At 51.3% G+C, this 141,214-nt stretch overlaps 3 protein-coding genes and 1 long non-coding RNA gene across 9 annotated transcripts; 2 read left to right on the forward strand and 2 right to left on the reverse strand.

Moving 5' to 3' along the window:
• Positions 1-37,822: 37,822 nt before the first annotated feature.
• On the reverse strand, positions 37,823-91,466 carry PTDSS1 (phosphatidylserine synthase 1). 3 transcript variants are annotated; one of them, XM_041769093.1, is made up of 14 exons: positions 91,171-91,308; positions 90,644-90,788; positions 78,351-78,442; positions 69,773-69,817; positions 66,660-66,784; positions 63,555-63,713; positions 60,441-60,592; positions 56,787-56,928; positions 54,794-54,906; positions 51,907-51,972; positions 48,075-48,174; positions 41,032-41,100; positions 40,446-40,512; positions 37,823-38,864 (listed from the first exon to the last, which is right to left on the reverse strand). In XM_041769093.1, exons 4-14 carry the CDS (start codon positions 69,780-69,782, stop codon positions 38,755-38,757), a joined length of 1,113 nt encoding a protein of 370 aa, XP_041625027.1. In that variant the 5' UTR covers positions 69,783-69,817; positions 78,351-78,442; positions 90,644-90,788; positions 91,171-91,308; the 3' UTR covers positions 37,823-38,754. The 3 variants fall into 3 exon arrangements, with proteins under 3 accessions (XP_041625027.1, XP_041625025.1, XP_041625026.1); XM_041769091.1 differs by lacking the exon at positions 90,644-90,788 and having other exon boundaries at positions 91,171-91,465; XM_041769092.1 differs by lacking the exons at positions 37,823-38,864; positions 40,446-40,512; positions 41,032-41,100; positions 90,644-90,788 and adding an exon at positions 47,377-47,639 and having other exon boundaries at positions 91,171-91,466.
• Positions 91,467-91,705: 239 nt separating this feature from the next.
• MTERF3 (mitochondrial transcription termination factor 3) lies at positions 91,706-108,873 on the forward strand. 4 transcript variants are annotated; one of them, XM_041768974.1, is made up of 9 exons: positions 91,706-91,829; positions 94,545-94,893; positions 95,759-95,911; positions 98,546-98,629; positions 100,287-100,476; positions 103,775-103,922; positions 104,288-104,359; positions 105,485-105,646; positions 108,585-108,873. In XM_041768974.1, the coding sequence occupies exons 2-9, from the start codon at positions 94,560-94,562 to the stop codon at positions 108,777-108,779; spliced, it is 1,338 nt and encodes a 445-aa protein (XP_041624908.1). In that variant the 5' UTR covers positions 91,706-91,829; positions 94,545-94,559; the 3' UTR covers positions 108,780-108,873. The 4 variants fall into 4 exon arrangements, with proteins under 4 accessions (XP_041624908.1, XP_041624907.1, XP_041624909.1 ...); XM_041768973.1 differs by lacking the exon at positions 91,706-91,829 and adding an exon at positions 91,952-92,214; XM_041768975.1 differs by lacking the exons at positions 91,706-91,829; positions 98,546-98,629 and adding an exon at positions 91,956-92,214.
• On the reverse strand, positions 103,916-113,076 carry LOC121498802. Its single transcript, XR_005989910.1, has 4 exons — positions 112,901-113,076; positions 112,511-112,572; positions 111,532-111,586; positions 103,916-105,557 (listed from the first exon to the last, which is right to left on the reverse strand). It is a non-coding gene; the product is annotated as an uncharacterized LOC121498802 (long non-coding RNA).
• Positions 113,077-113,181: 105 nt separating this feature from the next.
• On the forward strand, positions 113,182-118,971 carry LOC121498800 (cytochrome b-c1 complex subunit 7). Its single transcript, XM_041768977.1, has 4 exons — positions 113,182-113,259; positions 116,671-116,742; positions 117,978-118,144; positions 118,760-118,971. The coding sequence occupies exons 1-4, from the start codon at positions 113,244-113,246 to the stop codon at positions 118,835-118,837; spliced, it is 333 nt and encodes a 110-aa protein (XP_041624911.1). The 5' UTR covers positions 113,182-113,243; the 3' UTR covers positions 118,838-118,971.
• The last annotated feature ends 22,243 nt before the right edge of the window (positions 118,972-141,214 follow it).

Consider the following 141,214-nt stretch of genomic DNA (forward strand, 5'->3'; position numbering starts at 1 on the left):
TATTTTATTCCCTGTAAATGGAATGTCTGGGTCTGTTTTATAGTAGATGCTTAGCTCAATAGATATTCCTTTAAAAAAATGACATAATATATTAGAACAGCCTAGGTGTGCTGTGGTAACAAGCAGCCCTGGTATGTCAATGACCTGACTAGGTAAGAATTTACTTCTTAGCGATATGAAAGATCTCTGAAGTCGCTGTCTTCTCCACAGGGACACAGCAGCCCCGACTGCTCAGTTTGTGGCTTCATCGTCTCAGCCGAGGCCTCCTCTCTGACTCACATCCTCAGAGGAAGGCTCTCCAATGCTCCAGTATAGAAGGACATATATCCCCCCTGCCCACTACCCGTTGGCCAGGACACGGCCCTGCCTGACTCCAGGGGGGATGAGGTCTGGCGAGAAGGCATCATCTTCCCACACAGTGGAAGGAGGTGAGCTCTGAAATTCTCTCTTACATCGAGGTTAATATTATTGACAAATTGCTTCCCTGGAGAGTCACACCCACTTGCATGACCATCAATTCATATGAAAAACTCCTTTTCACTACATGTATTTACTATCCTCGTTGGATATTACTTCTTTAAAAAAAAATCTTTGCTATAGCGATGGACAAAAATATTTAATTTGCTTGACTTTTCTATATTAATCCATTCATTCATTCACTTAATCAATTATTCAACAAATATTTACTTAATGGGTAAGCAGCACTGACCCAGGCAAAAGGGCTGAACACTCAGACCTGTTCCCCTCCTCATGGACCTTGTAGTCATTGACTAGCAGTAGTTTCTCTTTTGTGACCTGTCTACATAGCCTGCCTGTTTATGGGTCGGGTTCTCTGCATTTTTCTTATTGGGTTGCTTGAGGTCCTTCTACAGCAAAGACAGTGGTTCGTTGTTGTACCTCCTGCAAATGTTTCCTGCAGTTTGCCTTTTGATCTTAATTTTGGTGGTGCTTTCTTTTTTTTTTACAGAACTTTAAAATATTCAACTCTATTGATCTTTTCTGTTATTTCTACTCTTGTTTTTGAGTTTAGAAAATGCCAAAATGGTTATTTCTGAGTTTTCTTACAATTTTTCTGTTGCTGGAAACCACCTTGTGAGAAAACGCACACACGTATATGCTACATATGACTATATTACTCTTTAATAAACTAATTATGCATAATAATTATACCTAGTTATACATAATATTATACATATATACATATTATGCCATATGCATATACAATGCAGTATACATAATATACATATCCAATTAGACATAATTATGTATATCATATATATAATTTTTCTCATAGGAGAAAAATTGTAAGAAAACTCAAAAATATATACATTACATACATATTGAGAAATAAATATCTGCACTATATAATGTATGTGTTGTATAAATTACACCATATAATATATAATGTCTGTATTTTCTCACAAGGTGGTTAATATATATAATTATATATTATATAACACACAAATGTATACATGGAATTCAGTGCAGAATCCAAGCCTGTATATGCAGATTATGGACACAGATCCTCTCTCTCCCAATCACCTGTTAGTACGACCTTTTCTCCTCTACTTTCTCTTACTCCAGCTTCCCTGTTATATTTCCACAGTGTTTTCCTTTCGGCAACCTGTCCCCTTTGAAGTATTAATTCACAAGAAAAAAGACCTTACTTCTGTTAGGGGTAATTACATTTTAATTGGGGTCGTTAGTCCCTTAACCGACAGGGATTAATTTTCAAAGAAGATCCTTTTGGCACGGTGGCAGTTGGTACGGGAGATGTTTTGAGCCAGGAACTCCTGACCTGTGCTCTTCAAACCAGGCCACTTCTGGCTTATAAAGATCAGCCTTGAGTGGCACCTACCAAGATCTCGTGTTGTTCTTCCCACAGGCTGACGTTAAACCCAGAGCCCAGCTATCATTTGCTTGCCCTGTACAAGATTAGCTCTACTGGATGGACTCCATTCCCTTTTTTAATCTTTTCCCTGAAGACCAGCTTCCTCTCCTGGCTACCCTACCTCTGTCATGTACCCTAACACTGAGGCTCAGAAGCTGGGTCACCTGTAACCCCTTGCTTTATTCCCTGGCCGTCAACACCATTTAGACATCCCTGTTTCTGTCCTCTGAAAACTTCTTTCACCTGGAACGCTGTTCTACTTCCCATAGCCTTCCAGGTCCAGCTAATAGTAACCCTTGCTATTCTGAGCCCACGGAGGATCTGTCTATGCCAGTGGTCTGCAAAGAGGGGGTAATCCTTTGGGGTGCAATATGAAAGTAGTAGAAGTTTTGCTTATAAAATTTGAACCTTTTAAAACTCCCATCTTTGTGTGTTAATTAAACAGACCCAATATACTCATTAAGATGTCCATGACCCATTCGCATCAGTTTTTAGACATAAATTGCTTCACATTTTAATGCTCTCATATTAAGATGTATTTTACAATTTATGCCTCAAGAAAGCCTTATGTCGCAATGGAGTTGGCAGCAATATTTTTCTTTCTTCATGAGACATAAGATAATGACTTTGTGTACAACGGAGAGCATCTTGAATTCTATGAAATACACATACATAGTGTGCTTGCTCAAAAAAGTTTTTAACTTACAGGATTGCAGAGTGAAAAAAAGTTTGGAGGCCACCCAATCTATACAAGCCAATTGTATTTGTGTGACACATTACCTCGAACTAATAATTAACTCATACATTTGGGTGTCTGTGTAGTTGTATCCACTCTTATCGTAAACTTGATGAGGTACCAACCACGTGCCATTCTTCTTTATGGTCCTTACAAAAACTTGCACAGTCTTGGCCAGTAGCCCTCAACCCTATCAGACCGAAGGCCTCTTTTATGGCTGATATTTTAAGTGTCCTCTTTACTACCTTAAAATGAAATTCACATATATAAGCATTAAAAAAGAGGAAGAAGAAGACCATATTGTATTAGTTAGGGTACACTGATTGCTAAAACAAACGAGCCCTATATTTAAAGGTTTACACAGAATAGAAATTACTTCTAGCTCCTATCATGGGCTGGCAGGTAAGTAATCCGTGGGGAAGAGAAAGAACATGGAGGGCTGTGCGTAGGAGATTTTCATGGGCCAGGCCTGGCAGTGGCATGTCACACTCTTCTCAGGTGCTGTTCGTTAGAACACAGCCCATGACCATACTAAATGCACGAGTGGCTGGGAAATTGAGTCTAGTTGGCAGCCCAGAAGAGAGAGGAGAGCATGGCTTTTGGTGAGCATCTAGCAGTTTCTGCCACAAATATGATACCGTTATAGAGAAATAAAAGAAAAAATAATTGTTAAGAAAATAATATGGTTTTCATTATGTGACTCCTTAGGCATGGCCACCCTAGCAGCCATGAAAGTAAGATGTGTGTTTCTATATGGAGAACCATGTGAATGTGAGGGCCTTGAACTTAATAAATAAGCCAGGTATGTTGTCTTAGTGACTAACATGTCCTTCCCATTTCACCATTACTGCCCAGCAGTGGTATGGCTACTAGTGATGAGAGGTCCCCAGATGGTGAGCAACTCCTGGTAAAATGTGGAACAAAGTGCAATTTTCTCTGAATTCATACAGCTGACACATTCCTGGAAAATCCAATGCATATTAGAATGATGCAAAAAAATGCTTTCCATTTATGTATAAAATAAAAATGGTCTCTAGGCTCAGATCATTATGAAGAGTTACTGTTTTTAAAATTTATTTATTATTTTTAACCCACATGAATGTCCAGTGGGACACTTGGAAGCTATGAAAGATGAGGGACCATCCTTCATGGTGGGCAGCTCTTCTGAATGTTCTAAGATGTCTAGCGTCCCCAACACCCACTCACCAAATGCGAGTAGCACCCTCTACCACCCCTGAATAATTATGACAACCAAATACACCTTCACCAATTGGTAAAGCACCCCCTGTGGAGAAGTACGACACCTCTTCCACTCAGTAATGCTTACCCAGTTCACTCATGGGTGCATGAGCAGGTGAACCAGATTCACTAATCCCGCCATATTGCTGTGAAGCAAAGAACGTGAGTATACGTGGAATGCCGCCATCGTGCAATGCTGGGGACTTCACATACACTGTTTCATTTAATCCTCGTAACAATCTGGCAAGATTAGCATTAACAAAACATGAGCAAAGAGGGGCTTTGGAGGTGAAATAGCAGGTCTACCTTCATGGGGTGACTAAGCATGTGAGCAGCTAGGGCTGAAATCTGGGCCTGACTAGAGAATCGATCCCATTTCCACTGATATTGGGGTGACCATATGTGTCAGCCTGTTGTCCCGGATGATGATTACGAGCATCCCCTTTCTCTTTCAAAAGAGCCCCTGTTTGGGTAATAAATTTTGTGGTCACTGTGAGTATTATATGCCGCTATTGTCACCACTATTTATTGGATGAGGAGATCATGGGAGAGACTAGGAAACAATATTCTTTTGTCTCAGACCTCAGTGGGATGACAGAGGATGTGGAAAGGGTTTTCCTCTCCCCAAGTCATCATCAGCACATTTCTTAAATCATCCTCGGAGGTTTTCCTTTGTTTATTCTTCTAGTGGAAGGATTTTTTAAACAGTAGGAAAACAAACACTTCCTGGATAATCCATCTTTGCCCATCAACCAGGATGGTGTTCTTCACCTTCAAGATGTGCTGCCCGTGGAGAAAGTGGAAGGAAGATCAAACGCTCTGAAGTCCGAGAAACAGCTGAAAGCGTGGGAAGATGAGCGGAGGCATTCTGAGTGAGGCAATGCACTCATGCCCGCTTTGTTTCATTTACTGGTCACATTCCGAGGCCAGAGAGAAACCCTCCTTTCCATTTTTAAGTTAAAACCCATCTCCATCTTTCTGTTTCTAGCGGTTTTCAAACAAGTCAGTTTTAGAAATGTTGCACGCGGGCAGCCCCAGTGGCGCAGCGGTTTAGCGCCGCCTGCAGCCTGGGGTGTGATTCTGGAGAACTGGGATCGAGTCCCATGTTGGGCTCCCTGTGTGGAGCCTCCTTCTCCCTCTGCCTGTGTCTCTGCCTCTCTCTCTCTCTCTCTAAATAAATAAATAAATCTGAAAGAAGAAAGAAAGAAAGAAAGAAAGAAAGAAAGAAAGAAAGAAAGAAAGAAAGAAAGAAAGAAAGAAAGAAGAAAAGAAAGAAAAAGAAATGTCGCATGTACTGTTTGGTCTCAGAGTATGGAAGAGGACTAGAAATTCCCGGGTGGTCTGAGCACTCACGGGCAGTACTGTACTTCACTGGGAGTACGCGGCCCTGTGCCTTTCCCATGTCACTCCAGCAGTAACTCCTCACCCTCCCTCCACGCAGCTACCCCCCAACTTTTGTTTTACCTTTCCAGGCATTTTGTCATTGTCTCTCCAGGTCTGCAGTTCCTGGTCAGGGGCTGGTGAGGTGAAGTGGATCAGATTGTCCTCTCCCTCTGATGCGAAACATCCCCAGAACCAACCTACGTCCACGCGTGCCCTTCCTCAGCTACATCACCCACAGCCCTCGTGGGTGCTCCAAAGAGCCTTCTTGGTTTCCCATCAGGAGCTCCAGTATCGAGGGTCCTAGTGTCTTTGCTGAGCCAAACTCCCTCTGGGGCATGTTTCAGGCCCAGGTGAGAAGGAACAATCTGGACTGTCCCTGGTTTATCTATCACCGTTGCCAGTGCTTGGGAGTGATGCCTGACAAATGGCACAGCGTACCATTACGGGCTCACATTAAGATTCTAAAATTTAAAAAAACAAATGATCAAGTTGAGTCATTGAGAAATACCTTCCTGTTGTAATTGCTTCCTTCAGCTTCTGTTATATCTCAGAAGAGGAATCACATCGGATATGGATACGAATTATTAAAATCTCCCACTCCTCAAGTCTCTGTAGTGGAGTCCTAGGTGTGAAGGCTACCAAGGGAAGCCTTAAATCCTTACATAATATATATACGTAAATCCCCCGAAGCTTGGATCTTAGCCTTTTTGTTATATAAAAACAGGTTGTCCTGCTGAGGCCGTGGGCACATACACCTCACAGGTGACTTCCTTCCTGCTCGCCATGCCCACCCACCCACAGTCACTGTTAACTGACTACTTTCTCCTTCTTGCTAATTCTCAATGTTCCCTTCTGACCTAGAGCAAGTGCACACCTCTCAAGAGGTGGACAGTCCCAGAATCTATTAACCAGGAGAGATGTAGCCCTTCATGTCAGAATCTGGAAACTTAGTGAATTTCGACACCACGAGACAGATCTCCTGTCTCTCCCTCACACCGGGGGTCTGTCCTGAGAAGTGTAGCTGTGTCGGAGTATGCCAGGCGGGAAGGAAAAGATGTGGAGATAATCCAGGAGCTGGGCGGGGAGACCCTGGAGAAGAATGCAAGCTGGAGGAATGAGCACGTTACACTTTGCAGGCCCCATTCCTCAGCCAGGACTAGCTTTCTGGGCCTGTTTTCTCTTTTGCCATCCCTGAGCCATAAGCAAAATTCATTCGCCCAACAAACCTATTTTGAGCATCTCTCCCGTGGCAGCCACTCAGCTCTGATCTATAATATGGGGATGAATGACTCAGACACAGTCCAGGGAGGGCAGAACGGCATAGATGGCCACTGATTCTCATAGGGTTCAAATGGCCATCTATGCCGTTGGACTGGGGAAATGCTGATGCTGCGGGAGCACACAGTAGAGGAGCCTGGGATCCCTGGCGTCTAAGTGCTCTCATTAAGGAGTGTCTGTTCTCCAGCAAGGTCCCTTGGGATGGCCTGGACGCAGAGAACAGACTCACGGACAGGGTTTGGGCAGGACGTTCAAAGTGGCAGCCATTCCCTGGGAATTGGGGCCATGAAGCACCTTAACCACACACGGAGGATCTCGTTCCACTGCCAACCTTGGAGGAGTGGGTATGATCTTAAAAGAGGTTTTATTTTTTATAAATAAAAAATTTATAGAAAAAAATAAATATAAAAATATATTTATAAAAATATTAAATAAATAATAAATAGTAAATAAAACATTTATATTTTTATAAATAATAAATTTATAAATCATAAGTTTATAAGAAATTCATTTTTTATAGGATGTGATGGGAGCTGAATCCTTGGCAAAGAGCAATCTATGATCTGCCATTATTTCTATGTCTTTCTAGTTCCTCTCAAAGGTGATTCCTAGAAACCTCTACTCTGAAAGCCTCTTTTTCAACCAAGCCTCCAGCACATCCTCACAACTCCCTAAGAACACTCAGAAGCCACTCCTCTCACAGTCGACAACACCACCAAAGCTCCTGAATGTGAGGCAGGAGGCTGCAAGGCTAGGTCTTCATGGTGAAGAGGTGAGCAGATAGTACTCAGAGGCAGACAGGGTTGGGATTGGAAGGAACTCCCAGCTGGCTATTATAAATGGAGATACAACAGGTTTGAACAAGCATCCTTGGCCAGAAGAGGGGAGGAAGGAGGGCTCCAGAACAGAATGCTGAAAGTGGATACCCAGGCTATGGAGTGACATAGAAGGGACTCAGAGAAGGCTTCAGGAGAAGATTCGAAAGGAAGGTAAGGAGTTCAGTCTTTGGCAGTTGGGTGTGTGGTGAGGGCTGGTGGTGCTGATGGATGGGATTGGGCAACTTGAACCCTGGGATGCCAGTTTGTGTTCTTGGAATGACTTCCTGGAGCCTTCACATCTAACCAAATGTTAGCACTTATTGATTAAACAAATACTCCTCTGTCCCTGGATGAGCTGGGACTGGAGTGCCATGCCCCCTACCCTCATCACCAAGCTCAATCCCTGCCCTCAAGGCTATCACCATCCAGACCAAGAAGTTCCCTGAGAGCCTGGAAGGATCACCCTGGTGCACAGACTCGGTGTCCAGGAGTCCTGAGTGGCCCTGAGTGGCCAGGGCTCCTGCTTCCCATAAATCTGCGGTTAAGCACAGGCAAGCAAGGAAAGGGGAGGGGTTTTCTAATATTGAGGTAAGTGGGAGCAAGGAGAAGAGAAGTCCCAGAGAGGCAGATTTAATTACAAGGAATAACAGTAAAGCAATACCCTGGCTGAACCACATTTAGTTCAGTTCAATTCAGCAAATACATACTGAACACCCCCACCCCCCACCCCCGTATTCCTCCGCTGAGCTGGTCCTCTTGAGAGAACACCACGAGAAGAAATGAGCAGTTTGGGTGAACGGCAGACATGTGAAAGAGGAGGTCTCTCTTCAAGCTCTAAGCTCTGTCCTACAGATGCTGCCCTTACAGTGGGGGCTCCCTGATAATCACATAATTCGCAGGAGGCAAGGGGGCATGGCCATGAAAGGACAAAAGGAAGACGTCGACGTGGTGATAGAAATGTTCTGTAGCTTGACTGCCTCAATGTCCAGACCTTAGTCGTGATTTGTAGTAAAGCTCAGCAACATGTTACCATTGAGGGAAACTTGGTAAAGGGCACCCAGGATCTCTCTGCATTGTTTCTGACAGTTGCAAATGAATCAACAATTATCTCAAAATTAAAGGTTTAGCTTAAAAAAATTAAGTAAAAACTACATTTCTTATGGTCTCACAGCTCTGTAGGTCAGAAGTCCAGGCTTGGCGCAACTGGGTCTTCTGCTCAGGGCTCACCCCAGGCTGACATTAAAGTGCCAGCCAGGGCTGGGGTCGCATCTGAAGCTTGGGGTCTTCTTTCAAGTTCAATTCAGTGTTGACTGAATTCAGTCCTTTGGCTGTAGGACTGCACTCCCATTTCCTGGCTGGCTATCCACCAGGGACCATGCTTGCCTTTCTAGAGACTGCCTGCTGCTTCCTGCCATGTGCCCCCCCCCCCATATTCCCACTCATGCTTTGAATCTCACTTTCTGGAAGAGCACAGGCTTGTTTAGGGGGCTCATCTGATTAGGTCAGGCCCACCCAGATAATCTCTCTTTTGATTAACTCCATCCAAGTCAACCTCTTGGTAACCTAATCACGAGTGCGGTATCCCATCACATCTACAGTTTCTGCCTACGCTGAAAGTAAAGGAGTTTCACAGGGCATGTATACCAGAGGGCAGGGATCGTGCGGCTATCTTAGAATTCCACCCACCACAGACTATCAGCCTCAACATTCCCTGTGGGATAGACTGAGGCTTTTGTTAGGACTGCATAGCACTGCAGTCCTTCCCTCTACCACTCCTGCTTCCTGTATTCCCCACGGATGATAATCTCGAGATTACCAATAAATTTTCTGAGCACGAAGATGGAGATCTGTGCGTCTGTTTCCCAAGGAACCTGGCCTAAAACATTAGTGCTACTGCACCACTGGACTAGAGGCTGTAGAGAAGGGATTTTTAACATTTAGAAAAGCTCTGAGCCAGTTACACTTGTGATTCTACTTACAAGGCTGTTGACGGAGCTGCGGGCTCAGGAGCAGCACACACGTAATCTCCGACAGCCACATCGCTCAGTGGTCTTCCTCCCCTTTCCACTTGTTTGAAAGCTGGGTCCTCCTTTGTCATCATCGTTGCTCTGACATCATAGTTACTTACACCGAGAGCTCGCTCTGTGTCAGAAACCATGCAAAACCTTCCACTGGCCACCTACTGAGCCATCACAGCAGAGGAGTTAAGGGTACCGGGGGTCAGACTACTCACTGGATGCCAGCCTCTCCATTTGATTGCAATATGGCTCCAGGGACTTAGCTTTCCTGGGCCTATTTCCTCATAAAATAAGCCTCAGCTTCCTCTGTTTGATAGAATAACCCTTCCTGTAGAACTTTTAATGTACTCTTGGCACAGAGCAAGCCTTCTGCAAGTTCCAGTGATTGCATAGCCTCAATTTAAGTCTTAGGACAACCCTGCAGGAGGGCTTAGAGCTGAATGAGTGAGGTTCAGAGAGGTTAAGCAGCTTCCTGGTATCCAACTAACAGCCAAAGAGTGCCGGAGGTAGGATTTTAACCACATTTCTCCCGTCCACAAGTCTTAGCCCTTAGCTGTGATTCTGTCTTAGTTCACCACAGTGGGTATCAACGGGAGCAATGAAGCCAACACTGCCTTCAGCACAACGCAGAAAGGAAGAGAAAATGAAAAGACACACACGGAGTCTTAAAATCTCTGGGAAGAAGATGCAGGTGCGAATGGGTTGGCACAGGTTCATCTGGAGAGAACCAGTATTCCGAGCCTGAAATTGTGTGCTGGTTCTTGATTTCCTAAATGGGGGAGTGGAAATCAAACTTTTTCTTCTTAAGATAGTGACACTAGGCAATAGCCCCTCGGGGGGATGTTATCACAGGTCCGGGATCAGCTTCTGAGCTCCCTTTCTAAAGCCTGAAACATTCTGAATTTTGGATGAAGGCTTTGGGGCCTTTTAAAATCATCTCTGATCATTTTTTTTTTCTACTTACCAGAGCAAAGAAGACAGACACACCAGATTTCATTCGCAGAATGACCTTCGTTGCAAGAAACTTTATCCAAGAGCTCTTCAGAGGATTCCTTGCTCCCCGCAGCAAGCCCCAGGCCATACTCACCTGTCCAGCTCCACCTGAAGGCAGGCCCAGGGATCCTTAGCAGCTGCTACCCAGTCTTTTTCCTAGAACTATGGCTTTCAACTTTATGTTGTAGAATTCTCTTGCATTGTTTTCCATGCCTATCCCGGTGTGATTTTACGACATTGTGGTATTTTATAGGGGTAAGAGGGTTGAGGGTTGGCGGGAATGTTGGGGCTGTGGATATTGATGTAGAAGAGAAACAGATCCCTTGTCGGCCTCCAGTTCCTTTCCTGGAACCTCAGGGGACAGCAATCATTCACTGGGAATATTTTCCACATAATCCCCAAACATAAACTCCACGTATTTTGAATGCATGAATTCCACATCACCCTCTTTCCTTCACTATTTATTTAAGTGAGATGAAATGCCCAATAAGATATGGGTCTGGTCTTATTTAAAATGACAGATTCAGAGCTGCAAAAGGAAAAATATCTCCAAATACATGACCTGTGTCTCCATATTTTCGTTGAGTCTATATTCTAACACTAAATCCCTATTTAGCCACTTCAATGTGGGGCTGGATACGTGAGCATCATTTTACCACCATTTGTTTAGCTGTACTTTGGCAAATGTCAAGTCCAAGTCTGTGTATTTGGTGGACAAAACGAAGTCAGCAGCCTCCCAGTGGGCTGTCTGGCTGGCTGACAGCCCCTCACTGACCTTTACTCCATGAGGAATTGCATGACCCATAGGGAAGCATCAAATGAATAAGGCCTCTGGTCACTTTCTTTTCCTCAAGATAAATATCAGCGATCAGTCAACACAGGAGACTTTTGCCGCTACTCCAGCTCCCTGAGAGCAAACCAGTGAACAAGTGGAACATTTAAAGTGAAAACAAATTAAAAATGTTTCTATGTTTGGTCACTTCCAAATTATTCTCAAATTTGTGAGCTATCTAGGGCAGTGTCCCATTCAGCCCCTTCTCGATGGCTGTCTACCTCTGGTCAACAAATAATCTTTGGTGGTTCCTTTGCCAGTACATGGATGGAAAACAAGGAGGAAAGAAAACCAAACTGGTTTCCTCTTTTGAGTTAAATTCAATTTTACAAACAAAAAAACAAACAAGCATCTACTAACCGCCAGGTATTCTGCTGGCATTACAGAGAAAGGGACTGGGAATTCCCGTCAAGTGAAAGGGACAGACTGGCTGATTGACTTCCAAGGACAAGAAGTTAGCACAAGATACTATAAAGATGCAGAAGACAAGGGATAGTCACTCAACTTGGCCTTGATGGGGATAGTAGAGGATCAGGGAAGGCTTTCTAAAGGAGGTGACAGCTATTCCAAATCCCGAAGATGGAACAAGAGTCATTGAGGCAAATTTGTGAGAAAGGAGTAAAGACACTGCACACAGAGAACAGCTTATGAAAAGTTTCCGAGGCAAGCACGTGGTATGAGTTACATATATCTGTACATTATTTTACCTTTTATTTATTGTATTTATAGACCAAAAGATGTACATGTTGGTTCTAACCTATATCCTAGGAGCATTTTCTTAATGTTCAAAGTGCTCTCATCAGCACTACACATTCCAGAATGTTTTGTAATCTTTGAGAGACTTTAATTGGAAAAATCTACACTCAAGGGTAGCTCCTACAAGAGCTTTGGTAACTCCCTCACCCACCCCCAGTGTTACTGAGATATTACTAATTTATATGCAAGTTTAAGATGTACAATATAATGATTTGATAGGGATCCCTGGGTGGCGCAGCGGTTTGGTGCCTGCCTTTGGCCCAGGGCGCGATCCTGGAGACCCGGGATCGAATCCCATGTCGGGCTCCCGGTGCATGGAGCCTGCTTCTCCCTCCGCCTGTGTCTCTGCCTCTCTCTCTCTCTGTGACTATCATAAATAAATAAAAATTAAAAAAAAAATAATGATTTGATAAACATCTCCATGGTAGAATGGTTACCACAATAAAGTCAGTTAACATCCCCTCACATAATTACCACTTTTTTGTGATGATAAAATTTATGATCTACTCTATCAACAACTTCCAAGTATATAACACAGTATTGTTGATTACGCTCACCATGCTGTACATTAGATCTCCAGAACTCATTCATCTTATAACTGGGAGTGTGTACCCTTTGACCAACATCTCCCATTTCGCCCACCCCGCAGCCTCTGGCAACCATGATTCTAGTCTCTATTTCTATGAGTTCTGTGAGTGACTTATTTCACTTAGCATAACGCCCCCATGGCCCATCTATTTGTCCCAAAGACAAGATTTCTTTCTTTTTTTGTGGCTGAATAATAAATTTCACTGCACATATATACCATATTTTCCTTACCTATTCACAAATACTCATTTTCTCTGCCTATTCAACTTAGGTTGTTTCCACGTCTTGGCTATTGTGAATAATGCTGCAATGAACATGGGATTACAAATATCTTTCCCAGATAGTGATTTCATTTCCTGCAGATATGCACCCAGAAGGGAGATTGCTGGATCATACTGTAGTTCTATTTTTATTTTTTTGAGGAAATTCCATGTTGTTTTCCATAATGGCTATATAAATTTGCATTCCTACCAACAGCATATACAGGTTCCCTTTTCTCCACTTCCTCACCAACCCTTGTTATCTTTTGTCTTTTTGATGATAGCCATTCTAACAGGTGTGTGGTTTGATTTGCAAGTGTCTGGTGATTAGTGACGTTGAGCATCTGTTTGTGAACCACTTGGCCAGCTGTAGGTCTTCTTTGGAAAAATGTTTCAAGTCCTTTGCCGACTTTTAATTGAATTGTTTGTATTTTCTTGCTACTGAGTTGTATGACTTCCTTATATATTTTGGATACTAAGACCTTATCATAGAGATGATTTGCAAATATATTTTTCCCATTTGGTAAGTTGCCTTTTTATTGTGCTGTTGTTTCTTTGCTGTGCAAAAGCTTTTTAGTCTGGTATAGTCCCACATGTTTATTTTTGCTTTTGTCATTTGTGCTTAGTGTTCCTAGCTGAAAAAATATTTGCCAAGACCGGTGTCAAGGAGCTTTTCCCCTATGTTTTCTTCTAGCAGCTCTACAATTTTGTATCTTACATTTAAGTGTTTAATTCACTTTGAGTTAATTTTTGTGAGTGGTCTTAGGGATCCAATTTTAGTCTTCGGCATGTGGTTATCTGGTTTTTCCAAAACCATTTATTGTAAAGACTATCCTTTCCACATTGAGTCTCTTAGCTTCCTTGTCAAGTATTAGTTGACTACACATGCATGGGTTTATTCCTGAGTAGAACCTTAGCAATCTTTATCTTCCGTCAGCAATGGAGGGTCTGCTCACTGCATAATGGGTTTAGAAATGACTTTTTGTTGGTGGAATATGGCCAGAAATACAATACAAGTTAGGTCCTCCATGCTTACATGAACACAGTGTAAGGACTTTTCAAGTTCAATGGTGTAAACCCTTCACAATGTCCTGTCAAGACACTGGCTCCACCTTATCTGTGTGCTGCAATGAACAGATGAGGCTATTGCCTGATTTTGACTAGAATTCTACCACTAGCACATTATCTCATCGTGCAAAGCATATGTCAGAGAGCAGAGATTTCATCAAACTTAGAAAAAAAAAAAGATTGTGCATTATCGTAATGCCTGCTTATTAATAAATGTCAGTATGTGCAACAGGATTTGGATTTGGTCTAGCTCTTGCTTTCGGTGCAACCTGGCCATACGCCTTAGTCGGGCAGTCTTAGTGGAGAAGATCTACAATGCTCCTCATCATTAGCCACGGTAGGCTACAGATGCCCAGCACAGAACCTAATAATTATAAGCAGGCTGCTTGGCAGTTTGGCAAACTGGCTGGCATCAGATTTCCACAGCAGGATCCCGCTGTTTGTTTTTAACAGTGCTAGCCATCCATCCCCACCACTCCAGGGAGCGAGTTGTCCAACGTGGCTAGATTCAGCTGAGCAGCAGGAAGGACAGATTTCCATGGAAAGGAGCCTCAGTTCTACCAGGAAGACAGTGCCAATTCTGACAAATCTGCAGGTGACGCAAGGACAAAATGAGGCCACCTGGCAACTGGGAGAGCTGAAAGCAGGATGGAAAGAGGTGTGAGGCACAGGTCAGGGTGAGTGACTCAGGACCAAGGCTGTGACCAGCAGGTGATTGCCAGAACACACCTTGTCACGGTGCCAAAACCCATTGTGTCAACTTAAAGGAGCCCCACACAGCTGAACTCCCATCAAGTACCATGGCCAAGCGTGTTACCTATTGCTTCTCCACTTACCTCCTCTGAGTCGGCTGTGCCTCCTATGCTTTTTTGTTCAGCTAATGGTATCGTCATCTACTTGAGAACCATCCTGGGTACCTCCTGTATCATCTCCCTAATTTTAATCAATTTGCCAAATCAGAGCACTTCTCCCAAGTTGACTCCATCCCCAACTGCCTTGGTTCCAGCCCTCATCATCTCTCTGTGAGGCCACTGATGACTGTTCACACAGCAAGCGGCTCCTTGTTTGTCTTCCTGCTTACAGTGTCCCCTCCCCACTCCTCCTTCTCTCCAGTGCACATTAAAGCCCTTGAGAAGCTCTGCATCGTCCTTAGTAGACCAAATTCCAGTACAAGGTGTTTTAGTGTGGTTTTATCACAAGTGATAGAAACTGAAGTAGGATTATTTGGGGTGAAAGGGGGAAATTTACTTGCTTACATAGCTGAATTGTGGGAGATACAAGGGTGTACCCCAGAAATTTGAATCAGGAGCTCAAATGCCATTGGAATTTTTCCCTTCCTCTGTATATTATCAAGCATTATCTTTTTACCCTTCTCCACAAGCCAGACCACAGCCTATGGCCACTTAGAGTTCTTGTCTACCTCGTTGCACTCCTGGAGTAGAAAAGGCTCCTCTTGTCTTCATTTCCAGTTGGAAAATTCCTAGGGAAGACCTCCCGTTGTTCTGGCTAGGATATTGGGCACATCCCTGATCTAATGAGTATGGCTTGGATGGGGAAGGGAAACTATGATTATTGTATATGCCCCTGATCAGAGGCCAAGAGCATGACGCATCATCCATATGGTTGAAAATAGGTGTCCTTAGATAATCTAGCTGGGTCCTGGCCAGACCATTCCCTTTCTGGCCTGCTAACCCCTAGCGGTATGGCAGAGGAGTTTAGCCTTTAGGCTCTGGAGCCAGAGAGACGTAGGTTCAAGTCCCAGCTCTCCTAATTACATTAGTTGTGTAGGGTTGGGCGATGGGCATATCCCCAGTGAGCCTCAGTTTCCTGATCTGTAAAACAGGGAGGGAAGTAAAATAATGCCTATGTAAAAATTTGAGACCGGTTTCAAGAGCACTTAGAAATGAGCCTGGATCATGGTGTGAGCTCAGTCAGCTCTTCCTGTTCCCAGTACCCCTGGCATGAGTGGGCAGCCTTCAGAAGGCAGCAGGGCCTCAGGCTACTGCCTGCTGCCAACAGAATGAGATCAGGGTTAATCAGAGGAACAGACTGACCTGATTCACAGCACTCCAGTGAAGTGACCCATCTGACACCCCCGAGAAGACAGCGCCAGGAAGATGAGTTCCTTGGCAAATGCTATTCTCCAAAAGCAACAGAGAAGGGTCCTTCCAAAGCACCTTGTCTCCTTGCCAGGAGAGGACAACATCTGGGAGGAGGCACTTCTCCAGCTCCACGGTTATGATCCTGCCAGCCTTGTGGGTCACAGCCTGGAATCATCTCTTTATTAACTAATAATTAGGAGGTCCCTGTAAAGGGAATCTGGGTGTAATTACCCGACTCAGGAAGCTACGCAGTTGAAACTGGGAGGCTGTTTTACTCCTGTGGCGGCCCTCCTAGGCAATTTTTGTGGTTCTGGAAGCAGCAAGTGGAGTCTCACGTTTGTGAGGGGCTCAGACTCAAAGTTGCGTGTTTAAGTGTACACATCCCGCAGGAAGTCTCCAGCCTAGACTCCAATTCAAATGGTGAGTCCTCCCCTTTCCTACTCAGCAAGATTGGTCTTGGAACAGAGAACACAAGGAAGGGCCAAGGGACCAGCTGGGCGAACAGTCAGCTCATTAGTAGCCTCCACGGAGGTGTTGAAATGAAGCAAGTTAAAAGCATATTAGTTTAAATGAGAGTTTTCATCAATGACGCGGAGTGTCTAGATAGGAAGCAAACACAATCATTTTGTGATAGTGCATAATTTAATAATTAATGGGAAAGTTGTCAGCATAATCTCCATGAAGTCCCAGGAAACGAAGAAATCTGTCTTTCTTAAGGAGAACCCAGGAGAAAGTTATTGGAATGCAGACCACTCACCAGTGAGGTCCTGGCAGCAAGTCCTTATTAGATGCATGAGTCGGGACAGCCTTTCTCTCCTATCTGTGTTTCATCTTGATTTGCCCAGACCCATCGCCTCTTTTAATGGAAATGCAGAGAAGATTGGAAGACGGTGCTGCGGGTTGTGAAGCAAGCACAGGTTTTCTTTCTGCTTCTCAGAACGGCCAGCCAGCGCCTCTGCTATGCTTCTCGGGAATGGCAGGGAAAGACAAGCCACACTGGCTCCCTGGTGGCTCAGCCATGTCCCTGCTGCCCTAAGACCCACCAGGTCCATGCAGACTCCCCAAGGGCCAGAAAGGGAATCCTAGGGAAAGATCTACAGAGGCACCTACAGAGGCACAGTGGTTAAGGCAGGGTTCTGGAGCCAGAACACCCGGGTTCAGCTTTCTATTCACGGACACGATGGGGTGTGACCTCAGGCAAGCTACTCAAGCTTTCTGGGCTTTGGTTTCTTCAAGTGTGACAGGGGCAATAATTGTGCCAATCTCATAGGGCTGTTAGGAGGATTAAATGAGTCATTCTGTGTGAAGGATGCACAACAGTGGTTGGCACTTAAAGCCTACTCAGCAGTGTTCTACTGTGATTATTTTATAATCTAGACCTTGGCTGTCCAGGACAGTAACCACTAACCACATGTGGCTATTGAGCACCAGAAAGGTGTCCAGTCTGGGTTGACAGGTGCTATAGGTATAAAATACACAGATTTCAAAGACTTCAAGAAAAAGAATATATAATATCGCATCAATAGTCATTATATTGATTATAGGTTGTGGTGATAGCATTTTGGACATGTTAGATGAAATAAATATATAGTATTAAAATTAAGTTCACATGCTCCTTTTGAAAAAACTTGGTTAAAAAATACATAACACAAATTTCTCATCTTAACCATTTTTAAGTGGACAGTTCAGTGGTGTTAAGTATATTCACTTTGTGTGATACAGATCTCAAGGACTTTGTCATCTTATCGATATGGAGCTTTATACCCATTAAGTAACTCTCCTCTTACCCCTCTCCCTGAACTCCTGGCAACCACTACTGTATTTTCTAAGAATTTGACTACTTTAGATGCCTCATATAAGTGGAATCATGCAGTATTTGTCTTCTTGTGACCGGCTTATTTCACTTAGCACAACATCCTCAAGTTTCATCCATGCTATATAGCATGTGACAGGATTCCTTTCCTTTTAAAGGCTGCATTGTGATAGTCCATCCTCTTACTTTAAGGTGGCTACTAGAAAACCTAAAATTTTATTTGTGGTTTGCATTGTATTTCTAGAGGATGGCGCTAGTCTAGAGCCAGTAGCCCTCCACTCCATTAGCCTCTACCCTCCCTTACAATGATCAACTTGTAACACCCCGTTCACTCTCCTGAAATGAAAGTTGGCCCAACCATAATGTGAAGGGTAAATGAAAGGAAAGGAATCCATAAGAAAAAATATATTTTAACTTATGGTGAGATTATGAGTACTTGAAGACAAAATAATCGTGCTTGAATGCATATGCAAAATCATCATTAGTGGGATAGGTACTAATGCAGAGTAATAACGCAGATTCTAGGAATTATATTACCAGCAGAGATGTGATCTTCTGAAATTTGACAATTCAGTCAAGTTCCAATAAATACAAGTACAATTTTTTGTTTACATGGTTCCATTCTTACGGAACAGTATAAATTTAAGTGGGGCATAATATACATGTATATATGGAAACTTAGAGTCTACGCTGAGAGTCTTATAAAGCATTTTCACCTAAATGAATGTCCAATGGGATATTTAGAAATCATGAGGACCCCAGGGTGATTTTTCACTGTGCATTGTAGGACTTCTTCTGTCCCTGTGCACCCCATATGCCTACTGAAGACCAGTAGCACCCTCCAACCACTGGGACAACCAAAGCAACACCCACCCCCCATTTTTCAATGTTCTGCATCAGGGGTAGCAGCGTCCCCAATGAGAAGGCATTGTGTCAGCGTCCCCACTGACACGAGGCATCGTGTCATGAGAAAACACAGTATGGTGGTCCCAGAGGTTCAGTGTGCAGTGGGCTGCTCTGTTCCTTGCCTGGCGTCCATCTGTGGCCTTCGGGACATCTACCCAAGCCTAGTTCTCCAGTCCATCCCTGATCACTCTCCAGCACAGACCAGAAACCTAGACCGCAGTTCTTCCAGAACCTCAAACACAACAGCTCAGCATGGTTCCCTTCAAACCCATGCCCTCCCAGGCTTTAATGTCACCAATGCTTTTTTAGGACCAGAAACTGTTCTCCCTCCAAACCCATGCCCAACCATCAAATGTGGCAGTCACTAAGTGTCCTGTTTCTAGCTCCCTGACCCCTTCCTTTTATCCTCAGGAGGTTTCCCGGTGGCTCCTCATTGCTCTTCCTGACTCTGATCTTCATCCAACCACCCTCCTCCCCTGCTGCCCATCTATCCTAACCTTATATTGGGTTTGTGCGCAAGCTTCACTCCTTGTTAGCTGCCTACAGGCAAGCGTGTTAGCCTCCCCTACTAAATGAGATCACAGGGCCTGCCTTAGCGCTGAGATGGAGAATAAATAAGAGCACGTTTGTATGATACCAAGCACTAGCCTGGAACACACAAGAAAACAAACAATGCTGGTTCCTTAGACCTTATTTTCTCTTAATCTTATTCCTTTTCTCTATGAGCCACATATTGGCCCACAGCTCGTATCATCCCAGGCAGGCAGTTAGTTGTCCAGGAGCAGTCCATAAGGGTTGCTAAGGCAAAGGGATGGTACAGGCGCAGAGATCTGTGTTTACTAGAACGCAGGGAGCGTTCAACGGGCTGCAAGATTCCCAAGGGCATGAACAGGCACAGCCCATGGTCCCCAACAGGCCAGGAGCCGACCACATGGCTTGGGTTTGCTGGGGGTGGGGGGTGCTGGGCAGAGTGGAACGGCAGAGGGGACAGACACTGTGATCCCGCCACCTCCGGGCCTACGCGCCTTACACGGTCACTCCTGTTTCTCTTCCAAGAAACACTGAGCAGATATTTTTAACACATCAGTTGGAAGGAGTGTCCAACTGGGGCCCGCCCGGCAGCTGGCATCTCCATCGGGTATGGCCACATCCGCACTGGGAAGCCTCTGCTACTCTGTCCTAGGCCCTCCTTCCCTTCTTGGCGGTCCTGGAGTGCCCCCAAGCACATCCCTGCTAGACTTCCCACTCGGATTACTTGTCTCCCAAGGGTGAACCCCTCAGGGACAGAGGCTGTACCCCTGGCTGTACCCCCACCTGGAGGAAGGGGTGAGGGAGCTCTGTGGGGCTCTGATGTTATTCCTGAGACTCCACACTCACGACCTAACCACATCCCAGAGCCACACCTCCCAACACCATTGCCTTGGGGATTAAGATTTCAACGTTTCAATTTAGTGAGGGCGGACCGCAAGAGTAGAGCTGATGTGATTGGCCCAATGGAGCGAACACGGAGTTTGAGAGAAAGTCAAGAAAATGACTTCTTGTTTGGAGTGTTCAAGAGTCGAATCTCCGTAAGATACCCCAGAACAGCGCCTCCTCCTTCTTCCCCTCCCTCCATCCCGGGACACAGCTATCCTAAGAGATGCACAATAAAATGTGACATGAATGAAGCATAAAGATAAAGGTTAGCAAATTAAGAAAAAGTTTTGGAGTGGGAGAGGAAGGGGCTAGGAGTCAACACTCTGCAGGGGCTTGGGATGGTCCCCATCCAGGGCAGGGGAGGTGGCCAGCCCTAGGGTTCCACGCCCCCCCTTTCATCAAGGGAGCTTCGTTCTTTCCAACATTCATCTTGGGAATCTCAGGAGGATGCATCTTGCCTTCGGCAGATTTTTGCCTCAAATAATCAGATAGAGGTAAAAATCAGCTGTGGTTTCTCCTGACTGAAAGCTGAAGACCACCTAGGAAGGCGTCCAGGAGGCGGGCTTTCTCTATCGGCGGTGCCCACCAGCAACACCTGAAGAGCAAATCGTTTTGGCATGAAAGTCCGAGCACCCATTCGGAGGCCCCGCCTAAAAATTTTTTTAAAAGAAAAAGAGCTCATTCCGAAAGTTTCTTCCCAATATAGAACCTCCCTGAAACAAAGCTCAACCTTTCTGGGGTTCAAGTTCATTTGTTCTTTGCATGTAACAACTTAAGCAGCTTCTTTATTTTTAAGAACAAAGGCTTGTTAAAAAGAAAGAAAAGGCTCTCAAGTCTCCTTGGACATCAAATAGCTCCTCAGAGGAAGTGCTTTGATGAGTTAAGTGTAAATGAGTAAGAAACACATGGATCACATTTCTCACATAACACACAGGGATTTAAGAATTAAGACGGGAAGTCTTTTTGGAAAATATGGTCTGCATTTGGGTTCTGCCTCCATCACAGAGCCGACCTGGCTGAGGAATATGGATTTCCCGGGGCCTGGCTCTGCACCTTGGGCCTCCGGCGTGTGCCACCAGCCTCCAGAGCGGCGGCCGGCTAGGGGCCCGGGGCGTTGCGGGGAGCCTGCGTGTCGCGGGTGGGGGCGGCCCCACGTCCCTGCCACGGACTCTCTGCCCGCGGCTGCTCTCAGCGCCTCGTCCAGACGCATCTGCCTGCCGCCCAGAGCTACTCGCCAGAGGGACCCGAGGCCTGACTGCGGGCCTGGCTCCATCGCAAGGAGGCCCCGCCTGGCCTGGGCCGCGGGCTGGGCCAGTGGCAGCCTCGAGGGCCCGTGGGGCCTGCCCGCCAGCTGCACCCCCCGAGCCCACATTGCTCCTGCTTGTGCCCGCGCCGGGGGGCCACGCAGGATGGGGGGGCTCGGCATGTGCTGCCTGCGCAGACCTTGGCCCGCAAGGAGGGGCCGTGCTGCACGACCAGTGGTCCAGACACAAAGGGCTCTCTGCAACGGGGGCGGTGGGGGGGACAGGCCGCATGGGGGGACGGCAGGGGGACAGGCCGCACGGGGGGACGGCAGGGGGACAGGCCACATGGGGAGGACAGGCCACAGGGGCACAGGCTGCACGGGGGACGGCAAGAGGACAGGCCGCATGGGGGGATGGCAAGGGGACAGGCTGCATTGGGGGAAGAAGCCACAGGTGGACAGGCCGCACGGGGGGACAGCGGGGGACAGGCCACATGGGGGGACGGGGGGGGACAGGCTGCACGGGGGGACGGCGGGAGGACAGGTCACACAGGGGACGACAGGGGACAGGCCACACTGGGGGACGGCAAGGGGACAGGCCGCATTGGGGGAAGAGGCCACAGGTGGACAGGCCGCACGGGGGGACAGCGGGGGACAGGCCACATGGGGGGATGGCGGGGGGACAGGCTGCACAGGGGGACGGCGGGAGGACAGGCCGCACAGGGGACGACAGGGGGACAGGCCTCACGGGGGGACAGCAAGGGGACAGGCCGCATTGGGGGAAGAGGCCACAGGGGGACAGGCCACATGGGGGGACAGCAGGGGGACAGGCCACATGGGGGGACGGCGGGGGGACAGGCCGCACCCCGGCCCCCAGGGGTCTCTCTCTGTCTCTCAAGTGTTCCTGAGCCAGATCCACGGACCTCATGAGTGACAGTGGCAGTGCACCGCCAGGACTTTCATGCATTGGCTGGCACCCGCCACCGCCGTCCCGGGCAGTTTTAGGTTTTGGTCACTCAGAGAGAGCCCCACCCCTAGGTGTCACCCCCGCCCCCCCCTCCTCCCGTCCTAGGCAGCCACTGGTCCTCGTGTCTGCACACTTCCCCGTCCTGCGCTGACACAAGGATGGAATCAAAGAGCTGTGGGGTTGGGGACTGACTGCTTCCAATTGGCAGTTTTCTCCAGTTTATCCATGTTGCACCCCGTGGGGGCCCCTCCCTCCCCCACCTCCCCCTCCTCCCTCCCCGGGCGCGCAGTAGCCCCTGGTGGGCACCGCCACTCGCCCGTCCGTTCATCTGTCGGCGGCACTCGGGCGGCCTCCCTCCGGCCCATGGACAACTAGGGGTGCCCGTGTGCCGGGGTGGCTGCCAGGCCCTCCTCTCCACGTCCCTGGTCTGGGCATGGGCCACCGGCTGGGAGATTCGTCCCCACCCCTCCCGCCTCCCTGTCCCCCTCTCGCACCCACCCTCCACCCCACTCCCAGGAGAATCTTCTAGAAACGACAACCCGCTATTGCCGCCCCCCCATACGGGTCAGTGGTTTCCATCGCAGCAGAACCGAGTCAGCGCGCGGCCAGCGAGGCCCTGCGGGAACTGCGCCCGCCGCGACACTGTCCCTCGCTCACCTCCCCGTTCCCCCCTTTCCCTACTCCTCAAACCACATCTCTGCTGCCGCCTGCCCGTGGCTGCCACCTCCTGTCCCTCCAGCCCTGCCTTCAGCAGCCAGGAATGAGCTGGGATGAGGTCAGGCCCCTCACTGCCCCCCACCTCCCCACTTGGCTTCCTCACGGCCTTTGCTTTGTTCTTCACACAATTTACTAGTCTAGGCCATGGCCTAGACCTAGAGATATTTGCCCAGGAAGGGAGGGAGGGACCGAAGGAGGAAGGAAAAGAAGGAGAATGATGTAGAGATGGTTTTTAAAGGAAATTTTGGGGGGTGCCGGGTGGCTTAGTTGGTTAAGCATCTGCCTTTGGCTTGGGTCATGATCCCAGGGTCACGTCTGGCTCCCTGCTCAGTGGGGAACCTGCTTCTCCCTCTCCCTGCCTGCTGCTCCCCCTGCTTGTGCTCTCTCTCTCTCTCCCTCTCTCAAAAATTTACAGAATTTGGAATTTCTTGTTTTTGCAGTTGCTCGTTACTCCTCTTCCCCAGTGTAAAGTTGGTTTTATTTACACCAATCCTCAAATCCTAGAATAGTGGTGTCTGCGGTTGAGAGAACAATGGTGAGTTCTGAGAGATGCAGAGAGGAGCTTGGATTTTAACTCCAGTTTCCGGGTCCGGCCCTTCCTGAGGCCCCACCTTGGGACCATGAGCCACCCCTACGTTCCCGTGATAAGCACTTCTCTGCTCTTCAACTAGTACGAGTGGGTTCCGTTTCTCACAACTCAGCAACCCTTGACTAATGACTTTTTTGCCAACTGCTCACAGGTATTCTTTCAGAATTGCCATTGTGGGGCATGAACTGCTTTTGGAGTCTGTCCCTACAAATTTATTTTCCTAAATCCTCTCCTACCTTCCCCAAACCTTGACTTCTGTGTTCCTTTAAAAGCATGTCCGCATTTGCGCAGTCACGCTCGTGGCAGCGTCATTTACAAGAGCCAAGAGTTGGAAGCACCCGAGTGACCACCACCGGGCGACTGGGCAAACAAAATGTGATCACCTGATCTCTACCTACCTACCTGCCCTCTATCTCTGTCTTCAGTGGAGTATTATTCATCCCTAAGAAGGAAGTCCTGTCACATGCTACAGGACATTATGCTAATTAAAATAAGCCAGTCATGAAAAGACATATACTGTATGACCACTTACATGAAATACCTAAGTAGTTAAATTCATAGAAACAAAAAGTAGAGGGGTGGCTGCCAGGAGCTGGAGTGAGGAGTAAGTGGGAGTTGTTTAGTGAGTCTTAGTTTTGCAAGATGAAAAAATTTTGGAGATCTGTTGTACAACAATGTGAATATACAACAATGTGAGTTACAAAACTGTACGGTTAAAAATGGTTATGATGTTAAGTTTTGTTTTTTCTTTGTACTACAATTAAAAACACTTTTTAAATTTTTTTTGAGAGAGGGAGAGAGAGAGAGAGAGCACAAGCAGGGGGAGCAGCAGGCAGGGAGAGGGAGAAGCAGGTTCCCCACTGAGCAGGGAGCCAGACGTGACCCTGGGATCATGACCCAAGCCAAAGGCAGATGCTTAACCAACTAAGCCACCCGGCACCCCCCAAAATTTCCTTTAAAAACCATCTCTACATCATTCTCCTTCTTTTCCTTCCTCCTTCGGTCCCTCCCTCCCTTCCTGGGCAAATATCTCTAGGTCTAGGCCATGGCCTGTGCTGGGCTAGGCACTAACCAAGGTGCAGGCTCTGTCCGGAGATGCTCACAGTCCCCTCGGCACCTCCCGATGAACACCCCCTCTTCTGAAGAGCACATCCACAAAAGGCAGGGCCACAGCCAGAGGCTAGCTTAGTCTCCAGCATGGACTGACTGCATGCCAGGCATTCCCCAGGAGACTGGTCTTGTCATAGCTTTTCTGGCCAAGGCTAAATTGCCCCCACTTCAGTGTTTCCACTTTCGCTTATTTCCAGTTGATTCCTCTTTGTCCCAATTGTGAATGCTGCAGGAACTAGACTTAAGTGGGCTTTGGGGCATGATAACCAAGAACACTCTGTAAGAGAAAATATTTGGTCCAGGAAAGATGGCACAGGAAGGACAAATTCATCCCTAAGACTCTTACTGTGTAGTCAGGAAACTCCTGTAGATTTAATTTCACTGACAGCAACTACAAAGATAATGATCTCTAACATTTATTGTAAACTCACTATTTTTCTAAGGACTTAAAATATCCTATTCATTTTATCTCATAAAATGTTAGCTCTGTCTCTATGTTACAGATGGGGAACAGAGGCCCAAAGAGCAACTTGCCCAAGGTCACATGGCCAACATGTAGAGCCAGGATTTGAACAAATGAACATTTATCAAGGCCCTGTTGAAAACAAATCCCTGAAGTAGGCTGTCATGGAGCCCTAACATTGGAGAGAAAGCACCAATAACTAGGAAATGGCCAAAGAACAATTTAAAGAAAGTACATCTAAGTATCTCCTCAATATAAATGAGTGGGTGTTGAACATATATGAGTTGACCACATGTGGAAAAGAATGATCAACAGCCTAGCTGACCGAATCTTTGAGTCCGAGCCCTCGAATCACAGGATCTCAGAATTGGAAGAGAGCTACGGGCTATCTAATTCCACCTCCTACCCAAAGCAGGGATCTCTTCTACAGAATCTGGTAGTTCCACTGTCAACTTAAAGGCAACGAAGCCAGTTCCTTTGTTGTCCAAGGTTTGATTCCCCCAAAATTTCTATTTTTTATCAGCCAAGTGTGCCTTCCTTAGGGGAATTCTCCTGTTGGTCCCAGGGGATCTACATTAACTAAATCCCCTTCCTGATTGCTAGGATTGCCCTTCTTTGCACAGAGAAAGGAAAGAGCAGCACACACTGACCTCTAATCTGCTCCAGGACATCACGATAACCTCATTAAATAGGGATGATGATTTCTTATCTGTGGGCTTGGAAGGTAAGAGATGTTAAGATACTGGTCCAAGGACACACAGCCTAGAAGCACCCGAGAGCAGAGGTCTGAGCCCATACTCACCTCTTCTCTGCTACCTTGCCTCCCAAGTCAGTTATCAACATGCTCCTTAGCTCTTCTACAGACCACCTAAATGTCCTTGGTTTCTTCAGACTTTCCTCCTTAGAGCACATGTTCTCCAGAACTTTCCTGATGGCGGTCATTCTCTAAAGGTGCTCCAATTTGTCAATGTCCCTCTCAAAATGCAACATAAGACTGGAATGCCATTCCCAGAGTGGCCAGACCATCTTGCCTGCCTTGCTTGCACGGCAAGCCACCTTACCTGTCAGGGTGGCTGCACTGACTTCAGAAGCACGGTAGCCCCATCACACATCTGCCTGATGTAGCTACAACCCTGTGTTTTTCATATGAGCTGGTTCCACGTCAGAGTTCATGTATCCTTTACTTGTACTATTGATTCTAACAAATTTTGATGGCATTCTGTTGGATTCCTCTCCTGGTTTGTTTTGAGATAGTATTTCAATACGTTACCTAGCGTATTAGCCGCCCCTCTCATGTTAGGTCATTGGAAATCTCTTAAAGTAGGCCTGGTCTTCAATGTCGTGATACAAGTCACTGTAAGAATGTTGAACATGCCAAGACCAAGGGCAAAGCCTCAAGACATTCTTCTAGAGACCTCCCATAGAAGGGCTACCCTCCTTGATTAGACAGTTGTCTATCCAGTTGTGATTCCAATGAGCTATTTTTAACTCATTTCTTCACCTCCTTCACAGTCTATGTAATAAAAGACTTTGTAAAAAGCCTTGCTGAAATTTGCCCAAGCCATCCTTTCTGCAAGTGTGTTCTGTGAAACATTTGCTCAGTGGAGTATTTTAAATAGGTTTCTTTGGTTCGGGACTTCTCAGAACCTTTAATGTGCTAATATGCACCATGACTAGGAAGAGGTATACTAGCATACTGGGGTTCTCAAAGTTGAGGTGGGTTGTTTTTTTTAAGATTTTATTTATTTATTCATGAAAGACGCACACACACACACACAGAGAGAGAGAGAGAGAGAGAGAGAGAGAGAGATGCAGAGACACAGGCAGAGGGAGAAGCAGGCTCCATGCAGAGAGCCTGACGTGGGACTCGATCCCAGATCTCCAGGATCAGGCCCTCGACTGAAGGCAGTGCTAAACCGCTGAGCCACCCGAGCTGCCCTGGTAGTTTTTTTAATAATATAATTTTTTAGCTTAGATGGGATTTGTACTCAAAAGATTTGATCTCCCAGTCTGGTAATCCTGTGAAAAAGGACACATTAGCCTTGCATGGTTTGTTCTTAGTGAACCTCTGCTAATGCTCAGTGATTAACGCGTTATATAAGGATGGTTACAGACCACCTAATAACTTGTTCTGGAATTTTACTGTGCATTAATACCAAGCATGACGATCTATAGTTTTCAAAATCTACCTCTTTCCTCCTCTCTCCTGATGACACTTTCCTGTTTCTTAGGGTTTAACCAACAACAGCTCTAGAATTCAGCACCATGTCAACCCTATGTTTACCTGGACTTGACATCTTTCATACAGTTAGGTGCTATCTTGGGCTCCGATTCCCTTCTACCAAAGCATGTCCTGCCTTTTTCTGGGTTGTATAGCATATACTATTGATGGGAAACACACAAAGGAAATCTTTAAAATAACTCACTCGTGCTCAAGGCAGGGTCCTCACTGACTCTGTGTTGGACTTGCTTGTTCCTCCCACCGCTTCCCATGGATGTCATACCTCCTCTTTGCTAATTCATGTTCATTTCCTTCTAGAACCAGCTGGACAATCTCTCACTTAATTCATGTTTTTCTTGACTAACCACATCCCTCCCTTCCTCTATTCCTTTGTTGTGCATGTATTGACTCATCCTATTTACCCTACCGTCCTTTCATTCAAGAATTCATTCGTCCAACAAATATATCTCCCATGTTAGATGTTGGGTATCTGAGAGTGGAAACGCCAAAAATGGTCTTGGAGTCCATAATCTGGCAGGGAAGACAGATGTTGCACAGGAACTGAGAGTTACAACGGGCGGTGGATGGTGCTGTGGGGGTGGGAAGCTAGTCTGGGTGTTGATGAAGGTCTTCCTATCAAAGTGGTGATCTCATTGAGAATGAAAGGATGTGGAGAGTTTACTAGGGGAATAGTGAGGGCAGGATGTGATGGGAAAGGCCCTGGTGGATATTTAACCAATAAAAGCAGGCCCGGATGGCTGGAGTACAGGGATGGGGGCGGGAGACGGTACACAGGAGGCCCAGAACTTGACTCGTGGGCCACAGTAAAGAGCAAAGAGAAATCACAGAAGGATCTGCAGAAGGGAAATACTACATAATAAAATGTAATCAGATTGAACGCTTCTTTTCAAATCGTGGGCACCTATCTTTTGTTTTCCTTTCTTGTCCTGTATGTGACTTGCAGAAATTCTCCCTACCTCCTTTCAACAAATTGTCCTTAGCACTTTCCAAATACCACGCAGGGTTTGCCCACTTCTGAAACTCTACTTTTACATGGGTTTTGTCCCTCTTTTATGAGCATCCTTAGCTATGTGCTTTCTGTTTTTGTGGATGCCTTTTAACATTCTGAACTTGTTAGTGATAGAGGCTTCTGAGCTTGGAACCGCTTCTGAAAGTGAGAAATATATGGTGCTGGCTGGGGGGAGGGGGGGGGCGGTAAGAAATTTGGTTGAAAGGATGAATACCTTACATGCAGGAAGCCTTGGCAGCGGCACAAGCAACACACAGGTCGTTTACTACAGGAGCCTTAGGAGGACGCGGTGGACCAGGGCACGAGCACTGGAGCAGGGATCCGGGATCAGGCAAAGCCCTCGCTCTGGTGCGGCCCGCTGGGTGACTCTGGCCAAGGTATGTGACTACTCTGGGCCTCTGTATCCTTTCCTTCCGTCCCCTCCCCTCCCCTCCCCTCCCCTCCCCTCTCCTCTCTCCTTTCCTTTTCTTCCCAATTTCTTTGTAATTGTAAAACATACATAAAACACTTTAACCATTTTAAGTGTGCAGTGGTTTTAAATATATTCATGATGTTGTCCCATCATCATCCCCATCCATCTCCAAGACTCTTTTTACCTTATAAAACTGAAACTCTGTACCCATTCAATAACATCTCTCCATTTCCCCCTTCTCCGCGGCAGCAACCACCAGTATGCGTCTGTCTGTGCTTCCGACCAGTCTAAGTGCTTCCTATCCGTGGAATCTTGGAGTATTTGTCCTTCTCTGACTGGCTGATTTCACTCAGCATGACGTCCTCCAGGTTCTTCCATGTCGCAGCATACTGCAGAATTTTCTTCCTCTTGTATGGCTGAACCGTATTCCACTGTACATATGCACCACATTTTCTTTATCCAGTCTTCTATCCGTAGACGCTTGGGTTGCTTCCACGTCTCAGCTACTGGGGATAGTGCTGCTGGGAACACGGGTGTACAAATATCTCTTCAAGACTCTGCTTTCGATTCTTTTGGATGTAGACCTGGAAGTGGGATTCCTGGATCATCTGGTAGCTCTATTTTTAATTTTTGAAGAACCACCTACTGTTTTCCACAGAGGTGACCCCATTGCATGCTCCCATCAACGTCACACAAGGCTTCCAATTTCTCCACCTCCTGGCTGACACATTCTATTGTTTGCTGTTCTGGATGGTAGCCACCCTGATGGGGGGAGGGGCACCCTGGTTTCTTGACCCGACCTGTGAACCACAGGGGTTTCGCCAGAGGCTGACCCTGAGCCCCTTCTCCGAAGGTCTCCTGGTTTCCTCTGTCCGCATGTGTGTGTGTCACAACATGAAGGTTCGGTCACATGGGCTCTTTGCCATCCACAACCTCCCTGAACAGCCTGGAGTCGGAGTTGGACTGCAGAAACAGCATCTGGGAGCAACTCTCTTTGGATTGGGAAGGAGGTGAAAATGTGCTATTCTGTGTCATTTCCTCAGCCATCCTTTAATGCAGCCCAGTCTTCTGGCTTCAATCAGCAGGAGGGCTCGGTAGGCTGATTAGGGGATTGTAATCCTGCAGAATGGCAGGCCAGCTGCTCCCTGCAGCCAAGGGAATGATTTATTTTTGGCTCTGTTAACCCCAGAGAGAAGTCCGATTCACAGAGACACTTGCTCGGAAGAGCACATGGCTTTCGTGAGGAAACACGTAAGTGCTTGATCCAGGGGATAAAGCATTTTACTCAATGGTCTGTCATTGCCTGTTTGGAAAGCTTGTGGTAAGCAGATGCAGAGAGGAAGAACATTTGCGTTCAAAAGCAAAAATAATTCCCCAAACTAAACCAGTCACAGCAGGATGAAGTTAGCACGATGAAAGAGAATTATTTCACTTTGGGGAGAACCACCAATGGAAGCGCCTTTCCTTTGGGGCTCTTTTCTCACCAAAGCAGTAACCAGACCTTGCAAGATATGGAAAGAACATCTTCCCTGGGCTCCCGGTGGACACAGTGCCTGTCAGCCCAGCCCCTGTGGCTCTGGAACGAGCCCCCAAGAACACTGCTGTCACCATCTGAAAACCAGAGGGGCTGTAGGTCTCGTCAGGAAGGAAGCGGCTTACGTGGGAGCAGGAACTCCTCTGTAAACTGTCAGATCCAATGAAGCACATCCAAGCGAGCTCCTTATAGGGAGAGAAGCAGAACACTAGGAAATGAGGAAGCTGTGGCAGCAGGACTTTGCCCTCCTGCTTTTGTGACCTGGCACCCACTTGCAGCACGTGCCGTCGGCAAGCTGTCCCGGGCAGGTGACAGAGAGCCTGGGGGAGGTAAAGCTTCACTCTGCCCTTTTGGCGTCATGCTTATGGGAACCTCCTGGATGGATTAGCTGGTCCCCTGCAGCGATGGATACTGAGGCCCCAAAGGGAGACCTGTCCTGAAGGCAGGAGGTGCCTGGCTGGTGATCTGAGCTCTACCGGGATTTTCTCATTTCCCTTGAGAAGGTTAAGTTACAAACCCCACTCCAAATACAAGGCTGCCTGTATCAGTCAAGGTCCTGCGGAGAAATAGGCCAAACGGAGCCCCTAGGTCTAGATCTGCGCCTATGTCTGTAGCCGTATCTACCCCATATCCGTATCTGTATCTGCACCTGTATCTATAGATACCTATATGTTTATATCTCACTGTCTCTATACCTGAAACTGTACCTACCCCAGTACCTGTGCCTACACCTGTGTCTATGTCTATATCTGTACCCATATCTGTATCTATCTAAATGAGACGTACCAGGAATTGCTAACATGGGTCTGCAGGCAGACAGGTCCCAAGGCCCACTACTGAAGGCTGGAGAGCCAGAGGGCTAGTGAGTGGAGTGGCCCGGCCCAGGAAGAGGCTTCAGGTTAAGCGTGAGGGGGAAGAGGCCGGCCTGGGTAGAGGCCTGAGGTGGGGCAAGTGGGAGGAGCCCGGCCCGGGGAAGAGGGATGACATGGGGCAAGTGGGAGACCCCGGCCCGGGTAGAGACCTGAGGTGGAGGGTGTGTGGGAGAGTCCAGCATGGATAGAGGCCTGAGGTGGAGAGTGTATAGTAGAGTCCGGCCCGGGTAGAGGCCTGAGGTGGGGCATGGATGGGAAAGCCCGCCCGGGTAGATGCCTGAGGTGTGGCGTGTGTGGGAGAGCCCAACCCGGGTAGAGGCCTGAGTTGGAGAGTGTGTGGGGGACCCCGGCCCGAGTAGAGAATGAGGTGGAGGGTGTGTGGGACGGGCCACTGGGTAGAGGCCTGAGGTCGAGGGTGTGTGGGACAGCCTGGCCCTGATAGAGGCCTGAGGTAGAGGGTTTGGGAGAGACCATCCTAGGCAGAGCTCTGAGGTGGAGCGTGTGTGGGAAAACCCGGCCCGGGTAAAGCCTAAGGTGAAGGGTGTGAGGGAGAGCCTGGCCCGGGTAGAGGCTGAGGTGTAGGGTGTGTGGGAGAGCCCGGCCCAGGTAGAGGCCTGAAGTGGGGCATGTGTGAGAGAGCCCCACCCGGGTAGAGGCCTGAGGTGGGGCATATGTGGGAGAGCCAGACCCGGGTAGAGGACTGGGTTGAATCCTGTGTGGGTGATACTGGCCCAGTAGAGGTCTGAGGTGGAGGGTATGTGGGAAAGCCCAGCCCAGATAGAGGCCTAGGGTAGAGGGTGTGTGGGAGAGCCCCACCCGGGTAGAGGCCTGAGGTGAGGTGGGTGAGGGAGAGGCCAGCCCAGGTAGAGGCCTGAGGTGGAGGGTGTGGGAGAGCCTGGCCCGCGGAGAGGCCTGAGGTGGCAGGTGTGTGGGGGACCCCGGGCCAGGTAGAGGCCTGAGGTGGGGCATATGTGGGAGAGCCCGACATGAGTAGAGGCCTGAGGTGGAGGGTGTGTAGGAGAGCCCAGCCCAGGTAGAGGCCTTAGGTGGGGTGGGTGTGGGAGAGCCCGGGCTGGATAGAGGCCTGAGGTGGAGCGTGTGGCTCAGTCAGGGTTGTCACAGGGTCCGCGTGAAAGCTCCAGGACTAGAAACCATAAGGTGGGAGAAAATCGCTCTGGGCTCTATCGGGGAGAGCAAAGTCGCCCTTCCTTCTCCTTTTCATCCCTCAGGCCTCTACCCGGGCCGGGCTCTCTGTCCCTCACCGTCTGGGCCTCCCCCTGCCGGCCAGGTTGCAGGTGGCTACCCCACCAACATGGACGTGTCCTCTGGCCAGCGCTGTGGGCCTTGCCCGTTTCCATCGAGGGTACTTGAGTTCCGTACCCAGACCTGGTGTGTGGCCCGTGGCGGAGCTCATCTGTGTGGCCAGCACGTCCACTGCAGCCCCAGCCCAGCGTGCTGTCCCAGTAGCCCCCCACTCGCGCCGAGCCTGGCCTGGTGTGAATCATAGGGGGTCAGCACCTCACGGAGGTGATGAACAGGCCCGTGGGGACCCACATGGGGTGTCTACACTGCCCCCTCCTGCGCTGCCCCTGACGTGGGTCTGCCCACCAGACGTGGAGACGCAGCCCCTGGGCGGCCACAGAGCTGGGGCACCCGGGCCGTGGGGGACGGCAACTGGCTGTGTGCTCAGCCTCGCCATCCCTGTGGGCTGCGCCAACGCCGGCTTCGGGGGACGTGCTGACCAGCTTCACGGCCGTCCCCAATATCACAAGCCGCGTCCCGAGGTCACACGGCCTGGTTCCCTGTCGCCAGCATGGAGCAGGGCCGTGTCCACCCGGCCAGGGAACCTGAGCAGGGGCCGACCCACCACCGGAAGGAACACTCACACCCATGGCGCCGCTGGGCGCTGTGCCTGCTTATGGCCGCAGCGCAGAGGCCATCCCCGTGGCGGCGCTCAGCCTGGCCAGCCGAGGAGCGGGCAGGGAACCCCTCCTGGGGTGAAGGCTGGGGCTCGCTGAGACACCAGGGCTCAGTGGGTGGGGAGGCCTGGTCAGCAGGGCGGCCATGGCCGTGTGGCTGTCACCTACGATCCCGTCCCTCTGAGCAACGGCCGGCCAGTGGTCTCTCGTTCACATCTCAGCGGGAGTTTCACTGCTATCTGCTCCCCTGGCAATACGGTGGCGGCGGCAGGGGGGCCCGGGCCCTCAGAAATTAAAGCCATATGTATACCATATTTTTTAAAAAGCCATAAAAACAAACCAAAACAAAACCCAGGCCACTCCGTTATTGCTGACCGTAGGAATTCGGTATTTATAATTTAATTCTTTCCCATACTTCGCTGTTTTTCAGAAGTGAAGAGCAGAGGTTTCTGGCCTCCCCAGACCATAAATCAGATTCCTGAGGGCAGAGGGAAGCTGCCGCCGGCTGAGGCACAGCCTTCCGGCCGTTTGCAGGAGGCATCAAAGCATCAGGAAAAGAACCCAATCGGACGTGGGCCCGCTTCACGGACCGACCCTGGACTCACCCGGGGCCGCAGAACGACAGGCTGATGAGGCCGCCGGCCCCTCCTCGGGCACGCAGTCCGTCCGGGGCACAGGAGCTAGCTGCGCAGCCAGGCCTTGGGCTTCGGGCCTCGCTGGCAGCGGGCACCTGACGGGGTCAGGCTGCCACCCGCAGGGTGCCGTGGGCAGGCTTCTCGCTGTCCCAGCCTCGGCCACCACCGCGGGCGGGAAGCAAGGCGGGGGCTCTGGTCTGGCCACGGGCGCTGGAGCTGCGCGTCAGGGAGCCTGGAGGCGAAGACAGAGCCTGAGGCCCTGGGGTGAGCCGACCCACCCTCCCCCAGCTTGACCCCAGGGAGTGCGGGTAAAGCCACCAAACTTGCGGGACCCGGAGCACACGCATGACACACACACAGTGCTGGACCTGTGGGGCAGGTGGTGGCGGCGGCAGGGATGCCCCCTCCCCTGGAATGGAAAATGCCACCCGGGTGCTAGGCCCCCATGTGCAGAGTGCTGTTAGGCGCAGTGGGGACACAGGGTCCCCAGGGCCACCCGGAGGTCTCCCAGGGTTCTCAGTGCTCTGGGAGCTGGTCTATGGATGTTGGCGGTGGCACATGGAGTCCGTGCTCCGCTCCTGGCCCGGGTTCCGTCCACTCCGAAAGGGAGAGGACTCTAGACAGGGAGCTGGGGATCCTCCTTCCCGGGGCTACGACCCTGAGACACGTGCTCACTCCAGGACGCCTGCAGTCACGTGGATGGCAGCAGCCGAAGCGGCCCCTGTGCGGCGCGGGGGCAGTCAGGGTTTGCAGCCCGACGCTCCCCTAGATGGCCAGAAACCCTGCCTGAGGTCTGACCCCGTGATTAAGGCTCTTCCCTGTGTTCTCCAGACGTGGAAATGCAACCTTTTAGTCTCAGATGCTTCTACTTGTCTTTCAAAGGCAAACAGACCTTACTTCCTGTGGTTTGTAAAACTGCAAAGTCGCTGTTCCTGAGTGTCCAGGTTCCTGAGTGTCCAGAACGGGACACGGCCTGCGTAGGAGCAGGAGCGCCGGCATCTGGGCGCTGGGGAGACCGCAGGGGCCGGGGGCGGGACGCCGGGCAGACACCAGACACTGTGGGGCGCCATCGGTGCCCACCACTCGCAGGCGCTCTGCATGTGTCTTCAGAGCCTTTCAGTAACAAAGAAAAAATAATCAACCTCCTGGGGACAGCGGCTGGAGCGTGCGCCCAGGATGGCTGTGGAGGCCGGTGGTGGGCTGCACCAGCCCTGCAGGCTAAACTCGTGGGCACGCGCGGTTCTCTCCCACGAAGTTGCTGTCCTCGCTGCGTTTATGACAAGGGGACGGGTCTGCCGATACTCTTCACCTTGCTTCAGCGGGACGAGGATAAGGGGACTTGGGAGTCTGTTTTGCCAGCCCGGCGGCAGGAAGCCTGCCTTCCCCGTCCCTCCAGCCAGCCAGGCGGGCTCTATGCACACGCCAGTTCTCAGCCAGAGTCCCAGGACACATCACAGAAACCAAGCTTAGCTGTGGGAGGCCTTGGAGCTGCCTGGACCTGTTACAGACCCTTCACGGGGTGAGACTGTAACCACCAATATTTTCTTACACAGCAAGTGGTTTCCAAATCTACCCGACAGAGCTGCAAGGAAGGGATGTCAGGATAAAGTCACCGATGGATTTCTGAAATGGACTAAAGGCAGCCTTCCGTAAACACAGGAGACAAGGGAGATTGCTACGAGTCAGCATTCTGACAAACCAAAAATATAAATAAATAAATAAATCACCTGCAACCATTTTCCTCCTTCATAGGTAGACCTTAATAAATAATTCCTCTGAATTCACAGAAGATAGGAAAGTGAAAAAAAAAAACAAACTGTATTTATTGCATCAAAAATGATACCAAAGTTCCACTTGACATTTTTGGTGACCTTCACCTGTGATGATAGTCCTAGCATCAGGTGTAGAATGAAATGCAACCTAGAGAAATATCGTAAAAAGTGAATCGTTATGGGCTAGCAAATGCGACCGTGCAGCCCACCGGTCTGAGCCATTACTCAAGCCGACCCTTGCGAAAAACCAAATCTCAAGGACGAGCCTTGCCAGCGCACATGCATGTACAACGGGAAGACATGCATTTACGGCGAAACGCTCAGCGACGGACAGAAGTCTCGCATCTTGATTTCGATCCTGTATGTGGGACGTATATTGAGGATTGCGATGGCCTGCCTAGGAGCCCTGGTGCCCCCGACAATTAGGACGCCGTAGATGAAGCCCACCTGGCGAGCATCGCGGCAGGCCCAGTGAATCCGCAGGACGTGCGGAGCACGTGAATCAAGCCCCCTGTGCGCAAGGTCTGGTTTTCCACAGTGAATGGGTGCTTCCATTCTACTGGGCATTTAGCCTCTCCCACCCCGTATAGCCCTGACCAAGTGCGCTCTTAGAAACACGTCAAACAATCCAGTGTCCACTTCCAGAGGGAGACCCCTGACAAAAATACCTGTCACTTTGGGATGCAGCTTCGGAGGGGCCGACCAACAGGGCCGAGCCTGCCAAGTTTGGTGAAGAATTTTATTTTTCCTGGGTGAGAACTTTACTCAGAAGCTCAAAGAAGAGGTGCTAGTGAAAATAAGGTTGGCATTTATGGGATGTCTTTTATCAACATGCTTCACAGGTCAATGAAATGTCCTAGCATCACGGCGGGAGCGGTTTGGCCACGGCTTCCGCAAGTGGTGAAAGCAGACGTAAGGCAAGCCAGGGAAGGCCATGGCAAGACCAAGAATGACAAGAAGGGAAAAGTGCCCAACACTCGGTACCACGCTACTTACGGAGAAAGACCCATGAAACATTCCTCACGCGTTATGTCCCATACAGTGGTGTCTGCTAGCAGGGCAGTCTGCAAATGGCAAATGTGAGATGATCGGCAATCAAATCATTTCTGGTATGAAATGAGGCCTCTGGTCTATTTCCATCAATGCGAGGTCCATTTCCATAGAAACGGGTGAAAAAAGTAGGGCAAACCCAGGAGTATGGCTTCCAGGAAGAATGGCGGCCGAGGCTCAGCCAGTCACCGAAAGTGCTGGTTTTCTGACTACTGTGTCGAGAGCTTTTACTGGGAGGGGAAAAAAGAAAGTTCCGACTCAAAGAGCAGGCACAATGTCTGGGGACTTTGCTGGGATGTCACACAAAGGCATGGAGGAAAAACGGTCTCCTGTGCACGGTGCTTTTCGAATGGCCCCCAGGAAAGTCGGCCGCCTTGTGTGCAACGGGGCCTCCATCTATGCCAGCCTTGCAGCAAGGAACAAGCGGAGTCAGAGGCATGGTCAAGAGCTTGGAAACGCTCGACAGTGTAGGCCAGGCCCAGGAAGGAGCGTCGAGGTAGACCATGGACATGATCCCGTGACAAACTCAGGACTCAGTGCACAGAAAAGCAGAATGCAGCGGGGGATGAAACAAGTGCACCAGCTTGCAGAGGTTCTCGCTGTGTCCGGGCCTACAAACTGCCTCTCTGCTCCTCCGGCAGCAATGCACCCGGCCGCTGGAGCAAGTCTGCACGAGGCTCTGAACCCAGCGGTCAGAGCAGGCCCAGGGGTGCAGCGTGTGACCCCAGCTCCGCAGGATTCATTTAACACCTTTACCCCGAATTTCTATGCAGGAAAAGAAAAACATGACAGTCCTATGGTGAAAGGTGTCATTTTGGGGGGAAAGACATGGAAAACTCTGCTCTGTGAAGGAACAAGAGGATTTCTTTCGGCCAGTTTCTGTCCGTCTGCTAGTCTGCTAATCAGCTGAGTATTGGCCGTTTGTAGGAGGGGAAAATCCCACTGGGTTCACGCAGCCACGTGAAAACACAATGACGATCTTGTTCGCCTCCTACTGGTCACTTGGGGAGCTGAGGAAATAGGACACACGTCCATGAGCCCCCTGAAATACCTGCCTCCCTCCTTCTCCCCTCATAAAGCACGTAGGCATGCGGATTACCCTGAGGTCACCTGAACAGGACAGTGACTGCTGACAGGTGGTGCAAAGTACCAGTAAGATGCAAAGAAATGAGCATTCCACAGAGACTCATCTTTGATGGACTTTAACGTGAGTTATTTTATTTAAAACAGGAATCCATCCGAGGTGGTGAACTACCAGGGCAAAGGTTCTAGAGCATGGCACACGTGAAAGGTAATACTCACCAGCACCTGACATAGGACTAAAGGACAATGTCAGCCACACACCAGGAAGGAAAACAGAATGTCAAAGGCACCTGGCTGGGAGAGGAGCCATGGCGGGCGCTGCCTCTGCAGCAGGTTCACTTCTGCGCACTGTGGACATGTCGGGACAAACGACATTTGGAACGGACATGAAAGGTTCTGATCTGAAGCCTGGGGTCCTGGGTGGGTGGCTGACTTGTCCTCACATAGGTTTCCACCCACCGCGTCCTAAGGAGGGGGGCATGTGCTAGAGGGAACACACTCTCCCCATCTCATCTGCAGGCGAGGGGCGCGCCCTCCCCAGTGCAGCTTCAGCAGTGGCCTCTCACTTAAAACCAAAGAAGCATGACGATAACACGAGACAGAACAGCAGCCTGACCCGAAACCAATCCGTGGGATGGGAGAGGCAGGTCCCTAACAACAAAAACCCGTCACCAGCTTGAACATTGGAAGGAAGGTGTGTCGACGACCCGCAACCACAGGACACCCACGCACGCTGCAGCCTGGACGGCCGGGCGCCAGGGCCGTCCCTTCCTTTGGAGCTCTGTGCCCCTACCAGGGACCGCATGCCAAGTGCCAAAGCTGGACGAGACCCCGCATTGGCAAAGGATCCCAGGCGAGGACCTGCCGGGCGTGACCGGGTCTGCGGGAAACAAGACTCACGCTGTCCAGTGATGACCCCAGGCCCCTGTGCTCATCCGGATGGCACCACCTGTTTGCCCTCAGCACAGGGAGGGCCACACCATCTGTCCACCCTCCCAGTTCTAGGCACTCTCCAGGACGTCCGCGTGAACCAGGCTCCTTCATTTCTTTCCAAGTCCGTTGGTGACTTTCGACTTGGAATGCCGATTCCTTCTTCTGGAAGAGTGGCTCTCGTGGTTGCCTGGGTGCTTGGGTGGGCTGTCTTCAGAACCTGGCGGAGGAAGGAAGGAGAACACGCCTTCAGGGCTGCGGGGCCTGTGGGCTGGGCCTCAGATGGCCGCTCTCCACCCAGGCCGCCCGCCGCTGATCCTTGCACTCCATCTAGTGGCTTGTGGCGGCTGGTGGAGGCACCAGGGCCAGCTGCAAACCTCGCAGGCAAGCACGCAGGCACCCCGGGAAAGGTGAGGGGAGGGGGTGTCCTGAAGAACTTGTGTGCCCTAGGCCCTCACCGGGTGGGGGTGGGAGGCCTTATGCTCCCCGTGCTGGGGCGGGGGTGGGGGGTGGGGGGAACACAGATCAAATCCTAGCACAAGGCAGAATGATGAAGCCGCCGGGCGTCTAGGGGCCTCTCCCAACCAAGGAGGCATCACCCGAGGTACCGCCTTGACCCACAAGCCCCAGGGTCTCTACCTCCCTACACTGGAAGGTTCCGGACTTCACAGGACTAAAGATCTCCTGCCCTCTATCGGGGTCCAGAGCACACTTTGAAAAGTGGGCCTCTTACTGCTCAGGGTAGCCCCGGAGCCTCCCACGGGGGATGCCAATCCCCAGGATGCTCAGTCCCCGGGGCATCGCCAGTCACACTGTGGTGGGCCGAGAGCTCGCAGGACAGGCCTCCCAGGACAGGGGGTGGGGGAGTGCGCGGGGGGCCGGGGACGCGAGTGGGTCTGCGGACAGGGTTCTCTGCGCCGGGGCTCAAGTCTGGGGGCTCAGGCCTGGACCGACCCCAGGGCTGCCGCTACGGGAACCCCAGAGAAGCGCGAGCTCTGGCCTCCGGGGCAGGGCACCAGCTGCAGGGCTATTTCTGTAACTGCTACGCCTCCCTGTCACGGGGACGCATGTGCGGCACTGCCTGCTTGTTGCCGCCTCTTGGGGAGCAGGGCTCGGTGGGCCAGGAGCCAGGACCGCCCTGCGTGGGACCCCCGCCCACCTGCACCGGCTCGCAAACAGGTGTCCACCCGCTCCTGACCCAGGTCTTGCAGGGCGCCCCCCGCAGGAAGAAGTGTGAATCGTGCGGCCCAGGTTAGCCTGGACAGCCACCCCACAGGCCCGCCCCTCCGTGGCCTCACGGCCTCCTGTGCTGCCACTGTCCCCTCAGTCTAGCCCCCGGGTGGCCCTGAGAGCCCGCGGGGGGCGACTGCACAGGGGCACCTCCCTGGCATCGGGCCCGAGCCTGCCCACCGATGCCGCCGGGCCCCAGCTCCCCAAGGCCCTGCAGAGGCCAGTGGAGACCCCGGCTACGGCCAGCAGCTCTCCTCCCAGCACGTCGCTCCTGGGCCTTGGCAGTCAGGACGGCCCTCAGGATGCTGCGGGCTCCAGGCCCCCCAACGTCCTCCCGTCACAAGGCGCAGACCCATGGGGCGCCTCTCCTCAGGAAGCCAGGTCCCCACGGGGTCCGGCCACGACTGTGCAGGCCCCGGGGGCGCGTAGTGAGGACGCATGACGGGCAGTCTGGGGCCTCGGGCGAACGCTTGCCAACACCAGGGGATGAACCCAGATCCCGATCTCCGCACTGGGCCTTGAGACGAGCAGGGCCCAGCAGGGGGCTCAACACAGGCTGAGAAGGACATACCTTTTGAACCTTTCGCATGAGACCAGATTTCCGGACCGTAGGTGCCATCGTCGCATTCTGAGTACGTCTAAGGGAGACAGAGGCACAGGTCAGGACAGGTGCCAGGCACTGGGTGGCCGCCCAGCAGGTGAGGCTACATCGCCCACGTCCCCCACATGGGACCCAGCCTCCTTGCTACAAGCCCACGGGGTCTCCCGGGGACAGGACTCGTGTTCTAGAAGGGGTCACCAGCCCCTCGGGCGTGGGGTGAGTCAGGATGAGGGCCGTGATCACCTAGCCATGATGCTGTGCGGCAACCATGAAGGCAGCGTGGCCAGCCCGCTCCCATCCACCCCTGCACATTCCACGAGGGGCCCAGGTGGACTCAGGGGGCAGCGAGGCCCAGCCTCATGAACCTGGCCCAGGGCTCTCCAGGCAGTTTCACTTGTAAACAGACACACAATTGGGTTTCGCACCCCTTCCAAAGGAGGGTGGAGCTCGGGGCTCCGAGGGGGCAGCTGGGGGGCGAGTCTGGGGTGGCCACGGCGCTCCAGGGGCCCTGCCAAAGCTGCCAGCAGGAAGCGGCCCCGTCCGCCCCTGCCCCTACCTTCTCCCGGTGGCCATAGTGCTCTGCGTACCACACCATGCCGTACAGACACAGGAAGGTGGTGAAGGCCTGGAAGACACAAGCCCCCATGCTCCATCAGCGACAGGCACTGAATCCCCTTCCCCGACTCCAGCAGGACGGCGCCCACGAGGGCTCGGCGCAGTGTAGCCCTGTGTCCCAGGCACCGGTACGGAGGGCAGACATGGATCTGGGGGTGTGAGCCGGGTGCCCCTCCACCCCCGCGCTCTGCATGAGCATCACCAGGAGACCCGAGGCACCACGTGGGACGCCGACAGTCGGCAGGCAAGGGCACTTTAGACAGAGCGTAAGGGGAACGTGTTCCCGGCATGGCCCTGCCGATGCTCCCTGGGAGGACTCCCCGGACGTTGGATGCTCCGAGTCTGGCTCTCGTGGCCGCCCCGCTGCCCCCACCTCTGGGACATCACAGGGACGTGACATCAGCTTCTGTGGGAAGAGGAGTCTGGCTGAGAAAGGGGCTTCGTCCCTGGGGTCACAGGGGCCTGATGCCCAGTGTCAGCCCCACCCTGGCCCACTTCTGGCTGCCTCTGTTTCCCTTCTGTAAGTGGACGGGAGCCTACAGAGGATAGTGCTGTCAGCGGGCCCCTGCGCAGCACGGGAAGGCTGTGGTCCGCACGGCCGGGGTAACCTCATGTCCTCCCCACGCCCTGGGTGACACGCTAAGCAAGGAAGGGCACCTACAGGGATCCCATGCTCCAGGCGCGCCAGGGCCCCAAGCATCATGCAGCTTTCTGGTGGCCTTGCCGCAGCCCTAAGGGACGCAGCGGGAGTGGGGACGGGGGAGTCCCCGCTAGGCCCCGCAGCCCGGCCTGACCGTCCAACTGTGACCGAATCACCAAAGCAAAGCCAAGCCCAACGCCCATCCTGTGTCCAGGATTCCTTGCCCCAGGGACTTGCTGACGCCCAAGCACCAGCACGTCCGGTGAGACGCTGTCACCTTGAACCACCGCCCGCGCAACTGTGAGGTCGTCGTGGAAACTCCTCTTCTTGAATGATTATAATTCTTTCCAAGAGTCCTAACTTTACACACAAAAGGGTGGCTTCAAGCATCCTCCCAGTCCTCACGTCACAGACAGGAACGAACATGCGGAGGGCATGGCCCCGGCAGCACCCGGCCAGCACGTGGCAACGGGGCCTGGACCCAGCTCTCCCAATGTTGTAAGGGTGGCTGTGGACGTGGAGAAGTACTGGTGCCTTGTCTCCAGGTCCATGTACTTCCATCCTTCCATCCACTCACCCACCCCTGGAGGAAGATGGGCCTCCTGGGAGCAGCCCTGACTCCAGGGAGGAGCCACGGCTGCGGGAAGAGGGGCTGGCACAGCGCGCCCTGGCCCACTTCTCGGCCATCACCACCATCCACTGATACGCCCTGCAGGTGCTCGGCATCACCTCCGTGTGCTCAGGGCAGGAGCCCGTGCTTGGCGGCCGTCTCCGATGTCAGTAAAGCAGGGGCGGCACGTGTTGGAGACAACACGAGATACAGCAGCCACCGGTTCACTTGATTCTAAAGCTGCACGGAAGCTGGTGAGGGACTGGGGACGAGCTCAGCCCCCCCCCCCCCCCCCGGCCCCCCGTCGAAGTCACACCGTGAATGGATGTGTTATGATTGTAACACGAAAACCACCTCTGGCCCTTCACACGCGTGTCCTGGGACTCGCTCTGGTTTCCATCATGCACAGCCACCAGGGGCTGCTTCCACGGTGTGGGGCCCTCGGACGGCGGGTGGGGGTGGCGGGGGCACTCTGGGGGCGGCCGGGGCACAGTGGGCTCTGCAACCTGCAGCAGGCGCTGGCAGGCGGCAGCGACAGGTGCTCGTCACAGCATCACCACACACAGGCCTGCGTGGGGCCACCCCTTCCCTGGGAACTTCCCTGGGAACTGAGGGCCCAGGTCGAGGGCATCCCAGGGGACAAAGGCTTGTAGGCCACAGGTTGGCAATCACACTGGGAAAATCTAGGCGCGTATCCCTCTAAAATGTCAAGGCCTGGACTTAGCAGGGGTACAGATAGCGTTGAGGGACAGGGAGGAGACGCACAGGGAGACCGAGGCAGCGCTGCACAGGGCCATGGGCAGCGGGGCGCATGACCGGAGGGCCTCCAGGTGAGCGACAACCCATCAGACAGCAGCTGAGGGCCAACCGCGAGCAGCCCACGGCATCTGTGCCTCGGCACCAGTCTCGCTTGGGGTGGGGAGGCGTCTGGCGACCGGGTCAGGGTGGTCAGGGCCCTCGACTGCACCAGCGGGGAGGGGCCGGGCCACGCTGCCTTGCTGAATGATGCTCTCCTCCCTGAGGTCGATCCCGAGGTCATGAGCACGGGCAGGGGGGCACCTCAGCATCCCGGCCAGCGGCCTCCCTTCAGCCCAGGCCCTCCGGCACCACACGACGGCCCTCCCCAGGGCGTCCTGCTGCGCTCCGGGCCTGCGCTCCGGCCCCACCTCCTCGAGCACGCAGCTGCTTCGAGAGGTCCACGCTCCGCCCTTCCCCACCGCTGATGCAGCGGCCCTCAACCCTCCCAGCTGCACGGCTGGCCGAGCGTTCCAGCGTCACTGGGCGGACTGGAGCTCCCAGAGGTACAGCACATCCTCCCCTGGGAGCTCTAAGGGCCCTCAAGCCCTGACGCCCTAATCAGGAGCAGCTCCTTTCCCTCAATGGGCTTCCCTTGAGGGAAACCACCAACAGCCACCCAGGGGCACAAACTAGAAACCCTGCAGTCGCCTGCCTGCCCACCATCACCGGGGTGGTGTCCTGCTGGGCCGACCCCACACTGCCTCGGCAGCCCCAGAGAGCACCTCTCCCCTCCAGACTGCTCTACCCTATGCAGCCCTGCTGGTGAACCAGGTCCCCAGGGCGGCCGTCCTCGGTTCTCCACCTGCAGACACACAAGGGTCCTTCTGACACAGCCGCTCCTTGTCCCCCACCTTGGCAGCGGGCTGCCGTCCTCCTGAGACGCTGGGCACTGAAGCACCTGTCTCCACCGCCCAGGGGTCCCCCAGGCTCCGGCTCTCCTACGGACTCCTTTATTCTCCTGCATTTGCTGCCTGAGTCCCACACATCAGGGGCTGTGTTCGACTCGGGGGGGGTGGGGACAAAAGGACAACAAACGTCCTCTTGAGCAAGAGGTACAACGCGGAGGAAACAGGTGTGCACACATCACCTGTTTCGCTGCGCTGAGGTTACCGGAACTCAGGAATGCATGCTAGGGGCGAGCAGCCCCCTGGGGACTTAACTAGCCTGCCTGGTGGGTCAGGGCCGGAATCCAGTTTGGTCTTGATGTTGAGTCACTCAGTGGAAAGAGCAGGGGAAGGCATTCGGATGCGGCAGGGAGAGCACCCTAGGTGACGACAAGGGACGTGTGGAGGGAGCGCTGGCTGAGTGACTGAGATGAGCACAGGGCAGGCAGAGAATGAAGTCCTGGAGGGTGGGCGCGGCGGGCGCTACGGACGCTGAGCGTCCTCACACACAAGCCAGAGGTCACGGGTAGGCCTGGTGGCAGGACCCGTCTTCCTTGTGGATCCTTCCTCCCGCAGGACGGAGCTTTGCTGGTGTGGTGCCCCCACTTCCCTGCAGCCCTCATTCCTGTCCCTGGAGAGGCGTTGTCTCCTCACCCCTGGTGAGCCCAACGTAAGAAGCTGGACGGTTCCTGTCCTTTGGGCACCGAGGCCCGTGTCTGGGTGTGGAGGCAGGTCGCGTGCTGGGCCTCAGCCTTCAGGAGCCCTTGGTGCCCTCCTTCTAGAGCTGACGCCGCCAAGTGTGCATCCCCAGAAGAGAGGCGATGCTACCTCCGCATCCTCCTTTCACCTTCTGCTCGGACTCTTCTGCACCGAGAAGCGGGGCATTATTGGGCCCATCCAGGCCCAACAATAGGAAATGGTTCCGAGCAGGGACGGAGACAGAGACCTGAGTCCTGGAGGACAGTCTGGCAGCCGTGTAGACAGTGGCCCCGAGGGGCAGAGCACCCACCGCTGCCCTTAAAAATCCTACCCACAGGTCACGTCCAGGCAGACTTGGGCAGCTCCCAGTGCGTGGGGTGCCCTCTAGTGCCCCCAGAGCTCTGCGTGCGCCCCTCATGATGTCTACCACGTGGATGTGACCAGTGTGCAGGGGCGACCCCACCTGCGCCTGGAGATCCCAGGCAGAGGGCACCTGCGCAGGCCCACAGGAGCTCCCGTGCCAGGCCATCTGGGTGCAGGCCCTCGCTCTGCTGCTGTGTGGCCTTGGGCCGCGCAGTGAACCTTCTGTGCCTGCATCTCACCTACAGAAGAGGGCTGAGGAAGTCCCCCCTCGAAGTAATCCTCAGACGTTCATGAGGAGCGCTGAGCCTAGCGCCTGGCCCCTGGTAAGCACCCTGAGCCCCGCCATCACCGTCACCTATCTGAGCGCATCCAGCGTCCAGAGCCGCTTTAATGAACACTCAGCGGGCGTTGTGTGAACAGACAACAGACCTACAGGGACCACGGCAGGTGGAGGAGAAGCCAGCGCTGGGCAAGAAGTGGCTCACGTGCTCCACGAGGTGACGACACAAGGCACCAGGGCAGGCCAGACGTCACCCACGTAGGGGAGCGTGCGTAAGCGTCAAATAAGCACAACAGAGAAAGGTCTCTGAAACTTCAAGAGAGGCTGGAGGAGCTGCTGCAGGACCAGCGACCAGAGGGCTTCCTGGACGCGGCCTCGGGAAGACCCTTCTGGCCACTGATACTCCAGGCTGGGGCGTCTGCAGGCATGTGGAGAAGGGATGCTGCCTCCCACCTCAGCCTCTCTGCGGTCCCCAGGGCCCAGGCACCAGGCGAGGGCAGCACCCACTCTGCCCGCCCTCTGCAGCCGGCCATGCTACAGTTCACGTACCTGGTGCACGTGCAGAGACACGTGATAAGCACACGGTTAAAGTCTCCAGGAGCATCTGACGCGCTCCCCTAACCAATTCTTACCTCTGGTCCCCCTGGGATGGAAAAAATACACTTGAACATTAGTTCTGGAGAACGGGTACAAAGGAGATCATTATTCCCTTTCATTGTTCGCCGTGAAACAGGACAGAACAGGCTCAAGGTGCTCTGGCACAGTTCAGATATCTAACAAGTAACCCTAAAAATACATGCTGTGAAAGGCAATAAGAAAAACCCTTAAAAATACAAAGATTAGTCTTGCCAAAAAAAAAAAAAAAGGCAAGAAAGGAAAAAAAAAAAAAAAGAATTAGACCTGAATCTGATTAAGCCTCTAGATTCACCTCCCAATTTGCACAAAAAAATAAAGGACAAAGACTTCTATTAAAGTAGGGTACTCTATAAAACCAGTAAAATCCAGACTGTGGGAAAATCTACAGGACAAAAAAGCTGGGTCCTTCAACAAATAAATCATGAAGGACAGAGAGCTACAAACACAGGGAAAACTATACAGTAAGAGACTTAAAAGGCATGCCAACCAATCGCAACAGGTAGATATTGATTCAAATAAAGCGTTAAAAAATACTAGGTTTTAAAAAATATTAGAAGTCTGAACATCAATTAGATATTTGCTAGTATTTCAAAATCATTCCTTTGCGGATGTGATAATTGGACGGTGGTTGTATTAAAAAAAAAAAGCATTCTTCTTTTAGAGACGCATGCAGAACTCTTAAAGGTAGATCTGTTTCAAAATAATTCAGCATGGGGATGGGAGGTAGAGAATATAAGGGAACTGGATGCCTGTGAGGTGGTTGCTGTGGACACTGGATAATGCGTGGGTACACGAGGGGTCGTCTACCCTACTTCCAATTAGTTTGAAATGTTTTATGATTTTAGGGCAGCCTCAGTGGCTCAGCAGTTTAGCTCCGCCTTTGGCCCAGGGCATGATCCTGGAGACCGGGGATCGAGTCCTGCATCGGGCTCCCAGCATGGAGCCTGCTTTTCCCTCTGCCTGGGTCTCTGCCTCTCTCTCTCTCTGTGTCTCTCACGAATAAATAAATCTTTAAAAAAAAAAAAGAAAGAAAGAAAAGAAATGTTCTATGATTATAAAACAAACCTGAGTCAATTTTCTGGACCAAGTAAGTAAAAGTGGGGAATCTTAAGTTTAAAAAGTAAGACTTTTCTCCAAAATAATAAAACGAATTAAAAAGGGAAGACATAGAATAGTAGGTTAAGATCTTCATTTTTTTAAAGATTTAAATTCAATTGACATAGAGTGTATTATTAGTTCCCAAGGTAGAGGCCAGTGATTGATCAATTGCGTACAACACCCAGTGCTCAGCCCATCACATGCTCTCCTTGATGCCCGTCACCTAGGTACCCCACCTCCCACCCACTCCTCCCCAGCAACCCTGTTTGTTTCCTAGAGCTAATCACCTCTTATGGTTTGTCTCCCTCTCTGATTTAATCTTCTTTTCTTTTCCCCTCCCTTCCCCTTTCAGAGAAAGACAATTATCATACAATCTCATTCATAGGTGGAATTTAAGAAACGAGGTGGAGGACCAGAAGGGAAGATCTTACTTCACTGAAGGAAGAGAGGAAGTCCGAGGACAGTGGAGCTAGAGGCCCCCAAGGGCTCTTCCCTTCTGAGGGGAAGCTCATCTCATCGGGCCTGGGCCCGTGAAGTCAGCCTGTGGGGCGGAAGCTGGTCTGATTACCTTCAAGAACATCTCACCTGACCTACAGACCACAGTCCGTCATTTCGTACACAAACTGTGTGCGCACCGCGGTCCATACGCTACAGGGCACAGTAACTGTCCTCATCCCTTCAGGGGCGTGAATTCCCAGAAGTGAAATAAGCGCACATATGGCGCACCTGCTGAGCACATGTGCCCAGAACCCGCCACAGTGACCCAGTCTGGATGCTGGGTGGTCTCACTTGTTTAACCTCGACCTTCACAGACTACTGGCCAGTTTGGGGTTATTACAAGTACAAGGTACTGTCTACAAATTTCTAAGAGAACTTGGTGCACAACAGTTTTGTTGTTCTGTTTTTCTTAAGAGCCGTCGGGGGGGGGGGGGGGGGAGTTCTGCTAACACTTTTGGGTAAAAAAGTGATGACTCACCACACAGAGAAGCCAAAGCACAACATAGAGTATTTGGGTCTTAGAGAAGAGATCTTGTCCGAATTTTATGCACACGATAGCCTCCAGGAAACCGATGACCCTAGTTAGACAGAACGAGAGATCAAATATTAATTCTCATCCGAGCATATACGTTACTAGGAATATGCAGGACTCCATCACTATACCCTGGTAACAGGTTCCCCACAAAATGTTCCACTTGTTCTGTTCCACTGCAGCTTCTTCAGAAATAACACCTAAATAACACCTATACCTATAAATAACACCTATAAACTTTCACTAAGTTTATTTTGCTGTTATTTTTCCTAAGACTTGATTTTCTTTTTAGAGCAGTTTCGAGTTCACAGCCAACTGTGGACAAGGTACAGAGATGTCCCGCAGAGCTCCCTGCTCGTTGCTGTCTCCCCAGAGCACTCCATTTGTTACACCTGATGAAGCTACAGGACACACCATCAGGACCAGAGTTCACGTGACAATTCCTTTGGGGCTGTACACTCTGTGGGTCTGGACTAACGGACGGGGATGTGCGTCTGCCCTTACGGGATCATGCAGAATGGTTTGCTACACCGCCCCAAGAAGCCCGTGTTCTGCCTATCAGTCTCTCCACAGCCTCCCAGAAATAATAAAGCATTGTTCACTTTTTCTTTCTCCCAGCTCAAGACCTCAACTCATACGTTTTAACCGCTGGAAGCCTCCAAGTCAGCTTGTTACCATCAGGGTGAACTGTCATCACCTCTGCTGGAGCCCACTTACTCTGTCACTCAGTCTCGTTAGCTGTTGGCAAGCCTTCCTCCTCTCGGGCTGGCATCGCCCTCTCTCTGCCCGTGGGCCCTAACCCCGTCCTCTAGTTCTACAGTTGAGTTGAAGCCTTTCATGCAAGTCTTTCAATAACCTGAAGGCAGCAGTTCCGTTCCCTCCCAGACTTCTAAGCACTTCCACATTCAATATCTCCTGTTCCCCGTTCTTGCTGACCATAGAAATAATCCTTTATTTTCTAAATATAAAAGAGTCAAAAAAAATTTCATTTTACTCTTCTGTTAAAAATAAAGGAGTAAAGAAAAAAAAAAACCCACTCTTGTTCTGCATCTTCATTTATGATCAGACCTTATAAAGACCAGACCTTTACGAAGGTTCAGAACTTGGTGGCAAGAACGGATGACCTGAGGACAGAGCCAGCCGTGTGATCCCAAGACTACGGCAGAATGCGGACTTCAGACAGCTCCACGGGTGTTCCTTACTCAAGGTGGAGGGGCGTCAGTCAGGGGTTGGTGTAGCTGCACAGACACTCTCTCAAAAGGAGAGAAGGGACCCAGGAGGCGTCGGTCCCCATACCCCTGGGCAGGCGCAAGGTCCTTGCCATCCACAGGGGTAGAGAGGGTTCTACGCTGTTAACAACTCAACATCTTGAACCTGAACCAAAGTGCAAAATTTCCTTAATGTATTGTTAGAGAGTTTGGGGCTCTTTCCAACCCAGTTCCAGCAAGGTAAGGCTGAGGAGTGGCTGGCCTGAGTCTCTGAGGATCACTCCAGCGCTCTCCGTCCCAGAGAAGCACACTAACCACCCCCGGGGCTCTCCGTCCCAGAGAAGCACACTAACCACCCCCGGGGCTCTCCATCCTAGAGAAGCGCACTAACCACCCCTGGGGCTCTCCATCCTAGCTAAGCGCACTAAGCCCAGGATCTCTCCCTGCACTTTGCCTTCCTTGATCACTCTGGACGTGATAGGGATGTTCCGCAGCACTGTGTTTTTTTCCATTCCATCCCTCTTTATCTTTCCATTTCTCCTAGCACCTTGGATTGTACTTTTGCTGTTTGAGGAGAAACCATTTCTTGGTGACAGTACCTCTCTCTCTGATTGGCCTTCCTTTCCCCCAACGGGTCAACGGAGGTGGTTATGCGGAGAGTACGTCCACCTGCAGTGGAGTAAGACTCTAGCAAGGACTTCTGCACATGGAGAGCAAACTGTACGTGGACTCCCATTCACCAGGGAGGAGGACTCAACTGCTCTGTGGACACGGAGATGCAAAACCCATGGCTTTCATGCTCCTTGGGCAGGACAGGAAATAGAGTCCTCCTACCTCCTTTTCATGACTCAACAACTGTGCTCTCACCTGGCCTCTGCTCAATCTGTAGTTCTGTCTCCCGTTAGATCACTCAACAATGGAAAGCTAATCCACGTGATCACCCATTAAACTACTATGGGTATGACAGCTTACATCACAGAAGGTTTGAGAAATAAGGACAATGACCCTGTGTGTTCTAGGTGGTGAAAAGGCTGCCTAAGGTAACCTGGGTAACCCCTCAGACTCTAAGAGCTGGACACGTGTACACACACATATATACCCACACACACATACACACACATATACACACAGAAAAATGTTTAGAAGGAATAACAGAAATGTTAACAGCAATCATCTCTGAGCAGGTTCTCTTCTCTGGATGTTCTTTAGTTTCTTCTTTTGCCACTTTTTAAATCTACACATATGTATTACTTTTTTTTAAAAAAAGATTTTATTTTTCATGACAGACACACAAAGAGAGAGAGAGAGAGAGAGAGAGAGAGAGAGAGGCAGAGACACAGGCAGAGGGAGGAGCAGGCTCCACACAGGGAGCCCAACATGGGACTCGATCCCGGAACCCCAGGATCACACCTCAGGGCGAAGGCGGCACTAAACCTCTGGGCCACCAGGGCTGTCCTGTATTACCTTTTTAACCGGGAAAAATAAACTGTTTTAACTGTTTAAAAATCTGTTGATAGTAGTAACTTCTTCCCACCTATGGGTTTCATCAAATTTTCTTTATGCCATCACACTCCACCTAGAACCTAGATTAGGTCTTGAATCTAACTGCTTTAGGGACTGAAGGTCACACACAGATGTGTGGGACATCTCTGGACCCTTGCCTGCTAAACAGAATGGTAAACTGTTGGTGATCTTTAAGCCAAAGAATCACTTACCTGAGACACTGAAGATGGTCTCACATTGAACCCTGTGGGGTTAAACTATATAGCCTATGGTTTCTCTCAGATATTTATTTTTTATTATTTTTTTTCTTTCAAGATTTTCTTTAAATTGAAGTTAATTACGATATAGTGTAGTAGTAGTTTCAGGCACAGAGTTTAGTATTCATCAGTTGCACAGAACACCCAGTGCTCATTAAAACATGTGTCCTCCTTAAAGCTCATCACCCACATTACTCCATCCTGCCCCCCAGCTCCCTTCCAGCGACCCTACGTTTGCTTCCTAGAGTTAAGAGTCTCTTACGGTCTTTCAAAGCATTTAAATAAGAATATATTAAGATTGCATTGATATATATAACAAGACCATGAATTGTGACCATTTGTGTTAGTTCTCTTTGGAACAATAAAGTTATACCTTGGTAGGGAGCAAGCATCTGTTTTGAGGGCCCTTTTGAATGTGAAAGTAACAAGCAAGCATTGGTAAACCTATCATAAAATGATGTCACAAACTTGTTACTGAATTTAGAGGGAATTTGAATAATCCATTGTCTATTGATTTCATAAAATAAGGTCTCCCAAGTTCTGTGCAGGAAAGATCTTTCGATTTCCTTTTTTTTTTTTTTTTTAAAGCAGTTTATATAATATCCTCTTTCTACAATTTGCCAATCAACTATAATATTCTAAACTTCAATCAGAAAGTGTTAAAAATGAAAAGACATATGAGAAAACAGCAGTGAGCCTTCACAGGCAAATTGTACCAAAAGGCTGACCCTTACTTTAGGGTCAAGAAATAACCAAGGAGATTTAAAGGCTTAAGTGGTTCTGAAGTGTCCACAGAAACAGATTACTCACCCGAACACCCAGCACTGTGTTCCTACGCGTTTGCACTGTGTGTCAGTGAGGTAAGCATAGTACTGCCTGAAAGAACAAAGGTGGAATTCACTGAGAGCTTCTGGAAGACCAAGGGGTCAGAATAGCATTAAATCACTTTGACAGAGTAAATACAAAAGATGTTCGGCCTGGATCTACATACTCTGGCTGCCTGGTCTACTGCTAGTCAAAGAGGGGGTAGGAAGCCGGAGCCTCTGCAGAAACATTCCTGCAAAGGTTAAGAGTTTGGGCTGGGTTTAGAAGGAGGAGAGCATGGTTTAAAGTGCCAATTATTTGCAAAGGCCATTTAGGTTTGGGGACAGAGTGGGTGCTTCAAGCCTCTGTGCATGGAAGTGATTCTGGAGGTCACGTACACTGTCATCAACGGTCCCCTCTGGCACTCTCCAGGACAAAGGTTGCGGATTGTAACCAGGCAGGATGGACACAAATTCCTGGCTCTCGGGAACTGGAATGGGGCCCTGGCTACCGTCCACTGTACACTGAATACCAATGACTTTGAATGTTACTGACAAGATAGGAAAAAAACAGGCGATGGTATGGGGTTGAAAGGGTTAGAGCAGCATCATCCTCACAGGTATATAACACAAGCCACAAGTGCAATGTAAAATCTTCCAGGGGCCATGTTACAGAAGTAAAAGGGAACAAGTAACATTCATTCTCGTAACATAAGTTATTTGATCCAACATATCGAAAACTATAATGAGGTATTTTTACTGTTTTTGCACTAAGTCTACATAGGTGTGTATTTTACACGTGTAGCACATTTTAACGCAAACCAGTCACATCTCCAGTGCTCGACCACCACCAGGGGTGAGTGGCCGCTGTTTAGGACAGCGCAAGCTTAGACCCTCATAACTACCCCCCCAAACTCAATATATTCCTTCAGAAGTAGCACCTGAAGCAGGAGTCATCATCTTTTTGGGGTCACAGACTCCTTTGAGGATTTAATGACACCTATGATAAATGCACACGAACACACATGCTATAAACTTTGCATTAAGCCTCAGGGGATTCGTGGATACCTAAAGGTCATCCACAAACTACCACCTCACCTGCAAAGGCCCGAGTGGAGAATTCTAGTCAATTCAAGATTTCAGGTCCGTCTCTCACTTTATATTTTTATGACCTAATATGCTTTTACCAGCTTAGCTACTCTACTGTCCAACCATATCCCTCCCTTTAGACTGCACTTCATATTATCAGATTAGAAGAATGTTCAGTCAAACATCCTCTCCAAGCAAGAGAGGCCAATCAAAAAGGAAGAAAATGGAGATGTGGTCTGTATGGTTTAACCCGAAGCCTGTAAGCTTTCTCTCCTTTTAGGGCCTGGCACTTGCTAGCTGGAGTGGCTGTGCTAAAACCCACTAGAGCTCCTCCATCCTTCCAAGCAGCTTCTTACATAGGAAATGCCTCAGGTTGGTATAAAAGCATAGAAAAAAGTGGCTGAGTTTTAAACAAGAAAGAATCACGTAAAAATCCATACACAGGATTTGGCAAAAATTTTAAGCTCTCAAAACTCAAAACGGGACAGTCTCCAGTTTTTGCTTTGAAATGTTTATTTAATGAAACTGGAATTTCACAATCAGATGTGATTTGCGATTCTGTTTTATGAGAGAGTTCTTTCCCCACTGACTGATTTTTTTGATCATTTCTAATTTTATGAAGAAGCTGTGCTAATCTTTCTTGAAGATAATTGTGAGCTTCGAATTAAATTAAATTTGAAATAAGAGAAGAAGGTTCCAATCCACTAAGGAAAATGGCATATTTACAAGAAAACTACTTCAGCAGACCACTAGTCTGTGACGGGTTAGGACGCCACCTGCCTACCAACCGTTGGTTTCCTGTTTGGTTTATAATGAAAACCAGAGAGAGAATTTTGGGCCTTAACTCCCCAGGACTCAGTTGTATCTTACTTGGTTTGTTCAATCCAGGATCTGGGGAGAGGAGGGGTGGGGAATACATATATACAGGTATATTGGGAGATAGATAGATGCTTATTTACTTTTTGTAATAATTAATGAAAACCAGAAGAGGTGCTGGCTGGAGGGAGGAGGTTTGTTGGACCAAGAATACCCACTCTTCTTGGCAAGGGCTCTGCTTGTGTGGTTTGCATGCACATTAAAAATAGTGAATTAAGTCATCCTACAGCTTCGGAAACACTAACCCTTGTAACTGCTTAGTTTATATTTTCATCAACTGTGCAGATATTGCTGGTGTCATTACTGGTCAATGCTGGAGCTTCACGTTAACTGTAAAACCCAAATGCCACTAGCTCTAAACAGGAAAGATGCGACAGATGAAACAGTGTCTGATATTCAGTGGGATTAGTCTACATGAGGGGCAGTCCCCGAAGAACGCCTCCAGTCTTGGGCCCTACCCCAATAGGGGGAATAACAGCACAGATATTCAAGCTTCTCTCGGTTGTCCTGGAGGATGACAGGAAGGATACTTGAAAGTAACTGGCTCTAAAGGAGCTAACAAAGTATCATTCTAAAAATACCATCATTTATGACTTCCGAGTCACCATTAAAACTCCTGCATTTTCAATCATCTCATTTCAGAAAAAAGTCAGCACCACTGCTACCCCTATTTTCTTTAAAGGATGTTAAAGGGAGGTAAAAAGCAACAACAGCAGAACATTATAAAAAGGTTTGAAAAAAATGGTGGGTGTGCTGTTCTCACTTCATGTCATTAGGGCCTGAAAGCAAAACATTGTCTTCATATTTCTGATGTCTAATTCTTTAATATTTTCATGTGAAATCTGCAACTGTACATGACTTTCCTCATGCTGAACAGGAGAACACACAGCAGGTTCATGTGCTCAAATGACAGGCGTGTATAGAATTACCTCACTGTGGGAGCCGTGATGCCACCAATAAAGAGAATTCTACACCAACTTAATGGATGACTGGCTTGGAACACAAAGATATGTTTCAAGAAGAAGGTATTCAACTCAGTTAGCTGAAAAAGAAGGAAGCATTAGTCAAGGTGATGCTGCACGCGGAGTCACAGTAGCATATTCCTTGTTATGGACATCTAAACATGATGAGGACATTCAAAGCGTTTTCAGAAAATGTATGGGGTCTTCCAAGTGGCTAGTGGAACAGGTGCTATGTAAACTAATGGCCAGTACAATACTGGCACCAACCAACTGGGGGTTACGGGGGAGGAGCTGGGGCGGGGGAAGGGGTCCAAGGTGGCATCCGCTCTTTGTCACGTTTCCCGGCGTGCGGCTGCCACTTGGGTCACGCGTGGGATCTGCAGGTGCAGTTGGGAAAGAGATGCGTGGACAACAGTAAAAGTCATGATAACAAGTATTCGCCGTGGGACACCCAAGCAGCCTTACAGAAATCGGGCCAGATCTCTAAGATGTACAGCTGCAGGAAGGTGAGAAGCCTGAGGACGAGAAATGACTGTGAACTGCTCAAGCACCTGCCCCGGCCAAAGGCAAGCTCTGAGAGGTGGGTGTAAGGGTTGGCTCAAGGATTCCCCTGCAGCCTGTGGTACCTGCCCCCGAAGTTAGCATCCCGGGACAGCTCATCGCGTGAGGCGGCCCCGGGGATGAGCTCCATGCCAGGCCCGCCTCCTGCACTGCCCCTCCAGGTCCAGCAAGGAGTGGAGATTGGGGAAGGGCACTGCTTTGAACCCACACGGATCAGCACGTTCACTTCAGTGACAGAAGACATGCTTCTCTTCCCATAGCACGGATTTCGAGGATATAAAATGGTCCCCTAATTAACACAGGTGGAAAGCTGATCACCACTCACAGGAGTGGCATGCTCTGTGATGCTGCTGTTCTGGGGGCATGTCTTGCTCTCTCTCCCAGACAAATCCAAACTCCTCCTCGGTTTTTGTAGTCAAGGAAACAGTACGCCTTCCTGGGTACTGCTCTGATAAGGTAAAACTTAATCCCCATCCATTTGAAGTCCCATTTTTATACAAACCGGCTTCCCCAAACCATGGTGACTGTTTAACTCTTCACCTACACTTCCGTAGCCCTAAACTCCATTTACGGAGATGAGCATTATCATTCCCCGCATGTGCGCAAGGACGCTTGTCTTAAAGGTGATGCACGCTTATTTTTTCTTATGATGGGAGTATTTCCTGCCTGTGTTCAAAATATAATTTCTCTTGATTCCAAAAGACTCTTTAGGCAAAAGCTAGTCTCCCAAAGTTGTAAAATAATTAATGTGGGCACAGGAGGATCGACACTAAAGGCTATCTCTAAAAAACAGAGATGTTTGGTAATCCTCTTCCAAGACCCGTGGCTGTCTGAATTGCTTCAGTCATGCAGCGGGCGGCTTGGAAAGAGACCTTCCGTCCACTGACAGCACCATCCCGGAGGACCCGGGTTCCCAGAGGGCTCCAGTCCCCCACTGATGGCAGACGGCTGCTTCACTAAGCTCTTCACCAATTACCCAGAATGGTAACAGCTCGGTAAATCAAACGTTAAGTTTGGAACATAAGAAAAAACCTTTGTGTTTTGTTCCTTTGGTCCTGAAAATGATCACTCTGAAAAGCTACCCAATGCCTGATGCTTTGGGTGACAGCTGCTGACCAAAAGCTTCTTTCGGGGAATTTTAAGCTGTTTCTAATTTGCAATTCAAAGAAAGAAACTGGAAAATGTCTACACCAGGAAGCAAGACCGTAGGCGTGACAACAGTGTTCTGTTGAATTATTCTCTATGTCAGCTGTAGGATTTTATACCTTCCAAACCAGCCGCCAGCTGGTAGGCAGTGCCAACTAGTGTTAACTCTAAATTGTTCGATGGTTTTTATTTTGGTTTGGTTTTGGTTTTCCCCCCATCCCCCCACCAAAGTTCTGAGCATCTGAAAGAATACCTGCCAGATGATCATGAAAAGGTATATTCCAGCCACTCTCTGAAATGAAGATTTGGGGTCAAACCATCGCACGTAGGTCCAGCTGGCAGGAGTGAACTGGAGCACAGCTCTTTTGATCTTCCCGGTGGTGGTATGGATGTCTCTGTAAGAAGAGAACGGCTCCAGTGAAAATCCAGAGAGATAAGGAAGGGGAAAGAAGAAAAACAAAGTTGAGGAAAAAAAAAAAAAAAAAAAACGGCTGACAATTTTACGACAAGCTCTCAGAACAAAAAGGTTCCTTCCTAGTTGAACCAGCTCTCCAACAACGATCTCTCTATTCCCATGAAGCGTGGAGAGGGGTCTACTCGATGGGGAATCCCAGTGGCGACAGGCACAGGGCAGAGGTCAGGTCACCGCAGAGCCAGGAGAGGCCTGAACTCCCCAAACAGTGACAAAAGGGGCAGAGGCACTAACGAGGTCCGCCTGGACCAGGCCAGGGAGCACCAGGATGATGCCAGCAAGGACACGATCCCACCCGCTGCATGTCTCCCAAGTCAGGGCACTTTTGTAAAATAGAGCAAGCACTTGTATTCTGAGGTCACCCACACCATTTCTTCATCCCATCTGTCCCTAACTGAACAGTTGCAGAGGACAGGCTGATTTTTAACCTTCCCTTAGTTTTAATCCTAGAGATCACTCAGTTAAAAATGTCACCCTCCCATGACAGAAAGGAAGAAGATTCCCATGCACGACAAATGAGAACATTCAAGCTCAGCTCAACTGGCCCATGACTGCTCCCCTCGTGAGCATCACAGCCACGAGGATGCGCTGGCCCCTCGCGCTGGCCCCTCACGCTGGCCCCTCAGTCAGACACTGCGAAGTGCAGAAGGCGTAAAAGCAAACAGGTCGGGCCTTTTATTCTTGGGGCAAGACGTGAAGGTCTGTTCCTTCATTCATCCACCCAAACCCATCAACAAGTGTGTATTGGTGAAGTCTCATAGCAAGAAGACGTGAGGCCCATGAGTAACAAAAAAATAGATCATCCAAAAATGAACAAAAATTATGAAGGACCTGTATTAAAAAAAAATACCCAACTATATGGAAAGAGGTAGAGAAACAGGCATAAAGAGAGTGACACAGAGTGACCACGTATTAGAGGGCTCAGTATAAATCTCCCTCCACTTTTGACAGATGGGGTTCCGTCCTGATAAATCCGTCATAAATTGGAAATATCACAGGATGGAAATGCATTTAATACACCTAACCTACCAAACGTCACAGATTAGTCCAGCCCACGTTGAACCTGCTCTGAATCCTTGCATTCGTCTATGGGGGTCGAGCAAAATCTTCTGACACAAAGCCCCTTTTATGATAAAGTGTTGAGTATCTCACGGCACTTATGGAGCACCGTACGAAGGTGAGGAGCAGTGGCTTTCTGGGCGCAGAACGGGTGTGAGGACCTATCGGAGGTCTGCAGGCGTGATGGCCTGGCTGACCAGCACTGGGCCGAGCCTGCCCGAGCCTCTCCCGACCGAGAGAGACGGTCCTATGTACATTACTAGCCCGAACAAAGATCCACATTCGGGATGCAAAGTATTTCTACTGAATCTGTGTCACTTTCACACTAGGTGAAGTCAAAGAATCATTGAGTCAAACCACTGTACGTCAGGACCATCTGTACAGGGAAGGGGTTAATTAGACTTTCCGTTCATTTATATATTTCTGCTTAGTGGTTGGGCATGTGTTTTCATAACTTGACAAAATGGTTCTCAAGTTAAATCGAAAGCATGAATGTATGACAATGGGGAAGCGTTATGGCAGCGCGTAAAGGGCCGGACAGCCTGACGTAAATTCAGACTCAGCTGCTTGCTAGCAGAGTGTTCTCGGGCAAAGTTCTAAACCTAATTCTCACAGTCACCATCTCTGGAAGGAAGAGAGAAATAGTGTCGGCCCCTGGGGTGGAGGGAGCATCAGTCCCCGGGGAGGACGGAGTGTCGGCCTCCAGGGTGGATGTCAGGCTCAAACGAGATACTGCTTATAAAGCTTGCTCTTTGCAGCAACATGAGGCACAGTTACAGGTTTTGTTCCATGACACCCATCTGTCCCTAGTTGAACAGGTTTTGTTCAAATATACGAAAAAGCGTGCTTGCAAGTCAATATCCAAAGAAAGGATTATTTAGAAAAGAACTGGGAAAACTATTTGGAAAGGAGTGAGGAAATCAATCGGAAAAACTGTGAGGAATCTCTCCCTCACACCATATACCAAATTAAGTTCGAGACACAGTAAATAAGTTACGCATAATGGAAAAACACCAAACCATCAAAGAACTGGAAGAAAATACAGGCTAATAGTTACCTAAACAGAAAGACTAAAAAGCTTTTAAAGTTTAAGTGGAGTACCTACCACAAAGAGAATCAAACCTGGGCGACACGATGAAAAATAAAGTCACATTTATGACAGAGTGTTAATATCGTTCACCTATGAAAAGCACTAATAAAAAGAGGGAAAGCCTAATACACGTAAGCTAGAAATACAGTATCACACGATGTGTGATCACATTAAAGAAGGATTAAAAGTAAAATTCAAAGAAACAGTTAAATGGACACATTATACACATCAGTGAATGTGGGTGAGAATATAAATGGGTATAAACAAATAAATTCAAGAATTTATTTACAGAAAAAAAAAGTGAGAAATTTACACAAAGATATATGTTCAAGAATGTTTGTTCTTGGAGCACCCAGGTGGCTCAGAGGTTGAGCGTCTGCCTTGGGCCCAGGGCGTGATCCCAGGGTCCCGGCATCGAGTCCCACATCGGGTCCCCACAGGAAGCCTGCTTCTCCCTCTATGTCTCTGCCTCTCTCCAGGTCTCTCATGAATAAACACATAAAATCTTAAAAAAAAAAAAAAAAAAAAAAAAAAAGTTCACCCTAGCTTTTTTCACAAAACTGAAAACTTTAAAACAACTAAGTGACCACAAAAGGGAACTGGTTAAATGCCTCACGATCTCATCATACGTTGGGATATGAAGCAGCCTTTAAAATCACAATTTAGATTGTGATTTATTGATGAGGTAGGAAACGTTCATATTGTTTGATAAATAACTGACACTGTAAACACCACCACTCCTGCTGTTCCCTTCCTCCTTACTAACAGCACGGTTCCTCTGACCGTCAACTTGAGGAGCGAGTTCAGGGGAGCAGGGTAAGGGAGCGCGGAGGTGGGCGCTGTCCCCCGGGGTGGCACAGAGGGACATGCGACTTGAATCCGAGTCAGAAACGACTACCTGATGGGGTAGGAAGGGAGTCGAGGCAGGAAGGGGAGGACCCATCTCCCTGGCACATGGGGACATGGGTCAGAGCTGGGCAGAGAGGGGGCATGTGCACGAGCTCAGAATGCTGGGTGCCCCAGAGGGCATGGAGAAGGGGCCCCTGCCTGGCCCACTATGTGCACTCCGTCCTACAGACCACGAGAAGCCATAGCAATAAGAATACGGTGCACGTAAGGAAACCATGAATGGTTTAGCATTTTCTGGATAAATGCCCCAAATCAGGTTTCTCATCAATTACTGACGTGTGATCTACTTCCTATCACCCAAAGCTGTGCCGCGGCCGCAAGCGACTACCACGGTGAGGTGCGCAGGCGGTGACCCCTCCAGGAGCAAGGCCACTCACTTGAAGCTGGCCCAGTGGTAGGTCCTCATCTCCAGAAACCGGCAGACAACCATGCCCAGCCAGATGCCACCGCCGTTGCACAGCAAAATATCCAGGATGACCTGATCCCACCAGCACTCGGCGAAGTTGGGCAGCAGGTGCATGAAGAAGAGCTGAGGAGCACAAGAGATCATGGTTTTAGGGACAAGACTTTGCAGAAAGAGCGACTCCCCCATAACCAGACACTCTTCCGGGAGGAGCTGTTGACGTGTCAAGATCTCCTAACGTACGAACAGAGCGAGGTCTGTAATCAGGTTTGTTCTGCCGTGCTGGCGATGGTTTACAAATACTAGGACTCCAAGCCGTTCTTGCCTTGATGTGGGGAGACGGTAACCGCCCCGACGACTGCTGCTGACGATGACTGACCCAGGCTAGCGAGGAGACCAGGATGTGGGGGGGAGGAGGAGGAGAAGAGCCCCCACGCCCACCGCAGAGTGCTGCCACAGCCCTCAAAGCCAGCAGCCTGGGCGCCGAGCTGCGCCACCCTAGGGACATTAGGTGCCACAGCAGGGATGCTGCGGAAGTAGCGAGGTTATGTTCTGATATGTTTCAGGGGACGGACAGGAAACCTCCGACAACCGATTCACCATCGTCATCACTTACTCAGGGCTCTTGGTGTGCGGGGAGGGGGCAGACGCCAGTCCAGGCTCCCGTCTCAAGGGCAGGGGTCGCACGTTCACGAGAACTGCAGAGTATGGTAGGCCTGGCAGCCTTACCACGGCGACGCGAACGGTGGGGACAGAGAGCGGCCCTGACAGCTGCTGAGCAGAGAGATATGGTGGGCGGCCCATGAAGGGCGGTGAGGAGTGGACTGAGCACATTCCAGAAAGGGGAAGGGGGGAAAGGGGATAAGTGTCCCACGGTCGCCGCCTCGTCCAAGGCCAAGTGCGAGGGCACCAGCCGCGTGCAGGGGCCGGGAAGGCCCACGTCAAGGGCTCAGAAATCACAAAGACAGCGCCAGGGCATCCCCTGGAAGGAGGCAAGGCCGCACAAGGAGCCCAGGCGGCGACGGGACAGGGCCTATAAGACCAAGCCATTCATGCACGCATGTCCAGAACTTGGCCTGGTGCCCAGCACAGGGCACAGGGACCTGACGGCGGCAGCCGAGGACGCGAACTGGTTGAAACGGGCCTCCGCAGGGGAGTGGCAGGTGGAGGATGCGCCTTGGCCTTGGGGCTTCTCAAGGGTCCTGGGTTCTGGGGGCGAGGCTGGCCGCGGGGAGCCTGGGTGGGGGGACACACCTGGGCCCGGCTGGGCCACCTGACAGAGCAGGGTGCTGGGCTCCCGGCCGTCTTATGTCGGGCCCTGGGCAGGAGCTGGGAGGGCCGGCCGTGACTCGCCAGCTAGGTGGGCGCACCTGCCACCGTGGCACCAGGATGGGCAGGCACAGCATGTAGCAAGGAGGGGACGCTCTGGGTTCCTGCTCCATGAGGAGCACTCAGGGGACGAGGGCCCACTGCCCTACCTCCAGGGACAAATGGCTGCAGCCAGCGCAGGGGGCAGGAGGAGGGCGCCGCGGCTGGGCGCCACAGGAGATGCACAGACGGCCGCACAGGCCGGTAGGCCCGGTGGGTGGGCAGGCGGGGCCCAGCAGCATCCGGCGCGCTGTCCACACGTTCCGATGTAAAGACTGATTTACGTAGATGCGGAGGGAGGCGGGGACGCCACAGAGGGAGAGGCAGGCTCCCTGCGGACCCGCCGACCGCCGCAGACTCCATCCCGGGACCCGGGGGCACGTCTGGCCCGAGGCGGCTGCTCACCGCTGAGCCCCCGGGCCCTGGACTTGCTCTTCAGATGGACGGTGTGGCTGTCAGCAGGTGCTGTGAGGGCGCGGGAGGGCAAGCGAGGCGCCCGCCGCACAGGCCCAGGGGGTGGCCCGCAGCACAGCCCTGTGGGCAGGGAGGGGAGGGCGGCCCGGACCCCTGGCTCACTTCAGGCTCATGCGGGCAGCCAGGCCGAGCACCCTGTCCGCGCCCAGCAGCAGACACTTCCTTGGGCTCCCGGCGGGGGGAAGGGTGCCAATGGCGTCCCCTCAGAAGCCTCCCACGGACCATCCGGTCTGCAGCCTCCCGCGCTGGCTCCCCAGCCGCCCCGCGGCTGAGGTGGGCCCGTCACCCGGCCATCACCTGGCTGCCCTGTGGCTGAAATGGACCGTCATCCGCCGTCCTGCAGCTGAAGCGGGCCCTTCACCCAGCTGTCACCCGGCTGCCCCGTGGCTGCCCCGCGGCTGAGGTGGCCCGTCACCAGCTGTCACCTGGCTGCCCTGTGGCTGAGGTGGGCTGTCACCCGCCCTCCTGCGGCTGAGGCTGAGGCGGGCCCTTCACCCAGCCACCACCCGGCCACCCTATGGCTGAGGCGGGCCATCACCTGACCGTCCCCCGGTGCAGACCCACGCAGGCAGAGCGGGGGGGGGGGGGGGGGGGCGCCAGGCCAGGCCTCAGAGGCCTGTGGGAGGCCACCGGCGGAGGCCTGTGTGGCCGGTGCTCCCAACCTCTGTCCCACACGGCCGCTACACCCAGAGCTACGCCGCCCTGCGCCAGCGAGTGAGCGGGCTGGCACAATCAAGTCCCTGAACCTCACTTTCCTAACAGGTTGTCGAGTCTGTTGCCTCTCTGAGCGTGGGCAGTGCCGGCACCACGTCGGGAGGTCACACCCCACACAGGTCCCTGGACACTCCTGTGACCACTGCACCACAGGGCCAGTCCCTCTCCAGCTGCAGACGAGCCAGGCCTGTTTGCTTCCAGCAGCTCTCAGCACCATGCGTTCCCCTCAGGGATGCTAACCTCACTGTTTTCGCTACTTTTGCCCTTAAGACTTGACAGACAGGAGACCCGTCAGGGGGGCAGGGAGCCAGAGCCAAGCCCCCGCGCAGGCCAGCCCACAGCGTCCCTGGGCGGGGTACTCGGTAAGCAAGGGTACTCGGTCAGCAGGGTACTCGGTCGGTGGGGTACTCGGTCGGTGGGATACTTGGTCGGTGGGGTACTCGATCAGCGGCACAGCGCCGCAGGAGCAGCAGGGGCCAGTTACCGCCAGGCCACCTCCGCCCAGGCCAGCCAGTGCGGGCAGCCCGCTTACCTCGGTCAGCTCCCAGGTGATGCTGATTGTCCAGCACAGGCCGTAGCTGCGGATCAGCAGGGCCTTCATGGCCCAGCCCCAGAAATGTCCGAACGCAAATATGTCGAAATGGCTGATAATCCTCTCCCAGGTGATAACGTGGCAGTTGACAGCGTACTCCTATTCGGAGGGCAAAGGGAAACGATTGGTGCATCCTCTTGACATGGACGCCCTTCCAAGATGCTGACCACACATGCAGAACTCACCTGATCTGGACAACTAACACCTGTGCTCCCCCACCCCCGCCCCCCAAAAGTTTCAGTGACTCAACACCCTTCAGGAAGATGGACAAACACTACAGCTCATGAATCAGAACTGCTGTGCTCTTTGCTAGTAAGCCTCCGCGAGATTACCTTGCTGGTGATGAAAACATAAAGAGAATCCCTGTCGATAAACAGGAAGTTTGGGAAACTTAAAAATGCATCTAAATACTATGGCGTAAAGAGGGAATCAGAATAGAAATGTGAAACATAGTCAGCATCAAATGGCAATGAACATATTACGTCTGAGAACAATGAGATGAGCCCAAGTAGAACTCCGAGGAAAACCTAAAGCCTTGAATATTTATGCAAGAGGAAAAGCTGAAGCATCCAATTTCAGAAATTAGATGGAAACGAAATAAACCTCCCATCCCCCAAAATGTTATCAGATGCTATGTGATTTAAATATTCAAAAATGACAGAACTTTTAAAATTTTTGGTTTTGTTTCTAATATCTTTGTTTTTAAATGACATATTTTAAAGAAATATTAAGCCTACATCCTTATATGTTTGTATTTATTAGGAAACCAATTATCACCTGAGAAGAGAACATTTCTCAGGGACCTCTATGTTTGACATTCTTTCTTCCCAAAATTAATGTGATAGGATGAAGCAAGATTTGGAAAACAGCCACCTGTCATCAGCCAGTGGAAGGAATTCTTGTGAAGTATTGATATTTCCAAATTCTAGAAACGACACCTCCCAAGGGAGTGAAAGAACACTTTGGTACTTGTCTCTCTCTTCCAAAACCCACCACAGCAGGTTCCTGAGGCCTTTCCTGGATCCATCCAGGTCATTCCAGTTTGCAAAGGTAATAGGACATTTTAAAAAACTTTTTTTTTTTTTCCAGAAACACTGTGATATTATGACGTATAAGCGGGAAATCTGGAGATAACTGGGAAAGATTCGATGGGGAGAAGTTAGGATGGGGCTTAGCTGACTGCAGGAAGGTGAAAATCCTCATCCAGCTTCTGGAATGTCACAGGAGTCACGGCACATGGCGGAGAGAAATACCCCGAGGCCCAAGCAGTGGGGTCAGGGTAGGGCAGGGCCGCGGGGGCCCGAGGTGGTTCCTGCACCACCGACCCTCGTATGTGTGCTGCACCTGCTGCACGGGCTGACGAGAGAGGCTGCTCAGAAGGCTGCTCTTCAAGTCACCGTGAGTTGAAGATGACTCTGGAGGCCTTTCTACCCTTTGTGGGACTATTTCTGCGCTTCAACATGTGCAGAGGCACTTCGAGAGTCGTAAGGGGCCAAATGTAACTACTGGCATCGTAATTATCCATGAAGACTTGCCAACGATCAATCCCATCAGGTAGGCCTCGAGGTCCTGGTTGTGGGAGGGACGTGGGAGCGGGTACAGGCACAACTCTGGGCAGCAGGAGGGAGAGGGCGTCCCAAAGCCAGGGACACTTGACCAAATACCAAGTCCTAGTCACGCTGCAGATCATTTTACTTCGTGATGTAACCCATTTTGGTCAAAAACTCAAGAAAATCATGGGGGATATGATCCTATCTGGAATAAGTCCTATTTCCTCCAATCTCCACTTCATAAGGCCCCCGTGGGTGTGAACACGCTGCTGATGTGATAACGATACACCCAGGGCACCATCAGGTCCTGAAGTTAGAGGGCTCTTACCAGCTCTGTGATTTCAATGAGATATTTATTCATTCCCTTCTTGATATAATGGGGGACATTAAGGCCTAGCATGCATGCGTGAGGCACACAGAGAACAGATGCGGGGCCTGGCGGGACCGACAGCCCACAGTCAGTCTCGCCCCGGCCTCCATACCCGTCACTGCCTTTTCTGTCATCAGGAAAAGCTCCACGTCACCCCAAGCTACTCTGCTCCTCCAAGCAAGAAAGCCCCAAACAGACTTTCCATCCTGAGACTTTAGGTCATTTTTGGCATCCTCTCCCTTCCTTTAACATGTCCTCTGTGATGTCAAAGATAAAATCTTGGAACACTGTCCAACCTCTAGTCCAGTGGAACAATCACTTCTTGGACCTTTCATCGAGTCCTTTGGTATCGTCTCTTAAGCAAGGCCTGCGTACGGCCCGGATGCCTGTTCTCCTTTTCTAAGCACCATTAGGTTCTTCCCTCAATCTGTACCAAGTGTTAGGTATTGTTAAGAAACATAAAAATAAAAAAGGAAAGAAATAGCATTCATGTATAAAATAGTCTTTCCCTTAAAGGCTGAAGTACAGAGTAGCTGTACCCAAGAATGAAATTATTTTTGTGGGTAAAAAAGTAATAATAATAATGAACAAAATGGCCTGGATCATTAAAACTGGCCCCTTCTGGCCTGGATCCTTCGAGATCTCGAAGGATCACGGTGTCAGGGCTAAAGCAGAAAGCAGTGGTGTTGAGGGTCGCACCTGCTAGAAGAGCCGCAACCACCACCACTGAGGACCTGGAGTGTGCAAGGCCTCAACGTAGATAATGCTACTCTGCTTCGCTCACAATAAAACTTCCAAATATGGACTATTCCCTCAGCTTCCAAGAAAGGAAGGTGCTGGCTAACAAGTACGCTGCCCAGAGTCTTACAGCGAGCAGGTGGCAGTGGTGGAAGTCTGACCATGACGGTCACACGCCTCCCAGCATCCCCTTTACTCCGAGAGAGATGTCCTTCCCCTGGACCCTATCACTCGTGCAAACCACACCGCTCACCTCCCCAGAGACCTGGCTGTTACATGGCCTGCACAGGAAACAGAAGCAAAAGGCGAGGACGTGAGGCCAACTGTGTCCTCCTCCCACGTGTCGACTGAGTCCCTAGGAGACTCCTGACCCCGACAGGTACATACCATGATATCTGCTTCCCTTGTGGCATATCGAAGATTCGGATCTAGCCAGTACATGAGGGACTTAACCTGGTCGAAGTTGAGGAAGAGGAGAAATACCAGGAACAGGAAGTAGAGCACACTGAGTCCTGAGGGAAACAAGAACATTCTCACGTTTCGGGCAGCTCTGGGCCAGACATGCGGCATGCTGCAGACCAAGTTCTCAGGGCCAGGCAGACACAGACACGGCAACGCAGTGGGTCAGGGTCTTCGTGACAACCGACACACACTCCGAGGAGCAAGGCAGGTAGGCCGTCCTGGTTTACACCCAGAGGGCTGGCAACTCTCTGAGGAAGGGACACTCGGGTTGGGTCTCCAAGGACAGGTGGCGTGTAGGTAGAGAAATGGCCTCCGGGTAAGCCCAGGCTATGGGCGGGGGGGGGGGGGGGGGGGGGGGGGGGTAAGGCTGGGGGGGGGGGGGTAAGGCCACGGTGCCGGGGAAGGCCGGGGGGGTGGGTAAGGCCACGGGAGGGTAAGGCCACAAGGGGGGTAAGGTCAGGGGAGGTAAGGCCACAGGGAGGGGACAGTTAAGGCCGGGGGGTGGGTAAGGCCATGGGGGTGGGGGGGTAAGGCCAAGAGGTATCAGCACCAAAGGGAAGGGAGCTAGGCGGCACTGCCATGATGAGGCTCGGGGGCTGTGGCAGAGATTCCAGGTTCTACCATGTGTGAGGAAGGAGCCCAGGACAGGCTTGAATGGGAGAAGGAAGATGACCCAGGCAACACTGTACGAAGCAGACGCTGGCTGCTGTGTGGACAGTGGATGGAGGTGGGCAAATCAGGTGTGGACAGCCCAGGCAGGGGCGCCCGGAGGTGGCCCAGGGCCACACACCTACACCCTACGCCCCACGTCCACCCTCATGGGCACCACGTCCCTGTCACCTCTTAACTGGTGTCCTAATACTCACCGCACATCATTGAAAAATAAACTTAATAATCTGCTCTTTAAACAGCAAAAGCCTCTTAGAGGATGTGGAAACCCAACGCCAGTGGCTTATCATGTCTTTTTCTCCAGAACCTGCTGGAATTAAAACCTGTGTGCAGGGCACCCAGACACCGAGATACGAATGACCTTGGATCACAGCATTCCGTGTGAACTTGGCTCAGCCTCTGCTCCCGCGAGCTGCTCCAGAGGAGACAACGTTCGCGGCTGGGACGAGCGCCCTGGACCGTGTGCGGCGCCAGGCCCTGCCATGGGGCCTCTGCCCAGTCTCGGGAGTTCAGGGCACAGGCGCGCGGCAGAGCTGGCCTGCCGTGCGCGGACCTCCTTGGCCTTCTTACCAGCTGCTTTACAGGTTTTCATCTCGTGTGCCTCACACTACACACTTTACTGAAATCCTTTCAAAATAATTATTTTAAGACAAAAAAAAAACCATCTGCGTGGATGGAGCAGAGCTTCTCAAACTGGAATTCATGGTTGAGCTGCAAAGTTCATGGAGCCCCAGATGTAACATGCACGTGTGTGTGCATGTGTGTATGTGTGCACGTGTATGGACGTATGTGTGCACACGTGCTTATGTATGTGCATGTGTGCACGTATGTGTATGCATGTGTGTGCACACATGTGGCATGTGTAATGCTCGTGCGTGCACTTGTGTGTATGTATGTGTGTGCGCATCTATGTGTACACACGTGCACGTACTTGAGGGTATGCATGTGTGCGTACACGTGTGTGCGTGTGTGCTGAGAAAGGGTGAGCTCTCATGAGATTATCAAAGGGCTCCATGACCCCAAAAAGACCTCAGGGAAGAAATAAGTAGCTAATCACCCACAATGGGTCATCTGCAATAGGACAAGCTCAGGTCCGGCCACGCGGCTGAACACGCCTCATCTGTCCACACAGCACTACCGCATCCGTGAGACCTACGTATGATGCCACCAGGACAATCTAGTTGAAAATGGCTGTGAATCGCATCCGTCCTCTGCAGGAAGTTGTCCTGGACTCCCCGCCACCCTTCCCATCTGACTCTTCCTGGCCACAAGCCCCTGGGATCCCACCCAGGCCAACCCTGGCCCCCTCCTACTACTTCCCCGGGGCCTGCTCTGCCCCGCCGGCCCGGCCTGCCACACACCGCGCTCCTGCTGGCGAGGGCCACTCTGGCAGCCTTGCCCTTCCTAGCTTCCAGTGACCCCAGTCCTTGCCGGATCCCACTGTGCGTGCACGTTTCCAGCACGCATCCTTCCTTGTACCTGCAAGTCATAGCAGCCACTTGGTCACCGTCACCCCACATGGTTTTAATTAACCTCCTAACTCCTGGCAGCATATGATGTTTTTTGATTCCTGATTTAAATAGCTTATCTGGGACAGCTGTCCTGCCTCCCTCTCAGGCAGCCTCAGGGACGCAGCAGCCCTGCCACAAGGAGGCATTCAGTGAACACCTGCTGAAGGGTTGAGGCCACTCCATTCAGAGATTCACTGACCACCTCTGAAGGTTGAAAGAAAAAAGGTGATCGTGAGGGAAAATATCCATTTTTAGGGTCCTTTTCATGACATTACATGTTCTCACCCTAAAATAATTTATCTGATGTCTTACATAGGCAAGACAGACCCAAGAGCCAACATCTGAAATATGTGTTTGAGGTCCATTCAGGGGATTTGATGACCAACGGACTAGAAATCCAGTATTTCTAGAGATGCTGAGCACCAAGCCTTAATTTAAATCAGGGCTAAGGACTGCTTCCTTCCCAGGCGCTTCCAGCTCTGGAGACAGTGGGGTCTCCAGTCCCTTCTGGATACTGACAAGGCAGACGTGCTCACAGGACCCGTGAGGGAGGAGCCACATGAACATGTAGGGAGAAAAACAAGCCACTTTCCCGAAGTCAGAGCCATGCACGCTAAGAGACAACAGCGCAGGTGGGGGGTGAGCGGAGGTGCAGCAGCGGCCACGTGTGGGAATCTAAGGTCACCACCGGTGTGTCTGTGTGGCCCCGAGGAATTTCCACAAAGATGGATACGAGGAACACCAAAGAGCTAAACACTGTGAAGTTTTACTGCCGAGCAGCACGTCAAATTGCTATGATGACATACAGAAAACGGACTTAAGTAGGACACATTCCAAATCTACTGATGGGTAACTCACCGAAAACCATTCTCCATAAAGCCGGATGGGGTCGAGTAAATGGGCCTGCAGACAGAAAACGCAAGGTTAGAGGAAACTGCTTTCAAACACAAACTAAAACCAAAGTGCTGACCTCTATGGAGATTTAAAGCAAAACTAAACTAAACAGGTCTCCGCTGTCAAAGATTTTTTTCTACATAAATATTTTGAGGTCAAATTCTAGGTTGAAATGTTTAATTCTCACTGTAGCACCCATCACCACAACTGTCGCCGGTACAAGTCTCCACAACGGCAGTTTGTTTTTAGAGCTTTGTCTCTGAACTCAAGCCCTAATTTCCCCTGGAGACGGGATCAGGGCAGCGAGGTTCGCAGGCCATGGCCCGTAAGAGCGCGGACACGCGGCGGCTTAGCAGGTGACATCCCCTGGGCCACCCCCGTGGGCGTGCAACAGGACGGGCGGTGTCTGGACATCATGGGGGACAGGACTCGGGAACAAACCCATGCAGCTGGAGCTTGAGCACCCGGCCCCAGAGGGGACTGGGGTGACAAGACACCTGTGAGCAAGTGGGAGGCAGATGCGGCCTCAGCAGGGCGCATACGGGCTTCACTGGACGGACTCCCTCTGCCCACAGGGCCGCGCAGCACTTCCCCTCCTGCTTTATCTCCTTAAAAACAAGTGGACGCCCGCCAGGCCTCGACGGACTCAGCGGACCTACCGTCATCAGCGGAAGGGGTACAGGTCACAAATATGGAGCCCTGCTCCGGTGGCGCGGGATCGTCTTGGGGCTGCGCGCCCCTGGGACAGCCTGCCCGCATGCCCCGAGGGTCTTCAGCAAGGGGGTGGCCTGGCCCGCCGCACCACCAGGCTGTGTCCTCCAGCTACCCCGCACCACACGGGGGCTCGGGCTGGTGAGACCAAGCCAGGTGTGCCATCCTCAGCCTCTCCCTCTGCCTGCATCAGCAGCCAGCGTGCACAGTGGGGCCGAGGGAGCTTGCTGATGGGGACAGGCCACTCGGAGCTCGGTGTGCTCTCCTCCTTCGTCAGTTCTGGGTGACCAGCCAGTCCCCAGCTCAGCCTGCGACCCAGCCTTCCAGGCTTCCCAGGAGGCCTGCAGCCAACATCCAGTTAGTCTTTTTATTTTGCTTTTTAATTTTTAAGATTTTATTTATTTATCCATGAGACACACAGAGAGAGAGGCAGAGACTCAGGCAGAGGGAGAAGCAGACTCCCTGCGGGGAGCCTGACACGGGACTCAATCCTAGGACCCCGGGGTCACGAGCTGGGCCGAGGGCAGCCGCTCCACCGCTGAGCCCCTGGGCGCCCCCCCGGAGGTCCTTTGACTCAGCAGTTTCCATTGCTGGCAACCCGGAATCCCGTCTGAGGGGAAGTATCACATCATAATTTTTATTCTGGAACTCCTCTTCGATCACTCACCTCATCTTAAAAAAGATGATGCTGAAACATTTTAACTGCTTTCTCTTGAGGGATCGGGTTCGCATTAGAAAAACCGGCTGCAAGCGTCCCTGCCACCAACGTGCAGCCCGTTCCTCAGCCTGGAGCGGGGCAGTCCAGACGGTGGGTGAGGACCGGGGGCCTTGGCTTATGCAAGTCGGGAGGGCCTGAGCTTCGGGACGGCAGGTGGTGAGAGCTCGGCTCGACGGAGGTGGTGAGAGGCCCCCGGAGCTGCCGGCCTTCTGAGTGCCGCTGCCGAAGGCTCAGACACCGAGGAACATTGCATCCTTTCCGGCAGCTGCGGTTCTCCCCAGAAGGCGCAGCCACGCACAGGAACCGGGCCCCCTTCCACGTGACAACAGGTCCCAGAGAAGCAGAGGGCTGACCCAGTCACCTCCTGACGTCCTCTTCCAAGCGCTGTCCCCACGGCCGGGCGCTCACCGGGGGGGCACTTCTGCAGCCGGGCAGCTGCTGCCTTACGAGCTGCTTCACCCAAACCGCAGCCCCAGCCTCGGGGCGTCACGCGGGCCTGGCTTCCCTGCGACTTCTCGCACGTCGACACTGCCTAGGGCAGGGCCACTTGGCTGGAAGCAGAGTCCTGCCCGATCCACACTCCCCAGGCCTGAGGACGGGCACGGCGGAGAGCGACCCTGCAGCCATGGACAGCGCTGGGACTTCGCGCTCCTGGTTGTCAAGCCGGCGGGTGCCGCGAGAGCGCTGAGAGGGTGCCGCGGCCAGCCGCCCGAGGATGCCCAGTCTCAGTGCACGCAGCCCCACAGCCCGCAGGCCACCGCCCAACCCGCAGTGCTTCCCCGCTTCATCGGCGGCCGGGCCAGGCGGCCTCTGGGCCAGCGGGTGGCAGGGAGACTTGCTGCCATGTGGAACCAGTGGTGACAAGCAGGGACAGGGCTGCTGTGGGGTCCTTACATCAGGGCCACCAGGGCCTCGCCCAGGTGCTCCAAGAGCAGCCTTTTGAAAACACAACTCTGCCCTCTCTCTCTCTCTAAGATTTTATTTATTAGAGAGAGCGCGCGCACATGCACAAGCAGGGCGAGCGACAGGGACAGGGAGGGGGAGGTGTAGGACCCCCACCCCGAGCAGGGACCCTGCGGACTCACGCTCCACCGCTGAGTCCCTGGGTGCCCCCAGTGCTGCCTTGTCACCCCGTGCAGCACACATCCGAGGGTCGGTGGTGCAGGGACATGGGGGTACGGGCCCGCAGCCCTTCCCTACCCTGACCCGGCTGCTGGGGCCTCGGGTATCTCTCTCCGCCGGCCCAGACTCCTGCGACGGGCACATGTTGCTCCCGAAGCTGCATGAGGATCTTCACCTTCCTGCAGTTGGCTAAGCCCCGTCCTGACTTCTCCCCGTCGAGTCTTTCCCTTTCGTGTCCAGATTCCCCGCTCACGCGGCGCAGTGTTACATCACATTCCCAAAGGCATAGGGTCTTTACAAGCGGCCATTCAGCTCACACGCCAGAACGTCCCGTGGACTGGAGGCCTCGGGCAGCTGCTGCGCTGGGTCTGGGCCGCGGCGGTGCACAGAGGATGTCGCTGGGGTCCCCGTGCCATGGGGTACGGCTCCGCTTCAGGCACTGGTGCACCCGCCTGCTCCCCAGGAGAGGCCCCGTGTTCCAAGGAGCCCGAGGGAGTGGGCACCGCCAGTGCTACGACCGCGACCAACCAGCCAGCAGAGGCGGTGGTGCTGCTGAATGCGGCGGTCAGTGCTTCCCAAAGTGGAGGCCAGGGCGGTGGCGTCGCCAGTTGTCAGCCCCAACTCGCTGCGCACCGGGTCGCCTATGTGGCAGTGCTATCCCAGCGCCTGGCACGGACACCCGCAGCCCGTGGTCTCCCGTGGGCCAGTCCACGCTCGGCCCCAGGTTGTCCGCCCGGTGCCAGCAGGGCTGTCTCTGGGGACACACTCGCACTGGCACGGCCTGGCTCTTCCCAGTCCCTCCAACTAGAACAGGGGTCTCAACCACATACCGAGATGGAGTTTGATTTCAAGAGAAACGGAAATCAGACGACTTTGCTAGGAGAAGCGAGGCCTCAAAGGTGGCCTCAGCAATTAGAGAATGGATCACACCCACAAGAGAAGGGTGAGGAAAATACTGAAAAGACAATCGCAGCACAGCTGCCTGGCCAGCAGCCTGCTGCTATTCCCAGGAGTAACCGGGGACTGGGTGCCTCCCTAGAGCCACAGGCCTGTGCCCCCTGCGTCTGTTTCTTCCATTACCGCTGGTTCTCTGCTTGAATGAGGCGTGAGCGACAAAGATTATCTGAAAGTTTGAATTCCTCTAGGAAAAACTAAGAGGTGAATAAGATTACCTTTAAGAGAATTTCAAAATTAAGGAAGAATTTTTTTTTTTTTTAAGAAAAAGTGGTGGAGCAGGAAGCAGAACGGGGGTGGGGTGGGGTGGGGGGGGACAGGATTTTTGTTTCAAATTCAGGGGCCGGTGAAGCTTCTGAAGCTTCAAACCTCAGGGAGACGCAATTAAGAGCATCTTAGCTCAGAGAAGTCACATGAGGCCAAAGGACAAACCAAAGGATAAACTCAGGAAAATCAAGAAACGCTAGCATTCCACTCTCCTCAAAATATCTTTTTTTTTTTTTTAAGATTTTATTTACCGATTCATGAGAGACACACAGAAAGGCAGAGACCCCGACAGAAGGCGTTCCTCTCACAGAGGAGGATTGGAAAGGGGGGGATTCTGTGACCTGTCTTCCCAGCAGCCTTGGGACTCAATCCCCGTGGGCCAGGCCCTGGGGGTGCAGGGAAGGCCGGGGATCCCCGAAGCCCTGAGCCACCTGCTGAAAGAAACCTCCCGGCCAAACAGGTTTCCTGATTGCCCTGCGGTGATGAAGCGACAGCTACAACCACGCGCTGAGGACATGGTGGCCATGGTTAGTCTTGCTCCGCTCCACGGCCAGTTGCTATCATGAGACGCAGGCAGCACTTCGATTTTTAAGGGAACTGAGAGGGAAGAGGGCAGGAAAGAGGAAGCGTGACGTAGACATGAGATCCGCCTTCCCCGGCCTCCCCTCGGGGTCTCCGGTTCACGGGCCGGAGGGAAGGGATTCTAGAACCTACCCCCCACCCGCCCTGAGTGTCCACTCCTACCCCAGGTAAATCAGGGGTAAAATGTGGGCCAACGGAAGCAATCCTCAGTCTGTGTTGTCCCTGTGGTCCCTGACGACCCATCACGAGCCCACCCCTCCAGGCCCTGGTAAACTCCCGGCCTCGGGGGTGCAGGGAGCAGAGGTTCAGGGCCCAACTCTAGTCAAGGAGAAGTGACAACTGCCAGAGGGTCTCTAGAAAGGGCTTCTTCAGCCTTGCAAAGGCATGCGGGCGGCACCCTCTCCCTCGGGATGCTGCCCGTGACCGTGGGCCCGGCAGCCCCTGTGGGACCAAAAGGACAGCAGGGCATGGCACAGGCAGGCTGACGGCGCAGCAGAGGAGCAGAGAGCCTGGTCTCCACGGCCACCAAGCGGCTGAATGAGCCAGCCCGGGCACCGTCAGCCTCGGAACCTCCTGAAACGCAGGAAAGCAGATGTTCCCTTTATTCTTCAGGCCGTTTTGAAGCAGGCATTCTCTTCAGGGGCCAGAAGCATCCTGACGGTTACGAGAGCCTCGTGAGCCAGTCCAGGGCTTCCTGGGTTACTTGGATGCCACAAGCATCCCAGGGTCCCGTCCCAAGGTTGCTGACTGATGCTCCTGCACAGCGCGGAGGAGCTCACGCATGCGGGACCATGGACGCCATCAGGTTGAGGCCTCCGCTCAAAGGTGCAGGGCAGACCTTGCTGGGTCAGGGACGAACCTGTTCCCAGTCACTAGAACACAGCCGCCCGGGCAACGCCGCTGCCCAGGCATGCCCCCAAAACTGCCTTTCGGGGAGGCAGCTGCTGTTAGGCTCCAGCTTTCCCATTAATTTTCATTGCTTAACTTGAGAACTTGTGCCAAGGGTGGGAGGACAGAAAATAAGGTGACAGGACCGGAGCAAGATGAGGCTCATGCGTTCTGCTCAGAGAAGCAGCCACCCAGCACCAGGGCCCTGGGGAAGGCCCGAGGGGACAGCCACCGAGCCTGAGAGCACCCCTCCCAGCCGCCTGGCCAGCTCCCCTGTCATCAACACCGGCACCTTCTAAAGCCTTCCAACTTTTAAATATTCAATGGGAACGATCTTTAATGTGGAAAACGTAGTTTTACTAATCAAAGGTAACGTGTGGACAGGTGGACCTTTAGCACAAACATCGTGTCCGCTGTGCACACATGGCCCCAGAGAATCCCTCTGAATATGTGCTGCCTATGTCCTATCTTTCTCTACCTAGAATCGTCCTTTCCTGGATCCACCTAGAATCGTCCTTTCCTGGATCCACCTAAAAACCTTCCCTGTGGCACTTTCTGCCCAGAGGAGTGGTGTGCGTGCACGCGCGCGCGCGCACACACACACACACACACACACACACACACACATACACGGAGATGGTAGGGGGAGGATGTGGAGGGAACAGACAAGGTAAGAGAGAGAGGAGGCCGGCTCCGGGCGGTCTGCTAGCCCCTCTGGTCACAGAGGACACCTGGGCACAACCAGCAGCAAACTTCCACAGGATCCAAAGCCACGGGGTACAGACCAACTAAGACCCTAGGGCCGTATTCCTGGAGAAAAAAGAAAAGCCAGACCCTGGTAGAGAGAACAGGAGTAAAGGGAGAGGGAAACATGGGAAGATGGAGATAAAAACACATCACCAGGGACCTAATAAGAGAAAGAACCAGAGTAAGACCAACTAAAAGGAAGATGCTGGAGCCAGGCCCTACCGCCACCACTAGGCTGACGTCAAGCGGCCGTCATCCCCCGGCCTCCTGGGCCCTTGCTACCTACAGAAAAGCCCTCACGATGAAACCCCTGACCCAGCTCCTGCTAATACCTCATGGAAGGGATGGCTGTAAAATCATGGCTCTCGGGACATCAATCTTTGAGGATGCTCAGACTTCCAAAATGGCCCTGGACTCAGAAAAAGCAAGTCTAAAAAAGATAAAGACAAAGGCAGGAAAGAAACCCTCAAGCCGCGAAGAAGTGACCTTCGAGAACTAAGCGACAATGAACACAGAGAAGCTGAAAGCTTGAAGAACAGACTTGGCACCTCTGGACTGACCAGTTCCCTCAGCATCTACCATGTGCCGACTGATGTTTAAAACAAAAGGTAGTAGGACAGGGACAGACTAGGTAAGAAATAAGAAGAAAGCACACAGAGCAATAATGGCCATGGTCCTGTCTGATGACCTCGGAGTAAGCAGCAGACTCACAGGAACGGCCAAGGGGCAGAGCAGAGGGGAGTTAAACCCAGCTGTCAAATGACACGGTTACCTGAGACGGTTCATCCTCCGCAGGATTCAGTCATGGCTCCACAGGCTGGATCATTACACCACCAGCAAAACCACACAGTGCGACACACGACGAAGCAAAACTACAGAACATGATGGCATTGCCACCATCTTGGAAAGACACCTTGGCATGTGTGTGACACTGTGATTTATAATAAGAAATATGTATTTGGTCTTTGTGCCCTTTTCTGGCACAGAGCTCCTCAAGCCCTAGGAACTCCAAGTGATAAGGATGATGAATACTTTTTGCTATGTTAATGAGGCCTTAGGAAAGTGCCCAAGAACAGGGCCGATTGCCAGTGGAGCCAAACATGTGATTAGAGGGTGAGAACTTGCAGTCCTGTCCCCAAGACCTCCAGGGAAGGGTGAGAGGTTGGAGGCTGACTGCAATTCCCAGTGGCCACTGGTTCCCATGCCTCTGTAGGTGAGGCCTCCAAAAAAAAAACTCCAAAAAGGATGGGGTTCATGCAGCTTCTATGTTGGTGGACATTTATCTCATGCCAAAAGAGTGGCCCACCTGGAGAGGGCATGGAAGCTCCTAGTCCCCTCCCACGTACCATATCCTACACATCTCTTCATCTGGCTGTTGGTGGATATTCTTTGTAATAAACAGGTACTGCAATCTAATGAGCAACCTCACTTCCTGCATCCTGTGAGCCACTCTAGCAAATTAATCGGACCCAAGGTGGGGTCATGGGAACGTCTGACTTAGAACCATTTGGTCGGAAGCAAAGGTGAAACCCTGGACTCGCAGTTGGCATTGGAAGGGGAGGCAGTCCTGTGGGGCTGAGCCCTTCCCCTGTGGGAGGGACTCTAACTCTGGGTAGATGGTGTCAGAATCTAGTTCAACTGTAGGGTAACCAGCTAGTGTCCAAAAATTGCTCCTTAGTGGAGGAACACCCCCTTCCCTGCTGCTTCCTCTCCTGAACACATACACATCAGAATTAGGATTAGAACTCTATTACCATGGTAGATTTCCAAACAGCAATGAGTAGCATTCACAATGGGCTTCTCATTTTTTTGAAGATTTTATTTATTAACGAGAGACACAGAGAGAGGCAGAAACACAGGCAGAGGGAGAAGCAGAAGCCTGATGTGGGACTCGATCCCAGGATCATCCCCTGAGCCAAAGGAAGATGCTCACCACAGAGCCACCAGGTGACCCTCCCCCCCTTTTTAAAGACGTTTCCTCACTCCATAATTATGATGGGGATAATAAAATTCACAGTAATAATGGTTTTTTTCACCTGATGATTAAAATACATATCCCAAATGCATGATCAGCAAAGTTTACTGTGATTAAAGATCACCTGGGACAACACATTATTTCAGTAATAATCATATTGCAGTGACCCTGTCCTTAGCAAGAAGTACAAAACAAATAATTGAGTATTTTATGACTCAGCTGATAGAGCAAAAATAGCAACAAGAACAACAGCTGACACTCAGAGAGCTTACAATTTGTCAGTCACTATTCAGAGATGTTAACACGTATTAATTTAGTTAACTCTTTCAATTGCACCTACCTGCCAATCCCTTGTTTGCAAAAGCGAGAGACTCAAGCACCTGTGAAGCAGCTGGGGCACTTCCCAGGGCAGGAAGATCACAAGCACGTGGCAGATCGGGCACCTGTGCCCTAACCACCACAGATTCGTTTCTCTTACTCTCACTTTCTGGTTTCATCTTCTAGATGGCATGTACCTCCCAGAACACCAAAAGGGCACAACACATAGGGGAGATGTGATCCAATGTGACACCACTTACCATTGGGAAAGGCCAACACGCTGATGATAAGGAAGAAGAACACGACAGAGAGGATGCCCCTCCAGATGTTGTCCTCTGGGACAGAGTCATCCCTGAAAACAGAAAAGAAAACACTGAGTACTCATTTTCGGACCTAAACAGTCAACTCCGAAGGCATAAGATTCCATTTTCTGAAAAGTAGTGACTGCTCATTTTGCTGAGCAAAGTCTCTACACACGCTACTTACACTTCACTATCATTTCCTAAAATAACCCAGTCTCATAGTGGTCCAGTTCTTACAAGAAATGCAGCTGGCAACCTCACATGCCGACACACATTCCACTGAGACAAACATCAGAGAAGCACCGTCCTTTAAAAAAACAAAAATGCCCAGAATGTCAAAAGGTAAGCTTTATTTTGGAGAAATGCTTTTTGATTTCAAGAAGCACTAACGATGACCTTTACGATATACACTGTGGCAAAGAAATCTTTGAGAACTCATAAAGAAAGCATAAGATTATAAGGAAGAAGAACATAAGGCAATGAGATTATATATCAATTCTCAAAAACGAGCAGTTGGCCATCTAAGGGATGAATGAAAGGGTGAAACACTGGATAATAAGAAAGTACCAGAAAACAGTATTAAAAGAAAAATCATGAAAATGGAATACAAGATTTACAGTCAGACAAGAAGCAAAAGAACCATAAAGAAAGGGGATGAGTTTCCTCCCTCTGAGCCTGGCCACTTCTCATCCACTGCTGCATTTATCTCCTCCATAACCCAGGTAACTAAAGCATTCTATCCCTTGGTTGATATGCTGTCTTTCTTCAGTATAGAGAGGGAACTCCTGGGGCACCTGGGTGGCTCAGTCGGGTAAGTGTCCAATTCTTGATTTCAGCTCCAGTCATGATCTCAGGGTCCTGGGATCCAGCCCCACATCGGGTTCCATGCTGGGCATGGGGCTTGCTTAGGATTCTCTCTCTCTCTTTCTCTCTCCTTCTTTTGCGCCCCCTCCTCCCCCCAACAAAACAGAAAGTAAACTCCTGAAGGCAGGGAATTATTCACTCATTGCATCCTCAAAGGCTGGCACATGATAAGCCCTCAATAGATTATCTGTGGACTGATTACTGGTTAGGAAGAAAATCTATCGTATAAAACCAAGTAAAATTTCCCAAATGGAACTTTTCTTAACATTGATGACAGGAAAAAATAATTGATGGCAGAGAATAATTAGGTTCTGACAGTTTATGTTAAAAAAAAAAACAAGTAAAAGTAAAGTTTAGCCACATAATTTTGGGGCTCAAGAGAAGCAAACAAAAGAGGGGAAACAGAAATCTAAGACACTAAGATTTTCTGAATTGATATGAAGAAGCTTGAGAGAGGGGAAGTCCAGCATTTCAGTTTAAAAAGGTGCAGGATGAGTAGACAGGAAACAGAAGAACAGAACGGAAGGAGATGTTTAGACATAATGAGACTAGTAGCAATAAATCCAAAAGTGGTTTTTGAAAGTTGAGTTTATCTGTGAAAGGACTGCAGCTTTCAAGAGACAAATGTTAAATTAAGATTAAACATCAGTGAAGGAAAAGAAGGAGGTCAAAACAAACAAACAAAAAAAAAACCCTACAGGGAAATCAAGTCCATATATACATATAAAACTCAAGTACCCAGAATACAGGAAGAAGTGTGGAGGGAAACTATGATCAATTCACCTAATTAAAGACTAGGTCCTGGGCTATTGGACTTAAAAAAGAGAAGTTAACTTAGATATCAACTTCTGTTCAGGCTGAGTTTTCACACCAATTTACTTTCCAGATTTGTGAGAGGACTGCACATAAAGTTCTGTGGTAGGAGGTCACAGAGATCCCCTTTCTTAAATCATCATCTGGCCAAACAGCACTAACACTAATGCTGGACAAAATGCTTAACTGTTAATTTCCCAGATCTGCTTATAAAACCAAACTGTGCAACCAGGCAGACTTCCTCCTGCAGCAAAGTGTGGTCTTATCTTAATGTACACCCCCAACAATTTAACATCTGCCCAGAAGGTACGAGCATGGCCCTAAAATGCTAGCCCTTCGTTACTGGGTACGTGCAATGGTCTTTGGCTTAGGCAGGGAAGCCCTACGTCTGTCTAGCTTCCAGGACGAGCTTTTACTGAAGAATGGCTCACACAGGGACTGGGGCGGGGGCACAGTGTCCTCATTCAGACCAACACCACACTACTGATATTGGTAACAACAATGATGTAATAATGGCTCCTGTTATCAAGTATTTACTGTGTGCCAGGCACTCAACAGGCAGTTTCTTTTTTTTTTTTTTAATTTTTAAAAAGATTTTATTTATTTGTTTGAGAAAGAGACAGAAAGAAGGGGTGGGGGCCCCACCCAGCAGGGAGCTCCATGCTGGACTTGATCCCAGGACCCCAAGACCATGACCTGAGCCAAAGGCAGAAGCTCAACCAATTGAACCACCCAGGTGCCCCTGAATAAGCAGTTTCTACATATTATCTCGAATTATCACAACCCATCTGTGAAATGGCTTACTATCAACCATATTTTAGAAATGAGGTAACAGAGGCTCAGACAGGTTATGTAATTTTAATTTGCCCAAGCCTACATATTGAAGAAGTTGCGGAGTTCACATCGGAAACCAGGTCTGTTCGACTCTGAAGAGGATGATCTTTCCCCTACACCAAGCTGCTCCTAAAAAAATGATGTGGTCCTAAATCTATCTGACTCGTGTTAGATGCACAGGGAAGGTATACGAGAGTCCGAAACACACACATTTGTAAGTCACAAATAGAATAAAAGCAAAGCTGAAATAAGTCACTGTTGTCCGGGAAAGAAGGTCGATTCCGTAACCCTGACATTATATCAAGACAGACTCTGGACCACTTAAGGAAGAAAAGTTAAAAAAAAAAAAAAAGAAAAGAAAAGTTAAACGAAACAAAGCAGAACAAAAAACCCCCAAAAAACAAAAACCATGTGTTAAAAAAACAAAAACAAAACACAACCACCTCAGAGTGGAGAAGGCCTTTCTACAATATGACACAACCCAGCAATCATAAAGGACAAAAACTGGTCAGTCCGCACGACACAGAAATCCGTAAAGGACAAGCGATAACCGTGGAACTTAGATCAAGGCAGAGTTAGCTGCCGTTCTAGTACGCGGGGCTCCCCGCAAAACCGATTAACATCAAGAACAACAAATAGACAAAGAAAAACAAATGCAGTGGCTCTCAGGCAAGTGAAAAGATGCTCGGTGTCGCTGGTGGAAAGAGACAGACAAATCAGAACACCCCTGGGGGACGATGCGGCACGTCCCCACCACAAAGGTAAAAGTTCAGTGACTGGGGTGTAGCAGGTATGAGGAAAAATCCAAACAGGTCATCTGCCCCGATGCCAGGGCAGCTTAAATTGAAACCACCTCCAGGGAGGGCAGTGGGGCAACATGTTAACTTCGTCAGGACACACACCCTGCGACTCAGCAATTCCCAAAGGAGGACTTAGCCCGCCAGCCGACCCTCATTTACGTAACAAAATCACGTATGCACAGGGTGCTCCACTGTGGCCTTATCTGTATTTAGCAGAAGAATGGAAACCAGCTAAATAGATGTCCACCAAAAGGAACTGATTAAATAATTTACCGAATGTATTTACTTGTAATGGAGTTGGAAGCAACCACAAGAAAGTCCTTCTACGGCAGCTGCTACAGAGCAACAGACGTCATGCGATGACAAGCGGAGAGCGGCAAGCACAGGACGTGTGGCACGTGTGCACACCTGCCACCTGTGCACACCTGCCCCCTGCGCGGTGGCTGCACTCTGCCTGGAAACGCAGGGAGGAGGGCAAAGGCCGCTTTCCTCCTCCCCCCATGCCCTCTGGTGTGGCTCGAATTTCAAGCAATGCGCGTCCATTATTCTTTCCAAAACAGTGAATTAAGATGTTACCGAACAAAAAGCTACCGCGAACCAGCAAACCAGTCTCTACTTCAGATTACTGTGGTCAAGATGCTTGAAAATGTATCACCGTTACCTTCAAAAAAACCTAAGGTCAGTAATCAACAAGGACATAAAACCAAGAAAACTGCGCTTCTGTAAATTTTGAGCGATTTTCAGGATCAAACTGATGGCTCAGTTTCAGGGAGAAAAAAAAGGGTGACCATACCTGAGTAAAATAGCAGCGGGGTCTGTAGGTCGGCAGCTTTATATCCGATTAGAAGGGAATCGGTGCCTCCACGACGCAGCAGCGCGGTCGGGTACCCGCAGGCGCAGGGCCGGGGGCGCCCGGGGCACTGCCCAAGGACGGGGTCCCAGTGCCCTGCCGCCTGCAGGGAAGGAGGCCGCCTTCTTACATGGCCTGCGGCAGCCACCCCACCATCCCCGCTGTCCCCACTGCCCCGCAGCCGCAGGCCCTACAGCTGGCACCGGGCCCGTCCCCGGGGCGCCAGGCAGAAGCCCTGGCTCGGTCTGGCCCAGAGGAGGAGGCGGGCGCAGCGGGACACACGGGCCGGCGGGCTCATAAACAAGGCAGGGTGGCCAGAGCCCGCCGGGGGGGGGGGGGGGGCCTGCGAGCACACGCAGGGGCCCAGCACAGCTCCTGCCACACGGTGGGCGCCCTCAGGCCCGGGGCCCAGGACTGGCTGAGGCGGTGGTGCAGTATGCCCGGTGAGGCTCCGCGAGGCCCCGGTGAGGCTCCGTGAGGCCCCGCTGAGGCCCCGCTGAGGCCCCGCTGAGGCTCCGGTCAGGCTCCAGTGAAGCTCCGTGAGGCTTGAGTGAGGCCCCGGTAAGGATCCGGTGAGGATCCGGTGAGGATCCGGTGAGGCCCCGGTGAGGCCCCGGTGAGGCCCCGTGAGGATCCGGTGAGGCCCCGCTGAGACCCACTGAGGCTCCGCTGAGGCTCCGGTGAGGTCCTGGTGACACCCCGGTGAGGCTCCTTGAGACTCCGGTGAGGCCCCAGTGAGGCTCTGTGAGGTTCCGGTCAGACTCCATGAGGCTCCAGTGAGGCCCCGGTGAGGCCCTGGTGAGGCCCCGGTGAGTCCCCGGTGAGGCTCCGTGAGGCTTCACGACGCTCCGCTGAGGTTCTGCTCCATTCCGCTGAGGCTCCGGTGAGGCTCCGTGAGGCTCCGGTCCGTCTCAGTGAGGCTCCAGTGAGGCTCCGTGAGGCCCTGGTGAGGCTCCGCGAGGCCCCGCTGAGGCCCTGCTGAGGCTCTGTGAGGCTCCAGGGAGGTCCTGGTGAGGCTCCTTGAGGCTCCTTGAGGCCCCGATGAGGCCCCAGTGAGGCCCTGGTTAGGCTCCGGTGAGGCTCTGTGAGGCTCCAGTGAGGCTCCGTGAGGCCCCGGTGAGGCTCCGTGAGGCCCCGGTGAGGCTCCGTGAGGCTCTGGCTGAGCCCCGGTGAGGCTTCGCAAGGATTCGGTGTGGCCCCGGAGAGGCTCCACGAGGCTCTGCTGAGGCCCCGGTGATGCCTGGGTGAGGCCCCGGTGAGGCCCCAGTGAGGCTCCGTGAGGATCCGGTGAGGCCCCGTTAGGCCCCGGTGAGGCTCCTTGAGGCTCTGGCTGAGCCCCGGTGAGGCTTCGCAAGGATTCGGTGTGGCCCCGGAGAGGCTCCACGAGGCTCTGCTGAGGCCCCGGTGATGCCTGGGTGAGGCTCCAGTGAGGCCCCGGTGAGGCCCCAGTGAGGCTCCGTGAGGATCCGGTGAGGCCCCGGTGAGGCTCTGCGAGGCCCCTCTGAGGCCCCACTGAGGCCCCGCTGAGGCTCTGTGAGTCTCCAGTGAGGATCCAGTGAGTCCCCGGTGAGGCTCCGTGAGGCTTCACGACACTCCGCTGAGGTTCTGCTCCACTCCGCTTAGGCTCTGGTGAGGCTCCATGAGGCTCCAGTGAGGCTCCGTGAGGCCCTGGTGAGGCCCCGATGAGGCCCCCGTGAGGCCCCGATGAGGCCCCCGTGAGGCCCCGGTGACGCTCCTTGAGGCCCTGCTGAGGCCCCGCTGAGGCTCTGTGAGACTCTGGTGAGGCCCCGGTGACTCTCCTTGGGGCCCTGCTGAGGCCCCGCTGAGGCTCTGTGAGACTCTGGTGAGGCCCCGATGACTCTCCTTGAGGCCCTGCTGAGGCCCCGCTGAGGCTCTGTGAGGCTCCGGTGAGGCCTCGGTGAGGCTCTGGTGAGGCCCCGGTGAGGCTCCTTGAGGATCCGGTGAGGCCCCGGTATGGCTCGGTGGGGCTCCTGTGAGGCCCTGGTGAGGCTCCGGACAGGCTCCGTGAGGTTCCGGTCAGGCTCCGTGAGGCCCCGGTGAGGCCCCGGCGAGGCTGCGTGAGCATCCGGTGAGGCCCCAGTGAGGCTCTGCGAGGCCCTGCTGAGGCCCCGCTGAGGCCCCACTGAGGTTCCGTGAGGCTCTGGTCAGGCTCCAGTGAGGCTCCGTGAGGCCCCGGTGAGACTCCGCGAGGCCCTGGTGTGACTCCGGTGAGGCCCCGCTGAGGCTCTGTGAGGCCCCGCTGAGGTTCCGTGAGGCTCTGGTCAGGCTCCAGTGAGACTCCGCGAGGCCCTGGTGTGACTCCGGTGAGGCCCCGCTGAGGCTCTGTGAGGCTCCAGTGAGGTCCCGGTGAGGCCCGGGTGATGCTCCTTGAGGCCCTGCTGAGGCCCCACTGAGGCTCCGGTGAGGCTCCGGTGAGGTCCCGGTGAGGCTCCATGAGGGTCCGGTGAGGCCCCGGTATGGCTCGGTGGGGCTCCAGTGAGGCCCTGGTGAGGCTCGGGACAGGCTCCGTGAGGCTCCAGTGAGGCCCCGGCGAGGCTGCGTGCGCATCCGGTGAGGCCCCAGTGAGGCTCTGCGAGGCCCTGCTGAGGCCCCACTGAGGCCCCGCTGAGGTTCCGTGAGGCTCTGGTCAGGCTCCAATGAGACTCCGCGAGGCCCTGGTGTGACTCCGGTGAGGCCCCGCTGAGGCTCTGTGAGGCTCCAGTGAGGTCCCGGTGAGGCCCCGGTGTGGCTCCTTGAGGCTCCTTGAGGCTCCGCTGAGCCCTGGTGAGGCTTCGCAATGATCCGGTGTGGCCCGGCTGAGGCTCCACGAGGCTCTGCTGAGGGCCCGGTGAGACCTCGATAAGGCTGCGTGAAGCTCCAGAGATGCCCCGGTGAGGGCCCGTGAGAGTCCAGTGAGGCTCCGTGAGGCTTGAGTGAGGCCCCGGTGAGGCTCCTTGAGGCTTCGCGATGCTCCAAAGAGGCTATGGTCAGGCTCTGGTGTGGCCCCGGTAGGTCCCAGTGAGGCTCCATGAGGCCCGGTGAGGCTCCATGAGGCCCAGTGAGGCCCCGGTGAGGCTCCGGTGAGGCTCCATGAGGCCCGGTGAGGCTCCGGTGAGGCCCCGGTCAGGCTCCGGTGAGGCTCCATGAGGCCCGGTGAGGCTCCGGTGAGGCTCCATGAGGCCCGGTGAGGCTCCGGTGAGGCCCCGGTGAGGCCCCGCTGAGGCCCCGGTGAGGCCCCGCTGAGGCTGCGGCGAGGCTCCGTGAGGGGGAGGCAGGCCTGCGCCCAGCGCCCACCATGGCGGCTCCTCCCGCCCGCGGCCGGTCGGATATTTAGGTCGGAGGCCGCTGCAACGGATAGGGGCCTACCCACGCGACAATAGAGAACGCCCCGCCCACCCACGCGAGAACAGAGAACGTCCCCGAGGCAGGGAAGCTGCGCACCCGGAAACGCCTGGGTGGACGGGCGTCGGTGGGACTGAAGCAAACTGTGCGCTCAGGAGCGTGCGTGGGCGCCAGGCCTGCTCCGCGGGCCCTTGCCCTGCCCCGGGCTCCGCTCCGCTCCCCTCCCCCCCCAGGAGGAGCCCCTGAGACCGCCGCACACGGGCGGTCACGGGCAGAAGGCCGGGCCCTGCTGAGGGCCCTCTCCACGTGGAAACCGGAATCCAGGTGAGAAGGCGCCTGGTAGCTCGGGCGCGGCCCCTGAGGGGCGCTTCCGCCGTTTCCCAGCCGGTAGGAATCTTGTGGAGAATCCGGACAAGGCCTCAGCCGAAGGAGAAGAGCAGAGTGTATTCTTCCAAAGGCCTCGCGGGCTACATCATGGCTTGTATTTCGATTCCCTCGGCATTCACTGCGTGTGGCCCGGGGCTCCATGCCGGGCCCACCTGCAGCCCCAGCCCAGGCCGTGACCCCGGGTCGGGCTCCCGGCGGGAGCCTGCTTCTCCCTCTGCCGGGTCTCTGCCTCCCTCACTCTCTGGGTCTCTCACGAATAAATCTTTGAAAAAGGAAGACAGGTAAGATCTGCCTCGGAAATTGATCTAGTCAATATTCCTCCCCCAACAGGGGCGACTGGCCGCTGGCTACAGAAGGCAATGGAGTATCTAACATCCTCCGGGAGCCGGGAGCCGGCCGCCGGCCCGCTGAGTTGCTCAGCTCCGGGAAGCGGGCGCCCAGGCCAGGCGCTCGGGAAGCCGTGGGGCTGTATCCGGAGGCTAACCGCATTACCCCTGCTAACAAGAGTCCTGCCCGCAGTGCCGAACGCCAAGGAGCAGTCCCGGCACGTGGTTCCTCGGAGGCAAGGCCGTATCAAGACCAAAAGCATCCAAAGTCACCCGGGAGCCCGCTTCCTACAGAAGACCCCAAAGAAATACAGGGGACATTTTCCCCTCCAGCACGTTTACAACCTTATTAGGGACCTAAAAAGCCAGACATAAATGTAAGGGAGGGACACGGAAGATGCTGACTTAAATCCAAAGAGAAATATGATTCTAGTAGGAAGTGGGGAAGAGAAGTGTGAAGCTCACTGCTGGCCGGACCCCTCCGGAGGCAGCACCTAGCACACGCTCCGTTCCCCTGCTGGGGGCCCGCCCGGTGCGCGGCCGCCGTGGACATCACCGAACAGAGCTGGTGCCAGGAGCAAGGACAGCCAGGCCTTGTGTTAGTGGGGGACGAAGAACACAACGTACATAAAGGAGGCAGAACCCAGACAACGGAATCAGCAGCACAAGGAGACATTTCCTAATGGTATTCATATGGTGTAAAAGGGCAACACCCAGGAAAGCTGGCGGGTCTCCGCAAGGGGGGGGGCAAGGCTGAACGTAGGCGAGAAGAAGTGAGCCTCAGAGCTGACGAAGATCAGAGCTCCAATTCGGCGAAGGGAAACAAAGTCAAAGCCACGATGGATACGTAAGTGAGAACGGATACGCCAAAGGCCTGTGCCCGTCTCGCCCGCGTCTGCCTTGTGTCCCGCCAGGGAGAAGGCCAGCACGCACAGACCAACAGGCACTGAGACCAACAGGCCCTCAGCTGGAGGCCCCTCCAATGGCCACATGCCTCTTCAGGGGAGGGGCTGCTGGGAACGGGATTAGCAGATCCTGGTGTTTTCACATCTAACGTTTGTTTTCGAAATGAGGGCCATTCACTATGTGCACGTTTGCCCAATCTCTGAAAGCACAATAAACACGAAGCACCCCAGTAACTATACTCTGAGCCTGAGACAAAGGTTCTCCTTGCTCCATTCTGGCCCAACAAACTTCCAGGGCATTTGTCGAAGCACTTGTAAGAATACTTTCTAGGGGCGCCTGGGTGGCCGGGTCAGGTAAGTGTCTGCCTTCGGCTCAGGTCATGATCCTGGAGTCCCGGGGTCCAGCCCGGATCATGCTCCCTGCTCAGCGGGGTGTCTGCTTCTCCCTCTACCCCCCTCCAAATAAAAATCTTAAAAAAAAAATACTGATTATAAAATGTGGCAAAATGAGCTTAGGGAGAAGACTCAATGGCACCCGACTTTATTTTTATATTTTTAAAAAGATGTTATTTATTCATGAGAGACCCAGAGAGAGGCAGAGACCCAGGCAGAGGGAGAAGCAGGCTCCATGCCAGGAGTCCAATGCAGGACTCATCCCAGGACCCCAGGGTCACGCCCTGAGCCAAGGGCAGATGCTCCACCCCTGAGCCACCCAGGCGGCCCCGCCCCCAGCTTTATTTTTATTGATGGTGGAAGAGATAGAAGATTTAAACACCATGATTTAACAGTGACTTAGCCTAGTTGTTATATAACAAAAGAACTACTTGACAAATCCAAACCTGTTTCAGACTTCTGCACGTGGTATCTAATCCCTCACGATCCTTCTTGCTGTGTCTCCACAGCATGTGACAGGACCCATCTACGGTTTCTCCTCGACCAGTAATACAGCACCCCAAAAGTATTGTCTCCTGTCCCCTCACATCACTCGTCTTTGGAAAACAAACTTTTTCACTTTTACTGAAGGAACTGCACTGAACGGTCATCCAACTAAAATTCTGTTATAAAATAAATTATAAGGCACCGGGGACAATCATTTCAAAAGAGCATCATAATGAATCATTTTCATATAAGAAGTGGTTACCTTCCATCTTTATGGAAAAAGAGTGATCACTGATGTTCCACTTTATAAAGGGGCACAACTCATTACAAAAAATAAGTACCACGCACATTAGTGGTGCTTATGATTTTATAGAAGGTAAAACTTGTTATTAATGAGTTCTTCAACATATGGTTTCTCTTTCTGAAATTATTGGAAGAAATAAAATGATTATCATTTTTGTAAAAGGCCACAGTCTGAGGTTCAGATTATTCCACTTGTATGACTATTGACAAACTATTAAAATTCATAACCTCTGCTGCAATTTATCAACTGCTTTGGCCAAACAGGGAAATGATGGAACAATGTGACTTTCTGTATCAGAAAAGAGGAAGAGAGATCTATTCTTAGAGGTCCTAGAATAATATTAAAGATAAAAGACTAAAACGAACCGCCCATTCTTGCTTCTCATTATTTAGAATAAAATATCACAATTACTTGTCTTACTTCCAAAGAAATCCCCACACAGATTCCACCATTGTCAACCCACAAAGGAGAGGAAGTTAAACCAAAATACTCAACAGATATGTTTGTTATGCAAACAAAGCAATATCTACTATCTCAACGCCTTCATCCTTTTTCTCAATAATAGAGCATTCTTCATCCTCAGTCAATGACAGATGTAATTTAGTAGAAGGCATTAGCGTACAATGAAACGATGTTAATAGTTATGGCTAATGTTTACTGAGCATTTACTCTGGAAAGCACTGAGCTAAACACAGATTACCTAAAAAAAATGAACTGAACCTTCATGAAAGATAATCCTATGGAGTATTATTAGGTGTCTTCATTGTACATACATATGGAAACTGAGGCCTAGCAAAATTAAGTGGCCACGCTGCTACTGAGTGGTAAAATCAGATGACATGACCAATGAAGTATTTGAGAATAACCAAAAGTAGGGACATGAATGAGTTTTCTGCAGGGCTAGAAATAAGTTCTTGGTTGGATACCATGGAAAGGTCTAGTCATACTCACTAGAGTTAGCAGAAGACTTTACAATAATAGTTGCTGTATCCCTCAATCATTAAGCTTGTTACTTATGCTTTACAGCTTTAGGTAGATTTATGCAAATAGATAAACACAAAATAAGAACCAAGAGTCAAAAGGATTGTGGAAATAAGAAAGGAGTGAGCTGTAGGAGGATATTTAAGTTCTATGAAAATCTGAAAGGCTGCGGCGATTCCCAACAGAGATACCACTGGCATTGCATGTGTGCATGTGCGTGTATAGATCTTGCACATACATGTGCACACACAAACATCTGTCTAGGGGACAGTTCATTCTTTCTCAAACAGTGCTGTCCTATGTGTCTTAACACACCTAGCACCTTAATCCCCACCTACTAATAACCAGAAGTTCCAATGCCTGTGGCCACTTGGTACACTTCTGCACATTTTCTGCTGACCTGGAATGAGAACCACTGATTGTTGGATAAAAATACTGAGAAAAGTGACTGACGTTAATTGTGCATTGTGAATGAGGTATGAATGCTACGTGCATTCACACATTCATTTATTACTCATAAACCTGTATGAGGTAAGCACGTGCTTTATCCCCATTTTACAAGTGGGGATCCTGAGGCTCAAAGAAAGGTTAAGGAGCGCCACCGTGGTGGACATAAACAGACACCTGAAGCCAGCAGCCTGGTTCCAAAGCTACACCTATGTGCGTTGATCTTTTAAACCGTTAAGAGTGTGGAAGGCATACCTTTCGTTTCTTTAAAGAGGTTCTTTCGGAAAAAAATCGTTGTAAGGAGGACCCACGGTGTGCATGTCATCATGCTCCTGGGATGGAATGGCTCCCTGGGCTGGGGGTGAGGGGCCACGTGTTCAGTGAGTACAGTCCTATGATGTCGGTATCAAGAGCTGGCCTGTGCAAGTGTACATCAGGAGGGCTTGGAGCATGTGGCTATACGTGTCGGGGTGTGTGTGTGTTTCCGGGGAGGAGAGAGTGTCCTGTACTGAGACTTACGTGTCTTATTTATCACTTGCAGAGCATTTACTACGCGCCAGGCGCTGCTGCAATTGCCTGATGATACATCATCTCAGCACGAACGACAGGTAGTGCGGGCCGGTGTCTGTGTAGCCACGAGCCCAAGAGGCGACAGGTGCCTGGGCTGGAAGGGGAAAGGTCAGCTTGGACTCATGTCTCCCTCATTTGCGTTCCGGTGCCTTCTGAGGCTGGGGGCAGGGTTGCGCTGGCGGCGGGTGTGCCACGCACAGCGGAGGTGCAGCCTGGGCAAGGCGGTGTCGTGCAACTCACGTGTGCAGTCTGTGCACGGCTGGTGGCGCGGGGCACGCGGGGGGACCCACGGAGCGGGGCCCCGGGGGCGCCTGGGGGAGGCGCGTGGAAGCGCCGTGGGCCGCGGGGCTTTGAGCGCGCGGCGGGACGTGCTCACAGTGGTGCACGGGAGGTGGCCCGGGGTCCCGGGGTCCCGGGGCTGGGGGCGCCCCGTGGTGACCCGCCCCCGCCCCCCCGCCCGGGCGCGCCTGGCTCACCGCGTGAAGGCGAAGTACATGAGGCTGACGATGGTGAAGCTGAGCAGGGTGATGGTGTGCGGCCGGTAGAAGAAATCGATGGTGATGTCCTCCACCTGCTGCTCGTTGATCATCCGGAAATGCATCTTGTAGTTCACGTCGTCTTTGCTCAGGGTCCGGCTCCCCACGCACGACGCCATGGCGCGCCTCCCCGTCCTGCGGCGGCGGCGGCGGCAGCCCCGGGCTCTGGAGGCCCCGACCCCGGGGCGGGCAGGGAGGCGGCCGGCGGGCGGCGGGGCCGAGACTGGCGCCGAGCGGGGGCCGGCGGCCGGGAGGGACGCGCGCGGGAGGGCGGGGTCGGGGCGCCGCCAACGCGGCCTCGGGCGGGGAGCGCCGCCGGCAGGGCCCCCGCTGCCGCCCCGCCAGCCGCATCGCCCGGGCCCCGCCGTGGCCGCCCCAACACAGGCGCCGGGCGCCGGGGGGCAGCGAGCCGGGCGGGGGCAGCGGCGGGCCCGGGCCGCCTCCTCCCGCCGCGCGCCGCCCGCCCCCCCCCCGCGCGGCCTCGCGGATGGTCTCGCCCACTCCGGCCGCAGCGCGCGGGGGCGGAGCCTTGGGTGGGGCGGAGCCTCGGGAGGGCGGGGCCGGGCACCCTAGCCCGAGCCGGAGCGGGGCCGCCACAGGTAGAGCGCGGTGGGGGTGGGGGCGGGGAGCGGGGGCCGCCCGGGGGCTCGGGCTCGGCCCGGGCCCCGGCCCCGGCCCCGGTTTCTTTCCTCCGACCGGCGAGGCGGGGCTTGCAGCGGCGCCGCGGGGGGAGGCGGGGGCGGGCTTCCTGCGGAAGTTCCCGGCGGCGGGCGGCGGGCGGTGGGCGTGGGGGGGCCTGCGGGGTCCCGGCCGGCGAGGCGAGCGGCTGCCTGCCCCGGGCCTACGGCGCCGCGACCACCCTCCAGCCCGCTGCACCGCGTTCAGCCGCCGCCTCGCCTCCCCTCGCCCGCGTGGCCGCGGCGTAGACCTGCGATCTGGTGTCTTGGCCGCAGGGTCATTTGCAGCCAGCGCACGCTGCAGCCGGCGAGTCTCGGGGCCCGGGGCGGGGGTCGCGGGGGGGCCGGGGGGTGACCCAGGCCGCGGGTGACGTAGGCACGGGGTGACCCAGGCCCGGGGGGCGGGGAGCGAACAGTCCATCCACCAAGGGGCACACCCAGCAACGAAGCGATGATGCGACGGGATCCGGGCAGGAGAAGCACGTGAAGCACTTGTTTAAAAAGATACTGTATTTATTTATTCCTGAGACACAGAAAGACGGAGAGAGGCCGAGACCCAGGCCGAGGGAGAAGCAGGCTCCTGCGCGGAGCCCGTCGGGACTCGGTCCCGGGAGCCGGGGTCACGCCCTGGGCCGACGGCGACACTAACCGCGGAGCCCCCGGGCTGCCCCCGCGAAGGCCTTTGCCTGGATGCGGGCGGGCGGGATGCGGGCAGATGCGGGCCGATGCGGGGCGTACTATCTGAGCCGGCAAGGCTTCGCCGTCCGTGGCGGATTTCCGAAGTCCGCTCTGAAACCTGAGAAGTCCAGTGTTTTACAGCGCACAGGGACAAGGACTCCTCGTTGCGCCCATGACCTTGGCAACCGCGCCCCATCACGGCCATGGGCCGCCGCGCCGCTGAGGCCCCCCGGGCTTCCACTTTCCTCTCTTTGACTTTGCAGAGACTGGATGTCGCGCCGCGGGCCTGCGGGAAAGGCCCACGCCTGGCTGCCATCTCCTGCCAGGATTTAGCGAGAAGCATCCACCCCACGAGGCTGTTGTGCAAACTTACTTCCTTTCTAAAATCACTCCAGGGTGACAGTGAGACTTTGACTTTCAGGAATCTTTCTGGAGACGTCCCTAAATTCCAAATCTCCAGGAAGACAGACCTTCAATTATCTGCTCTAATTCTGAGCATAAAACAAGCTGAATTCCAATAAGTAGAAAAACAGATCAAAACGTTGTATGCTACAATTAATTCAGCAGCAAATACTTCCTTCGTATTTGGATGTATAGTCAACGATGATAAAAATGGCCAACACGTGTTGAGCATTTTCCATAGGCTGGACTCCATGCTATGTTTTATGTGGATTATCTTATTTAACATAACATAAAATTATGACATCAAATCTACTCTCCTAATTAAGCTAAATATAAAATTTCTTCATAATCCTGGAGTTTGGGGATCCCTGGGTGGCTCAGCGGTTTAGCGCCTCCTTTGGCCCAGGGCACAATCCTGAAGTCCCAGGATCAAGTCCCATGTTGGGCTCCCAGCATGGAGCCTGCTTCTCCCTCTGCCTGTGACACACTCTGCCTCTCTCTCTCTCACTCTATGTCTATCATAAATAAATAAATAAATAAATAAATAAATAAATAAATAAATAAATAAATAAATGATTCTTAAAAAAAAAATCCTGAGTTTAACATCATAACAGCCTTTCCTTATAAAAATCTTTTTTAAAAACTGCATTTTTGGCCAAATATTCATGTATTCATTGCTCGTTGCTTATGTATTTCTGTCATTTCGTTTTGCTTGCTAGTTTTGACCTTTTGTTTTTGAAGGCTTTTCTTTTTCTTTTTTTCTACAGCCAAAAAACAGAATTCGACAAAATTGGTTTTGTTAATTCCCTTTTGAGGAACAGCTTTATCCGAAATAATCAACAGTTCAGCCCAGAGGATTAACCAAGAAACAGTCTTCTAGATAACAGTGATAATACCTAGGACACTGATTATTTAGGACAAAGTAGATTGATTTTTTACTTTATGAGTAATGTATAAACAAAATGCATTTGGATAATTCAGTGTCTTCATCAACAATCTGTTTCTTAAATGTTGTTCAAGCCAAATTTTTTTTTTTTAAGATTTTATTTACTCGTGAGAGACAGAGAGGCAGAGAGAGAAGCAAGCTTCCTGCAGGGAGCCCGAATGTGCGACTCAATCCCAGGACCCCCGGGTCACCCCTGGACCCAAGGCAGGCGCTGAACCACTGAGCCACCCAGGCACCCGCCCTTCAAACCAAATTTTAAGAACACTTAATTGCATCCCCTTAGTTCCTTTAAATATTAAATTTAACAGGGATTATTGGGTTCAGCTGTAATTTAAACATTTACAAGTTTTAGTGATTCTGCTTTAAATTGTAAAGAAATCTTTATCTTTCTAGTTCAGAAGTTCCTGTCTTTTGGTTTGTAACTGGGACTGCCTTGTTTTTGGTTTTTTCCTGTGCTTAAAAAGCATTCGAGTATTCTAATCCTCTAAATTTATTAAACATCTTTTAATTGGAAAAAAGAGATTTTCCAGTTTATCATTTTGTTGTTTGAATACTGTTCTAAACATTTAAGTAAGTTTCTCTTCGTTGATGGTTATGTATTTCCTTTATAGGCTACTTTAAGAAAAATGGCTTTGTCAGCCCGACAGATACCCAGATGGTTCAATTCAGTTAAATTGAGTAGCTTCGTTACAGCTATGCAACTGGGAAAACGTTTTCCGAGAGCAGGAAAAACATTGTTGCGTGGCGTTTCTGCTCAGCCACAGATGTCCTCTGGCAATTGCTTTCTCCAGTGGGGATTTAAGGCTTACAGGACTTCCTCCTTACGGAATAGTTCCCAGTCGGCCAACCCAAGTAGGCAGGAGATTGGTTCTGCCCAAAGTACTCTGGTTCCTTCTGTGAATGAACAGACACCGAAGACACAAAAGATACCCAGCCTTGATTCTGAGCTGTCTCTAGAAGGTAATTCTGAACTTCCAGAAAAGTCCCCTTTGGAACAAGTTAACTCTTAATAGTGTGTTAGCCCATTTCAAGGCATACTTTGTACCAGGCCAGTAAGAGAACAATGCCAGTTCTATCCACTTATTTGAGAAAAAAAAAGTTTATAGATTAATGTATATAATATTTTGTTACCGATGTATGTGTAAGAGTTGCTTTCTTAATACTTTATTACTTAGATTCTCTATTAAAAAAATTTTCAGGTGGTAATTTAGGTTTTTTTAGGGTCTAATTTATCCTAATACTGTATTCCTGATTAGGATATAATTGTATCCAAGTAAAAGTCGTCATTTTTGAGCATACAGTCCTATGAATTTTGCCAAACCTGTCTGGTAGCGTGACAGCCTCCACAATCAGCAAACCAAAAAGAACACAAATAGATCATCCCAAAAAGCTTGAGAGTAACTTGGAGGAGAGGGCATTGCACTGAAAGACGTTTCAGGGTGTAATGACTTTAATCCATACAAACCTGGCTAGTAGAATATGTTGTCTTTTGGGCCAGTTTAACAAGCTACAGTAGAATCTGTCTCAAAACGTACTTGAAGGTGAGTTGATCTTTAGCATTCTTACCTGATGGTGGAAAGGGATTTTGTGTAGGACCTGCTCCTGACAAGGGGAAACCTACCACTGGATTTCTAACCTTGGAGCAACAGTGGTTGATTTCTCTAGAGTCGTAACCTTACCTCTCAGAAGGCAGATGTTGAACTTGTCAGACATGTAATTCTAAAGTGACCCCAAGATTTAAGGAGAGGCGAGCTCGGGAAGAGGCGTCATGGTAGGGCGGGCTGGGAGCTGACGGCCTCTGTCTTTCCGCCCGGCGCCTGCCCAGCTCTAGACGACCTGCCCTCCCTGGCTCCCCTGCAGCCCGTCTCTGAGGAGGAGGCCATTCAGATCGTCGCAGACCCTCCGTTGCCCCCAGACACGTTCACCCTCCGAGACTACGTGGATCATTCCAAGACTCTGCAGAAATTAGTGCATTTAGGTGAGTGCGAACCGTCTATGGGTGCTCGAGTGTATTCTTGTTTTTTTGCCTCACTTTGTTCAAATCAGCATTTGTAGTTTTTATCAAGATGAACAGAAGTCACATAGTGGGAAGAGGCCTCTCGTGAAAAACCATACTCCCCTTCCTCCTTCCTGACCTCCACGCCATTCCCGCGGGCAGCTCTCAACTTTTACGCTCCTCGGGTCTGTAGTTAACCCTGTTTATGTAACTGTTCATAGTGCCCTTGCTTCGTTCATGGGTTTTAGACCTTAGCTGACCTCTCATAGGTAGACATGTACTTTTCCCCTCTTCAACTTGCCCACTATAATTATGGTAACAATTTCTAGATGGATCATCAGCCAGCCTTATATTATGACTATAAATATTGTTTGCTGCTGCTCTCTGGCATTGTTTTCCTTCCTTGTACAACGTTTCAGTTTTCCATAGTCGCTAATAATTCTTGTTTTCCTTTGATTCATTTTATTTCTAGGGCCAAATTTTCCCACACTTCCAATAGCCTGCCTGTCAGGACAGATTTTCCTGCAGTAAGCCCTACCAGATGAGGAACTCCTTCCTCCCCCACCCCGCCTGCCCCCCACCGTTCCTCCTGGAGCCCACTGACCCCCTAACGTGGATGGGCTCTTCTGTCCAGGCCTGCTCCGTGACTGCTTGAGCCTGTGGGCTGGGAGGGGGCGCGTGGGTCCAGGTGGCTAAAGGCAGCCAAGCCATCTCACCATCTCACTGCAGACCTGTACTCAGTCCTCTCCTGTTTCGTCCAGCACCTCACTGCAGCCTCTGGTGCGCCTCCAACTCTCTGACATCCTTTCTCCCTGGGGATTGAGAGGGACGGGGTAGGTAAGGGATTTTCTCAAATTCATCTCTCATTCTCCAGGCACTGCTTCACTGTAGGCTCTCATTTTTCACTGGACGGTTAGGAGCTTCCGAACCTGACAGTCGTCTTGCCAGCAACATTGTCCAGATGATATCTGGAATATTAGTTCTCTTTCTAAAATGCCAGGCTGACCCTGTCAGTGACCTCCTGGAAATCCTTCAGAGCCTTCCCGGGATGTCACAGCTCTATCTAGTCTGGCCCCTGCTTCCCTTTTCAACCTCACTGCTTGCCCCTTCCCTCCTTTTTCTAGCTCTGACAACTGGAAGACTTAGTTCCAGCAACTTCTGAGATGTCCTCGGTGACCCTCCTCTGGGCCTCACATCACCCTGGGCTCAGTTCCCTTCTAGCCCTAATAACAGTACTACGGTTGTTTACTGACCTGCTCCTGCGCGAGTTGCCCGGATGTGCAGGGAATGGCCTTTGTCTTCAGAGGCATCTAAATATACTAAGGAATAACTGGGCTGCAAGGACGAAAGGTCAGTGGGAAGTGCCACATAAGACAAAGTGTTCTGTGGTTTCAAAGCGGAGAAAGATGACACCTGCTGCAAAGGGAGAGGCAGTCCCCTTCCTTCTGCAGCAGCTTCCCCCAGCCTTAGGATAGGTGCTGTGGCCAGTACAAGATAAATAGAAGACGTGGCCCCTGCCTTGAAATAATTTCCAGCATACTTGAGGGTTTGGGAATATGTTTCAGCCACTCCTTCATCTGTATGTTGACACGTCAACAGCACATCTGGAAAGTCACTTAAGTGACGGTACGTTGGAGGAGCCATGGTTGCGTTGGCAGGGAGTAGTTGTGAGGACTCAAGTGTCCTGCTGCCTGTCTGCTTCTCAGATGTCTTTTCTGCCTTTGTCTGCCTCCCCTGTATCCCAGGAGGCCAGCCTCTATGCACCAGAGCTCCCTTGCCAGCTGGCTTCTGGGCAGCTTCGGCCAGGGGGAGGCCCTTGCAGGACGGGAGCGAGGGCAGGTGGGAGTATTTATTCCCCTGTTCCCTCCCTGCTTTGGGTCCTGTCACTGCCTGGCTCCATGCTCCATGACAACGGCTCCCACTGAGCAGCCCTTTCCTAATGGCTTGCAGGCCCCCTGGGCTCGGGTAATACTTTGTGCTCCCTGCCTCTGGAGCACCAGGGGTGCCCTTGTTCGTTCCCACAACTCTCACTGACTGTGTCGAGTCCCTTCGTTAGAGTTCTCTTTGTTCGCACGGTCCGGGGTGGAATCTGTCACCCGCCAGACCTTGATTGATACACGAAATATGTGTGACCGTAAGCGAACACCGTGGTAATAATTGTAGTTAAGCGATAAAAGCAACTTAGACTGCGGTCACCCAGAAGTTAGAGGCGTGTATTACTCGTTGTTTAATATCCCCAGAGCTTGACAGAAGTGCCTGGTCCATAGTAGGAATTCCGTGACTATTTTTTCAAGTTAATGAAATCTTGGAAGCCCATGTGATTTGTGCTGACAGCAGTGTGCTCTCCTGATGAGATTCTGCTCTCCTATTGCTGTTAAAAAGCAGCTTTTCAGGATTTCTGTTTGAGCACAGTCAGGGTGTGACGGCTCATGCTGAGCAAGGCACTTCAGCACATGTCAGCTGTAATAGTAAGTTAAATTTGAAGTCTGAACCCTTTATGTTATTTTTAAAGCACCCCTTCCCACATTTATTACAGATTCTTAGAACTAGTTTCTGTCTTTATCTATCCATCCAATAATTTGACTTGTTATTAATATTATTTTTAAACTATTACAGAATTCCATCTCCTTGTGAATAATGCAAGTGTTAAAAGAGAAAGAACTCTCACCTTCTTTTCATACCCGTTTCCACTTTCCAAAGGTAACCCTGTCACCAGTCTGTTGAATAGCTTTCCCCACCTTTTTCTGTGCAAATATATTTATTATAGAAAGCCGTACCTGGGTTTTATATTTTTATGTATTAAAGCTTAATATTTTTAATACTGTTTTCTTCCAGTAGTTTTAGAGTTAGTACATAGTTAGATTCTTAATCTTTCTGAAAATTTTCTATCAGATATGGAAGGATTTTTTTCTTTGGTTTAAGTATAATTGACATTATATAGTTTCAGATACACAACATAATGATTCAGTAGTTCTGTGCATTACATCATGCTCACCATGGTAAGTGTAGTAATGGAAACATTTATTTTTCAAATGTATAGGTAGTGGTCCCATTATGTCGTGATGAATCGTACATCTTTTCACCATTAATTAGAAGTGCCATTATTATCATATGCTAATTTTTTATTTTATTTATTTACTTGATCCTGGATCTGTTTCGAGTCTCCATTCTGTATGTGTGTTTGTGTAATCTGTTTTTCTGTTCACGATCATCTTATATCAATGCCTGTTTAATATCAAGAAATTTGGGTTTAGAATTATGTTTGGATCTAATAATATATGAAATTATAATTTATTTTTCTGGTTGTGTATACCATTAAAGAAAGGATGTTTTTACTTCATTGCTCTTATATTTAAGACTTTAAAGTTGCATCCGGAAATCAGTTTGAGAGTTATTTTGCACCTGAAGAAATATTTTTAAGACTATAAAATTTAAGTCTAACCTTAAGGTTTTACATTATCTTCAAATGTTTACTCTAAAGGTAAGGAATAGCCCTTTCCTGTTCATGGTTTTTCTTTTAATCAGATAAAAGAGGAAAAAAATGAGAGAATAAAACGCTCGGTTTTAATGAGAGTTTTTAATTACAGGTTACTTTGTTTCCCTGCCTAATTAACGTTGCCATCTAATTATATCCATAACCAGAGAATACTTTTACAACTTGCTTTCTCCCGTGCTTTATCTCACATTCTTAGACTGCCTGAGATTATAAGGATATCTGAAGGCTAAAGACTGTAAACTTTCTTCTCTGTTGTCTATTTGAGGGCTGTATATGCTCACCTGTTCTCACACAGGATTTCTTGAGCTCCTTCAAGGTACATGTCTCCATGCTGAAGACCCGGAGATTATAGTGAGAAGATATAGAGTTATTTTTATTCCCCCACCTGGAGGGGATCAGAAGCATATTTTGAAAGTAATCCTTATAACTAAGGAAATGACAGACATCAAAGAAAGTAACTATTCAAAGGGTTTGTTACACGGCAGAATTACGAGTTAAGCAATTACTGTGGAGCTCACTAGGGGCTCATAAGCATCCTTCAAACAATATTCAAGAAACCATGGATTAAGATGATGATCCTAGCTAGGGCAGTATGACTCAGTGAATTTGTTCTGGGTAGGAATTTAGCCCCAAGTGCACTGTTTTCCTTTATATGTGACTTTGAAATAAGTACTACGTCTTCATTTTCATTTAATTTTGTTTCTGCAACCAGTTTAGTTTAAATATATTTAGAAATTTCTATTGGCCTATCTTAGTTCTCTTTTGGACAGATTGTTGATCTTCATCTGTAATTCCTTGTGTTTTTATGTATGATGTTTAATGACCTAGTCATCTTCAAACAGTATGTGTAATTTATTATAGGAGTGGATCTCTCAAAGATAGAAAAACATCCAGAAGCAGCCAACCTCCTTCTGAGACTGGATTTTGAAAAAGACATTAAGCAAATACTCATGTTTCTTAAAGATTTGGGTATAGAAGATAACCAGCTGGGAACATACCTGACTAAAAACTACGCTATTTTCTCTGAAGACCTTGAAAATCTTAAGACCAGGTGGGGCTTTTACAATGATTTTTGCATAACCCAAGAAGTGGTTATGAAGGGGATGTGTCTGTAAGTTATTTTTAAGATTTAGCTGCCTAACGATCAGCTGATAACATGAATGTTAATTTTTTTGTTACGGACTTTCTTTGATCAAGGTTAAGTATCTAAAATAGTTCTTTTGTTCAACTTCTCATTTTTATGTGTTCAATTTATTGCTGAGTCAATACTTAACTGTTTCTCTTCAGAAACCAGAATAAAAAAAAATTTTAAGCCATTAACAAATGGCTAAATGGCTGAGAGTGCACTTAGAGTTATGAAAGTCTGAACTTTTGTGGATTGTTTTAATTTTCTGGGCAACTTTTGACATCCTCTTGGCACATTGTTGTATAATTTGCTTACTTCCGTAAGTTGGCTATTTTGGTGGTTTCTTTTTTTCCTCTTTACAAAGCACTTCCATAAACCTCTTTATATCCGTTCAGCATTTAAAGAATTGATTAGACCTGTGAGAATCGATACAGGGAGATGAGATAGCATTGATCTGTGAGATAGCAGTCCTGCTAGGCTTTGGGACCGTCCCTAAGTTCACCTTTTGAAGTGATCATCCTTCCTACTTCTCACCTAAGTCAGTTCTTCCCTGTATTCCCAGATTTACTGAGTAGGATCACTGCTCATCTTGTTGCCCAAGTCAGAAATATTGCTATTAACTTTGGCTTCTCTTCTTTTATCTTACTTTTAAAAAAATATTTTAGTTATTTGAGAGAGAGAGAGCATGCACAAGCAGGGGGAAGGGCAAAGGGAGCAGGAAGCCTGACGGGGGTCTTGATCCCAGGACCTTGAGATCATGACCTGAGTGGAAGGCAGACCCTTAAGCAACTGAGCCACATAGGCATCTCGGCTCCTCTTCGTTTACTATCCACGTTAATATATCACCTACCAATTCTGTTTTTATCTCTCAAATCAGTTAACTCATTTCTCTTAATCTTCACTGTGAAGATCACCTTGGGTTCCCATTTCACATGAAGACTGCTGTAAGTCTCCTTACTGGCTGCCTCTGGTCTTCACCCCCAGGTTATCCTCACACTGATGGTGAGCCTCACTGCATTTCAGAGAACTGTGCAGTTCCTTGAACCATCAGAGTCCAATGCCTTGTCTCTAAGTTAGGAAAAGTTTCCCTAACATTGAACAAGTTGAGCTCCTATATACACAAGGCACTAAGTTAGACTTGAGCCACAAAAGATAAACATACACATGTCTCTCTTCATGGGACTTACATTCTGGTATAATAGAGACAAACTGTTACAGGGGAGAGGAGGAGTGATTCTAGGAGACTTGGTCTGACATAACCAGCTCTGCAGCTGCCGACTGCCTGGAACATAATTGCTATATGTTTCTAGAAATGCAATTGCTAGGTGAAAAGGTATGTACATTTTTAATCTTAATAGATAGTGACAAATTGTCCTTTGTAGGGTGGTTTTCCAGTTTACACTCCCACCGTCACACGGAAGTGCCAGTTTCCCTCTTACCCTAATACAGGGTCATCAAACTTCATGGTTTCAGTTCATTTTATAGATTAAAACCATGCCTCACTGTTGTTTCAGAAATGTGTGGAGGATCTTTTCCTATGCTGAATTTCTGTTTATGTCGCCTCTTCTATAAATCACATATATCCTCTGCCATTTTAAAATGAAGTATTTTTCTTTTGTAAGCATTCTTCTATATTTTAACAAAATTAGTTATTTCTCTGTGACATGTTTTAATACTTGCCACTTTGATTTTGTCAATAGTTAGGGGGATTCCCCTGCATTTTAAATTTTTATATAGTTAAATTTATCAGTTTTTTCTCTCGTGTCGTCTGAGTCCCTTAAAGGAATAGGAGTCACTTATAAAACATTAGCTCTGATGGTATACAGTATAGAAGTATCATAGGCATTTTGGTTTTTTTTTTTTTTTGGTGAGAATTAAGCAAGATAATGTTCTGGTACACTGTAAACATTTAATAAAACTGCCTTTTACTATGTTTATAAACAGCTTTTAAGAATCAGTAATGTTATTTCATAGTCAAACCTTCTTTATTTTACTACCTTATTTTGGTTCCCAGAAACTTAGGAAATTTCTTAACTGTTAACAAAATGCATAATGGAAATCACAGGAAAAATTTTTTTGTAATTTTTTATTGGATTTCGATTTGCCAACATATAGAATAACACCCAGTGCTCATCCCATCCACTGCCCCCCTCAGTGCCCATCACCCAGTCACCCCATTCTCCCCCACCTCCCTTTCCACTCCCCCTTGTTCATTTCCCAGAGTTAGGAGTCTCTCACATTCCATCACCCTCTCTGATACTTCCCACTCATTTTCTCTCCTTTCCCTTTGAATTCCTTTCACTATTTCTTATATTCCCCGTATGAGTGAAACCGTATGATGATTGTCCTTCTCCGACTGACTCACTTCACTCAGCATCATACCCTCAAGTTCCATCCACGTCAAAGCAAATGGTGGGTATTTGTCGTTTCTGATGGCTGAGGAATATTCCATTGTATACATAGACCACATCTTCTTTATCCATTCATCTTTCGATGGACTCGGAGGCTCCTTCCACAGTTTGGCTATTGTGAACATTGCTGCTAGAAACATCAGCGTGCAGGTGTCCCCGTGTTTCATAGCATCTATATCTTTGGGGTAAATCCCCAGCAGTGCAATGGCTGAGTTGCAGGGTAGCTCTATTTTTAACTCTTTGAGGAACCTCCACACAGTTTTCCAGAGTGGCTGCACCAGTTCACATTCCCACCAACAGTGCAAGAGGGTTCCCCTTTCTCCACATCCTCTCCAACATTTGTGGTTTCCTGCCTTGTTAATTTTCCACATTCTCACTAGTGTGAGGTGGGATCTCACAGTAAAAATTACTTTTGAAAATACATGCTCAGTAAATTTGCTAAACTAAAAAAATTCCTCTTTCAATTTCCACCATGCTTGAGGGTCTTTGAAATCTCTTAATTTAATTTATGGATTTTCTGTTCTTAGCAAAAAAAAATTCTTAAATAGAAGCTATTTAATTTTTTTTTTACCAAGTAATAAAATAAGTCAGATTAACTAAAAAGAGAATCTATTAGATTAGAAAATTATTTGGTTTCCAAGTATAAATGGGAAACCATTCTAGAATTGGATGGGTGCTTGTTTTGCTTTAACCATATTTGAGCCATTATCATGGAATGTTTTTTATCTCTTGTTTGTTACTGTGGAAAGTAGCATGACATTAGTAAATGTTAATTATAGGTACTGTGTATTTTTTTTTGTTTGTTTCTCTAGAGTGGCTTATCTACAATCAAAAAATTTCAGTAAGGCACAGATTGCACAGATGGTCAGAAATGCGCCGTTTTTGCTGAGTTTTTCAGTGGAAAGATTGGATAACAGATTGGGATTTTTTCAGAAAGAACTTGAACTCAGCGTGAAGAAGGTAAAGAAAAGAGAATTTGTCTATTTCCATGTGAGCTACATTTAGTAACTTAAATCTCACGTTTCTCACAGTGGCTGGCCCATATAAATGCCAGGTATTTTTGTACAAGAATGAATTACTCTACTGGTTAAATATATAGCTGTATCATTTTATAATATTCCATCAAGTTGGTGCCTTAAATTTTATTTCCAGTATTTGTTTTTTTTCTCAAACAGTATTAAGTTTATGTATTTTCCGGGTTCCTAGCATTTTTTCTGATTGGCTCATATTTTAAATTTTCATTTTGTGTTCCTTAGCAATGCCTTGTTTTCCCAAACTAGTTGGATGTGCATGTATAGTAATAATGGATTGTTTTATAACTGTAGACTAGAGATCTGGTGGTTCGTCTCCCAAGGCTACTAACTGGAAGCCTGGAGCCCGTGAAAGAAAACATGAAGGTAGGTCGACTTTAAGCTTTTCAGAAATCAGCTTCTTTCTCTACGTGCTTAAGAGGAGGATGGAATTCACTCTGTCATCTTAAAACCAGATTGTGAAAGAAGTCATTTCTTAAAAAAAAAAAAAAAAAAAAAAAAGTCATTTCTAAAAAGATGGACAAAGAAATGATACAATAAATACCTAGCAGGCAGTTTTAGTTAATAATACGTTCACGTTTCCCAGGTGTCACAGGCGTGAATCACCTTGCAGACGCTGATACCAGTAATCCCAGAGCAGTGCCTTAGGGGGCGGGGTGATACCAGGAAACTGCGCCTATTGCCCAGTCTGAGACCCCAGGTTTATGTCACCTCGGTGGGAGAGGAGTCTTAGAGGCTGGATCCAAAAGACATCGGTGAAGAGACCAGTGGCAGCATGTTGCTCTCCTCAGACTGTGCCCACTGGCAGCTCTGACTCTGTCACAGGACATACCAGATGCTCCAAGACAAGGCCACAGAGTAGTTAGTATACAAAGCTGTAGGAGTATTTAAAATTTAAAAACCTACAGTGTTCCATGTCCAGTTGTTGAAATATTATTGAGCAGCTGCCCATGTGCTGTGCTGGGGTGACAGTCCCTGCTCTCATGGGGCTTAGGACCCAATAGGGCAGCGCATGCAGAGTAGTAAGAGCAGCGGGTTGCTCGGGGAGCAGAGGACCTAACACACATTCGGATAGTTAGTTTTATCATCTGTGGCATTTTGGCATGTAGTTTCTCCAGATAACATGTAAATGAGTGTGATTGGGAGTGGAGACTCAAAAAACACTTTGAAAATCTTAACAGCTGGTCTGTGGTGTAGGGCCTGTTACAGCCAGCCTGACCAGGCTTTCCACATCCACCATCCTTGTGTCTCATCGTGACGACAGCTCCTGTTGGTGATCTTGGTGATAATCCCCAGGCTGTCAGCAGTTCCTCTCAGGAGAGGGGCTTGAAATTCAGGTTACCTCAGGAGCAGGAAGCCACGGACCCTGGCACAGCTGTCCCCAGATTCTGGTGTCCTCGTTTCAAATTTTAAAGGAATCAGTGTGTCCTCTGGCATATTACCAAGATGACTGTTTCCATTCCTGATGCAAGCAACTCTACTTTCTTTTAGGTTTATCGTCTTGAACTAGGTTTTAAACATAATGAAATTCAACATATGATCACCAGAGTCCCCAAGATGTTAACTGCAAATAAAAGGAAACTTACTGAGACTTTTGACTACGTGCACAATGTGATGAGCATTCCCCACCACCTCATTGTCAGGTTCCCCCAGGTAAGGAGCACACAGCCCTCTCAGAGCTGTCATCGCCCTTCGCCCAGAACTGTTCTCCGGGTGTTCTGCAAAAAGTATTTGCTGTTTGGGAAGGAATTAGACCAATACAGACTGGTTCTGAGATTGACACTGGTAGTAAGGTCGTATTTCTATTGCCCATCTTGTAAATCAACAACATACCTAGCACATGGAGTTGAGGGATCACTTGTGAAAAGTATACAACTTCTAGGCACACATGTCCATCTCTGGAGGAGACAGAGGGACGAATCTGTTTCCCTAGAGTTGTTACCTACTGCTCATCCTGCCTTTTGGAATCTAACGCATTCCCAAGTGTGTTTTTTTCCCATTTAAATTGGGAATAAGATCACTTCCCCGAAGGGTCCTTTCAGTTCTACGTGTACTTTTTATTCACAGTCTATCTTAATCCGTCAGTTAGGAGCACCTGGGTGGCTCAGTTGGTTCAAGTGTCCAACTTTTAGTTTCAGCTCAGGCCATCATCTCATGGATTCTGGAATCGAGACCCACGTTGGGCTCTGTGGTCAGTGGAGAGCCTACTTGGGATTCTCTCCTTCTCCCTGCCCCCCGTCGAGGGTGTGTGTGCGCGCGCATATGTGCGCGATCTCTCTTTCTCTCCCTCTCCCCCCCCTCAAATAAATAAACCTTTGTAAATAAATAAATAGATCCATTAGTTAATAAGCCATATTGTAATCATCTCCTACCAAAGTATAAAACAGTTGTAGTTTACCGTTGTGCCAAAGCCATTTTTATATTTTCCAAGCTAATCAGATGTCCCTGTTCTTTAGCAAGTGACATTATCTGCTTGTTCACAAGAATGTTAACTCTCCGAGGGCAGAGATCCTATCTGATTTATACACTGCCGGATTTCCAGCGTCTGGAACTACACCAGGACTTTTAGTAGGCACTGGATAAATATTTGCTGAACCAATGAATGACTGAATTAAATCAAAGTCATCCTTCTTTCCTTTTTGCCATGTGACTAGACCCTCCGTATTCACTGGATACATGAAGGTTGAAATTCATTACAGTGACCTCCCTACTGTGTTTGCTACATGTGTTCTTGATGTAAAAATAGGCGGAGGAAATAGGACTTTCATATAACTCAAAACTAGATTGCATTTGGTATAATTCCTTCACAAACAGCAATGTTTATTTACCTATCATACTTCGCTACAAATGAGCCCTTAATAGAGAATTTTTGTTTCATTAACTGTATATGTATTCATTATTAAAAATGCAGTGCTACAAACTTGGCTTATTGGAACAATCATAAAGTAAGTGGTCTTCAAGTAAAACGCAAAAACACTTAGTTTTCCCCTAGGCTGTTAGGTAATTAATAGTAATTAATAACCGGATTTGGGGATTCAAAAATCAATCAGACATGATCTGTATTCTTGTAGAATCTGTAATCTAGTGTGGAAGACAAGTTCCTAACGTGTAATTGACTTACATAGTGTTAGAGTCTTAACCAGGTACCTTATATAGAACTGTTAATTTAGAAGAGATAGGAAAATCATAGAAATAATGAGAGCTACTGAGTGCTCACTGTGTGCCAGCTGTCTTCACTGCTTTACTTGTATTCATTCATTTAATCCTCACAGCCACCATCTGAGATAGGTGCTGTTGTTAGCCCTATTTCACAGGTGACAATGTAAGCATGAAAGGACTGTCCAAAGGTTACCCGGGTAACGGGGCCGAGCCAAGATTAGAACTCTGGCAGTTAGGTATAAAAACATGCTCTTAACTAGGGTGCGCTACCATCTAAGACCTGGCGTTTGAGTTGTCAGTAGAACAAGTGGGGGGGAGGGGACCCTTAGGGGGCTCAGCAGTTTAGGGCGGCCTTCAGCCTGGGACGTGATCCTGGAAACCCGGGATCGAGTCCCACATTGGGCTCCCTGCATAGAGCCTGCTTCTCCCTCTGCCTGTGTCTCTGTCTCTCCCTGTCTGTGTCTCTCGTGAATAAGTAAATAAAATCTTAAAAAAACAAAAAAACAAGAGGGGTGTCGCAGAGGTGGACAGAAACTATGAACTTGACCGGATGCATCAAAATAACTTGTTTAAACACAGACTTTTGGGCACCTCAAACCCTTGCTTCTGGGAAGTCCAGTTACAGAACTGGGACTTCCTTATTGAGATTCTCAGACTTGTAGGGGTCTGGGATCTGGCTAACATTTAAAAAAAAAAAAAAAAAAAAAGGAAGATACACATTAACTGACTGGACTGTGAGGGAACCGGTGGACTTGAAATCTTTGGCTGGTGCTTTAGAAACTTCGTGGTATGAAGCCAATTTTCTCTTGTAAAAAACAAGTTCTCGTTGGCCTGTTTCTGACTCCTTTCTAAAGTTGCTGCCGCTCATGCTACTCCTTGAGTTTTAACCCCAAGACCGGCAGGACTGCTTTCCCCAATTGCTCCCCAGAGGCTGGGTTCCTTCATTCCAACACTAAGCAGAGAGCGGGAGCAGCAGGAATTTCACAAAAGTAAGGAAGCTCCACAGATTGTGAAGCTTTTTGGTGCCAATAGACCTTGATCTCCAACTTTGGTTCTCAAACTTGGTAGTCATCAGAATCACCCGGGGAACCGGTGGGCCCCACAAAGAGTTGCTGTTAAGTATTTTGGGGGCAGGGCTGGAGGATTTGCGGTTTTAACATCTCCTCCATCTGGATTACCCAATGTTCTTTGCCTACAGTATAGCCCTTAATTACTCTATAATTGTCCTGTTTGTTTTGAGTCCCTTTTGAATCATCATTTTTTAGCAGAAGCTATATGGTTTAAGCCCTGTGACATTTATCGTAGTTACCGAGCATGTGTCAATACTTTATCATTGTTAGCCTAATCAAAATTTTCAGCCAAATAAACAGTTTAATAGGTCATCTTTCAGTGCACAATGTCGTTTTAAAAACTTTTTTTTTTTCTTTTTTAGGTGTTTAATACAAGGTTGTTTAAAGTCAAAGAAAGACATTTGTTTCTTACCTATTTAGGAAGAGCACAGTATGATCCAACAAAACCTAACTACATCTCTCTGGACAAGTTTGTGTCTGTACCTGATGAAATATTCTGTGAGGAGATTGCCAAAGCCTCAGTACAGGACTTTGAGAAATTCTTAAAAACTCTTTAGTTTTTGATGAATGTTAAGATGTAATAATGTAAAATGAATGTATATATGAGTGAATAATACATATTTTTAAATAAATGCCTCAGGCTTCCATTAATGCTGGAAACAATTTCTTGACTCTGTGAATGTGGGGACGCCTGTGGCAGATCCTTCTCACAAGTTCGAGTGACTTAATTTTTCTTCGACTCTCATTTCCTTCCTTCTCCAGGAGGACAGAACTTAAAGCACAGCAAGCTGAGGGAAGGAGACACTTCCCCATAGGCTGGCTGTCCCGGTGAGGACGAGGACAGAAGCTTCCCTTTGACACTGGCAGGCCTTCCAACGTGGTTTCATCACAAGACCTCTATATTTTCTGTGATGTGTTACGAGCTTCTGGAACATGCTAGATCACATCCACCTAATAGCTACTATTCACGTAGATAAAAATGTGTAGATAAAACACATTCCAGTTTGGACGATATGCACTGTCACCTTCCTGAGCATAGATACTCACATTTGCCCACAATCGGCTACTGAGAACCAGGAAAGGAGAAAGGGTGGGGGCAGGGGGAGTAATGTGACGGTAAGTAAAGGGCAAGGAGACCTGGTAAAAGGCCACAGCAAACCTCTGACTTCCTGCCAGTAGGCAAAGATCTGCAGCATGAAAGGATAGTCTTTTCCCCATCTATCATTTAGACATGTGATCCTGGGCCAGTAATTTAACGCCTGGGTCAGGTTATTACTTGTGAAGCCAGGCCTGTGGCTTCAGCCGTCTGCCTGGGGATCACAAGCTTGGGCGGACAGTTAACACTGGTGGCTTCCAGTGAACCCCCCTGGTATGTGTTCTCCTTGTCTCCTTCCACACGGACTCTGGGCCAATGAGACATCATCAGGCAGAGGCTGGAGAAGGACTTGCATGCTGGGACTTGTCCTCTTGAAACATTTGTCCTGGGAACCCGGAGCCAGCATGTAAGGAGGTTGCGTGACTGTTAGAGAAACGAGGTGGAGAGGAGGCGCCCGGCCAAACCTTAGCTACTCCGCCCATACCGAGGCAGCACCAGACGTGTGGGGGAAGAGGCCACCCTAGACGTTTCAGCCTCAGCCGGTACAATGTGCAGTAGCACAATCCAGCTGAATTCAGAATTGGGCTAAGAAAGGGTTTTGAGGACAGCCCAAGCGGCTCAGCGGTTTAGCAACACCTTCAGCCCGGGGTGTGATCCTGCAGACCCAGGATCCAGTCCCGCGTCGGGCTCCCTGCGTGGAGCCTGTTTCTCCCTCTGCCTGGGTCTCTGCCTCTCTGTGTGTGTGTGTCTCTCTCATGAATAAATAAATAAAATCTTAAAAAAAAAGGGGGGGGTTTGAAACACTAATTTTGGGGGTACTTTTGTGCACCAGGGTCCTGTGGTGTGTTGTATGTCCAGAAGCCTCATGAGAAACTAAATTTGTCATGGATCAGGGCCAAGTATATTGGCCTTCCTGTTAGGTTTTATTCATGTGCCCAACAGACATCGGAGTTCCTAAAGGGCAGTGTTAGAGTGTGGCATAGATACGTGCCTTTGTGGAGTTCTCTAATGGGTGGGATCAATACACAGGAAATAAGGTTCAGCTAAAAGACAAAGCCTGGAACCATCTCAACTGGTCTTTCTATGGCTCAGAACCTCATTTTGCCTTTACCAACAAACCACTTGTATCAGAATAGGCTATAATGAGCAATCCTAAAGCCTGACGTGGTTTTTTGGTCTTTTTTTTTTTTTTTATGGTTTTATTTATTCATTAGAGCACGAAGGTAAAGGAGGAGCAGAGGGACAGGGAGAAGCAGACTCCCCGAAAGGCAGGCAGCCCAATCCAGGGCTTGATCCCAGGACTCAGTCCCAGGACCCTGGGATCATGACCTGAGCTGAAGGCAAAAGCTTCACTGACTGAGCCACCTAGGCACCCCGTATCTTAAATGTTTTTAAACCACAGAAGTTTTTATCTCATGTCCAATTTGGGACCAAAAAAAGCTCTGCTTCATATCACCTTTAGTGACAGAGGTTAATGGAGCTTCCACTGCGTTGTAAGTGTAGCCAATCTATGAAAGGGAAAAGGAATGTGAATTGATCTTAAAAACTACCCATACTATTCTCGGCCAAAGGGCCATGCCTAGTTTTAAGCGAGCAGAGAAATGCAATCCTACCCACAGGCCTAGATGGAAATCAAACATAATTTTTGCATCAGTACTAAAGATGGGGGCATCTGGGTGGCTCAGTCAGTTAAGTGGCTGCCTTTGGCTCAGGTCGTGATCCTGGTGTCCTGGGATCCAATCCTGCATCGGGCTCCCTGCTTCTCCCTCTGCCTCTCTTTCTCTCTCACAAATAAGTAAATAGAATCTTTCAAAAATTACTAATAACTGCCAACAAAAGTCCAGGACCTCTAGGCTCAATACCTAAAGGAGCTGGATTCCATGACAGTCTTGGGTATCTGGTCTCCTGACAAGGTCCTCCTTCTCTTAACCACCTTCTCTGTGTAACCAGCAAGCTGAATCTTAAGGATAACAAGGGAAAGAGAGTTTACGGAGTACTTCCTGCAAAGCAACGTGCCACTGTTCAAATGCATTGCATTTCTTCACATCTTTCAGACTTCACTTTAGCCTGTGTAGTCTAGGAGCAGACATTCATCCGTTTTTGGTGCTGCATACAGAACTGAGTAAGGTGAGCATCTGGTGGCACAAAGAAGAAAAAAGGGGATGGCAACCAAAGCTCAGAACTGGCATGTGACTAAGACCATTAAATCTAACCTTTGGATTTACAGTGAGATGGGAGTTCCATATGGTCCCAGTTCTCAGCTTGAGCCTGGAGGAAACAAAAGTAGGTATTTGTGGGTACTTGTTATGACCTGAACGGTGTCCCCCCCAGGATGCATGTTGAAACCCTAACCCCCAATGATAGGACTTTTGGAGGACAGGGCCTTCCTACTGCAAATCGGGCCCTTGGAAGACAAAGCTCTTGCTCTGTCTCTGCCACGTGAGGACACCTGGAGAAGGCAGTCCTCCGAAACCCACAGGAAGAGCTCTGCCCTGAAAGTGGCCGTGGCCGTGCTTGCACCGGCATCCAGGCTGCCAGCTTCCGGAACTGTGAGAAATACATTTATTTTCTAAGCTATCCAGTCTACGGTGTTTTGTCGCGGCGACTGAGCTGACGGGAACAGTGTACAAGTTCACCAGTAACTGGGTCGGTCGCACTGATTGTTTCCGCCCCTAGATTTTGATGCCTTAGATTTTGATGCCTAGGGGATCCCTGGGTGGCGCAGCGGTTTGGCGCCTGCCTTTGGCCCAGGGCGCGATCCTGGAGACCTGGGATCGAATCCCACGTCAGGCTCCCGGTGCATGGAGCCTGCTTCTCCCTCTGCCTGTATCTCTGCCTCTCTTTCTCTCTCTGTGACTATCATAAATAAATAAAAATTAAAAAAAAAATTAGATTTTGATGCCTAGATTTTGATGGCTGAGACCTCGGGAGTCTGTCTACATCTGGGGACCCCTGGGGGGCTCAGTGGTTGGGCTCTGCCTGTGACCCAGGGCATGACCCCGGGGTCCTGGGATCGAGTCCCACGTGGGGCGTGGAGCCTGCTTCTCCCTCTGCCAGTGTCTCTGCCTCTCTCTCTCTGTGTGTGTTCCATGGATAAATAAATAAAATATATTTTAAAAATTTAAAAAAGGATTTTACCTCTCCTTAAAATTGCACACATAAAAAATATAAAAAATTTAAAAAAAAGGTTACCTGCACTGAGGGGCGGGTACTTGGCGGGATGCGCACTGGGTGTTATGCTGTATGTTGGCAAACTGAACTCCAATAAAAAAAAAAAAAAAAAAGACAAAAAAAATTTTTTAATGTTTTTAAAAATTTAAAAATAATATAAAAATAAAAATAAATACAATCGCACGCAAATTCTGTTACCAGTCTTAGATCTAGTGTTTTGGCGGCCTCCGTGAAGGCGCGGGGGCGGGTGCGGCGGAGGTCAGCGGGGGTCAGCGCTCCCGGGCCCAGGGTCACAGAGTCACGGGGTCACGGGATCCCCCGTGCACCCGGACGCCCGGAGCCTGGGCCCTCCCTTGCGGCCCTTCCGCGCCTCCGTTTCCTCCGCACCACGGGGACCGCGGAGGCACTGACCTTACGGACGGAGAACCAGGTGCGAGCGTCCAGGTGAGAAGGCGCAGGTGCCCTGAACCCCGTGCGCCAGCCCTGCGGAAGCGCCTCCGCCCCAGGCTGACGCTCTTCCCGGAAGCTCAGCCGACGCGCTTCCCGGAACTGGGTGCCCGGCACGCCCCGCCCCCTCCGCCCCCCCCCCCCCCGGCGTCGCGCACGTCACCCGCAGGTGCCCAGGTCGGCTGCAGACACTGCGCCTGCGCGGGCGTCCTTCGTCGCCCGGCAACGCGACGCAGGGAGCCTGCGCACCGGGCCCCGCGCGTCCTCCAGGACTTACCCAGCAGGCCCCGCGGCAGGCTCGGTCAAGATGGCGGGCAGGTCAGGTGAGTCCCCGGCTTCCTCCCGGGCGGGCGCGGCCGCGCTCAGCCTCGTAGCGGGTCGCTCTGCGTCCTCCCCGAGCGGCCGGGCGTGCGGCAGCCTCCGGGTCGCCCCCGCCCCCGCCCCCGCCGCTCCGCCCCGGGCCCGGCTCGCGGGAGGGGGAGGGGCTCCGGTGCCGGCCGCCGTTATTCCCGGACGCTCAAGGGCAGAGGCCGTTAGTCCCGGACGCGGAACCGAAAGGAACGGAGCGCCCCGGAGCAGGCCCCGACGCGGCCGGCAGCTCCCCGGCCTCGTGCCCGCGGGGATGCGCTGTCCGTGTCCCCGGCCGGGGGTCCGCGCGCTTCTCCCGCCGCCGCGCCTCGGGCGAATCCCCGGGGGCCCGGCCGGGCGGGCGGAGCCGCAGGTCGCCGTGGCCGCTCTGGGCGAGGGCGCGGCCGCGCTGCTGGGGGCTGGGGTGCTGCGGGCGCGCAGGCTCGGGCCCCAGGGCCCCGCGGTCCCCAGACGGCTGCTGCGCGCCGCACCCGCACCCCGACCGCGGCCCCCGGCATCCCCCGATCACACCCCGCACACCCCGATCGCGGCTCCCGCACCCCCGATAGTGGCCCCCGGCACCCCCGATAGTGGCCCCGCACCCCGGATAGCGGCCCCCGGCACCCCCTATCGCGGCCCCTGCACCCCCGATAGTGGCACCCGCACCCCTGATAGCGGCCCCCGCACACCCCGCACCCCCGATCGCGGGCCCCGCACCCCCGATAGTGGCACCCGCACCCCCGATGGCGGCCCCCGCACACCCCGCACCCCCCAATCGCGGCGCCCGCACCCCCATCACACCCCGCACCCCCGATCGCGGCGCCCGCACCCTGGATAGCGGCCCCCGGCACCCCCGATCGCGGCCCCTGCACCCCTGATAGCGGCCCCCGCACACCCCGCACCCCCGATCGCGGGCCCCGCACCCCCGACAGTGGCACCCGCACCCCCGATCGCGGCCCCCGCACACCCGGCACCCCCGATCGCGGCGCCCGCACCCCCGATCACACCCCGCACCCCCGATCGCGGCTCCCGCACCCCGCGATAGCGGCATCCGCTCCACCCATCGCGGCACCCGTACCCCCCGATCACAGCCCGCACACCCCGATCACAGCACCCGCACACCCGGATCGCACCCGGCACACCCCAATCACGGCACCCGCACCCCCGCGCCCCCGCACACCCCGATAGCGGCCCCCACACCCCTAATTGCACCCCCGCACACCCCCATCGCGGCACCCGCACCCCTGATCGCATCCCCCGTACACCCGGATCACACCCCGATCGCGGCCCCGCACCCCCCCGATAGCGGCCCCCGCTCCCTGATCGCGGTTCCCGCACCGGGATCGCAGCCGCGCACCCCCGATCGCACCCCGCACACCGGGATCGCGGCCGCGCACCCTGATCGCAGCCCGCGTGCCCCGCAGACTTAGACTTTTAAATGATAGCGGTTCCATTCTCTTCGCCGCCCCCCGCGCCCCCCCCCCCCCCCCCCCCCCCCCCGCCCCGGCAGCGGTGAAGCTCCTAGTTAGTTGCCCATCGCATGAAAATCCCGCTCGTCGGGATCCCTGAGTGGCGCAGCGGTTTGGCGCCTGCCTTTGGCCCAGGGCGCGATCCTGGAGACCCGGGATCGAGTCCCACATCGGGCTCCCGGTGCATGGAGCCTGCTTCTCCCTCTGCCTGTGTCTCTGCCTCTCTCTCTCTCTGTGACTATCATAAATAAATAAAAATTAAAAAAAAAAAAAAAAAAAAAAAAAAAAAAAAAAAAAAAAAAAAAAAGAAAATCCCGCTCGTCGTCTCCGTGGGGTCGAGCTTTGGGAGGTGACCTTTAAGAACTGTGTGGATTTGACAGATCCTGGGAGACGCTGTGCTGCGCCTATGGGACGGCCTCCGGGCTGGCCTCCTGGGCTCCGGGCTCGGTGGGACAAGTTCCTAAGGCTGCTCCTCTGCTAGGACGGGCTGCAAGTACCGGCGAGGGGGGAAAGCAGGTCGGGTAGTGCCTGCTGCTGAGTATGTCCTCCACCACTGCGTTTGTGTAGTTGCCTCTTTGCTACTTGTTTTTCTTTCCATTTTTTTTTTTTTTTAAAGATTTTATTCATGAGAGACACAGAGAAAGGCAGAGACACAGGCAGAGGGAGAAGCAGGCTCCCTGCAGGGAGCGGGGCCTGGGACTCCATCCCAGGACCCCGGGTCAAGGCCTGAGCCAAAGGCAGATGCCCAACTGCTGAGCCACCCAGGCATCCCGATACTTGTCTTTCCCAGAAGCGATCTTTTCCATGGTGCTTGATCTTCAAGATCTACCAAAGCTGTGTAATGCATGCTCTACTAAAGAGTAGGGAGGAGGAGTCAGAAGAAAAGAAGAGCTTGCTTGCATCCCGCAATGAAAGGCTGGGGAAATTTTAGAAGGAAATTTAAGCTTTTGTACCTCTCCTCCTTACTACATGCTTCCTGGGGAGCTCAGGCACCAACGCCTTTTTTCCCCAGGCTCAGTCCTGCTGCCCAGAGAGCATGCACGTTCCCTGTGTCTTCTCTGTTTCAAATACCCATTTCCGGGTTGGAAGGTTAGCTACTTGGGAGGAGGAAAATGGGCTGCTTCTATTAATCCATGTTAATTTTAGGGGGATCCCTGGGTAGCTCAGCAGTTCAGCGCCTGCCTGTGGCCCAGGGCCTGATCCTGGAGACCCGGGATTGAGTCCCACGTCGGGCTCCCTGCATGGAGCCTGCTTCTCCCTCTGCCTGTGTCTCTGCCTTTCTCTCTATGTCTGTCATGAATGAATAAATAAGTAGAATCTTAAAAAAATAATAATATTTTAAATGACTCTCTTTAAATCCTCCCAGAAATACGTATATTCTTAAAGACAGTAGCCAGGTGAAGCAAAGGTAACACAGAAAACAGATTCTGGAGGATGCGGGTCCCTGGGACCTGCCAGCCTACCCTGAAGCCTCCCCTTCTTTTCATAGAACTCCCAACTCCCTTGAAAAGAAAGGTTCACACTTCCTGGATTTTATTTCCGAGACTACAGAAAACGAAGGAGTTCTCGGTTCCTTTCCCACAGCCTCCCCTTCCGTTCTGACGGTACAGGGTTCACTAAAAACGAGGGTCTTGGCTTGCACAGGCTGGCGTGCCGCTAACTACTCCTGTACATCATGTGCTCGACTTTACTTTTTTTTTCTGTGACTTGCTCCCCAGTTTTTTTTAACCTGTAATCACTTTTGCTGAAAGAAATGTTTATCCACAGTACACAGTATGTACACTTTCAAAAGGAAATTCCTTCCTATGTTTGCAATTTTCTAACGAGGTCGCTCCGATCGCACTGGTTCTTGGCCCATCCAAGCGTTCACGTAGTATAATAAGTGAATCGTAGCAACTAACACTGTGACAATATCAGTTGCAGCATCAAGCCGGTGGCTGGAGGGCATTCGGAAGTGGTATTACAATGCTGCAGGGTTCAATAAACTGGGTGAGTATCCGGTTTTCCCTTGGTTTTCTTTTTTTGCTTTTCTGAGAGTAGTGCTTTTTTGCAAGACTTACCATGATTCCCAAAAACAGTTTATTTAACTAATGGTGCCTGTGTACATTAGAAAACTTTAAGATTAGGTCACATTTTATTGTTCACTTATTTCCTTTTTACTATTTTGAAAAGAGTAAGAGTAATAGAATCACCTCATATATTTGAGGGGGAAATAACTTCTTGAAATATGGGAGCAGTATGTTTTCCTTATTATATGTTCCCTCTCCCAACTCCTCCATTTAGCATTTGAAAATTAAGTTATATGGACTCTGAAAGTAAAAGATGTTTCAATTGTTAAGATTGTCAAATGTTAAAATCATCAGATACCTGAACTTTCTTAGTTTGTCTTTTTTTAATTGAAGACTGACCAAAGCATCATTAATGTTACTGGTTGCTTAGTACACTGTCATCTAAAATTCTGTAGTACCTTGATCTCAAAAGTATAAGCAAATAGAGATGTGGCTTATTGGTGTGTATTTAAAAATAAAGTACATATTTTAAATATTTAAAAAATTGTTTTAGATAAAATGTGAATTTCTGTGACAGTGGATTTTGCAAGATTCCTATATTGTTTCTACAGTACCAATTAAGACATAGCCCATTATGAAGGGAAGGAAAAATAAGACAAAATCAGAGAGGGAAACAAACCATAAAAGACTCAGCTCTAGGAAACAGGGTCGCTGGAGGGGAGGGAGGTGGGAGGATGGGGTCACTGGGTGATGGGCACTAAGGAGGGCACGTGATGGGATGAGCACCGGGTGTTATACGCACCTCAGGAGTCACTAAACTCTACCTCTGAAATTAATAATATACCGTATGTTAATCTGTTTCAAATAAATTTTAAAAAAGAAAAAAGTAGCCCATATTATGTATGAAATGCATACATATTTCACTCAAGTTTTATGTCCTAAACATATTTTACTCATTTTTTTAAAAACTGTTTGATTGGGATCCCTGGGTGGCGCAGCGGTTTGGCACCTGCCTTTGGCCCAGGGCGCGATCCTGGAGACCCGGGATCGAATCCCACGTCGGGCTCCCGGTGCATGGAGCCTGCTTCTCCCTCTGCCTGTGTCTCTGCCTCTCTCTCTCTCTCTCTGTGACTATCATGAATAAATAAAATCTTAAAAAAAAAAACTGTTTGATTTTTGAGAATTGTTTTCCATCTGTCTTGTTTTCTGTTACAGGGTTAATGCGAGACGATACAATATACGAGAATGAGGATGTGAAGGAGGCCATAAGAAGGCTTCCTGAGAACCTTTACAACGACAGGATGTTCCGCATTAAGAGGGCGCTGGACCTGACCATGAGGCATCAGATCTTGCCTAAGGAGCAGTGGACGAAATACGAGGAGGTAACTCAGAGTTTGTGTATCTGACAATGTTGGCTGCTGAGCACCGAGCGTTAGAAACAGAAACAGATTCATCTGTACAGTGCCTTAGACTTCTTAAAGTTGTGTCCAATAAATACCCTCCTGGCAGCCCGGTCAGGTTAACAGAGCAAATGTGAACTCCCTTTAGAGAGAAACACTTTGTGACTTAGAGGTTACGTGACTGTTCCAAAATCACTGAGCAGGTCTCTAGTGTAGAGACCCAGATCCTCCATACTCTATACTCTCTTCCTGCTCTGATGAAAACGTGGTGGGATCCACATGATGAGCCCATGGAGTGGCCTCTGGCTCCCAGGAAGGGCCTGATGTAAACCCTCACCGCTTGAACTGCACACACTTCTGCTCTCATGTCTTCTCTGATCCACTTGCCCCTCTCAACCTATCAAAGCAATTAATTACAGTATCTTTGTGGGTTTTTACATTTTAGAAAAGCAGACAATTCTTAGTCTGCTTAAAAATATATTTCCTTAAGTTAGAAATAAAAATTAATTTTGATAAATTTCATTTGTGGAAGACCTTTTGAGTGGGATATATCAGCGTGTGGTGGCATATGATATTTTTATTTTATTCATTCTTTAGGATAAATTCTACCTTGAACCTTATCTGAAAGAAGTTATTCGAGAAAGAAAAGAGAGAGAAGAATGGGCAAAGAAATAATCATGGTGTTGAAATCTGTGGTTGCAGCTGCCCTCAAATACTTCGAAGAAGTTGGGTAAACCTGAAATGTACAATTTTGGAACTATTTGAGCTGCTAATGTATTACTTTAAATAAATGTCTACTGTAGTTATTATTGGAGTGTTTGAATTCTCAATCTTACTCTGGATAAGCACTAAATTTACATATTAAAATTATTTCTAGACTCCTAAAATATTTTTTAGTTAGTGTTTTACTGCTTGCTGGAGCTCAGGGAGGTCACTTGAATCAACTTGCCTCACTGGTTGGATAACGTCTTAATTTATTGAAGGATATGAATAGTCGCCTTTGTATTTCCTTTGTAGATTAGCAGGATACGTAGTAGAAGCCACCTAATTCGGCAGGGCTGGAGGAGAGCAAGGAGCAAGTGCCCTTGACTTCACTGTGTGTGAAGCAAACCGCACTCTAGCAGGTTGGCTCAGACTGCACAAGTTACCCAATGAAACGAGAGAAGGCTCACCCCCTAGTTTGCCAGGATTGGGAAACAACCCTCCCCAACCACTGCTCTCTGGATAGTACTGATTTTACATCCTGTCCTTTTTAAAAGATTATGTATGTGGTCCTAGTATGGGTCTGTGTAGGTTACATAAGTGTGTTCTTGTGTTGATGGGTGTATTAGAAAACAAAAACTAGACATTAAATTGACAAAAATACAAAGTAAAAGTGTTAAGGTTATAATTTTAAATATACTAAATTAGAACCATTCAGTAACGTCATTCCCACCCCTAAATTCTAAAATGCTTTAGCAGGGGCACCTGGGTGGCCAGCAGTTGAGCATCTGCCTTCCGCTCAGGGTGCAATCCTGGGGTTTGGGTTGCCTGCTTCCCCCTCTGCCTGTGTCTCTGCCTCTCTCAGTGTCTCGTGAACAAATAAAATATTAAAAAATAAAATTAAAATTAAAAATGCTTCAGCATTAGGAGCTGTGTAGGACCTGCAGCCTGTGCAGAGTTCCATGAGCCTCTGCTGTGTGTGAAGAGACCATCCGATTGGGATCTTCCCTCAGAATAGAACAACAGTGAAAAGCAAGTTTGGTGTTACGTTTAAAATATATATATATGCACCTATGTTTACAAAATGTGTTATGATGTTTGACAGTCATTTGAGTTTTACAACATGAATAAAACTGTCTTAAATCTTTTGTTAAAATATCAGAAAACCTCATTAAGCTCTCAGAGCCTTCTCTTTCAGAGTATTTTCTGAAATACCTAATCATTGGCAGTTTTCTTCGCTCTGGTCCAAGTTACCTGGCTCCTCATTTAGTAATGGTTTTGGTCCTGGTAAAAGCAGTTCTCCTGTAACGTAAGATTCGTGGTTTGAAAAAACAAACAAAAAAAAAAGATTCGTGGTTTGACTTTGCAATCCACTTGACAGTATCACAGACGCTAGTGTCGGGGAATAGTTTAGTGCCGGACTATAGGTAGGATTAGTTGATTATTAAGATTTTTGTGTCAACATGCTTCCTTATCGGGCTTAATGAGGCCCCTCAGATAATTTCTCAGACAACCAAGGACCGCCCAATGTTGCAGCGATTCAATTTCTTTCTTCACACTTTTCCAAATAAATCTGAAGCTCACACATTGCTGATAGGTGTTAGAAGCACTAGAGTCATTTGGATCTCGTTTTGGCAACATGTGTCAAGAACTGCAAAATCTAAGTAATTGCAGTAGCAGCCACCATTACGTTGAGTGCTTACGATCACTGCACGTGAGGCGCTGTGCAAGTACTTCATGGTCACTGATCCCACAATGATGCGGCACATAGGATTATCACTCCTTGGTGAATGAGGAAACCAAGGCTTGCTTACGTTACAGCTGGCCCAAGGTCACGCGTCCACAACAGTAACGTGTGACTCCAAAACCGTGATGCTGTGCTGCTTTATGAAAAAAGATGCTTCTTGCAGCATCGCTTCTCAGTGAAAACCCAAGCACTGTAAGTTTTCAGTAATAGGGCATGCTTAGGAAAGCTGTGCTGAGTGGGAAAAGTTTATTTATGGGGATAGTTTTAAAACTTGGAAACTTGTGATATTATATAAGGAAAGACAGCGGTGTTTATATTTTTAGTGAATAAGGGTGGTTTTGTAGTTTTCCTTTTCTCTGATAGCCTTTCCTTTTCTCTTGTTATAATTGAGTAGCAAACACCTTTACAATAGAAAAGGCAATAGCAGGTATTGGTGTTCTTGGCACAAAAGCTGTAGGTCAGAGGATCTCTTGGGCATTACTTGAGCCCCTGGCCCCAGGCACTCTTACTGGTGAAACGGTAGCTAGCAATAAGCCTGATAATTCTGGAACATGTTCAGGCTGAATACGGAAGACTGGATGAAGAACCACAGGCCGGCGGTGCCCTGGTATTTCCCTTGTTGCCAGTGAACTTGCATGGCGAGGATTAGAAACCACCCAGGGGCAGATCAAGACTCCCTGGAGGTTCTTAAAAAGACCAGGTCACCCTGGGAGGAGGTTTCAACAAAGTCCTGCTTGGCAGAAGAAGGTTGAGAAAATGGACTCTCCAGGACTCTTTTTGTTTGTTTTGTTTCTTTTAAAAGTATTTTATTTATTCATGAGACACACAGAGGCAGAGACACAAGCAGAGGGAGACGCAGGCTCCCTGCAGGGAGCCCGACGTGGGATTCGATCCCGGGACCCCAGGGTCACACCCTGGGCTGAAGACGGCGCTAAACCCCTGAGCCACCTGGGCACCCCTACCTTATTCTTTTAAATGGAGAGGATATGCAAGTTCTTTGAAAACCATAGAACACTCTATTACTGTTTTTACTGTTGGTGATAATTACTAGTATTGTTCTGTTTGTCATGAAGAATAAGAAAGTAGAAACAATATTTGGAAAGAATAGTTGAAGGGGTGAGAGTCTGCTTAATTGGCCAACAAAATCCTTTCATTTGGAAGAGAAGGTCTTTTTGTTACCAGAAGCTGTACTGTTTGAGAAATCCACTTGGGAGTATCTGCCATACGGAGGCTCATCATCCGGCGGACGCAGGAGAGGGATGCAGACAGGAGTCTCCTTACTGTGCAGCTGCAGGACTATGATTTCACCTCTCTCTGCCTCAGTTTCCTCAGCCCAAAAGTGGAGCTCACGACGGGACCTACTTTACAAGGATATCGTGAAAATTACCCGACTTGGCTGGACGCTGGGCTGGCGGTGAGCTCTAGGAGGGTCAGCTTCCAGGCTCCTCTGCGAATCCAGGGACAGTAAACATCCCGGAGGTGCTGCGGACCATCCAGCCCGGTGGTGGGGCGGCCGAGGCCCGGGTGCTGAGCCCCTTCCCCTTCCCCTTCCCCCACGGGGCCCTGTCCTTTCCTGGCCGAGGTGCGGGACAGGAGGAATGGGATGCGTGACAGCTTGATGGGGGGCGGGGGAGCCCCTCTACGGCCCTCCCGTCTCCCGCCTCCCCGTTGCCCTCCGGACTGGCAATGCTTTTCTAAACTGACGGTGTCTCCCATCCTGCCGGTTCACTTTGTGCAGTGGGAAATGCCCGCTATCCGTAACCGCCCCCGGGTGGCGGTGGGCTTGGGCTTTGACGACACGGTTCCCAGACCTCGAACTAGGCTGGGTTTGCTGACCCCCAAGTGGTCTGCTTTGTGTTCCTGCTCTGCAGGGCCACCAGCAGCTGGCGTGGCTCCCGGTGCTAGCCCGGCCCCACTGACCGGCCCCACCAGCTCCTGGTGGTGGGAAGGCAAGCAAGTGGCCACAGGGCCCAGGCCCCAAGTACTGACCCCCAGCCGCCGGCAGGGTCTGCCCGTAGCCCCGATGGAGCTCCCGAGCCCCCAACACTCAGGTGATGTCCTGTGACTGGTGCCCACGTGTTAGTGAAGGAATCCTCCCTGGCAGCACCACTGCCGGTTTTAAGACTCTAGAATTGTAATAAGATCCCAAGGGCAGATCTTGATAAGGACTTCATGTTTGCCTTCAGGACTCCCTTTTAAGGCATTAATTCTGCGCTAATCCCGACTTGCGAAAGGCTCACTCATAAGAACAAAAACTGAGCCAAAGCCCCAAAGTTCCTATAGCCATAATAATCCGCTTGCATCCCCAAACATGGTGGGGTTCTGTTAACATGGACATCCTGTGTGCCGCGTGGCCTTGAAAATAACCCAAGTACTTGGAATTTAAAAGTGTGGTGCGGTGAGCATCAACACTGTGCTAAGCAAACCCGCGACCTCCTGGCCGGGGAAGGGAATTGAGGTTCCCCTGCGCAGGCGATGGAAATGTTAGGAACGAGGGCATCACAGGGTATCACGGATGAATGGAGCTGAAGGGTGAAGGACTCCCAGAGCTCCAGGAAATACAAGGAAAGGGGCCCTTCCTAGTAGACGGTACTAAACTCCGCCACTAGGTGACGACGCACTCCAGCTTTACAACCTCCAGGTCACCGTGGCCAGTGGAAGATTTATCCGATTTATCCGTTCTGTGCCCCACCAGCTCCCTCCCCTTCATTTTTCAGGATGACAACACCTTAGAGGTTTATGGCCATCAGGAGAATTTACAACTAAGCCATGTACTGATGTAATGAAATCTAATATATGCTGTGCAATGAATTATGAGATGTTATTTAGTTTCAGGATTTTATTACTTCAATCAGTTATGACCATATTTCCTTTTATATGATTGCTCACTCTTTAAACATACCAGATGACTGTATAAGGAACACCTAATAAAGTCTATAGATGTTAAAATATCAATGTTTTAATTTATTTGCCATAATTTGTTTAAATTCTGGTTATACCGGTGTTCATATTAAAAGTCATAACGTGTTAGAATCCGAGATCTCAGATGGGACGGTGCCCCTGAATTATATTTTGCTAGGAAATATCATTCTACGTGTTAGCTAATTGAGCAGGGAAGAAGAACGGGATCATTAACAAGGCCGTTCATTTTCAGCATAGATTCCAGAAAGTCTGTTAATATTTGAGGGCTTTCTGTATTATGACAAACTATTTAAATTGTTATTCTGGATTCTCGGACTGTATCTCTCCTACAGTCAAAAGTATGTATTATTTGTTTTACTTTGTATTCTAATATATTTGCCTACTTTTGCATAAATGCCAAAAATGTAATTTCAAAATAAATCCCTGTGAAACTTCTGGTAACATTATTCGGCTGAGTCATTGCTCTGTTAGGATTCTGACGATTTTCAAGAAAATTTTATACCATATATGAAAACTATATCTATAAGCCAAAACCCTAAAAAAAGACGATTATTTGGTTTACGAAAAAGTCAGTTTATGATTCCTTTCTTACGCACGCATGTAAAACGTGCTTGCCGCCAGCCTGAGAGCTCGCACCTGATGGCAGCCACCGAGGCACGTCCTGAGCCTGTAGGGATTGGGGTTTTGCAGCTGTAAAATGAAGGGGTCTAACTGCAAGGTCCTTAAGACTCATTTCAGCACCAAAACTGCCTGGGTCTGTGATTATCACTCATGCGCTTGATTGTCGGGACAAACTCCCGTCCATGGAGCATCAGCTTCTTGCACGTGTGGTTCACTCATGTCTCTGAATCCTCCCTTCCCGCCGCTGATGCACATATTATCACATCTACTGTGGGGAAGAGGAAATTGGGCTGGAAGAGGTCATTTTTACCACTGCTTATTATGTAGCCAAAATAAAAAACTTTTTTGCTGTGTGCTTTTTATGTGTTTTATACCAGGTGGGAGCTAGGGACAGACCAGGGTCCCAACATGGCACTACTGACGTTGTAGGCTGGGCAATTCTTTGCTGTGGGGGCTTTTCTGTATGTGTAGGATGTTTAGTAGCATCCCTGGTCCCCCTGCCCCCTGGTCGTGGCTCCCAAAACCATCTCCAGACCGTGCCAACTGCCCCCGCTGAAAACCGTCAGCACGGAGCCAAAGTGGTGGAGACAGATACGTGAGCAGATACACAAATATGCAGGTGTGCAAGTCATCCGTAGAAGCATATGGACCAGGAATTATGGAAGCATGGGGGAAGGGAGACCTTTCACTCAACCTGGAGGGAAATTAGGGAAGGCCCTCTGGCGGCATAGCTGATGCCCAAGGGCCAACCAAGCCGAGAAGGTGGTGAACAGCTTTCTAATCGGAGGGACATAAAAAAATTAAAAATAAGAAATAAAAATAAAAAATACTGTATGTTGGCAAATCGAACTCCAATAATACATATTTTATATATATATATATATTACACAAAAATGTGCATTTCTTGGATTTCGTAGTTACACGCTTTCCCACATGCTGTTATCAAGTTGTTTTTCCTCCCTAATCAATCTTATTCGCATCTTTTGCCTATGCCTCTTTTTTTTTTTTTTTTTTTTTTACAGCTTTTTCCTTCTTTGGATTTTTTTCTCAGCGTCCCTCTCCCCAGTTTGGGCCAGTTCTTACGTATTACCTGTGTGAGACCTTTATGTATGTAGACAGTACTCCTTTTGCTGGAATCTGCTGAGATGCTGTTTTCTTATTTCGTTGTTTGGATTTTGTTTACGTTATTTTTGATGCCTTTTCAACTCTGTTCATGGTGGTTTTGGCCAAATGGGAGTTTCCAATTCTTTTTTTTTTTTTTTTTTTAGGTGTTTTTTTTTTTTTTTTAGATTTATTTATTTATTTATTCATGAGAGACAGAGAGAGAGAGAGAGAGAGAGGCAGAGACACAGGCAGAGGGAGAAGCAGGCTCCATGCAGGGACCCCGATGTGAGACTCAATCCTGGGACTCCAGGATCAGGCCCTGGGCTGAAGGTGGCACTAAACCACTGAGCCACCGGGGCTGCCCGGGTTTCCAGTCCTTATGTAGCACACTCTATCAGTCTTTTCCTCTGTGGTTTCACTTTGAGGTCACACTTCGAGGAGTCCTCCGTCCTCTACAAGGTCGTACAAATACCCAGGGATGTTTTCATCCCGTACTTTTTGCTGTAAGATGTAAAACCATGAGCCTTCACTCTCCAAGGAGCTTAGGTATGTGGTATAAGCGAGGTGTGTTGTTGAGAGACTAGGGGGTCTGGTTGGCGAGACTGGGTGAGGGAGGCGGGGGGCCACCCTGAGGGGAATGCTTAGGGGGGAACCTGAGCGGCCCCTCCCTCGGGAGCCCATCACGCTGTGGGGTGTCTTGCTGTGCTCGAGACTCCGGATCCACTCCCTGTGCTTCTCCACCTGGCTTTGTGCCCAAGAGGCTGACCTGCGTTGACTGTATAAACTTCCTCTGTCGACCTTTTGCCTTCTGGCTGTTGGTGGGAGGCTGGCCAGTGCAATGTCAGCCCAGGGAGAGGCAGGCGGGAAGGGGCCGTGTGCTGCCCCCCACCTGGTGCCTGCAGCCATCTTCCCCACCCAATCCGGGGCTTCCCTCCAACCCCGCTGCCTTTTGTTAGCAGTCCCTTTGCCCGGCTCCCTGGAGAGCGGTTGGGATTTTCCAGGGGACCCCCAAGCGCTGCTGCTTGGAAGTGATCTGGAGAACTTGACAAGCCTGTGTCTCCCAGGCTGGCCGACCACACATGCTCTTATGGTGGGAACCCCTCCCGAGGCCCTGTCCCAGCACCCCCACCTCGCGGCCTCCATGCCCCATGGATCTGCTTCTAGTCAGGGGCTGACTCTTCCACACGGCTTAATGCAGGGAAAGGCCCATGCTAAGAAGCTGTCGCAGGGCAGGAAACAGAAGGTTGGCCCATTCTGACATGCTGCTGCACTGGCTTCCCGGGGAAAGCCATCCTCCCGGCTTACAGCCCTCTTCCCCGAACATGCGACTCAGGTCCACCCCTGCTCCCGTCTCTGGGCTGCCACTCACCACTGTGCCATTCTCCCCATTTGCTCGAGGTCCAACCTTGCTTTCAGATGACAATGAAACTCAGGCCCTCCCGGAACCCAGGGCACCTGATGCAGCCGGCTGTCTTCTTGAATTTCTGAAGCACTTGCTGCTTCGACCAACCACCTGTTGTTTACAATTAGCTGGGACGACCCACCTACTGTTCCCGCCACATCACCCACAGTATTGTCCTTGTTCCTGCAGAACACTCTTCAAGGAGTGTCTGGGCCTTGTCGCTGTGGAGGTTCAGAGATATCAGCTGACTGACGCAGGACGGCAGCAAGTAAGCCAACCGAGATTTCAATTCCGTCGGCCTCAAAACGGCATGCGGCCTTCTCCTTGTCTGCCCTCCTGCGTTTACCATCGCAGCGTCTATACGATCGTGCTCCTTCTTCGCAGGCGGCCTCCCTTTGGAAAGTCTCTCTCGCTCCAATGAAATATTCAGTTTGAAAGCTGGGGAATCACCATCTCCCCGAGGAGGTGACATTGGGACTGTGTCCTGCATGTTGGGGATGCACCCCAGGGGAAGCCACCCTGATTCTCAGGTTGAGATGCGCAGAGAATCACCAGGGGATGTGAAAACACCAGTTAGCAACCCAAAGCAGCACAAGCTGGTGCCCGGGAGCCACCCGGAGAGGTGGATGCAGCCTGTAAGGCGGACGGTTGTGACACAAAACCACGGCTGAGAAGCAGTGGTTCCCCCTGAGGCGGGAAGGACATTCGCGGCAGAGAAAATAGCAGATGCAGAGGACCCATGGTGGTGGCTCACTGGGGGCCTCTGGGGATGTGCAGGTGAGGAAGGCCGTCGTGCTGACTGAATAGAGGAGGGGAGCACACAAACCCCAAGTAGGAGCAGGAGACATGGCCACCGGGCAGGAACATGTTAGACCCAGGGAAGGTGTTTGGGTTCTAGGTCACTGCGACAGGCAGCCCGGGGATGCTAAGGGGAGCAGGGGAGTGTGATTTGGCCGCAAGCGGTGTGTGCACAGGTCCCTCATTCCCCAGAGGCAGCAGAGCTCTGTGGCCCTCGCGGCCCAACGGCGCTGGTGCCGACAGCTGCGGCCAGCGTCCCACAGCCCTGGCGCTCTCACACTTTTGTAGGATAGACTCCAAGGGCTTAACAAATTTAGACCTCGGACCTGGTGGGCAGGGCGGGGAGAAAATCCCTGAAAACCCACCTCCATGCAGGGGAGAGCGATCTTTTCAGCCCAGGGGGCTCAAGTGCGTGTCCCACAAGGGTGGACACAGCCAGCTTCAGCCGAGCACCCACCGCTGGGGTGCCCCCAGGAACACCAACATGTGAGCAACAGGACACGCCCTGCGTTGCCGGGACGGACGGTCCACCTCCCCTTAGGTCTTCATGACGCCGTGAATTGGTTGCATTTGCTCTGCTTTCCACTCTCCCCAAGCGATGTAGATGACACGTTGCGTGTTTCATATTTTACGTCCACATAAAAGTCAGCTCTTTAAAATCCTGTCATAAATCAGGGCAGGCTTTTCCTTGAAGGTCGATCGGTGAACTGTTTGTTGTTTTAATAATTACCATGGTCTAAAGAAAAGGTACCTCATGTGAACATTTCCACATCTACTCAGAACGTTTTTTTATTTCTTAAGTCATTTCCACCTTTTGTGTATGTGTTTGTGTGCAAATAGGTTTTTTTTTTTTAAAGATTTTATGTATTCGTGAGACACAGAGAGAGAGAGAGAGAGAGAGAGAGAGAGAGGCAGAAGCAGGAGAAGCAGGCTCCCTGCAGGAGAAGCAGGAGAAGCAGGCCCTATGTGGGACTAGATCCCAGGACCTGAGCCGAAGGCAGACACCCAACCGCTGAGACCCCCAGGTGCTCCCTGCAAATAGGTTTTAATGTGTTTATTTAACTAATATCTAGTTCCACACTGTGCGAGGTGTGCTGAGTTCCAAAGACAAGCCGCGCTCAATTGTCACCGGCTCCTTGTCACCGTTGAGCCTGGAGACAGCCCGGAACACGCAGTCAGGACTTGGAGGCAGCCGGTGTCTGTGGGGAGGGCCCATGGAAGGTAGGGACCCGCCAGTCCCAGGGCGGGGGGTGGAGGGAGCGACATTCGGTACCTAATCTGCACCAGAATAGACCGTGGCTGCAGTCGGCAGTCGTCCGAGTCGGGAGGACACCACGGTGTCGCTGGAACCCATCACCTGGAGGTCGCGTGAACCCAGGCGCGTTTATCGCCCAGGGTTCAGGAACCCTAGGAAGTGTCAGAGAACAGCAGTCAGGTGTCATCAAGGCTGCTCTGTGCTGGAGGCTCCAGGAGGGTCCCCTCCGTTGTCCTCCAGCTGCTGCCCGGCCTGGCGTGTGGCCGCGCCTCTGCCCTCTGATGGCTCACTGCGGGCCCGGCCCCTGCCTCCCCATCAGCCCCTGCCCAGGCCCCACCGGATGATGGGGATCGGCCCCCGTCTCCGGACTCCTGCCTAAGTGCCTTCTGCCGTAGGAGGGGCCATGGCCGCAGGTGCCAAGGACTCCGCCAAGGGCATCTGTGGGGATGGACGCTGCCACTCAGCCTCCGCGGAAGGCCAGAGGGAGGCCTCCAGGCAGGGACACACCTGCTGGCCCTGCTTCTCAGCTCCACCCGCACCTGCGCTGTGCCCACGACCCTGATCTGCAGCCGCCCTGCATGGGAACCCGGTTCAGGCACCCCGGGCTCACCGCTGCGAGAGGCCAGCCTGCCCCTGAGGTTCTGGCACCAAGAGGCAGCCCATCACCTTCCCCGGGACTCACAGTGGAGGCTGCCCTCCTGCCGCCGCCCAGGAGCCTGTCTACACCCCGGGAGGAATCAGCCACCAGGGCGTCATCCTGGACGGAGCTGCTTGGGCTGGTGGCCTGGAGACGGCTGCTAGAGCAGCTCAGTCAGGTAAGGACACCTGGGCCCTGACCAGGGTATCATTTTCCCAAAGAAAGGGGATTAATACAAATACTAATAAAAGGTACCTGGAAAGGAATCAGAGACACACAGTATGTTCTAAAAGCATACAGACAAACCCTTAGCATTCCTTGCTTTAGTATTTTTATTTTTAAAAAGATTTTTATTTATTTGACACCGAGAGAGGGAAGGAAAAGAGCACAAGCAGGGGGAGCGGCAGAGGGAGAGGGAGAAGCAGCTCCCCACTGAGCAGGGAGCCGGATGGGGGACATGACCCCAGGGCCCCGGGACCACGACCTGAGCCCAGGGCAGACGCTCAACCCTGGAGCCCCCCAAAGCCCCCAATCTCTTGCTTTAATGGACTCCTGGTGGGTGTACGGATTGGCAAGAGGTTTCTCAAAAGCGACAGATGCCAAAAGCCCGCCAAAGGACATAACATTTGATCCAGTAGCTCTGCAGCTCAGGATGGGAACAAGGAATCATGCGCAGGTTTTGGTATAAGGATGCGGTTTATTGTGCACACACACGGGTGATTTTACGGTCAACTGTGGGGCCAGGTGCGGCAATATAGTCACCCATCAAAGGCGGCGCACTCAGAGTACTTGAGGACAGGAGATTAAAGACACGTCTTGTCAAAACAAAACATACGATCCTAATATTTTAAGAGGGAGAAAGGCAACAGTAATTTTCTGTAAGTTTCCAGAGGTTGAGGCCTCGGGCCCCTTGAGATCCATCCAGGGCTTCTAGAGGTAGACTGTCTGGACTAAAAAACGGTACGTTTGGCTCGTCAGTTTAGAGATGATTTCGGCCTTTTCAGGTGTACTTTTTCAGATTTTCGCGAATTGTGTTTATGAGCATTTAAAAAAATTAATGGCATTGAAAAAGTAAGCTGTGGTATCAGGAGAAAATATAAAAGGAAAAATATGTACACAGCACACATTTTCTTAGGGGCGGGTGTTAGAACCTCCCAGGGAGCCTTTTCTAGAACGCTCCCCACCCTGGAGATCCCGACCTGGGATGCAGAAAATTTAAAAACAAAAAACAAAAAACGTTGGAATCATGTGGGTGCTCCCGGCTGAGAATCCCCAATTCCAAACGTGTATGCGTTTCTCCTGTGGAAAAGCAAGTTCCAACCTCCCTAAGCACGGATGCCCTGTCCCTCTCTCTCCATTTCTCCCTAAGATACGTGCTGATGTTTCAGGCTTCTCCTCCTCCCTTCTTACCTCTTTCTCTTCTTCATAGATGCATCTTACCCGGAAGCACCAGGTAACCTCTTCCCTGGAAATGCCCCACCTGTCATGTGTCTCGTGACCCCGACATCACCTAGAAGGTGTCGTGGGTTGAACGTGTGGCAGAGCCTCCAGGACCACAGGCCGCCGCTGTCTCGCCACTGTTTGAATCATGTTAGATACCAGCCACCAGCCCATCCTTGCAGTCTGGCTGCAGTTTGTGGGCAGCAGAGAGACTCAGTCCTGGGGATCCCTGGGTGGCTCAGCGGTTTAGCACCTGCCTTCAGCCCAGGGCCTGACCCTGGAGACCTGGGATCAAGTCCCACGTCGGGCTCCCTGCAGGGAGCCTGCTTCTCCCTCTACCTGTGTCTCTGCCCCTCTCTCTCTGTCTCTCAGGAATAAATAAATAAATAAAATCTAAAAAAAAAAGGCAATAAAGACTCAGTCCTAAGTTGCCCTCCAGAGCGAGGGTCAAATCCTAACATCCTTAGTTAGAAAACTGCAAGACTCACTTACTTGGTGACAAAAACTTTGTATAAATAAGCAACATAGTCAGATGCTTTTGCCCCTCCTGGGGATGAGCTGCCTCCTGGAAACGGAATGAGCAAGCAAAGAACATGCTGATCCATTTGCTGGACTCTGTCCCTGGGGCTAGAGAGGGTGCCTCGCGTCCTTACCTTACTCAAATATTTACAGCACAAACGGGCGAGCCAGAAGAAGGAACACACATTTTTGGGCAGTGGCTCAATTTCCTTCTTTTTTACTCCCCAAAGTGCTGTTCTTTCCAATCCTTATTGAAACGTTGGTATAAGATGTAGTAAGTTAGCGCTGAGCGCTGAGAACATCACTTAGCTTGCTGCCCCACGCGGAACCGTCTTTTAGCTGTTGAGACTGTTATCTGGAGGTCGCAAGGGAAAGTAGGAAAACCGACTTGCTGATGAACAACTGTTTCAAATTATGAGTTTGACGTGAGAAAGCAAAATATCAACATCTTCACACTGCAAGTTGGAACTTGGTGTCGGGGCTTGACGGAGTTTACGACCTCGGACCGTAACTCCGTCGTTCCCAGGAGAGAGGGCTCTGTGGACTCTGGAGCGGAGGTTTAAGGTGGGGGTGCGAGTGCAGGGACCCAGGAAGGCAGCCGTGCAAGGGTCTGAAGGGAACCTGTCACTGGACAAGCAAGCCTGGGTCTTCGCACAGGGCTTGTGCCCGGGTTCAACAGCGGTGGAGGCATCCCTCCCAGACTCTGGGAGTTCTTTAGATTAATCCCGACCCACAATTTCCTTTCCTCTCGCACCTTCACCTTCTTTGAATTTTGAAACTGTTGGGCATCGTACAAAGTGAGCCCATCTCTGCAGTGAGTCAACACACGCTGGTCAGTCTCATGGGGATCTAGAGAAACCAGAGCCTTACCTTCGGGAAGCAGCTGAGCTGCAGGTGACAGCCGATGGGTGCAGGTGATGAGCAAGGCAGGCAAGCTGTCTGCCCTCGTGACCCCGTGACACTAAGTAAGCCCTTTGGGAACCGAAGGGCAATTACACCTCTGAGCTTGGGGGGCCCTAGGGGTTCAAGGAGTGAGCGTGTGCCTTCGGCCCAGGTGGTTACTCCGGGGTCCCGGGATCAAGTCCTGCACCAGGCTCCCTGCATGGAGCCTGCTTCTCCCTCTGCCTGTGTCTCTGCCTCTCTCTGTGTGTCTCTCATGAATAAATAAGTAAAATCTTTAGAAAAACACCCCAACAACCAACCAACCAACCAGGCCCTGGCTTGGTCCAGGCGCACAGGCTTCTGCGGGCCTCTGTGGTTTTCCACGGCGCCGTGAGCCTTAGAGAAGGCACTGGCCAGGGACGAAGGCGGGCGGGCGTCCTCCCAGCTCCCCGCCGACGCCCTGGCGTGACGGCCTCTGCAGTCAGAGCATCCCGAAGGTACTGGGGACGGAGGCTGCGGCGGTGGCGGATCCCGGGCCTGGTGCAAAGATGCGGGGCTGGCTCGTCCCCTCCACCCTCCGCCGGTGCGCACGAGCACACGAGGCCGTGGCCACGCGGCCGCTGCACATCCTCGGCTTGGCCGCCGCCCCGAAGGGCCCGCAGGTGCGCCCGGGCTCCGGCCGCTGGCTCAGCGCCCCCACCCCGAGGCTCATCCCCGCAGGCCCGCCTGCCCGAGACCACGTCCCTGCCGTGCTGCCCGCCCCGAGCCGCTGGGGAGGGGGGTTCCCTCCGCGGGTTCCCTCCGCGGCCCTTTAGCTCTGCAGACCGCCGCGAGGAGACGCGTCCTGGATGCTGGGCCGCCGCCACCTGCGTCCACTTGGGGGCGGGGCCACGCGGGAGGGGCCACATGGGAGAGGCGGGGCCACGCGGGAGGGGCGGGGCCACACGGGAGGGGCGGGCCCACGTCGGAGGGGCTCAAGTCAGGGCTCTGACGTCACACTCCATGCCCCCGGGGCAGCTGCTCCGCTTCTGGGCCTCTGCTCCCGCGCCTGCGCCTGAAGAACCGCCGGGATGGCGGTCACGTGAGATCGCTGGGTGACGTAGGTCGGCGGCTGGCACCCCGTGAGCGCTTCCTACGCGTTCCGCCAACGATTTCACGGCGGGGAACGCGTCTAAACAGCGACAGCGGCATCGGGCGCCCTGGGGGCCCAGCTGTCTGGCGCCGCCTTCGGCCCAGGGCGTGACCCCGGGGTCCCCAGATCGAGCCTCTCGTCGGCTCCCTGCGGGGAGCCTGCTTCTCCCTCCGCCTGGGTCTCTGCCTCTCTCTCTCTCTCCCTCTCTGTGTCTCATGAATAAATACATAAAATCTTTAAACAAATAAAAAATAAAGGCAGAGGGCGAAGGTCACCGCAGTGCGAAGCTCCGCTGTCTGCGGCGACCGCCTAGGTCAAGGGGGCCCCTGCGCGGCGACTAGCGAGATGCTAAGGCGGTGCCTCCGGGGTGCAAGCTCGGGGCACCTGATGAACCTGCTTCCGCCCCAGGAACTGCAATGGGCTCCCCTGGCCAGTGGGGACGGAGTCGGGCGGAGGCAGCGCCCTGGGAGGAGCGAGAGGGCGGGGCCTGAGTCAGGTGCCGGCAGGTGCGTGACCAGGAGCGCCCAGGTAGGGACGGAGGTGTGAAGACCTACTGTGCGTGCGCGGCCGTCGGCCTCAGCCCGGGAGGCCTTGCACCGTGACCCTCGCGCCTGTGACGGGGCAGCACGTGGCGGTGCCCGCGGGGGTCGGGGGGAGCCCGGAGCCCCACAGACGACCAGGAACCCGCGCTCCCCGGGGGCCCATCGCAGAGCCGAGACTCGAGCCCGGGAGCAGACCCGCCGGGGACGGTGAGCCGCGTAGGTCCCGGGGGGCTTGCGTTCCCCTCGGGGCACCCGGGGCCGCTGTGGCCTCGCGCAGGTGCCCGCGGGCCCGAGCAGCGGCGAGGACCAGACGTAGGAAGAAGCCCGGGCTCCGCGGGGCGCTCCGCCAGGGTGTCCGCGGGCCGGGCGGCCAGACAGCCCCACCTGCAGGTGCCGAGAAGTCCGGGAGCCCCGCGAGGCTGCGCATTCGATGTTCTCCCTTTAAGAGAAAACACAGCCTTTATTTAAATGCAGCTGACCCACCGGTCCCCCTGGCGTCAGGTGTGCAGCGCGGGAGGAGCCAGCGGCAAGCTGTGGCCACGCCCCGCTGGTCCCCTGGTGCGTCTCTCCCACGACCAACTCCCTCCAGGAGCAGAAGCCGGGGCTCCGCCCACCTTCCCCTGCGGCCCCTCCCGGTCCAGGGGAGCCCGGGCCACCGCCCCTGGTACTACAAAGCCTGCCTCCCACTGTCCCCGTCCTCCACTCTCCTGAGTGCAGCCCCGTGGGACAGCCCGTGCTCTTCCCTGGGGCTCGAGCTGGGCCATGTGGAGGTGCGCCGAGGTCACTGCCCAGGTCCCAGTACCATGCGTTGGGTCGTCCCCTCCCCCCAGGACTGGAATGCGACCTTCACCGACAGGGTGAGCGCTGTAGGCCTCTCCAAGGGGCCCAGGTGCTGGACTCCGCCATCCCCCATCCGGGCCATGCAGAGTGCCCACCGAAGTTTGCCGCGGGTCCCCACCGCTTGGCCCCACGCGCTTCCACTGTCGGGTATTCTCGGAACACCCCTGACGCTCCCTTAGAACCCACTGGGGCGTCGAGGTGGGCGGCAGCTGTCTAGGGTGTGTGCTGTCTCCTTCCGAGGGTGCCCTGCAGTCTAGGTCTAGCAGGGTCGCCAGGGTCTACACCGACCTGTTCTAAGCCACATCACAGACAATATGAACGGCCTTCCTGTTGAAAAAAACACGTTTGAACGTTCCTTTGATGTTGAAATCAGTTGGCTTGAACGTTCCTTCATTTTTGCACGTAGGGCGGCTACCTCATATTCCTTCCCTACATCTCTGGGGTCTCCCGGCTTACCTCTCTCCTCTGCTCTCTACATTTAGGGTCTTGTGGGTGTCCTCCCCTCCTCACCCCCTAGCCTCTTCAGAACTCTATCTTAGTCCCCTTACTCCCCAAACCAGCACCGACTGGGGGTAGCAGACATTACTGGAGCTTCAGGGCTCAGAGAATCCATTCACCTAGACCAGATACGTGCGGGGTTGCCAGGTTTAGCAGCAGAAGACGCTCAATTAAGTTTGAATTTCAGATAAACGATGAGGACTGTTTCCGTGTAAGCAGGGCCCAAGTAGTGCCCGGTAACCCGTGTTTTCCCCAGCCACCCCACATACCAGCCTCAGGTACCGAGGCCCTACACAGACACCCGGGTTCTTACACCAACTGCGAAACCACCCACTGGCTTCCTTCCCCCCTTTGTCGAGCCAAGAGCTTCAGAGTTGTCGGAGGAGGCCCGGGTGTGGGGTGACATCAGGAGGGTGGACGGTGACGGCAGTGGGGAGCCACGGCCTTGGCCTTGGGAGTTTTGGAAATGATGCGAGCGGACGTGGGGAGGAGAGGATGGTCTCAAGCGAGGGAGCGAGAGCAGGAGCGGCCCTGTAGGATCCGGGCGAAAGGAGAGGGAGCCGACCCGAACCCCCCGGGGGGGGAAGCCTGTGGGGTTTGTTTTAATTGGACAGATTTCTGTTTATCATTGAGTTTGTGGGGCCAAAGAGAAGGAGCCACTGAAGACGGGAAGGTGAGCTAGGGACCAGCGATTTAACGGGGTCCTTCTCCCCTCTGTCTGCTGTCCGATGAGATAGCATCCTGGGCTGACTGTGCCTTGCGCGCGTGGACCTCCTGTCCCGGGAGCTCCGGCCACCAGCCTTCAGAGAGACCGTGAGGGCAGGTGAGTCACGGGGGAGGCTCCCAGGTGTAGGGCCGGCATCTTTGCAAGACTGGGGTGGTCAGCGCGCCCAGCAGGAAGGCCCCGTGGAGCCGGTATGAAGGCCTTCCGGCTGAGCAGAGGCTCCGGAGGCCAGCACGTGGGCCTCTGGCTTGACTTGCAGGCGTTGGGACTACAGCGTAACAGACGTCTGTCATTCCAGGCGCCCCCCTCCCAAGCCGTCAGTGGGGCTTTATCATCACAGCACCAGCTGACCAGTACGACGGGGACCTGTGACAACGGTGGACACAGGCGTGGGGCAGGCAGTGGGGCTGCACTTATTTCTGGCCGTGTGGCCTTGGGCGATTTAGCCAACCTGGCAGCCTCAGTTTCCCCCCCTGCAAAACGGGAATAACGGTCTGCACCTGGATCGTCGCAAGCATTAAAGTGAGGCAGCGACCATAGGACCTTTGCACGGGGCCTGCAGGGAGCCAACTGCTCCACGCCTTTGTTTCTTCAACAAATACTGAAAGACGATGGGCCCGGCATCGTTCCAGGTGCTGGGGACATTTCAGGGAATCAGACAAACGGCCCTGCCCTCCGGTAGCTTGCCTTCTGCACTTATGGGAAAGCTGCAGCTTGTTTGGCGAAGCGGTAGGATGTCTGACGTAAGCACTAAGGAGGAGAGTATCGCAGGGAAGGGGTACCTGAGACGCAGGGCGAGCTGAGGTTGTGAACACGGCCACGGGAGAGCCTCACTGAGGAGGTGGATGGGAGTCAGGCCAGACCTGAAGGAGGAGCAGCAGGGGAAGCAGCAGCCGCAAAGGCCCTGGGGCAGGACTGAGCGTGGTGCACATGAGGCACAGCAGGGAAGCCAGGGAAGTGAGAGCAAGGGTCAGAGGAGCAGGAGGTGAGGCCCAACAGGTGGCCGGGGCAGGTGGGTTGGCCTGTGATTGAAGGGCAGCCCCTAAAGTGCGTGTGTCCACCTTCAGCCCTGGAATGTGCAAAGCTTCCCTTAGACCACGCAGTGGTCGGTATAATGTCCTGCGGCGAAACACGCGTGGGGTGTGGGGGTGTGGGGGTGGACCCTCCCTCCCATCACCCAGGGAGTCTCTAAACACAGCCACACATACTGTCGGAAGACAGGCGCATGGAGAAGGTGGGAAGGCAGGGCAGAGAGATGCTCCCAAGCTGCAACTGGAGGCTGGGAGAGGCCGGGGGAGGCAGGGGGAGGCCAGCGAGGGGCGGGGGGCAGGTGCGGGTGAGGGGCAGGCCAGGGGCAGGCCAGGGGCACAGGCTGGGGCAGGCAGGGGCACAGGCCGGGGGGAGACTGGGGTGTAGGCTGGGGGTTGGGCTGGGGCAGGTGGGGGTGAGGGGGAGGTTGGGGCACAGGCGGGGGGTCAGGCCAGGGGTGCAGGCTGGGACAGGCGGGGGTGCAGGCCAGGTCAGGTGGGGGGGCAGGCCGGGGCTCAGGCCGGGGTAGGTGGGGGGTAGGCCGGGGGTCAGGCCGGGGCTCAGGCCGGGGTGCAGGCTGTGGGGAGGCCAGGGCAGGCCGGGGCGTGCTGTCCCAGGGCCTCTGGAGGGTCGGCAGCCGTCCGAACCTCCACCTCCACCGCCAGCCTCCGGAGCAGCGGGCCAGTGCCTCCCTGGTGCCGTCAGCCGTGGGGATCCAGGTGCTCTGCTCCAGAGACCCCAAAGGCGATGGGGGCTGAGTGCCCCCCGAAGGGCTGGGCTCACCTGGGAGCACTACGAGGCCCGCTGCAGGGTGACCCTGGACAACGCGGCCCCACCTCGTTCAGGAGGAACCGGTGTCCCTGGGTTGGGCTGCGGGCTCCATGGCACGTGCTCCCTGGGGCTGTGTCGCCCCCCGACGCCTGCTGGACAGTGGACAGACACACCGAGTGGGCGTGAGGGTCAGGCTGGCTGAGAAGGGGGCCGCACAGGGGCCGCAGGGGGGCGGGGAGCGCGGCTGCGGGGACGGCAGGTGCCGCCTGGCTCCGGGTAGCCTTGGCTGCCGCCGCCCCAGCCGTGTCCACTCAGGCCTCTGGCCCCCGTGTGCCCTGGACTGACTCCGTGGAGCACAGCCACCCGGGGAATGGCGTCATCTGGCGCCTGCACCGGCTCCAGGCTGACGAAAACGCAAAATATTTAAAAATCAGTAATTTTATACAATGAGCCCAGACTTCAGTTCTCTGGCAAGGCCCGCCGGTCTCCAAACAGCCCTCCCTGAATGCGGTGAACGGGAGCTGCGCCTGGTGCCCGGCCGCCTGCGGGCTGCAGGCTGTACCTGCAAATCCTCCTTGTCGCTGTTTTCCTCTAAGTGAAAAGTTCACGAATGTCACACGACCTCGTCTTCCCGACAGAGACGCGGCTGGTCCGAAAGCTGGGGGTGACCTTGGCCGTGGCTTCCTAATTGCTGCGCTTCGCCTGGCCCTTCGCATCCACCACGGGATTGGGTGCCTGTGGTGTTTATTATCCCTTCTGCCTCCGCTGGGGGGGACCCTGGAGGTATCACCGACCTAGGGGAAAGTGTACGTAAGGATCACGGAAAGTGATTACTTAGAAGAAAGCTTTCTGTTCTAAATTCCCTACCTAGATGCGTGTCCTGATCGTAGGACGTGGCCTGAACCAAATGTCCGCTTGTTTACGGGGCGGGGCAGTGGGGTCTCCGCAGAGGCAGCTGGTGGGACGCCGAGACTCGAATCCCAATCTGCCCTACACCAGCCGCACCTCAGGACAAGGCCCCTGGGCCCGTGACGCCGAGTCTCGTCCATCTCACGTGGGGGCCGTGGCAGCCACGCAGGGAGTCGCGAGGATGGCGCATGGCCCCGGGGCCGCGGTTCTCTTCCTGTGCGCACCTCCCACTTGCATCGTAGAGCAAGTAACGAGCTCCTGTTCTGTCCTATTTCCATGGCTCCCAGATGCTGGACTTGAAGAATGACGCATCCTGGCTCCTGAGGGCCTCCCAGTCGCTCGGGGCGTCATCCACTCAGCAGCCAGCCGAGGGCTTGCCACGTGTCCGGTGACAGTCATCATGCACGTGAGAGGTCGATGGCGTCGGCCAGGCAGGCGCCAGGGCCCTGGAGAATGCGGGCTGGACTGCCAGTGTGTTTGGGGGCACCCATCTGCGGAGGTGACCCCAGAGAAGCAGACCGAAGGGTGCGAGGGATCAGGCCAGTTCCCAGAAACTGCAAGGCTCCTGGAGGGAACGTGCTTGGAGGAGAAACGGGTGAGATGCCAGTGTGGACGGAGCAGTAGAAAGGGGGGCAGTGGAAGAGGTGAGGCTGGAGGGATAGCAGGGCCGGGCGGTGAGGGGGACAGGCGTGCCCCGGTAGCTCCAGGGCTGGGCCGGGGCAAGTGTCATCACTACGCTACAGGGTGCAGAGGCCCGGCAAGCGGGCAGGGGTTGGCGTGAGGATGGGGCCCCCGGAGCCAGGAACCCAGCCCAGCACCCCCACCTGGCTCAGCCTCCGCAGGGTGCCGGGACGGATGTTGGGCCTGGAGGGGATGAGCATCTGCTGAGATGATGAAACAAAACACGGGGCGTGACGGGGACAGATGGCAGCTAGGCTTGCAGCTGCAGCGAGTCCCCCAGGGGCACCTGACGCCGATGCTCAGATGAACTCTGTGTACCCAGGAACAGCGCACACAGGGGCGTGGAGCCCCGCGTGGGACAGCCCAGCCGCGTGCCAGCTGCAGGGCCCGGGCTCAGCACGTGGAAGGCCCACGGGGCCCAAGCAGCTCTCGGAACGGCAGCTGGGCTCTCCCAGGAAGTGGTGGTGAAGGTGGGGAGCTCACGGGGTGGGGGGGGGGGAGACAGTGGGACCTGCTGAGATTAATCCAAAGATGCACCTCGTCTCCTCCGCCCGAAGAAGGCCCTTCTGGCACGTCCAGGGTCCGTGGGCCGGGCCTGGTGACAGGACTGCGGCTGCTGGCATCCCCGGGGCCCCGGCTGGCTCCTCTGGACCGTGCCTAGGCCTCTGCCTGGGGCTGGGCAGCAGGCCTCTGTCCACCTGACAGCTACAAGGAGGGGCCCATCCCCAGGAATGCCCGCGTGTCCTCTTGCGCTGAGCCACCTGCTAAGGTGGGACATGGGGAGGAGCAAGGGCCTCTGGGAAAGTCAGGGGACGCAGCAGGTGCTGACGGCTCCGGGCGAATCAGGTCTCTCCGGGCCCAGTTTCCGGCTTCTCCCTGAGACAGGTGACCTTGGGCCAGTCACTCCACCTCTTTAGTTTGCTCATCTGTCAACTGGGCTAATGGTTGCCTCTATCCGCCACGGCTGTGAGAGCGGAGTGAGTTATTGCGCGGTTAGGCCGATGCCTGGCACCTGTTAGGTTCCCAACAGGCGTTAACTGTCTTGCCACACGTCTCCTTAGAGGAGAGACACCGCTGGTTGGGGTGCGCCCACGGGAGCTGGGAAAGCCCTTTGGGTGGTAGGGCAAGTGGGTCTTCAGCGTGAGCGGCCCTGAGGGCTCACCGGAGGGGGGTCAAAGCTATAAAAAAATAATAAGGCAGCAAAGATGGGTTCCTGTTTCAAGACATTTGGCTGCAAAGGGAAGGAAAACTGATAACTTAAGGGGAATCTGTAGGATAGATGATAGGGAAGGGCGCAAGCTCAGCTGAGGCTGGTGCAGCTGGTGATGCGCCCCACCACCGTGGGTGTCGCTCCCTCCCACCGAGGTGCTTTGGTCCTTCACTCTGGCCACAGGGTTGGTAGAGAAAAGCACAAAGTCGTGGCCACGCCAGGTGGTCCAGGCAGAGGGAACCAGGCCAGAGCCCTCGCTCAGATCCTGTCGGGCACTGAGAAGCACCCACGCCAGCACCACTGCCACGGAGACTGCTTCAGTGCAGACTGCAAGCATTTCATGTTTCACTCCTTTAAAAAATTTTTTAAAATTATTTTTAAAAATCTTATTTAAATTCAACCTGCTGGCATATAGTACAATGCCCAGCATTCAAGTGCATTCCCACCACTAGGGCCAAAAAAAAAAAAACCTAACCAACCAAGCAACCCACAGCCTCCACATGCTTCAGCACGCCTGGCACATACTACACACCGAAGAATGCTCGGCTTCATCCATCCATCTGTGCCCTCCTCTAATCAAACAGTAAATCGTAATCTATCATCGGGTGAGGCTCAAAGTCATGCTGCCACGTCTGATGGTGAGACGGTTTGGCCTTTGCACAGTCGGCTCGGTTTTACGGCCGTAAA

The sequence above is a fragment of the Vulpes lagopus genome, chromosome 9, assembly GCF_018345385.1.
Source record: "Vulpes lagopus strain Blue_001 chromosome 9, ASM1834538v1, whole genome shotgun sequence".
Lineage (NCBI taxonomy): Eukaryota > Metazoa > Chordata > Mammalia > Carnivora > Canidae > Vulpes > Vulpes lagopus.

Excerpts from the sequence above, each read along its gene's own strand:
- PTDSS1 (XM_041769091.1), bottom strand. The coding sequence starts at position 91,349 with ATGGCGTCGTGCGTGGGGAGCCGGACCCTGAGCAAAGACGACGTGAAC. Across the intron at positions 66,785-69,772 it reads TTTATGGAGAATGGTTTTCG|GACTCAGTGTGCTCTACTTC; the intron begins GTGAGTTACCCA and ends TGTTTCCCTCAG. Across the intron at positions 54,907-56,786 it reads TTTTCATGATCATCTGGCAG|CTAACTGAGTTGAATACCTT; the intron begins GTATTCTTTCAG and ends CTTCTTTTTCAG.
- MTERF3 (XM_041768974.1), top strand. The coding sequence starts at position 94,560 with ATGGCTTTGTCAGCCCGACAGATACCCAGATGGTTCAATTCAGTTAAA. Across the intron at positions 94,894-95,758 it reads TTCTGAGCTGTCTCTAGAAG|CTCTAGACGACCTGCCCTCC; the intron begins GTAATTCTGAAC and ends GCGCCTGCCCAG. Across the intron at positions 103,923-104,287 it reads TTGAACTCAGCGTGAAGAAG|ACTAGAGATCTGGTGGTTCG; the intron begins GTAAAGAAAAGA and ends TTATAACTGTAG.
- LOC121498800 (XM_041768977.1), top strand. Across the intron at positions 116,743-117,977 it reads TGCAGGGTTCAATAAACTGG|GGTTAATGCGAGACGATACA; the intron begins GTGAGTATCCGG and ends TTTCTGTTACAG. Across the intron at positions 118,145-118,759 it reads AGTGGACGAAATACGAGGAG|GATAAATTCTACCTTGAACC; the intron begins GTAACTCAGAGT and ends TTCATTCTTTAG.